This window comes from Lissotriton vulgaris, chromosome 2_1 (assembly GCF_964263255.1).
Source record: "Lissotriton vulgaris chromosome 2_1, aLisVul1.2, whole genome shotgun sequence".
NCBI lineage: Eukaryota > Metazoa > Chordata > Amphibia > Caudata > Salamandridae > Lissotriton > Lissotriton vulgaris.
In genome coordinates, this window is record NC_141687.1 from 452,834,398 (window position 1) to 452,978,576 (window position 144,179).

Consider the following 144,179-nt stretch of genomic DNA (forward strand, 5'->3'; position numbering starts at 1 on the left):
CGTGCTTTTTCACACAGACCCTTTTTCCCGTAAATACTCCAAAAGACGTCTGGAGTGGGTAAGAGGTTAAAATCCGCCGGAACTTAGTAAGAAGAGATTCCAATGTATAGTTTTTGGTTTAGTCAACGTTGAAGGATACAGTGTTCCAAAATATTGGGCACCTAATCTTTGTTTCCTTGAAACTTGATCTGCAACAAAAACCTTTCTGCCAGTAAAATGGGGGAAGTGACGACGAAAGGGAGGCAGCTAGAATAGCAGCTCGACTCCTAGAGGAGGACACGAGCCTCCTACAGAATAACCCGAATGCTATACTCATTCCGGTCAACATAAGAAAAACTATAACTCTTAAACTTATAGAAAATGGACTGACATCACGAGGTGGTACAGTCATATTCGTGGTAGAGGCCCATGAATATCGGCAGACAGAGGTATTCTATTCATGGATAAACTTTCCAGCAGCAAACGCTGTAACACACGAATTCCGCTATTACAAAATAGAGGAACCTCCAGATGAATACACTCCTTACGAGGAGGTTGAAATCCCATTAAAATACCAAGAGCACCTGCTCTAGTTTAAAGGCGCCCTAAAACATAATAATCACATCACCAGGCTCGGTCCACTAGGTAGACCAGGAGCAACGTGGCCGGTTCTAGCAGCTACACACCACATCCAGACATTGAAAAAATGTCAGACCGGGAACTTTTAGCCCAACTAAAAGTACTAATTAAAATACATAGACAATTAGTACAATATGTAATGCAGACTTCAACAGTCCAAACCAGCTATTAACATTCCACAGCTGACCCCTCATCAGGGAAACACAAACAAAATTACACCACAGAACATACAATCATGTCTTGGTAAAACACCCGCAAAACTGGAACAAATTCCATTCTGGCTAGCACAAAAGATAACTCAAATAGAGGCAGTATTTCCGGATACTACTCCTAGTGAAAAACACAGAATTGCGACTATCTGCCTTCCAATGGGGATCGCACCACATGTGGAGGATTGTGACACTTGGGGCACAATCTTTGCTTCCATTTACACAAAAACACATGGTTTTCCGTCTATGGCGGTAATACCAGATGTACTAAGACAGATTCAAAATGAATACGGTCCAGAACCTGCTTTAACTTTGGGTATAAAATTACTGAAAGATTTCAAGCAGGTCTCGGCTATATTATTAGCCAACATAAAAGGAGAAGCAGCATCTGTGGCGATCCGCCAGAAATTGAAAGAAACAGATATAGCAGACCAACCAATTGAACTTGCCAGAATCATAGAAAAATCCTATGAAGAACTAGGTAGAGATAGTTTGGGTGGGAAACCGGTAAAACCCCAACTAACTGAAAATCCTGAAAATATATTTATTAAAAATAATCTAAACACTCCAAAAAAGAGCTGGGATGGAAATAAACAATCCACTCCCAAAGTAGAAAGATTCCAGTCCAGAGTAAGGTCTCCTCGGTGGAGAGAAAGATCTCCGGACCAAGGACATAAGTCTTCCCAGAGGGAGCCCTCTGAGAAAAGATACAACCTCAGAAATAGGGATAATTTGAAAAAGCCTGATAGATGTCAAGATATTGATACACGTCCCTCTCGATCTTTTCAGACTTCCTCGCAGAAATCGGAAAGAAGAGGACGGTCAGAATACAGGGAAAAGCACGTCAAGTCCAAAGACAAGGAGCCTGCTCAAAGTAAAAAATTACAATTTCCAAGAAAGAAGGTAGCCAGTATTAAAATAATCAAACATGCCGAGGATACTGAGGACACAGCTGAAAAACGGAGAGTGGGCCCAGACAATGCTAGACAGCGCAGCAGAGGTGACAATAGCTCGCAAGATCCTGATGAATCATCTGGAGACAGTGGACACGAATGAATACATTCAGGTGGAAACTGCAGATACCAGAGTTAGCAAACCTCATAAAATATACAAAATAACATTGCGTATCGAGGGAGATAAGACTAGGAAAGTAAGGGGTCTGTTTTGGGGTAACCCTTCAAAAGGCTATGACATCCTATTAGCTGAGAAAGACTGGCCACCAGAGTTTGTCAGGGAGTGCCCTCATGGCCAAGAAATGATTATGCCTGCCTTCGCAAATCATATTCCAATTCATAGAAAATACACATATGCAAGAAAATGGGCAGTAGCCCAAGCTCCTGCATTATATAAAAATCATGTAGGATGGGATGAGGACTCCCCTCCTCACAAAATCCAGTTAAAATGTCAACCCACTGCACAAAGGCAGTACCCAATTAAGCAAGAAGCTAAATAACTAGTCAGGGAGATCTTAGATCACCTTGAATACCAAGGGGTGATCGAAACATGCACCTCTCAAATGAACAATCCTTTGTTTCCTGTCTCCAAGCCAGACGATTCGTATCGTCTAGTCTTGGACTACAGTAACCTTAACTCATGTTGCAAGACATATGCAGTACAAAACTCACACAGTGCAGCACTAATAAATAACATCGTTCGCAAAAAATACAAAACAACATTAGGCATCTCTAATGGATTCTTTTGTCAAAACATTGCACCTGAAAGCTCACAGAAAAACTTCTGTCGACTCCCACAGGGATTCAAGAATAGCCCAGGATTATTCTCAGCAAGGGTAACAGAGTTACTACAAATATATGATGATGAGGCATTATCTTATATCAATGACATCTATCTCACAGATGATGACCTGGATACTCACTTGAAAAGAGTGAACACCATAATACTTGGGTTCGCAGCAGAGGGTTACAAATTCAACTTTAAAAAGTCACGAATTGCCCACCTAACTGTCCTGTTTTTAGGATATAAATTATCTAGTGAAGGCAAAAGCCTAGCAGACAACTTTTTAGAGAAGTGCGCTGTACTCCAAGAACCAAAAACACTGAAGAACTTACAATCAATACTAGGTTTCCTGAATTTCGGAAGAACTTACATTCTAAATTATGCAGAGAGGGTCAAACCTCTCTATGAATTAATAAAACCTGATTTTAAACCAATCAATTGGATTTAGAAACACACAGAAATTTTGAGGTCATTGCAAACAGACATGTTAGCTAAAACAAAATTACAAACTCGCGACAACACAAGCAACCTTGTAATCTGAGTCATCCCAGGAAGATGCAGATTCACGTACCTGACCTCTAATGAGGGAGAAACGGTACCAATAGCTTACAAATCACATTTGTACACACAAGCTGAAAAAACATTCAGTCTTAGAGAAAATATTGTAAATGCGGTTCAAACTGCTGTAGCAAAAGAAAGAGCCCAAGCCCTAGCCCAAGGCAAAAGAATAACTCTTTATACAGCAGAATCAGCTCTCGAGGCGTTATTAAGTCCAGTTAATCTAAAAACGGTGGCATTAGATCCAAAATGGATACAGTGGGAAAATTCTCTTGCTGCAGAAGACGTGAAATACTATTTTCACCCGAACATGAAAAAACGGAAAGATCTGAAATATGAAGAAGAATATCCTCTGCCAATCGAAATTCTGCCTCTCCAACAGTACTCTTGTGTAATCTATATGGACAGATTTGCACAACATTACGATGTGGATAATAAATCCTACAATGCAGCGTGCGCGATTGTTAAAGGTCGCTGGCGCTGTGGTAAATTCAGACCAAAAATAACAAAAACTGAATCACTGAGAAACTGTTCGGCTCAGCGAGCTGAAATCAGATCTTTAGAGATGGCGCTTGAAAATGCCGATCGTGAATTCCCGACACTAATAGTTTGCGATTCACATTTCTGCGTCAAATCTTACAATAATGACTTGCAGAACTGGGATCAAAACAATTACAAAGATGACACAGGTGCCACAATAAAGCATAAGAAGCTTTCGGAACAGGTAGTTCTTTTGCAGAAAGAACTACGAAAGACTCACATGATACATACACTGAGTCATCAACGTGATGGCGTTCACGTTGCAGGGAATTCATTGGCTAATACAGCCACAGCGGAAGCAGCTCAACCGGCTTCCGTAGCCACAAAAAAGCGTTCAGAAAAATACATAGACGGGGAAACCATGCTGGCAGTAAAAACGTCTTCAAAAGGCGACTGTGCAGCACTACCCGTGAACTATACACTCAATTATACATACATATTTGATGCAAACTCCGTTCCTTTTGCTCGAATCCCTGGAGTGGGGGGATAGAGTAATTCCAAACACGAACAGGAGAATCTTCTTAATTGCGGACGCACACATGGGATTGGGTCCAAGGCACCAAGAGATCAAGGAATCTCTGAAAGAATTACAATCAGAATACTGGTGGCCGGGGATGAGCCTGCAACATTACAAATTTGCAAAGAGCTGTCCAAAGTGCAACAGAGATCGCAGTAGCGAACCGACCGGAGTATTGCCATGGCCCCTCTTGTAGTTAGCAGAAGGCTATCTATACGTAAAATCCAGCGTCCCATTAATTTCTTTTTAAGACTAGATTCACTTAAAAATACAGACACCAGCGCTCGGCTGACGCCAGAACTGTTATAAAAGATTTGCGAGTCTTTATCGGCACATATGCAATTGGCATGCTACATTCTGACCAGGGTCCTGCTTTTAGCTCTCGAGCTTATAAGGAGGCCATGACCAGCATGGGCATTGCATTGCGGTACTCTTTTCCCTTCCATCCTGAGGGAAATGGGATTGTGGAAAGAAAAAACCGGGACATAAAGCAATCTATACTGGCCAGGGTATTAGGTTTGGGTGATGGGTGGGTCCAACATTTAACAAGTGTCCAAAGTAGTCTTAATAATCTGCCAAGAAATTCTCTAAAAGGTTTCAGTCCGTACGAGCTATTGTTCGGTACTAGAATGCATATTCAGGACTTAGATAGTCAGACTTCAGTGGTAGAAAAAAATGCTTTGATATGAAAGATCTTTTGGCTGTTTTACAGGACTTAAATGAAACAAGAAAGGCCGTGAGCAACATAAAGTTAGAACAGCAGTCAACAGCCACTGAAGATAAACCACCTGTCCCAGCAAGGCCTGTCTGGATTCCAAAGATTGGGGATCTGGTCAGAGAGAAGATCGCTGTGAAGAAGGAATTTGGGCCTTCTTACAGAAAAGCAGTACCTGTCTTAGCTATAAGCGGAACAGGATCAATTGTACTACCGCCCCTTGCTGGTAAAAAGGAGAACCGAGTTGTATCCATCGACCTGGTAAAACCAATATCATGTGGCCAATACTAAGTAGTAGGCCCAGTGGACTCCCAAGAAATAGCAGAATACCAACATTTGCTACAATCGAAGAGGTTCAAACTGAGAGACTTATCACATTTGATAAACCTGCAGTGAATAAAAAAGGACTAGGCAACAATTCCATGGAACCTGTGCCTCTTGAAACTTAAGAAAAAGCAAAGGAAAATTTGGAAACAATTCCAACAATTGGCAGAACTGCATCTCGCTACTTCATCAATTTCGATAACTTTTCTGAAAATCCAAGCGAACCTGAAGAAACGCCAACAACAAAAACTTTCAAAGACAAAGGGGCATATAATCAAGGGCTTTATCTCCGCCTTTTTGGCTTTAAAAGCCAAGAAAGCGGAGATAAAATTATCTCCCTATTAGCAGCAGGGTGCTAACACGCAAATTCGCATGTTAGCACCCTTTTTCTCTAAGCTTCCCCTTGCATCTCTAATAAGATGCAAAGGGGGAGTTCCAGAGAAAAATAATAGGAGAAATGTTGGTAAGCGACATTTCTCCTATTATCAAGGATTTCGCTAACCCTGTTAGTTATTAAAAAAAGCAGCGCTAACCGCGGTATTCGCATACACCATTTCAAATGCAAAAAATGTTTTTTGGGGTGGGTTGGAATACACATGCACCTTTAAATGTTTACTATTGCTTAGTTTTAGTAATGATGGACATTAGATCGTGGAGTGGGTATTGTGTTTTTATCTAGGAACCTAAATCGATATTTCTATTTTATGCCCTTGTACGGTTATAATCAATAATATCCCTATAATGGCATAGAAATCATATCAATATTTAGTTGTAGCCCATGCAGTCAGATTAAGCAAGGCTACTTCCCCGGACTCCTAGAAAGCACAACGAGTTCTCTAAACAAACCAAACCTCCAGCAACCTGGGAAATCCCCATTTGCTTTTGTTTTGATTTCATCCTAGAACTCCTGTGAAGCATTGTAAGAACCGCCAGTTCTTAGTGACATCTTTATTGACCTCTTATGTCCAACCTTACGTCAAACCCGGCACCTTTCAGGTATAAATATACCAACGTTGCCTTAAGCAAACACACAGTGGTGGTTTTGGAGCCGAGCAGCTATCTACTTGCCTGAGAGCCAAGCTGATGCGAGAGCCCACGGACGCTGCCCCTCCCTTTTGACGCACTGAGAGAGATGCTGTCTTTTCTCCTGCCGAGAAATCCAGCTCCGGTGTTCTCAGCCGCCTTCGCGGGCTGCTGGGATATCCAGTCCTGAAAGAGAGATACCAGACCTCCTGCATTCTATTACCCAGGTACGGAGCTGACAAAACCCTTAAAGAGAATTCTTGAGTCAGATTCTTGGCAAAACCAATTTAACTTAAACTGCTACTTACTTACTCCTTCCCACGTATTAGGCCTAGGTCAGGTACACTGGGGTAGGCGTATTTAGAAGCACCAGTTGAGTACGTTAGTCAATGTATATATGTATGTATATATTTTATCCATTTTAAAGTATATTATGGCTAAGAAACCATATCAATGCTTTTACAGTATTATTTCATAATACTCCTTTTACTGTACGCACTTTACTTTACATTAAGTATTGCAATTATGGCAATTCATTTGTCTTGCATGAGAAAGAAGACTGCTCAAGAAATTACACTTTTTATTGAAAACGCCCGTCTCTCTTTTCTCTGCACACTGGTGAAACTAAGTACGCACGATTGACTGAGTGAAATAGCTGTCTATTGTTTTCACACGACTCTAGAGATACACTCTTATTCTGAGGGAGCAAAGTTGTCATGTTATATGGTTGTCAGAAGCTAATACCTTCTTGTCTATCCAGGGAGGTTAAACTCCTCCTCGTTTATTCGAGAAAGTTTCTAGTGACCTCTGAGCTAGCTGGCAAACCTTACGTCTAATATAGTCAGTAGAGACCTAATCGACCTCAGTCCTACGTCTACACTGCTGAATATATTATTTCAATGCGCAGAGCCTATTGGGAATATAGGAACTACACTACAAATCAATATCACGTACACCTGAAAAATGCAAAAAACGGAAGTCCTAGCCACCCACTCCGAAGTTAGCTCCAACCATAGCAAGGAAGTCTTCAGAATCATCTTAGAGTTCTCCAACCCTTCAGCATCGTCAAAGAGTTCACCAACCCCTCAGCATCCGAGAACACTGTAACCCCATCATATGACTTCTTCCACAGCAAAATCGCCACCATCTATGAACACTTTGACCCACAACCAACCAGCAACAACTTCGCAAACTCCTCAACAGCAGCGACTCCACCTCAAACACTATAATCACTATGTGGGATCAAATAACCATGCAAACCACCACTACCATCATGAGCTCCAGCCACTCAGGAGCACCCAGAGTCCCTTGCCCCCACCACATGTTTAACCTGGGGAGCATCTCCATCAGTAAGTAACTCAGCACAATCCTCATCTCATCCATCATCTCTGCCTCCTTCCTAGAAGGATGGAAACACGCAGAATTAAAATCTCTCCTTACAAAATCTACCACTGACCCAGAACTCATGAACTTCAAGCCCATCTCTCTGCTCCTGTTCCCTGTTAAAGTCCTGGAGAAAGGCATAAACAGCCAACTCTCTAACCACCCAGAGGTCAACAACATCCTGGATCCAACACAATCACGATTTCACACTAATCACAGCACAGCAACTGCCCTAATAGTAGCCACAGATGGCATCTGATCTTTCCTAGGTCAGGGAGAGACTGCAGCCATGATACTTCTTGACCTCTCTACAGCCTTCAGCACCATGTCACACTGCACCCTCCTATATTGACTCCATCAAATGGGGATCCACTTAAATGGATTGCTTCCTTCCTCACTGGAAGAACCCAGAGCGTCACCTCAGGCCCAAAGAACATCATCAGTGGCATTCCCGAAGGGTCTTCACTGACTACAACCCTGTTCAGCACATACAAGGCGCCCCTGGCCATGCTGGTCAAATTCTATGGTATGAACATCATATCTTACGCTGACGACACTCCGCTCATCCTCTACCTATCCTCAAACCCCACTAAAACCAAAACCAATTTCCACAGGTGCATGAGCAGTGTAGCAAGCTGGATGTAAAACAAATGCCTCAAACTCAACATCGGTAAAACGGAGGTACTCATTTTCAGGAGCAACACCTTCCCATGGGACAATCCTTGGTGGTCAGCAGAACTGGCCCCCTCACCTACTCCCGCAGACCATGCCCAAAACCTCAGCATCATGCTCGACAACAAGTTCACTATGAAGAAAGAGATAAACGCTGTCTCCTCAACTGCTTCCCCACCCTCCACATGCTCCAAAAAATATTCAAATGACCCATCAACACAGACGCACCGACACCCAAGCCCTCATCACCAGCCGCTTGGACTACAGAAACTCTCTCTATGCGGGCATCACTTCAAACTACTAAGCAGACTGCAAACCATCAAAAATGCTGCAGTTCCCCATCCTCACCATTCCAAGAAAAGCCGACATCACCCCCCTCCTCAGAGCGCTCCACTGTCTCCCCAAGGTACCAATTCAAACTACTGGCCCACGCCTTCAAGGCACTGCAGAAGAAAGCACCAACCTACCTCAAGCATGGACCGAACATTTGCCAGTCTGGCAGATAACATCGCTACCATCTCTCTCTCTCTCGCTCACACGTCCTATTTCCACAAAAGCAGAAGCGGTGGCCTAACCTTCTCCTACCTGGCTGCCAGCCTGGAATGGCTTCTTACTCCACCTCCAGACTGCACCCATCCTACAGAAGTTCAGAGATGGCCTAAAAACCTGGATGTTCAACTGACAACTCCTACCAGCAGCCCCAGCACCTGGATACGATCACTGGAGATAATCAGCGCTCAACAAATCATTGATTGTTTGATTGAAACTTAAGAGGAAACCTCGCAGAGTAGATTTATAACCTTTTAAAGGAGGACTTTGTGAATTTGGCTCCAAATGGCTACTGACTGTTGAAGGACGAGAAAGCTGTTCATGGAGGTCAAATTCTATCAACTACGCTGAGCAAATTCCACTGTGTGTATGTAGCGCGTGCACTCTTCCACAGTGACCCTTTCACAAAGTGACCCTATATTTTGTAATTGTGATCCTCTGTATTTTAAAGGTACCCAGATTTAAATGCCGGCACATTGTGAAACTCAAAGCAGATGGTCCACTGACTATTAGAATGATTCTCTGCATTCAGAGCTGCTGTCCAAGAGGTTTTCCATTGGAATTTCCACTTTAAATACCAAACTGCAAAGATGCTGTGACCAAACTATTCAATATTATATTTACCAAAATATCATGAAGGTAAACGTAGGTTTGCTATATTAAACGGCACAAAACTATGGGGCATATCATCAAGGGTGGAGTTAAAATTATCCCTGCTTTATCGGCAAGACACTGCCACTGAAGTGACGATAAGGGGCTTGATAATATGCCCTAGAGCATGGGTACTCACAAACTTTCTCTCGGGGGCCAAATTTACAGTGTGGTTTATGTCCGAGGGCCTCACCGGTTGGGGCGGGGTCAGTGGGGGAAGGGGCGGGGCTTTATGCAAAAAAAATAAACTGTGACCATGAGGTTGATCACAGGTCACTGCAGCGGACGCCTTCGTCCACTGAGCCACCAGACCCGGCATACACACATCTCTCTCTCTTGTTCTTTCTCTATCTCTCTCTGTCTCCCTCCCTCTCTCTCCCTCTGTCTCTCTGTCTCCATCTGTCTCACTCACTCTGACTGTCTCACTCCCTCTCTCCCTCTGTCTCACTCCTTCTCTCCCTCTGTCTCACTCACTCCAACTGTCTCACTCCCTCTCTCCCTCTGTCTCACTTACTTCGACTGTCTCACTCCCTCTCTCCCTCTGTCTCACTCCCTCTCTCCCTCTGTCTCACTCACTCTGAATGTATCACTTTCTCTGTCTCCCTCTCCATCTCTGTCTCCCTCTCCATCTCTGTCTCCATCTCCATCTCTGACTCCCTCTCCCTCACTCTGTTTCCCTCTCCCTCCCTCTGTTTCCCTCTCCCTCCCTCTGTTTCCCTCTCCCTCAGTTTCCCTCTCCCTCTGTTCCCCGCTCCCTCAGTTTCTCTCTCCCTCCCTCAGTTTCCCTCTCCCTCAGTTTCTCTCTCCCTCACTCTGTTCCCCTCTCTCTCAGTTTCCCTCTCCCTCACTCTGTTTCCCTTCCCCTCCTTCCCTCTGTCTCCCTCTCTCCTTCCCTTTCCCTCCTCCCCTCTGTCTCCCTTTCTTTCCCTCTCCTTCCCTCACTCTGTCTCCCTCCCTCACTCTGTCTCCCTCCCTCACTCTTAGCGGGCTCCCTCACTCTTAGCGGGCTCCCTCACTCTTGGCGGGCTCCCTCACTCTCCTTCCCTCTCCCTCCCTCACTCTCCTTCCCTCACTCTCCCTCACTCTCTCCTTCCCTCACTCTTTCCTTCCCTCACTCTCTCTCCCTCACTCTTCCTCCCTCACTCTCCCTCACTCTCTCCTTCCCTCACTCTCTCTCCCTCACTCTCACTCCCCCTCCCTCACTCTCCCTCCCTCACTCTACCTCCCTCACTCACTCTCCCTCACTCTCTCTCCCTCACTCATCATAACTCTCGCTCCCTCACTCTCGCTCCCTCACTCTCCCTCCCTCTCTCCTTCCTTCCCTCTCTCCTTCCCTCACTCTCCCTCCCTCACTCTCCCTCACTCACTCTCCCTCCCTCCCTCCCTCAATCTCCCTTCTTCTCTCCTTCCATCCCTCTCTCCTTCCCTCACTCTCTCCTTCCCTCACTCTCCCTCCCTCACTCTCCTTCCCTCACTCTCCCTCCCTCATTCTCCTCCCCTCACTCTCCCTCGCCCTCACTCTCCCTCCCTCACTCCCTCCCTCCCTCATTCTTCCTCCCTCACTCCCTCCCTCCCTCACTCTCCCTCCCTCACTCTCCCTCCCTTACTCTCCCTCCCTTACTCTCCCTCCCTCCCTACCTCACTCTCCCTCCCTCACTCTCCCTCATTCTCCCTCCCTCCCTCACTCTCCTACCCTCACTCTCCTTCCCTCACTCACTCTCCCTCCCTCACCCTCCCTCCCTCACTCTCCTTCCCTCACTCTCCCTTCCTCCCTCATTCTCCTTCCCTCACTCTCCCTTGCCCTCACTATCCCTCCCTCACTCTCACTCACCCTCACTCACTCTCCTTCCCTCACTCTCCTTCCCTCACTCTCCCTCCCTCCCTCACTCTCCCTCCCTCACTCTCCTTCCCTCACTCTCCCTCCCTCACTCTCACTCTCTCACTCTCCCTCCCTCACTCTCCCTCCCTCACTCACTCTCCCTCCCTCCCTCACTCTCCCTCCCTCACTCTCCCTCCCTCACTCTCCTTCCCTCACTCTCCCTCCTCACTCTCCTTCCCTCACTCTTCCTCGCCCTCACTCTCTCTCCCCCTCCTTCTCCCTTGCCCTTCCTACTCCCTCGCCCTTCCTCTCCCTCCCTCACCCTCACTCTCCCTCACCCTCCCTCGTTCTCCCTCTCCCTCGCTCTCCCTCATTCTTCCTATCCTTCGCTCTCCCTCTCCCTCACTCTCCCTCGCTCACTCTCCCTCGCTCACTCTCCCTCACTCACTCTCCCTCCCTCCCTCACTCTCCCTTCTTCTCTCCTTCCCTCCCTCTCTCCTTCCCTCACTCTCTCCTTCCCTCACTCTCCCTCCCTCACTCCCTCCCTCCCTCACTCTCCCTCCCTCACTCTCCCTCCCTCACTTTCCCTACCTCACTCTCCCTCACTCTCCCTCACTCACTCTCCCTTCCTCAGTCTCCCTCCCTCACTCTCCCTGAGTCGTGCGCCAAAGCGGACAAGTCCCAGTCCATGATGAGACCTCCGTTAGGAAAGTTCCCGGTGCCCGAGGGACCATGGGAAATGGTATCAGTCGACATCATGGGACCGGTTCTGAACGTCGAGGGCATTCAAAAGTACGCCATGGTATTGATCGACAAATACTCCAAGTGGCCTGAGGTGGTCATAAAGGAGGCAGTAGACACTGACACAGTGATAGCCTTCCTGAGGGACATATTTGTCAAAGAAGGAATTCCAAAAACCATCATATGTGACAACGGGCCGCAGTTCACATCAGGGAAATGGGAAGCCTTTGTAGCCAGAAACGGCATAGAGGTCAAACATACCCCCATATATCACCCAGCCGGCAATGGACAAGTAGAACGTTTCAACAGGGTGATCATGGGCACCTTACAGGCAGTCATAAATGATGGATTGGACTGGGAGAAGGAAGTGCCCAAAATGTTGTGGGCATACCGAATCACACCAGGAAGCACGGGGTACAGCCCCTTCAAAGTACTTAGAGGGAGAGAACCATTTACCAAAGACAATACTGCATGGAGAAAGATGGTTGTGCAAAGTAAGTGGTCTCCAGCGGTGGTCAGGAGTAATCTAGAGAGAACACAGGAGACGTACACTGAACAATTCAACAAGAGGCGAAACGTACAAGGAGTGTGGTTAGAGAAAGGAGATTGGGTAAGAGCAAAGGTGGCGACCTTGAAGAGAAAGGGGAGATTAAATTCACAACACCCCTCCAAGTCCTAGAGCCATACGCCAGATCGGCGCTACTCAGCGATGGAAAAGTATGGTCACAAGACAGAATGGCGAAGTGCAGCAAAATCTTGGAATGGGGAGCTGAGACTGACGAAGGGAAAGAGAACGTCGAGAGAGACAAGGAAGAAAGTGGTAGAAGGAGCACGGAGCAGGTAGATGAAAGTATGCAGCAAGTAGAGGAGAGAGCTATCGGGGAGGACGGAGAAGTCAGAGGAACCAGTGGTACAAAGGACAGGAGCAAGAGTAGATTGGTGAAGGAAAAGGCGGGAGGTACCCTTGAAGGAACAGAGACAAGTGAACCAGGTTCTGATGAACAAGGAGAGGTGAGAAGAGAAGGAGCGATAAAGACGAGAGCAGGAAGAACTATAAGAACCCCGGAGCGATTCAAGGACTTTGAAATGGACTACAAGTAAGACTGCTCCAGTGTTAACATTTTGATACATTCTGTTGTGCATTAAGGGGGGAGATATGTGGTATCGGTCTAGTGTTTCAGGTGACCGGAACCGGAAGGGGTGAAGCGGAAGTGGTAGGCGGCCATTTTGTTCTGGCGCCAACCGCGTAGAGTTAAGACGTGGTCCCGGCGCTCCGGAGAATAAACTAGAGTTAACCTGCCAAGGCCTCCTGTCTTTCTTATAACAAGGGTATCTTTATACTGTGGAATGGATTAAAAAAGGGAAAAGCCTCGAGCAAATGAGGGGAAGTGGTAGCATACTGGGAAGGGCATAAGATGACATTCTGTTACATTATGGTTGAAAAGGTCTACCTATTTATTTATTCAGCAAACTGATCCAAAGTGCCGTGTCCACATTACTTTACTTGTACCCTTGTCATGGAATTAAAAAGAGAAAGGGCTTTAGTGCCGCAGAGAGTAGAACACTTCCTGGTCTTGTTGTCCAGAGTAGGAGATTACATGTTCTTGTATTACAAAAGTGCTCAAACGTTGTGCACTGAATGATGAAATTCCATTCTCCTGCAGTGCACAAATGATCAGTGCTTGCGCACGACATGATGAAGTGAAGATTAGAGTGTTCGTTCAGTGCAAAAGTGCCTCAGTTCTAGTGAATGCACAAGTGTTCCAGCTGTTGTGCACTGCAGGTTCAGGTCTTTCCCTCACTCCTAGCATCAGTTGTGATCTTGTAGTACGGAGTTGATACAGTTGAAAGTGAAAGTGGGACATGCCCCTCCATTAGTAGGCATGGGTGAATTTTTGAGTTTTTGACTAAAATTGGTGAAATTCCCGAATTTCGCATTTTTCGTGTTTAAGCAAGCCTTGATTTCTCATAAAAAGACTTGAAGATTCCAACTAAAGACTACTTCGCACAGAAAAGACTAAAAATGTTTTGCTCAAACTGGTCTTCCCCAGCATTTTGCAAGACCTTATTAAAAAAAAGGTGCTCACTTGCATGAAAAAAGATCACACAAGAAACCAGCAAACCACATTTCGTCATAAAAGCATAATTTTGTCAAATTTTTACTACCTCGACTGTGACTACAATGTTAACACATATTACTTTACCACGCAATTTGTTACAATGATATGCCTTAGGGGGCGCCGAAATTTGGAAAATAATAAATTACAAAACTAAATCCAATTTACACAACAGTAGGGAAGGTTTTGGACTGAAAATCCGACACCAGTCAAACAACGCACCCCTAAAGCAAGTCGCTGTAACAACTTGAGGGGCAGAGGAACACATGGTAACGTCACAGTCGGGGAAGTGCCTGTGTTGTAAATGCAAGTCGTTGTTAAGACTGCGGGGTAAAGGATGTTTCCCTACAACATATCATCTTTCACTGCACATTAATTCAATCAATACGATCCATAGACCCACTAATTCCAACAGCATTCAGATGTTCAAAAATTCTTTATTGATAAAAGTTCATTCCTTTTTCAGAACCAGCAAATTTCTTTCCATATTCTTCATAAATTTCCAGATAAAATAATACATTTGTATACAGATATCAATTCTTCACAGCCACAGCCTACGCGTTTCATCCTTACAAAGGACTTCATCAGGGCTGTGAAAAAACAAAATAAAAATACACTTATCCACAAGTAATTCATATCCTATATATAATTTAATAAACACAAACATCCCAAGTCTATTACTCTCAAGTAGGCCTGCCTATCTCCATTCTACAACATTATTTTTTTCAACATCACAGGATGGAATCTTCGCTATGAGAAGAGAACAATACCTCCATATTTAATGCATATGTTCACAAAAAATGTATCCCACATTTATCAGATTCAAATAAACACAGAGTCTATTCATCAATCCAATGCTTATTGTTCTAAGTTTGGTCTGTTGTATATATGCTATGACTACATTATGATCCAGTGCATTTAGAGGAATCAAAAATAAGAGTTATTATCCCAATTGACTTCCTTAAAGTTACTTTACATGCTTATAATTAGTAGTGTATGTTACCTCTTGTTGCTGATTTATCTGTTAATTGTCCACTGATCACAAATATTCAATGTTAGTCTAAGTGATTCTTGTTTTTTAGTTCTTTATCCTAATTAGAAAAAAAAGATCATTGTTGATGGGACTGCCCCTGAATGAGTGAATTTTTAACAAAAGTAGAATCAATCTGCATACCAATATATTCTACTCTTCAATTTCCGTAGCCTGGTAGCTGAGCCTTCTACTTTATTTGATGGCAGGTGTGGTCATCTGATAACTGAAATTTAAAAAGTTCCTCCTCTTAACATATTTAAATGACACCAAGTAATATAATCTAATCTGGTTAATTACCTAGAGCATAACAGCACTATGATATCTTTTTAGATCACCTAACTAGGGGCCAGATGTAGGTAATACTATTTTACCGATTATAAAATACCAAATTTTACCGATTCGGTATTTCAGAATCGGTAAATAGGATGTAGGTAAAAAATCAGTAAAATTTACAGATTCGGTAAAATTCGGAATCAGACGTTCAGAATTTACTGAATCGGTATTTACCGAATCAGTATTTACCGAATACTGATTCGGTAAATACCGAATCGGCTAAGAAAGAAAAGTGAAACTCATGAGTCAGCCAATCAGGTGCAACCACCCCCTCCCAACCAGGAAGTGGCTATACCCAGGCAGCTGCAAGCAATTAGAAGGTTTTGGAGAGGCTGTGAGAGCAGAGCAGAGTCACTGAGGCACAGGAAAACATTTGAGCTTTTAAACTTTTGAAAATGGCAAGCACCAGTGAAAAGGAACTGCCAAAGAGGAAGAGAATAATCTAATTCAGCACCATGGAGCTGCAGGTCCTCGTGGAGGAGGTGTAGTATCGGGTTCCCAAGGCCTACATGCTCCGAAGATAACCCACTTACATTGAAAGAACTGTTGGCACGGAAACTGAAAAATTCAAAGAACAAGTTTATTAAGACCCCATGGGGTGGTGGTACATTCCTACAGCACCCTTCGGTAATGCAAGAAGTATCACACCGAACATCGGTGTGACCCGTTCTTTTATACAATTTGCAGGTAATAAAACGATAGGCGGTACAGAATTACAGAGCGTTATGTACATATATGGTCATTTTTGGAACACAGCCAGCTCATTGGAGGGGTTACAACCCCGCTGGTCAGTTTGGCGGCACATTCCTGAGGGGTGACTGGTCAGTTGGGACTGCGCATGTACAGGCTTGACCGTTACTAAAAATAGCCTGTTGCTGGGCAAACTCGAGTGGCCAGTGGCACGGACAATGGACTAAAGGGCACGCTGGTCACGAGGCAGCTCATGATCTAAGATGGCCGCCGTAACAAACAAGATGGCGTTTCCAAGTATGGCCAAGTTAAGCGGGAAAACGTGTAGCACAGCTAAGCGCTAACCCGGCCATTGTCAAATTACGACAGACGACCCTTTTAGCGTTTAGCTGAAGCTACCTCATAGTGAACATAATCAGGGTGTTCATCTTCAATATCAATTACCATTATTTGAGCTACTTCTTTATGGAGCATCATTTTGTTGTGAGCAAGAGCTCGTCTTGATGGTATGCAAGCCGATAAGCACATGGAACATAACGCTAGGCCACATTGTATGCATAAACATACAAAGAATAGTATCCCAACAATGATGCATAGAATCGTTAGCAGTTTCCAACCCCAAGTGGTAAGCATTGACCAGAACCACCCTGAAAGAGTCCAAGTTCCATTGTCCGGGTGTATTTCAGCAGCGATCTTATGCAGTTTTGAAATGGCATCATAAACAGATGGTGAGTTGTCGGGCACATATACGCAACAGCTACTTCCGATGATTCTACATGCCCCCCCACGGTCAGCTAGAACTACATCTAAAACCATTCTGTTCTGGAGTGTAACAATCCTAGAAATCTGGAGTTCTTCAGTAATATTCCCTAGAGCAATAGCAGTATCGTTGGCTACAGCCTCAACAACACGGGTTAATCGTCGTATCTTCCTACTATTCAAGGCAGCCCCCACAAAGGAAAACAGTCCTAAATTAAAATCCACATACTGTTGCAAAGCAGTGTCAGTCTGGTCGATGTCGTCCAGAACAACAGCACGTTTAACACGATTCAACACGAAGTCGTGATAAAGAACATAGTCATTATGATACATTGGTGGGGCAATGAATACAGGGGGCAATACAAAAGATACATAACAAGTGCCTAACCATCCCAACGGGAGCTGATGATAACCCTTCGTTCCACAAATAAAATAAGTATTGCGAGATGCTACAAACGATATGCCATTTGGGCTGTCAAACGTAAGTGTAGTGTTGCATTCACTTTTCCCAACCGGAATTGTACCTTTATTGCGTATACACAAATCAGCTTTAGTAGCAATAACATTAATAACATGTGAACTGGATACGTTGATGTTCCGTTGGTTGCTGTAAACACGTGGGGCAGACGCATTATCGGGGCGGTACTCCTCCCATTCAAATTGAGTACCCTCAGCTCGTGGATACCCATCCCGGTCATGGTAGCAAATTTTATTCAAACGGAAAAGCACCCCCCCTTTCGTTGGCCATCTCAAAGTGAAGAGAAGGGTGTACCAGGCATTGCAAGATCCATTATGTGAGAACAGGAGTGGAATGAGTCGAGTGCCCCCTTTCTTCTGGTGCCCAGGCAACATCCCACACACCCAACAATTAGACGTATTTGTCATGTTATGCGTATGATGCAGGATCTGAATAAAGCTATTGTTCAAATAAGTCTGTCGGTGCCGTTCTTCATGGTAAGGCAAGGTGAAGTGAAAATGTTCAGATGGAGCCGGGGTAGTCGGCAGCAAATGTTCACGTGCAGGCACCACAAGTTCAACTACCCAAGCTATCACTGCTATTACCACAATTGTCAAGACGAAAAGGATGGCACCCAGTATTCTTTTGTCTCGTGATGCAGAAGACGCCATAGTTCAATGAGTTCTCAAAGTCTTAAATAGTTCGAAAAGTTCACAAAGTCTCAAATGTACATATGTGTGTATTTACACCTAAAAAGGAAAAATACGGTGCTGAGCTCCGAGGTAGCCGTTGTTTTCTTCTCCGGGGTCAAGACGGGTGTCGCTACTCTTGGCAGAACTGATCCCCCCCCCCTTGAGATTCCCGGCTTCCGTTTCACAAACCCCAGAGTGGTAACCAACCAGTCTCGAAAACCAAAAAAAATCTTCTTATCGCGGCCGCAGATTATAGCGCTCTCGTCCAGAAGCAGTGTGGTCCGGGAAGGCTCCCTCAACTTCGGCCGATGTCACAGCTGGGCTCTTTTCCTTTTCCAGAATCTCCTTGTAGTCGGTCAACACAGCAGGATTCACCAGATCAGGAGAAACACGACGGCAGTGGGTTGAGTGCACCCACCGCTTCCTGTTGGTCACTCGTACAGCTGTTCGAGTTGCCAGAAGGACCTGCTCGGGGCCACGCCACCTCGGTTCCAAGCGGTTCGTCCTCTCAAACGACTTTATCATAACAAAGTCGCCAGGGTGAAGATCGTGGCCCTCTCCAGTAGAGTTGTCAGGGAGCGCTTCTCAAACCTGTTGATGAATAGAAAGCAAATCATTTGTTAATCGTGCCAAATAATCGTTCATCATTATACAAGGCACATCATGTATCAATCGCGGCTTAGGCACTCCCCAAATATTCATAGGCCTTCCAAACACCACTTCATATGGTTTGAGGCCTGTTCAAGAGTGGGGCACTGATCTGAGACAGAGCAATGCTAGCGGTAAGGCATCCGGCCACTTCAATGTCGTAGACGCCACAATCTTAGCCAGTTTTAGTTTCAACGTGGCATTATACCGCTCAACAAGACCTGCCGACTGAGGGTGGAACACAGCATGAAACTTCTGCTGAATCCCCAGGCATTTCAGCACATACTCCACAATTTTCCCGACAAAATGAGGCCCATTATCGCTCCACAAAAATTTGCAAATTCCAAATCGAGGGAAGTACTCCTTAAGCAACACCTTAGCTGTTGTCAAAGCAGTATTGTCTTTCGTGGGGAAAGCATCAACCCATTTGCTAAAAGCACATACCACCACTAAAACATACTTCAGGTTGTTGCACCGCTCAAGCTGGATATAATCCATTTGGAGTACCTCGAATGGTGCAGAGGGTGGAATGAACCCTCCTTTCGGAGTATGTGTCCCCTTTGCAGGATTGTGCTGCAAACATATCAGGCAGGTCTGCACTACTCTCTTAGCAGTATTGGCAATCTCGGGATGCTCCCAAACTCGTGTTAACAATCGAGTGATTGCAAGAGCCCCCACGTGCGCCAGCCCATGTGTCATCTGGACCATCGCTTGCAAGTAAGCTGCAGGCAATTTCCATCTCTCCATGTCCTTACTTCTCCAACAACCTTCATCATCTAGCACCCCTTCTGCTGCCCATGCCGCAAGTTCTGATTCAGTAGCTGATTTCTGAATATCTAGTATCTCTGCTCTAGCATCATACCATCGCTCAGCCTGTGATTGTGTTACGAACATGGGGGAGTCAGTTCGGGACATAGCCGTTTGTCTCGCTATGCTATCCGCAAAAGCATTTCCCTGACCCACTTTATCGGTGATCTTTTTATGGGCACTACATTTGATTATCGCTACTTTCTTTGGACAAAGCAACGCGTTTAGGAGATCACGCACTAGTTCTCCATGCATAATGTGTACTCCATGAGAAGTCAAAAACCCACGTTCTCTCCAGAGTAGTCCGAAGTCATGGGCTACTCCAAAGGCATACCGGCTGTCTGTGTATATGTTCACACATAGGCCAGCACTCAATTCGCAGGCTCTTGTCAAGGCTATCAGCTCTGCTGCTTGAGCCGATTTCTGTGGTATTCTAGCTGTTTCTACCACTGTCTTAAGTGTCGTGATCGCATAGGCTGCGGAAGTCGTACCATCTGGCAGCCTCACACACGATCCATCAACCCACAGTTCCCCATCCACATCTGGAAGTGGCATATCCTGTAAGTCAACACGACCCTTTGTCTGTTCCTCAGTCAGGAAAACACAGTCATGATGTTTTTCTTCCTGACCCTCCTCAACCGGATAGGGCAATAAAGTGGCAGGGTTCAGAGTAGCACATCTTTTCAGTGTGATATGTGGCGCCAGAAGTGTGAGCTCATATCCTGTCAAACGTGCGCTCGTAAGATGTTGGGTCTTTGTTTGATTTAACAGGGCATCTACTGCATGGGGAACTAACACCAACAGTTTGTGCGATAAAACTATTCCCTCACTCTGTCGTATAGCTACTGCTGTTGCTGCAACTGCTCGAAAACACCCAGGTAACCCTCGTGCTACAGGGTCAAGAACCGCCGAGAAGTATGCACATGGCCTTTGTTTGTCCCTGTGTGTTTGCACTAACACTGATAACGCGCACCCATCTTTCTCGTGCACGTACAACGTGAAAACCTTTGTATAATCTGGTGTACCTAACACGGGTGCAGAACAAAGGGCTTGTCTCAATTGTTCAAAAGCATTTTGGCATTCATCTGTCCATTCAAGGGGCATTGGTGTAGTTTTGGACAGTAACGCTAACAAAGGTTTTATAATGTGCGAAAACCCCATGATCCACTGTCTACAAAAAGACGTTAAACCTATGAAAGCACGTACATCTCTCTGTGTGCGGGAGACTGGTGTATCTAAAATTGCCTGGATTCGATCCGATGTTAATGCACGCCCCTCCTTAGACAAAATATGACCGAGGTAGGTCACCTTGGGTCTACAGTATTGAAGCTTTTTCTTAGAAACCTTGTGATTGTTCTGTGCCAGAAAAGAAAGCAAAGCAATCGTACTCTCCTCACATTGTGCATAAGAGTCTGCAGCAAGCAAAAGGTCATCCACGTACTGGATAAGGACAACCCCAGACTGCAGGTCAAAGGAATCAAGCTGTCTTTTCAGAGCCTGACTGTAAATACTAGGGCTCTCAGTGTAACCTTGAGGAACACGACAAAATCTATACGATTTATTATTTAACGTAAAGCCAAACAAATATCTGCTATCAGGATGGACAGGGATAGAAAAGAACGCATTTTTCAAATCAATAACACTAAAAGTCGTTGCCGTTGGTGGCACCAGTGTAAGCAAAGTCGTGATGTCGGACACCACCGGATATTGGGGAATGACAATTTTGTTAATTTCTCTCAAATCAATAATAAACCGATAGACTTTGTTGTCAGTATCTCTCTTAAGGATCGGAAGAATAGGGCTGTTGCAAACATTGTAAGGAACCTCCTCCACCACTCCTGCAGTTATCAAATCTTGGACAATGTGTGTCAGGGCAATTTCACCTTCCCGGGAAATCTTATACTGTGGCACACGTGGCAGAGAGGCTCCTTCCTTTACAGTAATTCGAATAGGCGGAATACGCATCTCTCCCACATCCGTGTCTGAAGTTGCCCATAACGTGTGCGGGAGAGATGCCAAAGCTGGAATGTCTAGTATAGTGCAAAACCTACCTAATTCAGGATAATTGTCATTCAGGATAACCCGCACTCCCTCGGGAGCGCAGCGTATAGTCGCTCGGAAGTATTTAAGCAGGTCAATGCCCAAGATGTTATCTGGTGTATGGGGAGATAGCAAAAATTGACCAAAACTGAAAGATTTATCGAGGCAAAGTGCAAGAGGCTTCGATAATGGGCTGGGAGTGGGTGTGCCATCAAACCCAATACATGTAATCATATCGCCAGACAGGGGAGCCCTCGGAACCAAGTTTTTAGACAAAGCGCTACGAGTAGCCCCTGTGTCGACTAGAAACTGATCAGTAGAACCCAAGATGCCCGCTGATACGTATGGACCACTCTGATCTACTGGCACTTCAACTGATTCCTTACCCCATCCTACGCAATCCTATGCATGTACATAATCCTGATGCTCCACATTCTCGCCTTCCGATATCTGGTACTGATTCCGTCTATCAAAGGTGTTACGCTCATCCTGGCCACGGCCCCTCTCCTCAAACCTGCCACGATCACCTCCACTTCCTTTCGCCCCCGAATAACTTCCCCTCAACCGTCCCCCTCCACGACCACGCTGACTACGTTGCTCACAAAGTACCGGGCAATCATCAGCCCAATGCCCAAACTCCTTACAATAGGCACATTGATCCTCCGCTATATCCGTACGCCCATACGACGCATTACCCCCTCCTCGTCTGCCTTTATCATACCCTCTAGATTGCGTTCCCCGAACCTGCGCCAACATCACCTTTGTTTTCAATTCCTTCGCTTTCTTATCAACACTTTCCTTAGCCTCCAATTCCTGTCGCTCATAATACTGAGCCATAGTTAGCAAAGAAGCAGGGGTCGCCGTGGCCCAGAAACTTTCACTCAATTTCAATCGTTTTGCAATCTCCGGTAGGAGATTAGCCACATACTTATCTACAAACAAATGCCTACCCGTATCGTCTGTTAACGATTGACCACTGTAATCATGAAACGCCTCTTCGAAGCGTGTAAAGAAATCTGAGACCGTTTCATCTGGCTTTTGTTTGCACGAAGCTAACATGGTCCAATCGATCTTTTTAGATGGGACGAGCATTTTTAATTTAATCAGAATAGCCGCCGGGAGGTCTAAAATCAACTGACATGGCTTACATGCCGGTTCCCTATCTAAATCAGCTGCATTTATTTCTTTCCATGTTCCTCCAAGTATTGTTTCATCATTATTTTTTCGAATTAGTCTCCACATATCAGGCGGAAGAATTAGCCCAAAAAACAAATCTATATCAACCAAAGTCATAACACAAGACGAAATAGCCCCTTCAACCCCTTCATAAAATGCTGCCGGATTTTTACGAAGGTCAGGCAAAGAATTTTTCAACGCCATAACATCCGCTCTATTCCAAGGCGTATACACCCAATTATATATATGAAATATCCCTTCGCATCCTTTGACATTTTATCATCATCTGTACCCTCCCCTTTAGGCGGAACATACAAAGGTGCGGCTTCACGCATAGGCATAACATGCACGTTAGAATTCTTATCTGAACCCCGGAGAGAACACTCCTTAGACTGCCCAGTAGACTCCGGCCCGGACTCCTTATTCTTTTTCCGCTCGTCCCGCAATCTGGACGTCTCATCCCGCAGCTGGATCAGTTGCTTGTAAAAGGCATCAACATCTGAAAGATCAAATACACCTTTTTCCAAATTCTCACGATGAACTGACACAGCCTTAGATTCTAACATATCCGAAAATTTACGGTACGTAGTAACAACTTCATCTGCCAAAGTAGCCAAAAAATACAGTAATTCTTGTTCTGTCCATTGACCCCTTTCAGTAACAACCTCGGCCTGAGTAACAAAATTCGTATTCACTTTACGAGCCCAACTACGCAAATTTGCGGATTTCTCCGCAGAAAACCTGACACCAGACGTATCCCTTTTTCCTGGCTTATCCTGTCCTTCATCATCAGAGTCTGCAGTTGGAGCCGTAGGCGAGACGTACGGAGGCGGTGATCGATCTAGCAATGAAAAATCATCAATCTCATTATTAAGGACAGGATAAAGTGATCGGCGAATAGGAAATTGACCAGTCGTTTGCAATTTACGTTCCCGTTCCTCCCTCTCTTTCTTCTCCTGAGCCTCCTTTTCCTCAAGCTGTAAAGCCTTATCACGAGCAGCCTTGCGCTGCTCTTTGTCCGCCAAGGCAACCTCACGTTTCATTCGCTCACGCACCGCTTTCTCCCACATTCGCACACAATCAAACATATTTTGTCTAGACCTTCGTTGAAACAAACATTGCTCCACAAACTGAACCTTACGCAAATCGAACGACCCATGTAGTGGCCATTGCAATTCAGGATCTGATTTAGTGTATTTATGCCATAGTTTACTGTACATTATAGGGGGAAGGCCGAATTTAATGTACATCTCACGGTTTGGTGTACCTTCTGGGGGAGCCGGCTGTGATTCCGCTAACCTAATTGTGGTACCATTCCCAAGACAGCACATCCCTCGGAGTGTGCTTAAAACAGGCATGTTCAAAAAGTATCACGAAAGCGTGATACCGTATAAAATGGCACTTACAGTACTTGAGGAAATATAAAATTTTATGGTCAGAAATGTTCCCTAACGTGTACCCCACCGTCTCCATGTACGAGCTTAAAGTGCATGTAACTTCCCTCCTGTGCCAGCCATGAAGACGCAAATACATTTGCGTCCAACGTTAACATGTCCTCTTTCAGATCCGCCATGAATGGATCGATAATTCAGTTCCTAAGTATGCCTTGCCAACGTCTTTTCATGGTGCACTTCCACATTTTTCCTAGTCCTGCAGGGCTAGGCCCTGATTCCTGCCATCAAGCCCTTTCTGTTCTCTGCCTCCTGAAAAGCTGCAACGTGGGATGCCTCCCTGACCTCTGTCCTACTCCCTGCGCGGCGAGCGGTGCCCGGCTCGGCCTGCTTGCCTGCCAAAGACAGTATTTTGCCTTTAAGTTATCAGTATAGCCGAGTTCAGCTCCTCGAAAACACATTCCAGTCTAGCAGAATAGATAAACATTTCCCCGGCTGCAGAGCAAAGGGCCCGGCCTCTCTGTCTCCATGCAAGTAATTCATTGCTCCTGTTACCATGGTAGGCCCATGGCCCCTCGCATTACACGCAGACACGTAGTCACATATGCACGCATTAATAGTCAGTATAGAGTAGCCTCTGCCCGAGAGACCTTTCCTTCTAGATAATATAGTTCCCCAAACACAAGATATCAGATATGATTTAGGAACGAGTTGATCTGACATGCCAGACTTCTGTCTCTCCCCTCTAGGGCTAAATGTCAAGTCCCCTGCACCCTCCAGCCTCACGTCAGTTACACGTCATGCTGCTGCGCGCGCATCCTTGCTACAGATTTCTGCTGACACTGCAAGATTCCACTAGGTATCCACCCACTTGTGTCACTTTCATGTGACGGTTCTAGCACACGCCTCCTTGTACGCCCTAGTGCACGCCTTCTGATTACGTATTGCTACGCACATGTGTCCTTATCTCGTTTCTCTCAGTTGTTACGCCTTCTGTATTGATCACCATTCTGTGCATTAACTATAAAAGTTGTACTCTGTCAATAAAGTATGCTCTATCCCTTCCTGATCCTTTATGGTGAAAGGAACATGATATCCTGGTTCAAACCATTCCATTTTATGGAATAAAACCCACTTTGAAACTCAGCTGCCACGGACTTTGACTCTTTATTTTCGATTGAGTTATTTTTATTGAACTTTACCGCATAGAAATTCCGACGGTAAATTACTATTTACCACATAATTTTGGCGCCCGAATAGGGACCCCTCCCCCACCCCACGCGCTGGTAGGTGCGTTGCAGGCTTTGCCCCCTGCCCCAGCCAAGACGGACAATTACGCGTACCCGCAGGATTTCCTGTATCTCCCTCAGGCCTACAGAGGTGACGGAGACTGCGATCAGCACCCAGACGAGGCGGTGAGGAGTGCGGAGGATCCCGACCAGAGCCCAGCCAAAGAGAACAAGGTCCGAGGTATCTAGAGGCCCACCAGTTCCGAAGTATCTACGTCACGAGTCGAGTCGAGTCCAGTCCGGTCCAGTCCAGTCGAGGTTCCGAGGCCTTCCGTTCCGGGCTTCCCGGTGAGTACCGTTGCTGGGGACGCATCTAGACGGGTGCATTACTATGTATCCAGTACCCGGTCAGCTAGAACTACATCTAAAACCATTCTGTTCTGGAGTGTAACAATCCTAGAAATCTGGAGTTCTTCAGTAATGTTCCCTAGAGCAATAGCAGTATCGTTGGCTACAGCCTCAACAACACGGGTTAATCGTCGTATCTTCCTACTATTCAAGGCAGCCCCCACAAAGGAAAACAGTCCTAAATTAAAATCCACATACTGTTGCAAAGCAGTGTCAGTCTGGTCGATGTCGTCCAGAACAACAGCACGTTTAACACGATTCAACACGAAGTCGTGATAAAGAACATAGTCATTATGATACATTGGTGGGGCAATGAATACAGGGGGCAATACAAAAGATACATAACAAGTGCCTAACCATCCCAACGGGAGCTGATGATAACCCTTCGTTCCACAAATAAAATAAGTATTGCGAGATGCTACAAACGATATGCCATTTGGGCTGTCAAACGTAAGTGTAGTGTTGCATTCACTTTTCCCAACCGGAATTGTACCTTTATTGCGTATACACAAATCAGCTTTAGTAGCAATAACATTAATAACATGTGAACTGGATACGTTGATGTTCCGTTGGTTGCTGTAAACACGTGGGGCAGACGCATTATCGGGGCGGTACTCCTTCCATTCAAATCGAGTACCCTCAGCTCGTGGATACCCATCCCGGTCATGGTAGCAAATTTTATTCAAACGGAAAAGCACCCCCCCTTTCGTTGGCCATCTCAAAGTGAAGAGAAGGGTGTACCAGGCATTGCAAGATCCATTATGTGAGAACGGGAGTGGAATGAGTGGAGTGCCCCCTTTCTTCTGGTGCCCAGGCAACATCCCACACACCCAACAATTAGACGTATTTGTCATGTTATGCGTATGATGCAGGATCTGAATAAAGCTATTGTTCAAATAAGTCTGTCGGTGCCGTTCTTCATGGTAAGGCAAGGTGAAGTGAAAATGTTCAGATGGAGCCGGGGTAGTCGGCAGCAAATGTTCACGTGCAGGCACCACAAGTTCAACTACCCAAGCTATCACTGCTATTACCACAATTGTCAAGACGAAAAGGATGGCACCCAGTATTCTTTTGTCTCGTGATGCAGAAGACGCCATAGTTCAATGAGTTCTCAAAGTCTTAAATAGTTCGAAAAGTTCACAAAGTCTCAAATGTACATATGTGTGTATTTACACCTAAAAAGGAAAAATACGGTGCTGAGCTCCGAGGTAGCCGTTGTTTTCTTCTCCGGGGTCAAGACGGGTGTCGCTACTCTTGGCAGAACTGATCCCCCCCCCCTTGAGATTCCCGGCTTCCGTTTCACAAACCCCAGAGCGGTAACCAACCAGTCTCGAAAACCAAAAAAAATTCTTCTTATCGTGTCCGCAGATTATAGCGCTCTCGTCCAGAAGCAGTGTGGTCCGGGAAGGCTCCCTCAACTTCGGCCGATGTCACAGCTGGGCTCTTTTCCTTTTCCAGGATCTCCTTGTAGTCGGTCAACACAGCAGGATTCACCAGATCAGGAGAAACACGACGGCAGTGGGTTGAGTGCACCCACCGCTTCCTGTTGGTCACTCGTACAGCTGTTCGAGTTGCCAGAAGGACCTGCTCGGGGCCACGCCCCCTCGGTTCCAAGCGGTTCGTCCTCTCAAACGACTTTATCATAACAAAGTCGCCAGGGTGAAGATCGTGGCCCTCTCCAGTAGAGTTGTCAGGGAGCGCTTCTCGAACCTGTTGATGAATAGAAAGCAAATCATTTGTTAATCGTGCCAAATAATCGTTCATCATTATACAAGGCACATCATGTATCAATCGCGGCTTAGGCACTCCCCAAATATTCATAGGCCTTCCAAACACCACTTCATATGGTGTGAGGCCTGTTCGAGAGTGGGGCACTGATCTGAGACAGAGCAATGCTAGCGGTAAGGCATCCGGCCACTTCAATGTCGTAGACGCCACAATCTTAGCCAGTTTTAGTTTCAACGTGGCATTATACCGCTCAACAAGACCTGCCGACTGAGGGTGGAACACAGCATGAAACTTCTGCTGAATCCCCAGGCCTTTCAGCACATACTCCACAATTTTCCCGACAAAATGAGGCCCATTATCGCTCCACAAAAATTTGCAAATTCCAAATCGAGGGAAGTACTCCTTAAGCAACACCTTAGCTGTTGTCAAAGCAGTATTGTCTTTCGTGGGGAAAGCCTCAACCCATTTGCTAAAAGCACATACCACCACTAAAACATACTTCAGGTTGTTGCACCGCTCAAGCTGGATATAATCCATTTGGAGTACCTCGAATGGTGCAGAGGGTGGAACGAACCCTCCTTTCGGAGTATGTGTCCCCTTTGCAGGATTGTGCTGCAAACATATCAGGCAGGTCTGCACTACTCTCTTAGCAGTATTGGCAATCTCGGGATGCTCCCAAACTCGTGTTAACAATCGAGTGATTGCAAGAGCCCCCACGTGCGCCAGCCCATGTGTCATCTGGACCATCGCTTGCAAGTAAGCTGCAGGCAATTTCCATCTCTCCATGTCCTTACTTCTCCAACAACCTTCATCATCTAGCACCCCTTCTGCTGCCCATGCCGCAAGTTCTGATTCAGTAGCTGATTTCTGAATATCTAGTATCTCTGCTCTAGCATCATACCATCGCTCAGCCTGTGATTGTGTTACGTACATGGGGGAGTCAGTTCGGGACATAGCCGTTTGTCTCGCTATGCTATCCGCAAAAGCATTTCCCTGACCCACTTTATCGGTGATCTTTTTATGGGCACTACATTTGATTATCGCTACTTTCTTTGGACAAAGCAACGCGTTTAGGAGATCACGCACTAGTTCTCCATGCATAATGTGTACTCCATGAGAAGTCAAAAACCCACGTTCTCTCCAGAGTAGTCCGAAGTCATGGGCTACTCCAAAGGCATACCGGCTGTCTGTGTATATGTTCACACATAGGCCAGCACTCAATTCGCAGGCTCTTGTCAAGGCTATCAGCTCTGCTGCTTGAGCCGATTTCTGTGGTATTCTAGCTGTTTCTACCACTGTCTTAAGTGTCGTGATCGCATAGGCTGCGGAAGTCGTACCATCTGGCAGCCTCACACACGATCCATCAACCCACAGTTCCCCATCCACATCTGGAAGTGGCATATCCTGTAAGTCAACAGGACCCTTTGTCTGTTCCTCAGTCAGGAAAACACAGTCATGATGTTTTTCTTCCTGACCCTCCTCAACCGGATAGGGCAATAAAGTGGCAGGGTTCAGAGTAGCACATCTTTTCAGTGTGATATGTGGCGCCAGAAGTGTGAGCTCATATCCTGTCAAACGTGCGCTCGTAAGATGTTGGGTCTTTGTTTGATTTAACAGGGCATCTACTGCATGGGGAACTAACACCAACAGTTTGTGCGATAAAACTATTCCCTCACTCTGTTGTATAGCTACTGCTGTTGCTGCAACTGCTCGAAAACACCCAGGTAACCCTCGTGCTACAGGGTCAAGAACCGCCGAGAAGTATGCACATGGCCTTTGTTTGTCCCTGTGTGTTTGCATTAACACTGATAACGCGCACCCATCTTTCTCGTGCACGTACAACGTGAAAACCTTTGTATAATCTGGTGTACCTAACACGGGTGCAGAACAAAGGGCTTGTCTCAATTGTTCAAAAGCATTTTGGCATTCATCTGTCCATTCAAGGGGCATTGGTGTAGTTTTGGACAGTAACGCTAACAAAGGTTTTATAATGTGCGAAAACCCCATGATCCACTGTCTACAAAAAGACGTTAAACCTATGAAAGCACGTACATCTCTCTGTGTTCGGGGGACTGGTGTATCTAAAATTGCCTGGATTCGATCCGATGTTAATGCACGCCCCTCCTTAGACAAAATATGACCGAGGTAGGTCACCTTGGGTCTACAGTATTGAAGCTTTTTCTTAGAAACCTTGTGATTGTTCTGTGCCAGAAAAGAAAGCAAAGCAATCGTACTCTCCTCACATTGTGCATAAGAGTCTGCAGCAAGCAAAAGGTCATCCACGTACTGGATAAGGACAACCCCAGACTGCAGGTCAAAGGAATCAAGCTGTCTTTTCAGAGCCTGACTGTAAATACTAGGGCTCTCAGTGTAACCTTGAGGAACACGACAAAATCTATACGATTTATTATTTAACGTAAAGCCAAACAAATATCTGCTATCAGGATGGACAGGGATAGAAAAGAACGCATTTTTCAAATCAATAACACTAAAAGTCGTTGCCGTTGGTGGCACCAGTGTAAGCAAAGTCGTGATGTCGGACACCACCGGATATTGGGGAATGACAATTTTGTTAATTTCTCTCAAATCAATAATAAACCGATAGACTTTGTTGTCAGTATCTCTCTTAAGGATCGGAAGAATAGGGCTGTTGCAAACATTGTAAGGAACCTCCTCCACCACTCCTGCAGTTATCAAATCTTGGACAATGTGTGTCAGGGCAATTTCACCTTCCCGGGAAATCTTATACTGTGGCACACGTGGCAGAGAGGCTCCTTCCTTTACAGTAATTCGAATAGGCGGAATACGCATCTCTCCCACATCCGTGTCTGAAGTTGCCCAAAACGTGTGCGGGAGAGATGCCAAAGCTGGAATGTCTAGTATAGTGCAAAACCTACCTAATTCAAGATAATTGTCATTCAGGATAACCCGCACTCCCTCGGGAGCGCAGCGTATAGTCGCTCGGAAGTATTTAAGCAGGTCAATGCCCAAGATGTTATCTGGTGTATGGGGAGATAGCAAAAATTGACCAAAACTGAAAAATTTATCGAGGCAAAGTGCAAGAGGCTTCGATAATGGGCTGGGAGTGGGTGTGCCATCAAACCCAATACATGTAATCATATCGCCAGACAGGGGAGCCCTCGGAACCAAGTTTTTAGACAAAGCGCTACGAGTAGCCCCTGTGTCGACTAGAAACTGATCAGTAGAACCCAAGATGCCCGCTGATACGTATGGACCACTCTGATCTACTGGCACTTCAACTGATTCCTTACCCCATCCTACGCAATCCTATGCATGTACATAATCCTGATGCTCCACATTCTCGCCTTCCGATATCTGGTACTGATTCCGTCTATCAAAGGTGTTACGCTCATCCTGGCCACGGCCCCTCTCCTCAAACCTGCCACGATCACCTCGACTACCTCTCGCCCCCGAATAACTTCCCCTCAACCGTCCCCCTCCACGACCACGCTGACTACGTTGCTCACGAAGTACCGGGCAATCATCAGCCCAATGCCCAAACTCCTTACAATAGGCACATTGATCCTCCGCTATATCCGTACGCCCATACGACGCATTACCCCCTCCTCGTCTGCCTTTATCATACCCTCTAGATTGCGTTCCCCGAACCTGCGCCAACATCACCTTTGTTTTCAATTCCTTCGCTTTCTTATCAACACTTTCCTTAGCCTCCAATTCCTGTCTCTCATAATACTGAGCCATAGTTAGCAAAGAAGCAGGGGTCGCCGTGGCCCAGGAACTTTCACTCAATTTCAATCGTTATGCAATCTCCGGTAGGAGATTAGCCACATACTTATCTACAAACAAATGCCTACCCGTATCGTCTGTTAACGATTGACCACTGTAATCATGAAACGCCTCTTTGAAGCGTGTAAAGAAATCTGAGACCGTTTCATCTGGCTTTTGTTTGCACGAAGCTAACATGGTCCAATCGATCTTTTTAGATGGGACGAGCGTTTTTAATTTAATCAGAATAGCCGCCGGGAGGTCTAAAATCAACTGACATGGCTTACATGCCGGTTCCCTATCTAAATCAGCTGCATTTATTTCTTTCCATGTTCCTCCAAGTATTGTTTCATCATTATTTTTTCGAATTAGTCTCCACATATCAGGCGGAAGAATTAGCCCAAAAAACAAATCTATATCAACCAAAGTCATAACACAAGACGAAATAGCCCCTTCAACCCCTTCATAAAATGCTGCCGGATTTTTACGAAGGTCAGGCAAAGAATTTTTCAACGCCATAACATCCGCTCTATTCCAAGGCGTATACACCCAATTATATATAAAATATCCCTTCGCATCCTTTGACATTTTATCATCATCTGTACCCTCCCCTTTAGGCGGAACATACAAAGGTGCGGCTTCACGCATAGGCATACCATGCACGTTAGAATTCTTATCTGAACCCCGGAGAGAACACTCCTTAGACTGCCCAGTAGACTCCGGCCCGGACTCCTTATTCTTTTTCCGCTCGTCCCGCAATCTGGACGTCTCATCCCGCAGCTGGATCAGTTGCTTGTAAAAGGCATCAACATCTGAAAGATCAAATACACCTTTTTCCAAATTCTCACGATGAACTGACACAGCCTTAGATTCTAACGTATCCGAAAATTTACGGTACGTAGTAACAACTTCATCTGCCAAAGTAGCCAAAAAATACAGTAATTCTTGTTCTGTCCATTGACCCCTTTCAGTAACAACCTCGGCCTGAGTAACAAAATTCGTATTCACTTTACGAGCCCAACTACGCAAATTCGCGGATTTCTCCGCAGAAAACCTGACACCAGACGTATCCCTTTTTCCTGGCTTATCCTGTCCTTCGTCATCAGAGTCTGCAGTTGGAGCCGTAGGCGAGACGTACGGAGGCGGTGATCGATCTAGCAATGAAAAATCATCAATCTCATTATTAAGGACAGGATAAAGTGATCGGCGAATAGGAAATTGACCAGTCGTTTGCAATTTACGTTCCCGTTCCTCCCTCTCTTTCTTCTCCTGAGCCTCCTTTTCCTCAAGCTGTAAAGCCTTATCACGAGCAGCCTTGCGCTGCTCTTTGTCCGCCAAGGCAACCTCACGTTTCATTCGCTCACGCACCGCTTTCTCCCACATTCGCACACAATCAAACATATTTTGTCTAGACCTTCGTTGAAACAAACATTGCTCCACAAACTGAACCTTACGCAAATCGAACGACCCATGTAGTGGCCATTGCAATTCAGGATCTGATTTAGTGTATTTATGCCATAGTTTACTGTACATTATAGGGGGAAGGCCGAATTTAATGTACATCTCACGGTTTGGTGTTCCTTCTGGGGGAGCCGGCTGTGATTCCGCTAACCTAATTGTGGTACCATTCCCAAGACAGCACATCCCTCGGAGTGTGCTTAAAACAGGCATGTTCAAAAAGTATCACGAAAGCGTGATACCGTATAAAATGGCACTTACAGTACTTGAGGAAATATAAAATTTTATGGTCAGAAATGTTCCCTAACGTGTACCCCACCGTCTCCATGTACGAGCTTAAAGTGCATGTAACTTCCCACCTGTGCCAGCCATGAAGACGCAAATACATTTGCGTCCAACGTTAACATGTCCTCTTTCAGATCCGCCATGAATGGATCGATAATTCAGTTCCTAAGTATGCCTTGCCAACGTCTTTTCATGGTGCACTTCCACATTTTTCCTAGTCCTGCAGGGCTAGGCCCTGATTCCTGCCATCAAGCCCTTTCTGTTCTCTGCCTCCTGAAAAGCTGCAACGTGGGATGCCTCCCTGACCTCTGTCCTACTCCCTGCGCGGCGAGCGGTGCCCGGCTCGGCCTGCTTGCCTGCCAAAGACAGTATTTTGCCTTCAAGTTATCAGTATAGCCGAGTTCAGCTCCTCGAAAACACATTCCAGTCTAGCAGAATAGATAAACATTTCCCCGGCTGCAGAGCAAAGGGCCCGGCCTCTCTGTCTCCATGCAAGTAATTCATTGCTCCTGTTACCATGGTAGGCCCATGGCCCCTCGCATTACACGCAGACACGTAGTCACATATGCACGCATTAATAGTCAGTATAGAGTAGCCTCTGCCCGAGAGACCTTTCCTTCTAGATAATATAGTTCCCCAAACACAAGATATCAGATATGATTTAGGAACGAGTTGATCTGACATGCCAGACTTCTGTCTCTCCCCTCTAGGGCTAAATGTCAAGTCCCCTGCACCCTCCAGCCTCACGTCAGTTTCACGTCATGCTGCTGCGCGCGCATCCTTGCTACAGATTTCTGCTGACACTGCAAGATTCCACTAGTTATCCACCCACTTGTGTCACTTTCATGTGACGTTTCTAGCACACGCCTCTGTGTACGCCCTAGTGCACGCCTTCTGATTACGTATTGCTACGCACATGTTTCCTTATCTCGTTTCTCTCAGTTGTTACGCCTTCTGTATTGATCACCATTCTGTGCATTAACTATAAAAGTTGTACTCTGTCAATAAAGTATGCTCTATCCCTTCCTGATCCTTGATGGTGAAAGGAACATGATATCCTGGTTCGAACCATTCCATTTTATGGAATAAAACCCACTTTGAAACTCAGCTGCCACGGACTTTGACTCTTTATTTTCGATTGAGTCATTTTTATTGAACTTTACCGCATAGAAATTCTGACGGTAAATTACTATTTACCACATAATTTTGGCGCCCGAATAGGGACCCCTCCCCCACCCCACGCGCCGGTAGGTGCGTTGCAGGCTTTGCCCCCTGCCCCAGCCAAGACGGACAATTACGCGTACCCGCAGGATTTCCTGTATCTCCCTCAGGCCTACGGAGGTGACGGAGACTGCGATCAGCACCCAGACGAGGCGGTGAGGAGTGCGGAGGATCCCGACTAGAGCCCAGCCAAAGAGAACAAGGTCCGAGGTATCTAGAGGCCCACCAGTTCCGAAGTATCTACGTCACGAGTCGAGTCGAGTCCAGTCCGGTCCAGTCCAGTCGAGGTTCCGAGGCCTTCCGTTCCGTGCTTCCCGGTGAGTACCGTTGCTGGGGACGCATCTAGACGGGTGCATTACTATGTATCCGGTAAAGACGGGTTTGGGTACACAGACCCGGTCTGCACTGTTTTAGCAGTGTATCTGTACTGTTTAGCAGTATATCAAGATATTCAAGGGTTCGATTTTTGTTCTCGTTCTAGAATTCAAGGGTAGGCAATATGTGTTCAAAATGTTTTTATGTGATTAATGTCGTGGTATGAGTGACTGTTTTGATATACATTACTGTGTTTCTGTGTCAAAAAGTGTGTTCAGGTTCAAGTAAGTATCAAGTACCGAATATCAAGATGCCATTATTCAGCAAATTAAGACAGATAGGAACTAGGAAAGGGATACTAGAGGAAGCAATTCCTGTCCCACCTAGGGACACTCCCGGAAATTTTATGTACCACAAACATGGCTTCGAGGCCATACTGTACCTAGATTTATGGGCCGATTATACTAAGAACCTAGAAGAGAAATACAGATGGCCCGTTACAGGGACATGGGATGCAGATTGCATCATGAGAGTAGAAGAAGCGCTATGGAAAAAGAAAGCTAGACAATCTCAGAAAGATGCCATAGAATTGTGGCGTAAAGAATCACATAAAAGAACAGAAAAAGAATTCAGAAAAGCAGAGAAACATAGGGAAGATTCAGAAAAAGCCCGAGAAAATGAATTAGTTGAGGAAGGTATACGAGTCAAAGCAGAACAAGTAGACAGACAGCGAAACACTCTTGCGAATGGTATGTATCCTCTCTTGGCCGAGGGTTTACCTAAGGCCACCCCGGAAGTACCGAAAGATCTGCCCCCTCCATTACTTCCGACTAAAGTACGCCACAAGAAGGCAAAGGACATATTCCTTTCCTCCTATTTAGACGACGTAGCACCCGCATATACAAATCCACGTGTCCATGCACCACCTACTGATGGCACCCCGCCCCGAAATAATCTACCACTTCCGCGACAACAAACTCCTCCTCCCGTTCCACATCCTGTGCCTGTTTCCCCAGCCCCAGCCCTTCCTGCACCTATTATTCCTGGCATTAATCCACTGAATCCTTTTGGACCCGGCACCTCAGGAGGTGCGACAGGAGGTTTTCAAACGCCACCACAAACACATCGATTGACTTATAGGGATTTAGCACAACAACGTACACCTCAAACAGTGAATTACAACATACTTAAAGAGCCTCTCACAGACTGTAGATATGATCCAGTACCCGGTAAAGACGACAGAATGATGCTTGCATCAGTACGCCTACGACGAGTTGCAAACTATTTAATGTTACTACCAGGAATGATTGATCATCTAGACAAAATATATCATTTTGTCCAAACGGGGGAAGGTCCTGAAAGTATTGGCGAGGCCATGGCATACCAGAAAGTTGACACTCAAAGTATGATATTACGTTTCTTCATAAACTGCTTGATAAGAGACCAAGATAGGCCTGGTGTAGACAAGGAAGAAATGAACGCACTTAACAAATGGGGTCAGAATATAGCAGACGGAAAGCACGATAAACAGAATTGTATAGATAACATGTACAGAAGGATCCGAAAAGCGGTAGTAAAAATACACGAAAGAAGACAGCCTGAAAGAGAAATAGATTCAGATAAGAATGAATCCTCGGAGGAGGAGGAACAACCAGAGACTACAGCACAAACATTGCAATTACCCGCTAGAGAAAGAGAAATGATAGCATATGTAGGTAAGGGAAGACCCTTTAATAATATAATGCGTCTGGTACGTCCAGAAAGTAAGAGACTTTTTCAAGCAGCCATGTCAAATCCGAGAACTCCTGAACATTTGTTTCAGGCTACCGATAAAATACTTCAAGATCGAATGTGGTACCATGTACTCAATTCCATGGATGAACAAGAACTAGCCCGGTCCGCCGTACAATGGGCTGACAATTCTAGTATGTATAATGATGATGCAGTAGCTCAGACGTTTTTGAGCCTTTCCCCTGATGACCAAAAATTAGCTAGTGTATACATGATTCAGCATCTCATTACGTTGTTCAAAAGCCAACATTCTGATCCAGGTCCCTTACCGGACATATTAGTAGAACTGCTCTCTAATAGATGGAGAGGCCTAGGTACTGATTTAATTAAAGAAATTCTACAACATAGACTCAAGTATAATACTTTTCTGAAACCACAGTTTATGTCAGCTCCACCACCCCCAGAAAGAAAAATGTATTACTTCGACAGACAGAATCCCTTACGAGAAGTACATCCAGTAAGAAAAGAAGATGACACACTAGAACGTGTATACGTATATACACCCCTCACTAAAATAGAATTGCTAGAAATGAAGAAACTAGTACCCTGTCACGATAAAGACCCTGCAGGTTTTCACCGAGAAATTAAAGATATGCTACTCATGGGTGACTACACATATTCAGATATTATGAAAATGTTAAAAGTACTGTTGCCAGCTGGCATTTACGAGAAACTCAAGGAGAAAGAATGGGAGGTGGGAGATAAAAAGATTAATTGGACTGAAATAGAAGACGAGGAAAATGGTCGTACTCCAGGGTTAGGCCTTGGGGAGAAAGCTAAAGCATTACCAGGATTGATTGTACAGGTTTTGCCAAGATTATTGACAACGAAAAAGGAAGACTGGGACGCAATCTCAGCCTGTAAACAGAAACACGATGAAGACACTAGTGATTATTATTCTAGATTCGAGAAATGTTTTATTATTAATAGTGGCCTGAAACCAAGTAGCGAGTCATACCCGCACCTTTTTGTAACCAAATTAGTCGAGAATTCCCTGCCCCAGGTTAAGAACCGTGTATATAATGTCGAGAGTACATGGCAAGCAAATACGCCATCCCAAATGTTACAAATGTTACAGTACCACCAGAACAGAATTAGAGAAGAACAAGATCACGAACAGAGACGTATGAAAGATACGAAAATGAAAATGTTAGTTGCTCAGTCAGTCCCAGCTGACGGTCAGAAAAGGGGTATGACACAGTCTAATAATTCGGCGGCTCCTGTTAAAGGGACATGCAACTACTGTAAACAGCCAGGTCACTATGTAAATGAATGTGCTGTCCTGAAACACAACATATCCACAGGTAAAACTAAAGAGAGACCCCGTCAGCCTAGACAGGACCAGATCCAACATCAGGTCCAGCAACATGTTCCACAGAACACCCAGCCAATGCATGCTCCCCAACAGACGGTACAGACAGTAGCGGCACCACAGCCACAGCCTATTGCCGCGGCACAGCAAGTTTCACAACAGATGTACCAGTATGCATAATCCGATTACCCCGATTATCAGCGATACACATGAAACAGCCTAGAGAGGGAAGTTGGCTTGCCTCCTTTTGAAATTCCTGTAGATCAAGAGGGTCCTTATGTACATAGTCAAGTTTTAGGAAAGGATAGAAAGTTTCTGATTGACACAGGGGCAAGTCGAACAACGATAAGTCACAATGAGGTTCCAGGGGCACCCCTCTCAGGCTCACAGAATGTTTCCCTTGGTTTTTCAGGACAGCCTATTGTTAATGAAGTATCGAAACCTGTTCCCCTAGCAGTTGGTCCCTTATCACGTACTACAGACTTACTACTCACGAAGTCATGTCCAGAAAACTTGTTAGGTATCAAGACACTGAAGGCTCTAGGAGCTGTTATATGTTGTTCTCCGGAAGGAGTTAGACTATTTCTGCATGACTTTAAAGGTCACTATGTGTTACGAGATTTTGATGACAGATTGAAAAATGTACCAAAACATTTGTGGGCGAAAGGCCCAACTGATGTGGGTTGTATGCACATTACACCATACCGTGTTACACTCAAGCCAGGAGTTGTACTGCCCCGAATCCGGCAATACAAGTTACCACCCGATGCTGTAGTGGCTTTACTGGAAATCATTGAAGAGCTCATAGCACAGGGAGTGGTTGTCGAAACCGACTCCAATCTATGTAATTCCCCTATCATTCCGATTCTTAAACGTACTGACCCAAATGCACCACCAGTTTATCGGTTGGTGATTGATCTGCGAGAGCTAAATAAATGCATTGTGCCACAGTACCCTGTGGTCCTTGACATCTCATCCTTATTGACTGCTATTGATTCAGAGGCGACGTTCTTTACTGTAATTGACCTCAAGAACGCCTTCTTCAGTGTCCCCATTGATCCGGAAAGCCAATATCTCTTCGGATTCTGTTTAAATGGCCGAAGCTTCAAATTTGCACGCGCACCTCAAGGATTCACAGAAAGCCCCAGCATCTACAGCCAAGCATTGAAAAGACAACTTGACAGTATTCAAATGCCAGTTAACACTGCCCTGCTGCAGTATGTCGATGATCTGCTGATCACCGCTCGTAGCGAACCTGAATGTGAACATGCATCACTGACAGTCTTACATTTTCTGGCTGACAAGGGACACAAGGTTTCCCCTTCAAAGTTACAATTCTGTGTTCAGCAAGTGGTGTACCTTGGGCACTTGCTGTCCAAGAGGGGGAGACAGCTAACACCTGACCGCATCGAGTTAATTGCACACTTACCGCAACCTACGACACAAAAGGAAGTGCGGGCCTTCATTGGCCTCACCTCTTACTGCAGGCAATGGATTCCCCAGTACGCATTTCTAGCCAAACCACTTATACAGTTGACAACACAGGAGGCAGCGACTTCGACTGTCCTCCCCTGGACTCAGGAACACACACAGGCTTTTGAGGAATTAAAGAAAGCATTATGTCAAGCACCAGTTTTAGCAACACCATGTTACAGCAAACCTTTTACACTCTTTGTTACAGAACGCGATGGTACAGCATTGTCTGTCCTCACACAAGATCAAGCAGGTTCACATAAGCCTTGTGCTTATTTTTCAAGTACATTAGACCCAGTAGCCCAGGCTCTGCCTGCGTGCTTAAAATCAGTTGCAGCAACAGCCTTAGCAATCCGACAAAGTGATTCCATAGTGTTAGGACATCCCCTGACAGTACAAGTTCCACACTCTGTGGAAGTTCTTTTAAACCGAACACAGACTCAACACTTAACTATAGCACGACTGACAGGTTATGAATTGACATTGTTCCAACCACACATAGAAATCAGACGCTGTAACATACTCAATCCTGCCACATTGTTACCCTCGATTACAACAGATCCGGCTCCACATGACTGTATAGAGATCATTAATGCAGTAACAAAGCCCCGACGAGACTTGACAGATGTTGCACTGACTAACCCAGACCTGACACTTTACGTGGATGGTTCATGTATGAGAACAAGCACAGGAGAATTAGTGGCCGCATATGCAGTGACCACTGAAACTGAAGTCAAAGAAACACACCGTATTGATACACTGTCTGCTCAAGCTGCAGAGCTCATTGCTCTGACCCGAGCCTGTATAATAGCCAAAAACAGGAATGTTAACATATACACAGATTCACGTTATGCATTTGGAGTCGTACACGACTTCGGTGTGCTCTGGCAGGAAAGAGGTTTCTTGACCTCTCACGGAGCCAAAATCCAACATGGTCCCCTCATTCAAGCACTGTTAGAAGTAATACATCTGCCTTCAGCCATAGCCATCATGAAGTGTAAAGCACATACTAAAGTAACCGATACCATTTCCCAGGGTAACGACCTGGCAGATCAAACCGCGAAACACACAGCTCTGACTCATACACATGCAGCTGACACGACAAAGACAATAGTTCCGACACCGACACATTGCATGACAGTTAAGGATCCCGCACTAGATGTAATTGACATACAGACACATGCTACTCCAGATGAAATAAAGAAATGGACTGAACTAGGAGGGATCCAGACAGATCAGGGATGGATGACGAAGGGAAAAGCCACATGGTTTCTCCCCGACTCTATGGTTCAAGTTATGATCAACACTGCACATAGTCCAGCACATCTGGGAGAAAAAGCCATGTTAGACAGTTTACAGAATCTCTGGTACAACAAACATTTACGAGCAGCAGCAAAACAGAAAGTGCGTACTTGCATGATCTGTTGTCAGTTCAATCCAGGTAAAAGCATTCCCGTAGAGCAAGGTGGATTCAATCCTCCCGATTACCCTTTTGAAGTCCTCCAAATGGATTATATCCAGATGGAACGATGTCGAGGTTTCAAATACGTCCTCGTAGTTGTTTGTGCACTTTCCCGTTGGACAGAAGCATATCCAGTCCCAGATTACACTGCTCCGACCACTGCCAAGCAGCTGGTTCGTGAATTCTTCCCGCGGTACGGTTTGCCTCGTGTCGTGTACTCAGATAACGGCCAGCCATTCTCGTCTGAATTAATGAAGCAGGTTTCACTCTTGCTAGGATATCAGTGGAAATTCCACTGCGTCCGACATCCCGAGGCAGCAGGTCTCGTGGAACGCCACAATCAGACACTGAAAACACGTCTTGCTAAAATTTGTGCCGAGAAAGGGGTCGACTGGATAGTCGCCTTACCAGTTGCATTGTTTTACATGAGAATGGTTGCACACTCCAGAACAGGGCTATCTCCGTATGAGGTGGTCTTTGGTAGGCCACCGAATATGTGGGGGACGCCTATGCCAAGAAAGTTAACTGATGTTGATAGTAAAATTTTGACAGATTACCTTGCCTCCTTGATGTCTGCACTACAATCATGTCGTTCACAGGTAGCTGCAGCCTTTCCCGACAACACCGAGGTGAAGCCGCACGAGATTACACCAGGAAACTTCGTTTTTGTGCGCAATTTCGACAGGAGAAGTCCGCTGGAGCCCCGCTGGCAGGAGCCGAAGCTCGTCTTATTGACCACGAGGACGGCAGTGAAGCTTGAGGGCCGCAAAGGATGGGTCCATATGAGTCATGTTAAAAAACTTTACGGATCGCCGCCAGAGACTGACTCTTCCTCCCCCTCTAAGGACTGCCCAGATTCCAGTGACTCTAAACTTCCCCTGGTAGAGAAAACTCCTCAACAAGAATATCGTTTAAAGCTGAGGTCTAGCAAGTCAGACAGTTTAATTGTTTAAGTCCTCCCCTAGGTGAATCGGTTAGACAGTTTCTGACATGTATCCGTTAGACCCCAATAGAGAGAGAGATAGACAGAAGCAGCTCAAGAAACGAGAATATTGTAAATCTCTTCGTAGTCACTGTATTGTGACATTATTGATTATGTTTTTTCTGAGTCTTACGATTATTGCTGCAAGTATTCTGCTCCACATGTACTTCCCTCTTTCCATACATGCATATTTCTTTTCAAACAGTACTGTCGAGCATACCTTCAGTGAACTACCCCCGCATGAGTTAGCTTACCGACTTGCGCTGCGCAACAATACTTTTATCAGTATGTTACATCATTCCCATCAGACCAGCAATGCTACCAATTGTTGGATATGTGGCCGACTTCCTCCCTATCAGAAATACAAGGGAGTCTTGCCCCCCTTTCCGTACCCGTTCACACATAATGGCTCCTGTGGTGCCTGGTTTAGTTTAATAAATTCTTTAGACTCTGAGTCCATAGTTTACAAAGGCAGTTGGATATGGGGTAATCTGAACACAGTTCTGCATAAAGTATGTTACCCTAACAAGGAGGGTCTTCCACAAAGGACAGGGACCGATCTAGAAAATGAAGTATATGGATTAGGTAATTATACACTCAACCTCATGATTCTGAATGTTCAGTCTGATACAGGACCAGACTTACCCTCTATGTCAGTACTACCCGTTAAAGGCGAATTATGTGTCAGAAAGAATGGTTCGGTACCTCTAGGTCATAGTAAATGTACTACTGTGATCGAATTCAGTGATAAAGGCAAGTCTACATTCAAAGCTACCCGCCATTCCTATTTCATTTGTGGTCATACAGCCTATATTCGTTTGCCACTAGACTGGGATGGGACATGTTACATTGCATTCCTTCTGCCACCTGTTTTCCTAGCTCCACCTGATTATCATAGAAACTCCCATCTAGTTCACAGACCCAAGAGAGATCTCCCGCTTGTCGACTATACTGAAACGGCATGGGAACGATACACAGATTTCCATAAAGGTTTCTTTCCCTATTTAGGTGCTGTCTTTAATAGTAAATCTATACGTCACTTAACCAGAACCCTCGAAGCAGTAGTGAATGAAACTACTTCCGCCCTAGGTAACTTGACCGAGGAACAATCTGCTATGAGACTTGTCGTTCTTCAAAATCGTCTCGTCCTTGACGTCATCCTGGCCGATAGGGGCGGGGCCTGTAAAGTCCTCGGATCGAGCTGCTGTGTTTTCATTCCTAATAATGCACCATCAGTATATAAAGCCATTACACGTCTCCATAAGATTGCACCAGAATCCAGGTACCTGGACTTGGTCCGGTTGGTTCTGGAGCGTGTTGTCAGCCTGGGGTTGGAAAGTCCTATCCTTCCTCGGAATAGCCCTTCTCCTAGTATTCAGTTGTTGCCTATGTATACAATGTGGGCCGGCGATTTGCGGCCTGTGCGCCACATCTTGTTTTCCTCATCCAAGTCCACATTCTAAATCCCGTCTAAAAAAGGAAGAGCAAATGATGTTATATGAACAAATAGATGGACTAATGAGGATTGATGTATCATGAAGGGTCCATAGGGAACAAGGAGGGAATGAGGAAATATAAAATTTTATGGTCAGAAATGTTCCCTAACGTGTACCCCACCGTCTCCATGTACGAGCTTAAAGTGCATGTAACTTCCCTCCTGTGCCAGCCATGAAGACGCAAATACATTTGCGTCCAACGTTAACATGTCCTCTTTCAGATCCGCCATGAATGGATCGATAATTCAGTTCCTAAGTATGCCTTGCCAACGTCTTTTCATGGTGCACTTCCACGTTTTTCCTAGTCCTGCAGGGCTAGGCCCTGATTCCTGCCATCAAGCCCTTTCTGTTCTCTGCCTCCTGAAAAGCTGCAACGTGGGATGCCTCCCTGACCTCTGTCCTACTCCCTGCGCGGCGAGCGGTGCCCGGCTCGGCCTGCTTGCCTGCCAAAGACAGTATTTTGCCTTCAAGTTATCAGTATAGCCGAGTTCAGCTCCTCGAAAACACATTCCAGTCTAGCAGAATAGATAAACATTTCCCCGGCTGCAGAGCAAAGGGCCCGGCCTCTCTGTCTCCATGCAAGTAATTCATTGCTCCTGTTACCATGGTAGGCCCATGGCCCCTCGCATTACACGCAGACACGTAGTCACATATGCACACATTAATAGTCAGTATAGAGTAGCCTCTGCCCGAGAGACCTTTCCTTCTAGATAATATAGTTCCCCAAACACAAGATATCAGATATGATTTAGGAACGAGTTGATCTGACATGCCAGACTTCTGTCTCTCCCCTCTAGGGCTAAATGTCAAGTCCCCTGCACCCTCCAGCCTCACGTCAGTTACACGTCATGCTGCTGCGCGCGCATCCTTGCTACAGATTTCTGCTGACACTGCAAGATTCCACTAGGTATCCACCCACTTGTGTCACTTTCATGTGACGTTTCTAGCACACGCCTCTGTGTACGCCCTAGTGCACGCCTTCTGATTACGTATTGCTATGCACATGTGTCCTTATCTCGTTTCTCTCAGTTGTTACGCCTTCTGTATTGATCACCATTCTGTGCATTAACTATAAAAGTTGTACTCTGTCAATAAAGTATGCTCTATCCCTTCCTGATCCTTTATGGTGAAAGGAACATGATATCCTGGTTCGAACCATTCCATTTTATGGAATAAAACCCACTTTGAAACTCAGCTGCCACGGACTTTGACTCTTTATTTTCGATTGAGTTATTTTTATTGAACTTTACCGCATAGAAATTCCGACGGTAAATTACTATTTACCACAACTTCACACAAACGTGCCGCTCAGAGGAAAAAAACAAAATTAGAGAAACATCTCTACATGCCTGCCTATGTGAAGTGCACTACACATATAGATTCTAAGTTCACAAATTCACAAATGTTAGCTAACTCAAATCAAAGTCACAAGTCATAGAACTTCGGCGAGCGTCCAGAGACTACCTCACCGATCACAAAATCATAGAACTTCAGTAAGCGTCCGCAGACTACCTTACCGATCACAAATCTTACCCAAAGTCTCAAAGGTCCAGATTCCAACTGCCAAGGTCTTTTAATCGAATCAGCCAAACGGCACTTTATCCAGCAACGCAGACGATCAAGAACTCAGTCGGAGACCGGCGCCACCTGGAAGGTCAGATCAGAAGGAAAGGAAGAAACACCGCGGGTGCCAAGACTCGGGTCACTCGGTGGCAGCGTACGCGTCCATGGCGAGTTTCCAAACCTTCGTCACGACCTCTCCTTCGGGCATCCGAGTCGCCGATGAGTCCCTTTGTGGTCGCCAATTTGTAGTATCGGGTTCCCAAGGCCTACATGCTCCGAGATAACCCACTTACATTGAAAGAACTGTTGGCACGGAAACTGAAAAATTCAAAGAACAAGTTTATTAAGACCCCATGGGGTGGTGGTACATTCCTACAGCACCCTTCGGTAATGCAAGAAGTATCACACCGAACATCGGTGTGACCCGTTCTTTTATACAATTTGCAGGTAATAAAACGATAGGCGGTACAGAATTACAGAGCGTTATGTACATATATGGTCATTTTTGGAACACAGCCAGCTCATTGGAGGGGTTACAACCCCGCTGGTCAGTTTGGCGGCACATTCCTGAGGGGTGACTGGTCAGTTGGGACTGCGCATGTACAGGCTTGACCGTTACTAAAAATAGCCTGTTGCTGGGCAAACTCGAGTGGCCAGTGGCAAAGACAACGGACTAAAGGGCACGCTGGTCACGAGGCAGCTCATGATCTAAGATGGCCGCCGTAACAAACAAGATGGCGTTTCCAAGTATGGCCAAGTTAAGCGGGAAAACGTGTAGCACAGCTAAGCGCTAACCCGGCCATTGTCAAATTACGACAGAGGTGGTGAAAGAACACCATAAATGGTTCAGAAAACAGTCCCTGTCTGTGGCTGAATCTGCCAAAAGAAAGATTTGGCTGGAAATACAGTCCAAAGTGAATGCTGTGGGAGTGACTCCCTGAAAAAGAGGTGACGACCTCAGGAGCATAACCAAGAAGAAAATAGCAGAGCTCCACAAAGAGTCAAACAAAACTGGAGAAGGGAAGAACCGTGCACCTCCCCTGTTGGGCTAGAGGAGCTGGTGGAGTCCACCATAGAACCCAAGAGCGTCTGTGGACTGGGAGATGCAGACAGCTCAGCCAGAGCTGCCGCCAGAAAAGGTAAGAAGCATGCACAGCAATCACCCCACCCCATCACCTTCCCTCTCCCCTATGTAGCAGTGTTAACCCCACTCCAGTAGAAGTAGCAATATACTGGAGCAATGCATTATGGGAGATGTAGTCGTTGAAAGACATACCATGTCAGACAGCACACCAAGCTATAAGTAATGCAACACATATCAGTCACAATCAAGCAGAGGCAATATGTACAGTGTGTCAGTGAGAAGAATTTAATTGAAGGAGAAATGAGGCAGGACCACATAGCTAATGTACGCTTTTATGTCCACACGCGAGGCATCTCGCAGACCTACCAGGGCGAAGGAAGGCACTGCACCACATAGGGATAACAGCCAGGAGGCAGGCCCAAGTGCTGGGAATTTAACAGAGGACACTGGTGAAACAACAATACAGCTACCGTCCCAAGACCTAGAAATGTCTCCACAGCTGAAGGGCTCCCCAGAACATTCACAATCTCCTCTGCTACTGTCCTCACCTGAAATGCCTGCAGCACTGCCGCAAACAACACCTGCAGCTCAAAAAAGCAGGAGGCATGCTGTTGCACCACTAGTGGAAATGGAAACATCAACAGGTGACATGGAGGGGGATGACACTCCAACTGTGGCTGGGGAAGGAAGCACTGCCACACAGCACTCCAGCGCAGAGGGTGCTGGCACAGGTACCAGACGCCGCAGGCCCAGAGTTAGCAGTGCTGTACAACATATGGAGGGTCCCAGTGTCTTTCTTGGTCTGGAGGGTAGCATGATCAAGATACAGAGAATGCAGGGGAAGGCCATCTAGTTGGTGCAACGCCAGATGAGGCACCTGAATACAAACATGGAGAACATAGGGAAGGGCATCAGTGCACTGGTGGATGAGAACAAAAACATGGCATCAGGCATGAGGGAGATGGCTGCAGGGATGCAGGACATGTCACAATCCATCCAGCTTCTGTGCACAAAACTGGACCAGGACAGGTCAACAAGGCGGAGGGACAGGCAGCAAGCGCAGCAATACACTAAGCTGGTGAACCTCCTGGCCACAGCCACTTCCCTTCTATGCAGGAGATGCATCAACATGCAAGAGTCAATAACACACATCAGCAGTGAGGTGTCCGGGGGACTTGCAGGGGTTAAAAGTGCTGTTGAGGTGCTGCTAAATGCACTGTCAGCAAATAGTGCTGCTCTAGATGTACCAGAGAGCGAAGAAAGCACCAGTAGAAGCAGCATGACAAGCCCCACTGTTGTTGAGACACGGAGGTGCAGCCGGCTCCATGGTGCTCCAATAACCCACACACCCGGTGACGACAGCCAGCAAATGACATCTGGCACCGGTAGGCGTGGCCGGAAATGACTGATGCTGCCCACACTCCATGACATTTAATGGGAAAGTGAGCCTGGACTACCATTGTTAAATGCATGACATTTGTGTTGCACATTTGTGCCCTTGAGTACCTGCGTAGTGCCAAATATTAAACTAGGTTTGGTACATACTCCACATGTCTGTGTCTCTTTACTCACTGAGAAATAGTTCTGTGTGATCTCTGCCCGTCTCTGTCTGCCATCTGCTGGTGGCACAACTCCTGCTGTGTTGGGTTCAGGCAGTGCATGTTCATCATCGTGGTCCTCATAGTCGCTCAATTCAACCTCCGTGCCCTTCTTTGTAGCAAGGTTGTGCAACCTTGCGCAAGATGCAATCATCTTACAGCAGTTGAGTGGTAAGTACTTCAGTGCCTCTCTGCTTTTTTGGAGGCAGCGGAACCTGCTTTTTAAAAGACCAAAGGTGCGTTCCACAACGTTCCTAGTTGATTTGTGTATCACGTTGTATCATCTCTGGCTCGGGGTTGAAGGGTTGAGGTAGGGTGTCAGGATGAACGAGCGGACGGCATATGCGCTGCCACCTATTTGTAAATGAGGAGCCATTACTCACATTCACAAATACACATACATCTGCAATATCTATCAGGGTGTGTCACAGTATTTTACCTAGCAGGTATCCTTCTCCAAATTCCCCCGCTGTCAGGCATGTGTAGATTTCTCTGTACTGATAGGATGTAGGAGTCGTGGGTACTTCCTGGGAACTTGGCCACTATGTCTGTGATAATGTTGTGGGTATCACAGATTACCTGTACATTGATTGAGTGGGTTGACTTCCTGTTTCTGTAGATGCACTCAGTGGCAGCAGGTGGGCATATTGGGATGTGGGTGCCATCAATACAACCGATGACGTGTGGGAAATTCGCCATTTGATAAAAGTCAGTCTTGGTCTTGAGAAGTTCTGCGTGTGTGTCAGGGAAGCAGATGTATTGATGCATTCTCTGCATCATGGCCTCTAGGAACTTCCTGAAGAAACGTGACAGGCAGCTCTGGAACAACCCACCTACCGTAGCAATCACACTCTGGTAACTCCCAGATGCAAGCAGGTGTAGGCTCCACAGCACCTGCACATGGGGTGGGATGGCGTGCGCCCTTGGGGTTGGGTGCTCCAAAAGTGGGTGGAGGTCCCTGATCAAGTCCAGGATGGTTTGGGGGTGTAGCCTGTACCTTTGCAAGATCTCTGGCTCAGTGAGTTGAAAGACCGTTATCCTCTGTCTGTAGACTTGCTCCTCCCTTCTCCAGACCCTCTCTCCTGCTGCCTGTAGCGGTAGCCGCCTTGCTATGACGTAGAATGCCGCTATTATGGTCACACTGTTGCATTTTGGGACCTTTTTTATGGCCTGCACCTGGTTAAAACTTGCTTTCAATCCATGGTAATTACCGACTCTTAAATACAGAATTTCCCGAAATTCGGTATTTTAGAAGTTACCTATATCTCAAAACTCATTTTTTCCCATTTCTTATTTACCGACTCGGTAAATAAGAATTCGGTAATTTCCGATTCGGTAAATACTGATTCGGAAAATTCCGAATCGGTAAATTCCGATTTGGTTAATTCCGAATCCGTAAATTCCGATTCAGTAACTTACTGACTTGGATTTACCGAATCAGAAGTTTTTGGGCTCCTACATCTCAATATCACAATACCGGTCGGTAACGGCTGAAATTCTGTTGGCTGTTACCGACCGGTATTGGCCTACCTACATCTGGCCCTAGATGTTATCCTTCATGGTTTAATGACTATCAGCTCCTGCTTATATTCCTTCAAGTTTGAAATACAAAAAACTTCTTCTGTACTGTTTCTATCGAGCTCCAGCTCTCTTGACACCTCTACATACCTTTTTATTAGCTTTCATTGATTTCCATCATATTTCTTTAAACATAGCAATGTAATGGTTATTTAGTAATCCCTTGTTCTGACATAAATAATGTTTCCAGTTTAACTGCAATATAAAATAGGTAAACCCTTTCTAAGCCCCAAAAAGAAAAAAAACTCTAATCCTTCCCAACCTCTATCTTAAAGAACCATAGATTTCTCTCACAGTTGTAACAATAAATACGTCTATTCTCTAGACTGCCAGTCCACTTACTCCCGCCATACTGCACTATCCCCGGTTGGCAGTATTTCTATCAACAATCAACCAATCAGAATTGTGTAACCAAACCTTCGTATAACCAACCAGGATGACTCTACTATCCATGCATCTATTTTGCCACAAATCTGTTCCCTCTCTGGGCTGCTATGTCTTTCCACCAATCACAATAGTCCCTTTTACTACACAAGTCCCCGAAGTCCAAATAATGTTTCAACCAATCCGCTACTAGAGTCTCATGCTCCAGCTCTGGTCTGCTGTATGTTACCACCAATCACCTCATATCTACTGCTCGTGGGAGGCTCCATATGCCTCAATTCTTGCCTACTCATGCTTACAAACTGAAATCTGGCCAGCCTTTTTCTCTGCTCCCATTGGTGCAAATGCCTCACTCATACCGATTTGTCATTTGCAAACTCTGTTGTTCTATTTACAAGTTCACCGATTTTTTCTCTGCCCTTGTTAATCTCAAACCTAGATTTGAAAATCCTGTTCTCAAATAATATCAAATTCCTTATACCGCAAATACTTATAACAAGACCAATTGAACTATTTTTTTTTGTTTTTATCTCCACCTATACACCATCCAATACTTATATCTCTATGTTATTTAACATCACCTATTCTCGGTCAGTTACAAAATTAATTTTTTTAATAATACACGATTGACTCTAATTTTAACATCAAGTGATATTACCGAATGATCTAATTAGCATTATAGGACCCTGTACACTGTTCCTGAGTAACCGTTCACATCGCTGCACTGTTCTGACTTCCTCCATTACATTTATAAAAAGTAATGTAATTCATGGAACCAATTCAACCCCTTGGTTACTGCTCTAAATTTACTGATCCATCTCGCCTCTGTCTGCCGTAAGTGAAGTTCCCAGTCTCCACCCCTACTTCTCAGTATTATCCTTTGAATACCATGATACCTGATTCCTATCTTATTCTCATGTTTTTCTCTGATGTGTTGATAGATAAGGGATTTTAAATTCCTATTGACTATAGCTCTCTTATGTTCCTAAATTCTTAGTTTCAGAATTCTTTCGGTGCTCCCTATATAAATCTTGTTGCACTCACACTGGATAATATATACTACCCCAATGCTGTTACAATTAATACATTCCTTTATCTTACATACTTTCTCAGTATTGTAACTAAACTAATTAATTCTGTTGATGCCAAATTCACACATATTGCAAGAACCACATGTAAATAATCCTTTAGGAGCTGGCGGTAACCAATTTCTACCATGGATACTTGAAGATTCGAGATAGCTCCTAGTTATCAAATCCCTATAGTAGGACATCTCCTAAAAGTTACTGTTGGTTTATCGGTGATAAAGTCCAACAGTCCTGGTACCCCTTTTAATAAGCTCCAATGTTTCTGCAAAATTTGATCAATTTGATTATGATTTGTGTTGCATGTTGAGATGATTGCCACTCTTTCTCTTGTGGGATTCCTTTTTTTCGGTATTGCAATTTCTTTCCTTTTCACTGCCTGTACTCTTATTTTAGCTTTGTTCAAACTGTCCTGTAAATAGCCCCTTGCAACCAATCTGTTTGTTAATTGTACTAACTCTTTATCAACATGTGTGTCTCGGCTACAATTCGGTCTAATTCTGATAATTTATCCGAAAGGTATGCCTTTAATTACCGCAGGTGGATGTGAATTTGTAGCTATTTGTTTCTGAAACAATCTGCTTTGGATTTTATCACCCTTTACAAATAGCGCAACATCTACAAATTCAATTCTCTCTTTGTTGTGGCACATAGTGAATGTAACATTACAGTCATTATCATTCAAATGTTCAAAGTACTCTCTTAGGTCACTACTCAAGCCCCTCCATATCATTAGGACATCATCTATGAATTGTCCCCAAAACAAAATTGAATCAGTCCAACTATCAGATCCTCTATCCCAGGCATGCTCCCTCTCAAACCAATCCATGAATAGATTGGCGTAAGAGGGAGCAAACCTGGAACCCATCGCTGTGCTTCTAATTTGGTGGTACCACTCTCCCTCAAATAAGAAAAAAATATTTTTCAAAATCAAAGTACTCATTTCAGCAATCATCATCGAGTGGTCAAGAAGACTAGCACTTCTGGTTACCAAAAAGTGATTCAAAGCTATCTCTCCTTTGTCATTTGCTATGCACGTATACAATCCCACAACATCTAAAATTTCAAAGCGTATATCTTCTTCCCACACCACATCCTGTAATTTATTCAACACATCCATAGTGTCTCTAACATATGAGGGTAAATTCACAACTAATAGTTTCAGAAAAAAATCACAAACTCCGAGATGTGTACAATTAGGGTACCTATACTCTAAACTATATGTCTTCCTGGTGGGTTCTGAAGTGACATGTATTTTTGGTAGAATGTATATGAATGGATATGTTGGACTAGTCACATTTAAATATTTGTACTACTGCAGAACAAACAAGCCTTGCTCTTTCCAGGAATATAATCTTTCTGATATATATCTGCCTGCCTCTTTGGTTGGATAATGACTCAATCATCTATAACAATTGGTGTCCCCTAGTTATCTTTTAATTTCATTAGTATATGCCTCTCTTTTCATAACCACAATATTTCCACCCATGTTGGCTGATCGGATTACTATACTGTCATCATTCCTGAGACTAGTAATAGCTATTCTTTCTTCTTTAGACAAATTTTGTTTTTTGTTGTTTTGAGCATACCCATACTTCCTTCCTGATTCTTCTAATCAATGCAAATCTTCCAGTGATTTTTTAACAAATAAGTCTATTGCAGCATATTGCGGACCTTGTGGTGTGAATTTCGTTGTAGGTTTAAGGCCACTAGTACATTCATAGTCTACCTCAATATCTAATAATGATGCCACATCATTATTAGAAAAAAACATCGCCACGGATTACCCCAGCATCTACCGCTATTGAGATGCAGAGTAGGCATTCCCGAGTAAAAAGCCGCAACAACACCACGCCTCACCATTCTCAACGACTAGCCTGATCTGCAATAAGAACACAAAAAAAGACGATAAGGCGCGTTAGCAGCAGGAAATTAATACCTGCTCTGACCTGGTGCAAAGTCAGACTACAACCAGCACCCGAAAAGGGAGCCCAGACCACAGCCTCACCTGAAGGACAACAGATGCCATGGAGCCACTGCTCATGCAGCTGGGAGCTCTTACAGGGCTACAAAACCCACCGCCACCATCCCCAGGAACACCCCCCGGACCCAACCGCCCCCTCTCGGACCAACACTGAGGCTGCGCAGACAAAGACAGCAACCGTCAGAAAATGCACCATCCTCACAGACCCAACACCAGGGATTGTCATTGCCCAGTACAGACTCAAAAGGACAACCATCCCACACATCCAGACCACCATTGCCCACAGGCTAACAGTACCAACTGTAGAACCGGCTTTTTGGAGACCCCTCCCCCAGTAGGAGAGTCAAAGCCAGCGGTACAAGGGACACCTAGAATCTACGGGTTCTCCTTGCTTGAATCATACATTACCAAAGAGACAATGGCAAGCAGCCGTGGAGGGAAGTACGTTGTTTATTAGCTCGAGCCAAGGACAGGGTCCCAGAATGGTACAAAGACAAATCTACGGAGACTGCTGCTTCAATCCGCAGCACACACATACGTATAATGCTAGCCACGCCCATTTGCACAATGCATAGTTCCACATTTTGATAAGTTCCTCATCTGACAACTTCTTTGTCAGTCTTGTGGTGCAATCGTGGCCAGGGGACATCTGTCTCTGATTGCACAATGTATACAGCCTTGTGCTTCCTTGCTCAATTGTGTGGTCACAGGGTGCAGCCTTGTGCTTCCTTGAGCAGATGGTGTGGTCACGGGGCACAGCCTTGTGTTTCCATGACCAGATGGTGTGGTCACAGGGCACAGGAGTTGGTTCTGACAGGCTGAGTTACCAACAATGGACAGGATGTGGCTAAGTCTCTGGCACAACTGGGGGGTGAGGCACACAGGCAGCTTCATGAAATTGGCTCGACCACAAGGTGGAAGGAGGGTTGTGCAAGTTTCAAAAGGGACGTGGAAAGCAATTCTTCGCCAGGTTGCCGAGAGCATGGCAACACAAAATGGAAACTTGTGGGTCATTTTAATTACAGTTCAACAGTCCCTCCTTTTGCCATGCAGAGGCAACAATCAGTAGTCATCTAGGTCAATGTTCATCATCTCCAGGACCTCTTTCTCGATCATCATCATGGCATTGTGATGGTGTGAATTCACTTGTTTGTGTGCCAAAGAGGTGGCACAGAGCCCACACAGCGCGGGCATGCATTGAACACAGAGGCAGCAAGAGAACAATGCGGCTGCAATGATGCAATGAAAATCATTATCTTCCATCCCCACTGAGATACCATGCCCCAAAACCAGCCTGTTAGGGACCATGAACCCTCACCCTGATGGATGTCAGAAGCAATCTCATGGAGCTTTTGGATTGCTTGATATACTGTCGGTGCATTATCAGGTATATAAATACAACAACTTGTTTTGATCAATGTGCAGACTCCTCCACAATCCGCCAGTATTATGTCAAGCGCCATTCGGTTCTGTAAAGTCATGAGGCGGTCCGCTTGAAGTTCAGCCGTGATGTTACTGAGGGCACCGGCAGTTGCGTTGATGGTGGCCTCTACCACCCTGGTGAGATGTCGGAGATTGCGACTATTGACCATAGGGCCCAAAAAGGGGAGGAACCCTTTAGCAAAGTCACCAAAGTCTTGGCCAGCTGTGTCTTCAGTATCAACCACACCTCTCTTCTGGATTTGGTGTTTTGCACCGGCTGTGTAAGTGGGGGAAGCAACCAAGCAATGTAACAGGTGCCTACCCAAGACTTGGGCAGCCAGGTATAAGCCTTGTTCCCACACACAAAATAGGTATTCAGTGAAGACACCAGAGCTGGGCGAGTGGAACCATTGAGCTGAAGTGTGTAGGCACAGTCACTTTCTCCCACCCATACTGTTCCACTGCTCTCCATGCAGTATTGTCCGGGATGTGGGTAGAGGGGGAGGTCCCTGAGAGGTGGCAGTCTTTCCTTTCCCCCACCATTGTAGATGTTCGATGGATAAAAAGACCAATGATTGTTCTCATATTCATTCTTTTCTACTGAATCTTTATCCATGTATGGCCACTCCGCAGCCATGTCAAGTCAAGTCAAGTCAAAAAGATTTATATAGCGCGCTACATACCCATAGGGTCTCAAGGCGCTTGAGGGGGGTGGGGAATTACTTGTCGAATATCCAAGTTTTAAGTTGCTTTCTGAATGCTAGGTGGTTCTGAGTAACGCGAAGGTGAGAAGGAAGAGAGTTCCAAGTTTTAGCTGCCAGGTAGGAGAAGGATCTGCCTCCCATGGTGGTTTTGTTGATGCGAGGTACAGTGGCAAGAGCTTGGTTGGAGGATCGTAGCTGACGGGAGGGGGTGTAGAAGGACAGTCGTGAGTTGAGGCATTCAGGTCCAAGTTCGTAAAGTGCTTTGTGTGCGTGGGTTAGGAGGCGGAAAGTAATCCTCTTATTTACGGGGAGCCAGTGGAGGGTTTTCAGATGACCAGAGATGTGTTCTTTACGCGGGATGTCTAGTATGAGCCTGGCAGAGGCGTTCTGGATGCGTTGGAGTTTTTTCTGGAGTTTTGCGGTGGTACCGGCGTAGAGGGTGTTTCCGTAGTCCAGGCGGCTAGTGACCAGTGCGTGGGTGACCGTTTTACGAGTTTCGATGGGGATCCAGCGAAATGTTTTTTGAGCATGCGAAGAATGTTGAAGCAGGATGATGATACGGCGTTGACTTGTCTGGTCATCGAGAGTGAGGAGTCCAGGATGACGCCCAGGTTCCGCGCGTGGTCTGTCGGGATGGGTGCCTTTCCAAGGGCCTCTGGCCACCAAGAGTCATCCCAGGCGGAGGGGGAGGTGCCTAAGATGAGGACTTCTGTTTTGTCGGAGTTCAGTTTCAGACGGCTGTGCTTCATCCACTCGGCTACTTCTTTCATTCCTTCGTGTAAGTTGGTTTTGGCGGTGTTAGGGTCTTTGGTGAGTGAGAGGATCAGTTGAGTGTCGTCAGCGTAGGAGATGATGTTGAGGTTGTGTTGGCGAGCGATGGTCGCAAGGGGGCTTATGTATACGTTGAAGAGGGTGGGGCTCAGAGAAGATCCTTGTGGCACGCCACAAATGACTTCAGTGGCCTCTGACTTGAATGGTGGGAGGCGGACTCTCTGGGTTCTTCCGGTGAGGAACGAAGTGATCCATTCCAGTGCTTTTCCTTGGATTCCGACGTTTCTGAGGCGCTGTAGAAGGGTGCTATGACAGACTGTGTCGAAGGCGGCGGAGAGGTCGAGGAGGATGAGGGCGACTGTGTCTCCGTTGTCCAGTAGAGATCGAATGTCGTCAGTTGCAGCGATGAGTGCGGTCTCAGTGCTGTGTTTGGCTCGGAAGCCGGACTGTGAGGAGTCGAGGGATTTGTTGGTTTCGAGGAAGACGGCGAGTTGATTGTTGACAGCTTTCTCGATGACTTTGGCAGGGAAAGGAAGAAGCGAGATGGGGCGGTAGTTTTTGAGTTCGGTGGGGTCCGCTGTGGGTTTTTTCAGAAGGGCGCTGAGTTCTGCGTGTTTCCAGCTTTCCGGGAAGGTGGCGGAGTTGAAGGAGCAGTTGATGACATCACGGAGGTGTGGTGCTATGATGGAGTCTGCTTGGTTGAAGATGTGATGAGGGCATGGGTCAGTTGGGGATCCTGAGTGGATAGAGTTCATCAGGCGGATGGTGTCCTCAGTGGAGATTGGGTTCCAGTCGTTGAGGGTGTTCAGGGGGGGTGAAGGTCCTGCAGAAGGTTGGGTAGGTTGGTCTCCGGGTCGGTTGTCGAAGCTGTTGTGGATGTCTGCGATTTTGTTGTAGAAGAAGGAAGCTAGGGAGACGCATAGGGCTTGTGAAGGGGTGATGTCGTTGGAGTTGGCTGATGGGTTGGTGAATTCTTTGACGATGTTGAATAGTTCCTTACTGTTGTGGGCGTTGTTGTCAAGTCGGTCTTTGAATGCGGCTTTCTTGGCAGACCGGATTAGTTGGTGGTGTATGCGGGTGGCGTTTTTGAAGGCGTCCCTGGTGCTGGTGTTTGGGTCTTTTTTCCAGGCCTTCTCGAGGGAGCGACAGTGTTTCTTTGATTTCTTAAGATCATCGTTGAACCAGGAGGCGATTTTGCTGCCAGGTTTGCTTTGACGTTTTTTCAACGGGGCTAGAATGTCGGCGCTATTGGATATCCATTGGGTGAGGTTAGTGGCTGCTTGGTCGGGGTTAGAGGAGTGGACAGGAGGGTTTTGAAGAAGCGAGGAGGAGATCTGGTTGATGGTGATTTTGTTCCAGTTTCTTCGCATGGTGGATTGAGGATGGTTGTAGATTGTGGACTTGTTGTATGTGAAGTGAACGCAGCTGTGGTCTGTCCAGTGGAGAGCTGTGGTATGACTGAAGGAGACATGTTTGCTGGAAGTGAAGATAGGGTCTAGTGTGTGGCCAGCAATGTGGGTGGGGGTAGTGACCAGTTGTTTGAGTCCGAGGTTGGCAAGATTGTCCAGAAGGGTGGTGGTGCTGCCGTCGTTGCTCTTTTCCAGGTGAAAATTGAGGTCTCCCAATAGAATGTAATCCTCGGAGGGGAGGGCGTGTGGGGTGATAAAGTCAGTGATGTCGTCACTGAATTGTGCACGGGGTCCTGGACGCCGGTAGAGGAGGGTGCCTCTGAGTGTTGTTTTGGGGTCGATGTGGATCTGGAAGTGAAGGTGTTCGGCGTTGGCGAGGTGGGCGTCAGAGCTGGTTGAGATGCGGATGGAGTTCTTATGGACGATAGCGATGCCTCCTCCTGTTTGTTCAAAGCGGTCCTTACGGATGATCTTGTATCCTTCCGGGATGGCAATGGTGATGTCTGGGGCTGATGAGGCATTCATCCATGTTTCTGTAAGGAAGGCGACGTCCGGTGAGATGGTGTCGAGTAGATTCCAGAGGTCGATGGCGTGTCTGTGGACCGAGCGGGTGTTGAGCAGGATGCATTTTAGGTGGTTGGTGTCAGGTCTCTGAGTGGTGTTGGTGGATGAGGAGCTGGATTTGGTGCCGTCGTACTTGCAGGAGTTGCAGGAGAAGGGTCCATGGGTGAGTCCAGGAACGGCTTGGACGCAGTTGGGGGGACGGCCGGGGTTAAGGGCTAGGAGGGTGGAGGCGTCGTAAGTAATGCGGGGGGGCTGGGCATAGCGTGGACCAGGGGGTCTGGTGCTGGGCGCGGTCCAGGCGCGGACGGGCGTAGACGGGCTTACCTTTGGCGCACCTTCGGCGCGGCCGTAGCGCGTGGACGCTGCACGTGGGACCATCTGACATAAATGGACAGTGGAGGGGGCGGAGCGTGGGAGGGTCAGCAGGGAGGCGGGATAAGAGAGGCGGGTCAGGGGAGAGCAAAACACAAAATGGAGGAATGAAAGTGAAAAAAAACAGCGAAGGCAAAATACAATGCTCGCCAGCAAGCTATCAAGGGCACTTAAATCCTGCACAATGTGTACACTTAAAGCGCTATCCACAGAGCAACCAACCTTGGAAGCGTTACACAACACAGATGTAAAGAGAAAATACACAGCACTAATTAAATGAGCACAGTTGGGTTTCCTAAGCGCTACACGATAATGATTTTCAAAGCGCAATAAGACTAGGAGACGCTACGGTGCACGCCTTAATAACCTAGTGAAAGAAGCACAGAGCGTGAGGCAGATGATACAATGCAGTTTTCAAGGCGCTGCAGGAGCGAGAGCTTCAAAGCGCGACTATGCACAGAGCGCGAGGCAGATGATACAATTAAGTTACTAAAGCGCTTCAAGAGTGAGAGCTTCAAAGCGCTACTATGCGGTCTGAGGCTACGATACCAGGTGCAGTCGGGAGGTCGAGGGTGCAAGAGGCTTCAGCTGCGGGTTGTAAGGGCTGCAGATAGATCGAGCAGGGAGCGTGGGGAGCAACCGTTCCGGACAGAATCCAGGCGGTCACAGCTGGGCTTGGGCTGAGGGGAGTCAGCTATTCATGTGTGGGAGGGTCAGCAGGGAGGCGGGATCAGAGAGGCGGGTCAGGGGAGAGCAAAACACAAAATGGAGGAATGAAAGTGAAAACTAACAGCAAAGGCAAAATACAATGCTCGCCAGCAAGCTATCAAGGGCACTTAAATCCTGCACAATGTGTACACTTAAAGCGCTATCCACAGAGCAACCAACCTTGGAAGCGTTACACAACACAGATGTAAAGAGAAAATACACAGCGCTAATTAAATGAGCACAGTTGGGTTTCCTAAGTGCTACACGATAATGATTTTCAAAGCGCAATAAGACTAGGAGACGCTACGGTGCACGCCTTAATAACCTAGTGAAAGAAGCACAGAGCGTGAGGCAGATGATACAATGCAGTTTTCAAGGCGCTGCAGGAGCGAGAGCTTCAAAGCGCGACTATGCACAGAGCGCGAGGCAGATGATACAATTAAGTTACTAAAGCGCTTCAAGAGTGAGAGCTTCAAAGCGCTACTATGCGGTCTGAGGCTGCGATACCAGGTGCAGTCGGGAGGTCGAGGGTGCAAGAGGCTTCAGCTGCGGGTTGTAAGGGCTGCAGATAGATCGAGCAGGGAGCGTGGGGGAGCAACCGTTCCGGACATAATCCAGGCGGTCACAGCTGGGCTTGGGCTGAGGGGAGTCAGCTATTCGTGTGTGGGAGGATCAGCAGGGAGGCGGGATCAGAGAGGCGGGTCAGGGGCGAGCAAAACACAAAATGGACGAATGAAAGTGAAAACTAACAGCGAAGGCAAAATACAATGCTCGCCAGCAAGCTATCAAGGGCACTTAAATCCTGCACAATGTGTACACTTAAAGCGCTATCCACAGAGCAACCAACCTTGGAAGCGTTACACAACACAGATGTAAAGAGAAAATACACAGCGCTAATTAAATGAGCACAGTTGGGTTTCCTAAGCGCTACACAATAATGATTTTCAAAGCGCAATAGGACTAGGAGACGCTACGGTGCACGCCTTAATAACCTAGTGAAAGAAGCACAGAGCGTGAGGCAGATGATACAATGCAGTTTTCAAGGCGCTGCAGGAGCGAGAGCTTCAAAGCGCGACTATGCATAGAGCGCGAGGCAGATGATACAATTAAGTTACTAAAGCGCTTCAAGAGTGAGAGCTTCAAAGCGCTACTATGCGGTCTGAGGCTACGATACCAGGTGCAGTCGGGAGGTTGAGGGTGCAAGAGGCTTCAGCTGCGGGTTGTAAGGGCTGCAGATAGATCGAGCAGGGCGCGTGGGGGAGCAACCGTTCCGGACAGAATCCAGGCGGATGTGGCGGAATGCTTGTCTGTTACTTATCTTCCCCAGGGATCATGTGGATGTGTCACCTGTATAGAATGCAGTAAAGAACACAGTGTACCAGCCGTAGGCCGAACCAGAACGAGAGAAAGGAGCAGGAATCAGGGACATTCTGGTGCTTGCAGTATGGGGCAGCAACACACATACCCAACAGTTTGTTGTGTTCACCAAAAGCTGGTGCTGGTGTAACATTTGAATGAAAGTGTTGTTAAAGAAACCTGTCCTTCTGTTCTTCTCATGGGTGGGTAATGATACATGTAGATGAGGCGATTCTGTAGAGGTAGGATGCTCAGGTGCTGCAAGGGCAGCGTGTATTACACATCTGAGGCAGGCCAGTCCCAGTGAAATGGTCATTAGTACGATTAGACAGATCGAGTACCGGCCATGTATTGTCCTTATGTACTATTGTTTCTTTATTTCTTTGCTCTTCAAGCTTTCAGTGTTCATTTTATTCATTGTCTGCTTCACTTGGTCTTCCCTAGTTGCTGCCTGTCATTGGTGGGTGCTTCACCGGTGGTCCTATTGGCACGTTCCGGTCCGCTGTACCGTCTCCGGTCCAAAAAAATGCGCCGTGTATCACAGCCCTGCAGCAATTTGTCATACCATGTCAAGCAGAGGGCATAGACCTTTGTCTCTTCAGTCCTTTTTTCTGGGTCGCAGGTTGTACCGGGTGGACCTGGGTGTTGTTTGATCAGGAAACAAAGGCTTTGGCTGTTGAGTGTCCCGCAACCTCAGATGCGAAAGAACGGCAGATTGCAGGATGTCGTCGTCCTCTCGTTTAGTTAAAGCCCAGGCAATGTTGGCGTCACTGAAGGGTACAAAGCGTGGGACTTTCTCACATTCGTCGTCTCCCAGGCCTTCCTTGACCCACTGGTCGTATGGTAGTGGTAGAGGCACCTTCTTGCAGTGCACTCCGTGAACCCAGTTTTTTCTTCCTGCCACCTTCACTGCAGACCTGGTAGCAGCAACACTTGCTGGGGCAGCTTCCACCTCGGCTCCAAGTTCTTTTATTCTCTGGAATTTGCGGTTGCAGACCCAGTCACCTGGCTTGATGGTGGGACCAGGGCCCCCGGGTTTGGGTGGCAGGATATCTTGTACCTGACGATGAATGAGACGTAGGTTAGTGTTCAATTCATGTAAATAATCAATCAACAATGGGTATTTAATGTCAGAGTATTTCTTTGGGCAGGGTACTCCCCAAAATTTGCTGGCCGACCAAACACTATTTTGTACGGGGATAGTCCGGTACGAGAATGTTCTGTGGCTCTAGTTGATAGGAGGGCAAGGGGCAAGGCGTCCGGCCAAGACAGTCCTGGGTCAGCCTGGATCTTTGCCATTTTTTATTTTAGTGTTCCATTGTGGCGCTCAACTAAACCTGCTGACTGGGGGTGATTGGCGGCATGAAATTTCTATCTGTTCCCCATCCCTACACACACTTTCTTCATTATTTCCCCTGTAAATTGGCTTCCGTTGTCGCTCCAGATAATCCTAGGCATCCCAAATCAGGGAAAAAATTCCTTCAACAGTGTTTTGGCAGTGCTTATAGCAGTGTTGTCCTTAAGGGGGTAGGCTTCGATCCACTTACTAAAGGCACACACAACTACCAGGACATATCGGAGATTGTTGCATCTTTTCATCTGTATGTAATCTATTTGGAGCACTTCGAAGGGGTAAGATGGAGAAGCATAATTCCCAGCAGGTGTTGGTGTGCCTTTTCCCGGGTTATGCATCAAACAAATCATGCAATTCCTGACTAACCTCTCAGCATATTTTGGGATGTGTTTGTTTTGCCATACCGGAGCTAGCAATTTGCAAATACCTTTTGCACTAATGTGAGCTGGGCCATGAGCCATTATGTGAACTGGCAAAACATAGGCATCGGGTAACAACAATTGCTGTTGTTCGGACAGGTCCATCCAACAGCCATTCTCATTTAATTGGCCTGTTTGCTCTTCCCAGAGAGACTTTTCCTCTTTAGTGGCCTCTGCCTGTATTTCCTTCACATTCTCAATAGTATCTTCGTGCATCCCCTTCTCCGGTACCCAGTTTGAGGGGCCAGCTACATACATACGGGCAGAGACATCTTTAGCTGTTACCTTTGCAGTCTGGTCAGCAAATGCATTACTCCTTCCAATGTCATCAGTTACTTTCTTGTGGGCGCTACATTTGACCACAGTTATCTTTAAAGGAAGAGTCACTGCTTCTAACAGCCTAATGGCCAGATGACAATGCTGTATCTTAGTACCGTGAGAAGTAAAAAATCCCCTCTCAGCCCATAGTCGCCCAAAAGTATGGGCCACTCCAAAGGCGTATTGGCTGTCAGTGTAGATGTTCACGGCCATCCCTGTACTCAGTTCACCGGCTCTTATTAGTGCTACTAACTCGGCAGCCTGCGCTGATGTGTACGGTATTCTTTCACTCTCCACTACTGTCTGTAACGTGGTGATAGCATAGGCAGCAGTTGTGCTACCATCAGGAAGTTTGAAGCAAGAACCATCCACATACAGGGTACCATCAGGGTCAGTTAGGGGTGTGTCAGTCAAATCCACACAGCCTTTAGTCTCTTACTCCGTCCGGCGGACACAATCATGCGGATCAGAATTAGTGTCATCATCAACAAAGATTGGCAATGTGGCTAGATTGAGCGTAGTGGTGATATGACTGGCTAAGAGAGTCAATTCATATCCGGACAAACGTGCACTAGTAAGGTGTTGAGTTTTTGTCCTATTTAATAAATTGTCAACTGCATGAGGAACCATAACTGTAAGTGCAGTATCAAGGACCGAGCCAGCAGATTGGTGAACGTATATGACAGCTGCTGCTCTCAAGCAACTGAGTAGTGCGCGGGCCACGGGGTCTAGTACTGCAGAAAAATATGCACAAAACACTGTGTTAGCACTGACAATGCGCAACCATTATGCTTGTGTACAAAAAGAGTGAAGGGCTTCTGATAACTAGGGGTGCCTAGCACAGGACCGAACACAAGGCTGTTTTCAGTTCTTCAAATGCATGCTGGCACTCATTTGTCCAAGGGAGTGGGTGGGGAACATCTTTAAGTGTGAGGCTCAATAAAGGTTTAATGAGTAAAGAAAAATTGGGTATCCACTGGCGGCAGTAGGAGGTGATACCAATAAAGGCACATACCTCTTTCTACGTTTTTGCTGGGGGCATCTTACTGATTGTTTGTATTCGTTCAGGGGTTAGGCTGCATCCCTCCTTCGACAGGAGATGACCTAAGTAGGTCACCTCATGTCGACAACATTGGAGTTTGGAGAGGGAAACTTTGTGATTGAACTGTGCCAGATGCAGGAGCAATTTCATGGTAGTTTCTTTACATAACGCCTTGGTGTCTGCTGCTATAAGAAATCATCAATGTACTAGAGTAGTGCTGTACCTTGAGGTAGGGACAGGGAATCAAGTTGGCCTTTGAGAGCCTGGCTATAAATCGAAGGGTTCTCTGTATATCTTTGTGGAGCTCTGCAGAACCGGAAACTCTGTCCTGCCAATGAGAATCCAAAAAGGTCTCTCTCTGTTCATCAACGGGTACACTAAAGAAGGCGTTTTTAAGACAGAGGAGAAACATGCAGACGGGGGAACCATAGTCAGTAGAGGGGTGATATCTGGGACCACAGGAAACTGGGGTACTACTATTTTGTTTATCTTGCGGAAATCAAAGACAAAACAATAAACAGGGGGCTTGGAAGGATCGGTGCGTTTTAGTCTCTTAAACCACACCCTTGTCAACAAGTTCAGAAATTCCTGGGGAATGGTATCTGAGGAGGCTAAATATACTGGATGTGTGGTAGGGGGACCCATAGTGATGTAAACCCCATCAGGAGTCTTTTTAATAGATCTAAACCCAACACATTTTTGCCACATGTGAAAGTCAAAACCAAAGGGGAATCTTCTGTGTAAGGTCCTATTGTTAGTTCCAGTGGTTGTGAAATGGGGCTAAATACAGGGGGGCCAGAAAACCCCACAGAAATATTATTTGCGCCAGACAATGGGGCCCCAGGGACTTTAGACCTAGCAATAGAACTTTTGGTTGCACCCGTGTCGAACAAGAATTTTTCCGTAGAGCCCAGTGTTGTAACATGGATATACGGTCCCTTTTGGTCAACAGGAATAGGCACAGGCCACTTTTCTTGTCCTTGGAAATCCTAGTGGGACAAAAACCCCGTCCCTTCTTCAGGCTCATAATCCTCAGTAAAATAATTGCAGTCCTCATAATAAGCTGTATCAAATCTATTTTCTAGCATAAGTGGGTGCCTGTCCTGTAACTGTGTTCTAGGTCCGCCTCGCCCTCGTCCTCTCTGGGGACATTGTCCTGTGAAGCGGTCAGCGGGGGCAGAGTTGTTCTTGACCAACAAGGGACACTCGTTGCGCCAATGACCCTCCTGGTGACAATAAGCACACTGGTTGGGTCCCAGCGGTGGGCGAGGAGTCACAGGGGCAGGTCTCTGAGATATTCGTTGAAACTTAGGGGCACCTCTGTTTGGGGTCTGGGTCGGGTATGCTTGTTGGAGTAAGACCTTTGTCTTTAAGTCTTTAGTCTTTTTATCCGTTCTATCTCGCTCTTCATTTACCCTATTCTCATAGTACTGGGTCATTGTCAAAATACCAGACGGGGTGGAGATGGGCCATGCACTTTCTGACATTTTTAGCTTTGTCCCAAGCTCTGGTAACAGATTGGACACAAATGTATCCACAAACAGTTGCTGTCCCCCTTCTAAAGTCATGTCCTGTCCACTATAGTCTTGCCCGCTGCCTGCTAGGGACAGCCCTCAGGCCTCCCCCCTCGCCGCTCCGCCGTTTTTTCCCGCCTCTCCTTTTTGGCCACCCCTCCTCCTCCCGCCGTTCTCTTCCCTCCCTCCCCACCGCTGCCCCCTGCGCCCACCCCCTTCCTTTCCCCAACCCTCATTTGCCGCCCCGCTCCCGCCTCCCAGCTGCCCCTCCCTCGCTCCGCCCCCCCCACTCTCCACATATGGCAGAGTGGCAAACGCGCAGCGTTGACGCGCAGCGGGCGCGCCAAAGGTAAGCCCGTCTGTGCCCAATCGCGCCTGGACCGCGCCCAGCGCCCGAACCCCTGACCCCCACAGACACCAGCCCCCCCGCCGGACCTACAACACCACAGAACTCAACGCACTCAACACCGGACGGATCCCGGGATGCTACCGAGCCACCCTGAGACGTACCCACGGACCCTTCAGCTGCCACTCCTGCAAGTTCATCTGCATCCGGACCTGCACCGCACCCGCCAAGCAGAGCACCAGCAGCAACCACCTGAAGTGCATCCTGCTCAACACTCGCTCCGTCCACAGACACGCCGTCGAACTCTGGAACCTCCTCGACACCACATCCCCAGACGTCGCCTTCCTCACGGAAACCTGGATAGACGCCTCCTCAGCACCCGACATCGCCATCGCCATCCCGGACGGATACAAGATCACCCAGAGGGACCGCGGCAACCAGACCGGAGGAGGCATCGCCATCATCCACAGGAACACCATCCGCATCACGACCAACACCGACGACACCCTGACAACCGCCGAACACCTGCACTTCCAGATCCACACCGACCCCAAGACCACCCTCAGAGGCACCCTCATCTACAGACCCCAGGGACCACACACACAATTCAGCGAAGACATCGCCGACTTCATCAGCCTGCACGCCCTCCCCTCCGCTGACTACATCCTCCTCACGGACCTCAACTTCCACCTGGAGAACAACAACGACCGCAACACCACCACCCTGCTGGACAACCTCGCCAACCTCGTTCTCAAGCAGCTGGTGACCACCCCCAACCACTACGCCGGTCACACACTCGACCCCGTCTTCTCATCCAGCAAGGACATCGTCTTCAGCCACACCACCGGACTCCACTGGACGGACCACAGCTGCATCCACTTCAGCTTCAGAAGAACAACGGTCCACCACCACCAGCAACAAGTTGCACGCAGAAGCTGGAACAAGATCACAGCCGACCAGCTCACCGCATCCCTGAGCCAGCACCCCCCCACCAGCTCAGCGAACCCCAGCCAGGCCGCCGACAACCTCACGAAATGGATCAGCAACTGTGCAGACGACCTCGCCCCACTGAGGAGCCCACCTAGCAGACCCGGCAGTAAGAAAGCTCCTTGGTTCACCGACGAACTCAAGAGCTCCAAGAAGAACTGCCGAGCCCTCGAGAGAGCCTGGCGCAGAGACCCAACACCAGACAACATGACCACCCTCAAGCTCGCCACCCGAAAACACCATCAACTCATCCACGCCACCAAGAAAACTGCATTCAAGGAACGACTGGACAACAACGCACACAACAGCAAGGAACTCTTCAACATCGTTAAAGAGCTCTCCTACCCCAACGCCGGAAACAACAACATCACCCCATCTCAAGACCTCTGCAACTCCCTCGCCTCCTACTTCCACAACAAGATCGCTGACATTCACTACAGCTTCAGCACACAACCAACGCTCCCCACGACCGCACCTACGCCCCCCACTACCACCCTCCGAGCTGGACCCTGATCAGCACCGAAGACACCATCCACTCCGGATCTCCAACCGACTCCTGCCCTCACCACGTCTTCAACAAGGCCGACGCTGTCATCGCACCCCATCTGCGGGACATCATCAACACCTCCTTCGACACCGCTACCTTCTCGGAGAGCTGGAAGCACGCCGAACTCAGCGCTCTATTGAAGAAACCATCAGGGGACCCCACCGAACTCAAAAACTACCGCCCCATCTCGCTCCTCCCGTTTCCGGCCAAAGTCATCGAGAAGACCGTCAACAAGCAGCTGGCCGCCTTCCTTGAGACAAATGGATCCCTCGACCTCTCGCAGATGGCTTCCGGGGCAACCACAGCACCAAGACCGCCCTCATCGCAGCCACCGATGACATCCGAGCCCTGCTCGACAATGGAGAAACAGCGGCCCTCATCCTCCTGGACCTCTCCGCGGCATTCGACACAGTCTGCCACCGCACCCTAGTGCAGCGCCCCAGCAATGTCGGAATCCAGGAGAAGGCACTGGAGTGGATCATCTCCTTCCTCGCCGGAAGGACACAGAGTCCGCCTTCCCCCGTTCAGATCAGAAGCCACCGAAGTCATCTGCGGCGTCCCTCAGGGCTCCTCGCTCACCCCCACCCTCTTCAATGTCTACATGAGCCCCCTTGCAGCCATCGCACGCCAACACAACCTCAACATCATCTCCTACGCCGACGACACTCAGCTGATCCTCTCCCTCACCAACGACCCCGCCACCGCCAGAGCCAACCTACACGAAGGGATGACAGACGTAGCCGAGTGGATGATGACCATCTGCCTGAAACTGAACTCAGACAAGATGGAAGTTCTCATCCTGGGCTCCTCGCCCTCTGCCTGGGACGACTCCTGGTGGCCCCCCGTCCTGGGCAGCGCACCCAAACCTTCAGACTACGCACGCAACCTGGGCTTCATCCTGGACTCCTCCATCTCCATGACCAGACAAGTCAACGCCGTCTCCTCGTCTTGCTTCAATATCCTGCGCATGCTACGTAAGATCTACCGGTGGATCCCCACCGAGACCAGGAAGACGGTCGCCCAGGCCCTCGTCACCAGCCGACTGGACTACGGCAACGCCCTCTACGCCGGAACCACCGCCAAGCTCCAGAAGAGACTCCAGCGGATCCAGAACGCCTCAGCAAGACTCATCCTCGACATCCCCCGACACAGCCATATCTCCGGTCACCTGAGAGACCTGCACTGGCTCCCGGTCAAGAAGAGAATCACCTTCCGTCTCCTCACCCACGCTCACAAAGCCCTACACAACCAAGGCCCAATATACCTCAACAGCCGCCTCAACTTCTACACTCCCACCCGCCAGCTTCGATCGACCAGCCACGCCCTCGCCGCCGTCCCCCGCACCTGAAGAGCCACAACAGGAGGAAGGTCCTTCTCCTACCTGGCCGCCAAGACTTGGAACTCCCCCCCGACCCACCTCCGCCTGACCCAAGACCACCTCGTCTTCAGGAAGCAGCTCAAGACCTGGCTGTTCGAGCAGTAGCGGACCCCCCCTCCCCAGCGCCTTGAGACCCTCCGGGTGAGTAGTGCGCTATAGAAATGCTATTGATTGATTGATTGATTGATTGAATGTGCTTTCGAATTGTGTGAAAAAGTCAGAGACACTTTCATCTTTCTTCTACTTGCAAGCAGCTAATCTGTCCCAATTGATACGGTGAGGTGTCAACATCTTTTTCATGGCAGTAAGTATCTGGGACGGAAGGGCTAAGATCATGGGATCGGGTTCCTCACCATCAGTTCGAGCTCTGTTAGCTTCCTCGAATTCCTTCCACGTATGGCCAAATTCTGTCTGATCATTATGGCGTATTTTGGACCATACTTCAGTCGGTACTACCTGTCCCATTAACATATCTATATCTGCTAAAGTCATCACGCAAGATTGGAGTGTCTGAGTCAATTCCTTATAATAACCTGCAGATTTTTACGCGGGTCTGGCAATTGGCTTTTAAGTTGAAGGACGTCAGACCTTTTCCAAGGGACATGGACCCACATTTGTCTAAAACCTGCCGGTGTGTCAGGGTTGCCATCTATGCCAACAACGTGGTCTCTCCAAACAGGCTGTACCTCCCTCATTGGAAAACCCTTATTTAACGTAACACCAGATAAGGATTCTCTGTAGGCTACCAGCGTGATTAGATCGCATAATAGAACTGGGCCCTGTACATCCCCTTTTTCAACCTTATGGCGAAGGTCAGACAGACCTGGGGGTGGACCTGATTTTATTAAATCCTCCCACATTTGGATCAGTATGTCACACATTTCACAAAAAAATGTCAATGTGTTGAATGCGTGTCCACTGATCCATTGTCATCCCTATATCCTGAGCGGTGTACATAGTGTTATTTTCCATCCACATACGAGCTTGTTGACTCATAGCGAGTTGTTCCTGTGTACTACCTATCAGTCTGCGCAAGGTGCGTCGTCTGGGAGTGGGTGGTCTATGCAGAGTTACATAAGGAATATAATCACGGACCACTGACCAGGCATTAGCTAATAGCCCTGGGGTAAGGTATCGGATGACTGTTAACAAGAAATGTGTTGGTTGCAGCAGGAGTTGAAGGCTCATTAGGTTGGACAGGTACAGGACCAGTGGAAGGTACAACATGAGGAAAAGAAGGGTGGACTTGCATTGGTACAGTGGCCTGAACAGTCGGGCATTGGGAACAAGTGGCTGAGGAATCAGACAAACTAGGGAATGGGCAGGGCAACAACTGGAGCAGTAGAGGGGGTCAATTGGGCAGGATCAATGACCGGATTCATGGCGGGAGTATAGGTTGGAGGGGTGTTTCAGGGACCTTCTTTGTAATGAAACATCCATCTACCTGCATTCCATTTAATCTATCCTGTATTACTGTACCCTCTTCTATTCTCTGATTATCATTATACTGGGCTTTCTGAATTACACTCATATGCATTATTTTAGCTTTGTTCTTTTTGAGTTTGATTTCTTTCTGTTTGGACTCCTTGCGCCAAACCCGAAAGGAATTAAACATCGCAGGTCTAGCTTTTCTTTGAAACAACTTTTCCTCTAAATTATCTAATACAGAAGGTTCAAAACTACTGTACATTGGCCATTGTAATGTGGTAAATAAAAAGCTAGTTATTTACGCCGTGTCGGAATTTCCAAGAAAATGGTAATGCATAAAATGAGGAGCAGAGTCCGTGGTCTTCGAGTTGAAAGGGTTTTATTGAAGAACTCGAGTTAAGGGAGAGCTCCTTCACCAAGCGGGTTCAGGAGTAGTCTGCTTTACTTGAAACATAACAGCTCTTATATACAGTGTGAATACAATCAAAAGAAGGAGTTTCCCTTAGACTCGATTCAATCATTTCATGAAGTAACCATACAGCAAACATAGCATACTTGTTCTCGTTTGAAGAATAACCTGAATAGCATATAAACAAACATATTGCATCGGGGCGATTGTGGTGACAAGTTACAGAGTTGCTGGTATCTGAGGACAGAGAATCGAGGCATTGTTACAATGTCATTTCGGTCGGAAAGGTAAAGAGGACGAGGCATTGTGCGTTCTTTACTTCGTACACAAGGGTGGTGATGTCTCACAATGGTATGGGTGTGCAGCGGGGAAGAAGGAGAATGGGCTGTAGTAAACTATTCTTCTTCGTGGCTGTCTCGTGTGCTTGATTGTGTCTCCCCTTGGTTGTTTAACCCAACCCGTGGCTGTCCTCGCAAACTAGGAAATCATTGACGAGCGAGAGCCGCTCGTTCGGTGACAGAGTTTAGGGAAGGGGGGGTTTTCGAGTCACCCATCCGAACGACTCCGTTCTTGTCTAAGGGAAAATATCGAACGGGACGGAAACCCGTAGGTTACATGGTAGCTGGACATCATTCTTGGCATGTGTCAGCGTTACGAGAAAGAGAGCAGGCAAGAGGGGGTGCAACGGGGTTTGTGCTTGAAAATAGGAGAATCTGCTTGCCTGGTCGACGTTAGGATGGATAGGGTGCATGATGGGACACCAGAGGAAAAAAGGAGCTTTTTAGTCAAATTCCACATTCCCTCCTTGTCCCATAGAAACCCTATTACAGAAATTCTTAATCAATTTCTATGTTCATCAGGTCGTATACTTGTTCCTGCAACATAATTATTTCATTTTTCTTTCCTCTGTTTCGTGGACGAGGAGAACAGGAAGTGGCACACAGTCCACAAAGGGCGGGGCCACACTGGACACAGAGGCAACAGGTGAAGATAGTGGCCAAAACGAGCCCCAGGACTGTTAGTGCCTTCCACCCCCAGGTGGACAGGAGGTCCCAAAACCAGCCGGTCAGGGACCGTGTGCCGGTGTCCATATCCAATTTGTCGGATAGAACATGGAGGCGGGAGATAGCAGAATAAACTGATGGGGCGTTGTCGGGAATAAATACACAACAACTGGACCCTATTACCTTACACACACCACCACGGTCGGCTAACAGGACATCTAAAACTATACGGTGCTGCAGGGTCATGAGTCTGTCTGCAGCGACCTCAGCTGTAATGTTATTTAAGGCGCCAGTTGTTTCATCTATGGCGGCCTGAACTACACGGGTTAGTTGCCGGATGTGGCGACTATTTGCCATAGGTCCCCAGAAAGGGAGAAAACCTTTAAAGAAGTCCCCTACTTCTTGTCCTTTAGTATCTTCTGCATCTATGACCCCCCTTCGTTGTCTTCTAACTTGGGTCAGAGGGTCAATCAGGTGGTAATTGGCAGGGGCTGTGTAAGTCGGTGGTAATAAGAATGCAATGTAGCACTTTCCAGACCAGCCTTGGGGCAGCCAGGTGCGTGCATGGGGTCCACAAATGAAATAGGTGTTTGGGGCAGTTACTATGGTCGGAAAATCGGGAGCGGGCAGTGTGTATGTCCTGTCACACTTGCTGATCCCCATTACCTCTCCTTTTCCTTTCCCCCTTATGCAAAACCGGCCGTTTTGCGGTACTACCCAACCTCCTTGATCTGTCCGTCTTTGATCAACGGAAAACATTTCACTGAAGGAAGCAATGTCATGGAACTGAGAGTAACTGATATTTTCGTGATCTTCGGCCCTCCCCCAGGTAACAGAGAGATCCACCATTTTAGAAACAGCCTTTACTATTTTGGTCTTTACCTCGTTCCAATTATTTTCGTTTTTCAATTTGGTCGGGGGAATGTTTCTGACGGACGCAGAGAATATCATGGCTAAGGCATAGGCGGATCCTGAATAACCAAACGGGAGGGAGAAAAAGGGCATTCCCTTATGCACGGAATGTGGCATCAAGCCACAAACCCAACAGTTTGTCTTGTTGACTATGAGCTGGTGTTTGTGGCGGGTGGAAATGAATGTATTATTTATAAATTCCTTTCTTCTGTCCTCAAGGTGTGGGGGAAGATCAACATAGGAATGCATGGTGGTATTCTGTACAAGTGTGGAAGAATGTGGAGGGAAAACTGTACATAAGATCCATCCTAGACAGGCTGCTACACAGCAAACAAGCAACATTGTAAATAGAAAGATCGAGAACCTGCTATGCAGTAATTTTACATAATTAGTCTTTTTCCATTGACGCACCGCGTCATTTCTCCTCATCATGTCTATGGATTTAATATCAAGATGTCTCTGGACACGAGATCAAAACGTCTCCCAGCAGCCGCTTCACCAAGAGCTTGTTCCTGGGCTTAATTAGCCACCGGCGCGGTATGATCAGGTGCAATGTCTTTAGTCTGTTTTTGGTGGGATCGCAGCCGCGATCGGTATTCCTGTTGAGGAGTGAGTTCTGGAATTGGTGAAATTATATCCAGGGCGTTGGTAGTTGTTGAACAAGGCACAGTGTCTGTGGGTGTAGGTCCAAAAAATTTCCGACAGTGGGTAGCGTGGAGCCATCCTTTGCGTCCTTCCACTTTGACGGCGGTCCTCGTTGTCAAGAGGACCAGTTTAGGAGCTGTCCATCTCTTCTCCAGGGGGCTGGTACGGTCGAAATTGCAGATCAGGATCCAGTCCCCGGGCCTGATCGCATGTTCTCCAGGCGTGGTGAGGTCTGGAAATGCTGCTGTGACCTGTGAACGACAAGATTGGAGTGCAGACATCAAGGAAGCCAGGTAATCTGTCAACATATTAGAATCAATGTCAGTCAGTTTTCTAGGAGAAGTGACACCCCAGATGTTAGGAGGTCTCCCGAATGTTATTTCGAAAGGGGACAGTCCCGTCCGGGAATGTGCCACCATTCGCATATAAAAGAGAGCGACCGGGAGGGCAGTGACCCAGTCTATCCCTTTTTCTGCACATATTTTGGCTAGTTTTGTCTTCAAGGTCTGGTTGTGCCGTTCAACTAGGCCTGCTGCTTGAGGGTGTCGGACACAATGGAATCTCCAGGAATATCCCAATAAAAGAGAAACAGCCTCCATCAGTTTGGAGGAGAAAGGCTGTCCATTGTCCGAATAAATGACCCTTGGTAACCCGTATCTGGGAAAAAAATATCTCACTAATTGTTTAGCTGTTGTCTGGGCACCATAGTCTGGGACGGGATAGGCTTCAGTCCATCGTGTCAGTGTACACACTACCACTAGCACATATTTGTACCCTCTACATCTGTCCATCTGGATATAATCCATTTGGAGGACTTCAAAGGGATGATCAGGAGGCTGGAATCCACCTTGTTCTACTGACACACCTTTACCAGGATTAAATTGGCAACATATCATGCAAGTTTTTACTTTTTGTTTGGCTGCAGCTCTCAGATGTTTGTTAAACCAGATATTCCGTAAACTATCCAGCATACCTTTCTCGCCTAGGTGGGCGGGGCTATGGGCCGTATAAAGTATGACTTGCACCATAGAATCAGGGAAAAACCACATGGTTCGGTCTTTAGTCATCCAACCTTGATCTGTCTGGACCCCTCCTTGTTCAGCCCATTTCTTTATCTCATCTGCGGTGGCATGTGTCTGAATGTCTAGCACATCTTTCAAGGGATCCCTCACTACCATAGTGACAGTCTGTGTGGGTAACTGAGAGTCTGATGTGTTCACTGGACTCTGGGCTGTCTGTTTAGCAGTTCGGTCCGCTAAGTCATTTCCTTTGGATATTGTGTCTGTAGCTTTGGTATGTGCTTTGCATTTCAGAATAGCTATGGCTGTAGGTAGGTGTATGGCATCAAGTAGGGCTTGAATCAGGGGACCATGTTGTATTTTGGCCCCATGTGAGGTAAGGAAACCTCTTTCCTGCCATAACACTCCAAAATTGTGAACTACACCGAATGCATATTGGGAATCGGTATAGATGTTCATTTTCAATTGTTTTGCCCATATGCAGGCCTGTGTCAGAGCAATGAGCTCCGCTGCTTGAGCTGACAGAATGTCAATTCTTTGGGTCTCTATAACTTTACAGTCCGTTGTTACTGCATAGGCTGCTACTAACTCTCCAGAACTTGTTCTCATGCATGATCCATCCACATAGAGTGTTACATCAGGATCTGGGAGTGCAACATCTGTTAGGTCTTCTCTTGGTTTTGTCACTACGTCGATCATTTCCACACAGTCATGTTGTGTCGTGTCATCTAAGCTTGAGGGCAAAAGGGTAGCAGGATTCAATACATTGCATCGTCTGATCTCTATGTGTGGCTGAAAGAGCGTTAGTTTGTATCCTGTCAGTCTTGCTACAGTCAGGTGTTGGGTCTGTGTTCTGTTCAGAAGGACTTCCACAGCATGTGGTACTTGTACTATCAGGGGATGTCCTAACACTATTGAGTCACTTTGTCTTATGGCCAGGGCTGTAGCCGCAACAGATTTCAGGCATGCAGGCAAAGCTTGTACTACGGGGTCCAATGTGCTAGAAAAATAAGCACAGGGTCTGTTTCTTCCTGCTTGGTCTTGTGTGAGGACGGATAGTGCTGTTCCGTCACGTTCTGTCACGAACAGGGTAAAAGGCTTGCTATAGTTCGGGGTGGCCAGAACTGGTGCTTGACAGAGAGCTAGTTTTAGAGCTTCAAATGCTTGGGAGTGTTCTGATGGCCAAGGGAGAGTTGTATGAGTGGCTGCTTCCACTGTGGTTAACTGTATAAGTGGCTTGACTATGTGGGCATACTGAGGGATCCATTGTCTGCAATATGAAGTGAGACCAATGAATGCGCAAACTTATTTCTGTGACTTTGGCTGTGAAATTGTCGAAATCAGTTGGATTCGATCTTGTGTTAGTTGCCTACCCTCTTTCGACAGCAAATGTCCTAAGTAAGCTACTTGCTGTGCGCAGAACTTTAATTTTGAGGGAGACACCTTGTGACCTTTGTCCGTCAGGAAATGTAGGACTGTGAGAGATGCTTTTTCACATTCTGGTTCTGTCCTTGCAGTGACGAGGATGTCGTCTACGTACTGTATAAGCATGGGCGGAAAATCCGTTTCGCTCGCGGATTTTGCGGATTTTCGGTAAATTCGCAATCCGCGAGATTCGCGAATCTCCCGCAAAATCCGCAAATCCGCGAGCAGCGGATTTTATGGCTTGCTCGCACTGTTCGCGTGAGTTCGCGGCTTCCCAGTACAACTTCGCGCCCCGCGAATAAGCGCTAAATTGCAGAAATACGATCTTAGCAAAACTGAAACTACTTACCAGGTTCAAAAGTTCAGGCTCATCATTAGTAGCCATTTCCTGTAGTGCTTCCTGAGGGGCCCCTCCAGAGTTCAGTTGCCTACTTGCAACTATTATGTGACCCTGCTCTGAACCTCAGAATAGTTACACATATGCCACAAAGGTCCTGAATTACAGCTAAGGGAGACAAGCAGGAGCCAGGCTGGAAGTTCAAATCCATTAATCAGCCCCTAATTCATTATTGTCAGTTGGGGCAGGGCAGGTGTTGTAACTAATTTTGCAACAATGAAAGCACTTAGCAAGTGCAAAAGATCACTAATCAGGAAGCACTAAGGAAGCAGGAGCCAGCTAAAAAAATATTCTGTGACACATTAATCAGCCCCAAATTAATTCAGGTCACTTGAGGCAGGGAAGGTGTGCTTTGCTTTGCCACAATAATGTACACTGACTGGACAACCAGAGGGTGCTGTGATGAAACAGAGGGTGGCATGGGTGGGCCAGAGGGTGGCATGAGTAGTCAGAGAGTGGCAGTGGTGACAGAGAGTGGCAGTGATGAAGAAGAGTGTCCCAAACAGGCTGGACACGTAGAAACAACAAGTTCGCAAAACTTGCGACCCGACAGGTAAGTTCGCGTTTGCGAAATTGTACAAAACCCTCGCGAACTGGCAGAAACCCGCGTTAACACAAAAAAAAAATCCGCAAATTCGCGAGAATTCGCGGATTTTGCGAATTGCGAGTTCGCAAATCCGCAAAATTCGCGAACGCGAGATTCGCAAAATTCGCCCATGCTTAGTACTGTATCAACGCTGTGTTGGTAGGCATATTGATACTGTCAAGTTGTCTTTTTAGTGCTTTGCTGTAGATGCTTGGGCTTTCTGTAAAGCCTTGGGGAGCTCTAGTGAACCTGAAGCTTCGTCCTTTTAAACTGAATCCGAACAGATACTGACTGTCGAGATGTATTGGAATGCTGAAAAACGCATTCTTCAAGTCGATGACTGTGAAAAATGCAGCTTCGGGATCTATGGCAGTCAATAGTGAAGAAATATCTGGGACCACCGGATATTGTGGGATTACACATTTGTTCAGTTCTCGGAGATCAACCACCAGTCGGTAGACCGGGGGTGACTGAGGATCAGTCCTTTTGAGGACCGGAAGAACTGGAGAATTGCAAACATTCGAATCAGTCTCGATCACTACACCATGCTCTATGAGTTCTTGGATTATTTTTAGTAAGGCTTGTTCAGCCTCGGGTGGAATCTTGTATTGTCGTATACGGGGTAAGACTACACATTCCTTGAGCGTGACTTGATGTGGGGTGATGTCCATGTGGCCGACATCAGTCGAGCTTTTCGCCCATAAATGTGGTGGAATGTCTTTTAGTCTGGGGTCAAATTCTTTGACTGTGTAATGTCCTTTGAAGTCTCGTAGGAACAATTTTACACCTTCCGGTGAACAGCATATTACTGCTCCTAGTTCTTTGAGTGTCTTGATACCTAGTAAATTCTCTGGGCACGTTTCTGTAAGGACCAAATCAGTAGTACGTGTCAGAGGACCCACTCCTAAAGAGACTTGTTCAGATACTTTGTTTATGATTGGTTTTCCTGAAAAGCCCAGAGATATATTATGTGAGCCAGAGAGAGGAATCTCTAGAACTTCCTTATGACTTATGGTAGTCCTACTCACCCCCGTGTCTATGAGGAATTTTCTGTCTTGTCCCAGTAGGTGAGCTTGTACATATGGGCCTTTCTGATCAACTGGGACTGGAATGAGGGGCAAGTCACTTTCTCTCTCAAGGTGTCTCATGCACACGGTTCAAACTCGGGGTAATCTAATTGGGCGTACTAGTACATCTGTGTGGTAGCAGTAGCAGGTTTCTGAACCTGTGGCGGCGTAGTGGTCTGGGGCTGCTGAGTGGTACCTGGTCTAGGAGTGTGTGGGCGTTCCTTTGTCCTTCCTGTCGCTATGTTATGTTTCAGAACTGGACATTCTTTCTCAAAATGGCCCTGCTGTTTGCAGTAGTTGCAAGTACCTTTATTGGTCCCTACATTACCTTTGGGGCCCATATTTACTGGTGCTGTCTGTGCAACCAGTACCTTCATTTTTGTGTCTTTTACTCTTTTCTATTCCTGTTCCTGTTCTTCCCTTATTCTATTGTGGTGGTACTGTAACATCTGCAACATTTGTGAAGGACTATTGGCTTGCCAGGTACTCTCAACTTTCAACACTCAATTCCTGATGGAAGGTAAGGCGTTGTCCACCAATTTGGACACAAAAAGATGAGGGTATGCCTCACTGCTATGTGCGAGTCCACTATTTATAGAAAAACATTTCTCTAATCTGGTGTAATAATCACCCGTATCCTCGTCTGGCTTTTGTTTACAGGCAGAAATGGCACCCCAATCTTCCTTTTTAGTTGTCAGTAACAGAGGCAAGACCTGTATGAGGAGACTGGGCAGTTCTCTTACGCGCACACCTAAACCTTCACCTGGTTTTCTGTCTGTCTCTTCTTGTTCTAAGGCAGCCCACGTGATCTTCTTACCACCCACCTCCCAATCCTTTTCCTTTAATTTGTTGAATATGCCTGTCGGTAGAATTACTTTAAGGAGTATTATTATATCTGGATATGTAAAACTACCCATTTGGAGGATGTCTTTCAGTTCCCTATAAAATCCTCCGGGATCTTTTTCGTGAGAGGGCACCATCTTTTTCATTTCCATTATTTCTAACTTGGTTAGGGGAGTATAAACATGTACTCGTTGCAGTGTACCATCTGGCTGGGGTATGGGGTGAACTTCTCGTAGAGGATATTGGCCTATACCGTAAGGTTCATGATCTGATGAAGCTAAAGTAAGTTGCCGGAAACGGAGGCGCAGGTCCAGAATGGTGTTGATCAATTCCGGTCCCCGAGACCTCCATTTGTCTGACACTACTTCCTGTAACAATTTGTATAGCTTGTCTGGTCGGTGGGAGTTATTCTCATACAAGGTAGCCAGGGGTTGGACCATATAAATTCCTGGTAGTCGTTGTTCTGCTCGGGGAAGAGCCAAGAACATCTGCGCTACTATATCTGGGCCATATACTCGGTGCTGTGATATCCAACAGGTGGCAGACCGGGCCAATTCTTTTTCTTGCTGTGTAAGGGGAGGCTCATTGTCCATCCATTCATCTAGGGCTCTTTCCGTGGACTGAAAAAGATCTTCCGAAGAAGGATCTAATCTTTTAAAATTTTAGCGACATCCATGGGGTTCGCCACTTGGAGCCAGGACAATGTCGCGCTACACCCAGGAAATTCATTTTAGTGACAATTTTCCTAACCAATCTTTTAATTATTTTGTCGATCTGATGTCCCAGATCGTGTGCTCCTCGGTGTATCTGATCGCTAAGATCTATTAAATCCGAGTCTACGCTTCCATTGCCCGGGTCTAGTTCCCGGATCAGGCAATTTATGATGAACCGCAGGAGCAGTGCTCTGATGGGAACCTTTCTGTTCTTCATGACCTGGACCAGAGTATCCGGACCTTCACCTGTCCGGATGAATTCATAAACTCTATCCAAATGCTTCGTTATATCAGGGACCTTTTGGAGTTGACCCACGGCTAGTCTTAATCTTTCTGATATCGTGGCCATTGGGCCACTACCGGGTTCGGTGTCGTAAGGACACTCAAGAGGCGGGACATCGTCTTTATCCTCAGCCCCGTTCCCGGACACTCCTAAATCAGAGGTAGAACCACCGGCTACTAGTTCAGGAGCACGTGCAGGCGGGCGTGTTCTAGGCATGTTTACATAAGCGGGGGTTGGTTCGGACAGATAGGCAGGGAGGAAATTTTCGGGAGCAGTGGGAATCACTTTCACCGGGGGCTTGGGATGTTCTTTTACAATTTCTTCAGACAAAACAGGATAAATACCAGTAACAAGGGCATTTCTCTCTCTCTCCACCTGTTCAGCTAAAACTGTCTCACCTTCTACCTGTAATTGCTTTTCTTTAGCCTGTTCCGACATTCTCTTACTTTTCTCGACTTTCCCTTGTTCTTTCTGGGCCCTCCAATGCGCTTCCTTACACCATAACTCGATGGCTTCTGTCTGTGAGGGCCTCGCCTTTCTTTTCCATAACTCTTCCTCCACTCTCATAATGCATTCTACATCCCATGTACCTGTGGCAGGCCACCTATGCGCCATCTCTAATTTCTCGGTATAGTCTACCCACAGGTCTAAAAACAATATGGCACTCAACCCATGCTTGTTGTACATAAAATATCCAGGAGTGTCCCTAGGCGGGACTTTAACTGGTTTTTCTAACAGATTCTTTTTGGTGCCAATTGCACGTAATTTGGAAAACAGAGGCATTCTTAAACTCAACAAATTATGATTTAACGGAGACTTGGAATATAAAAACGAACACTTTATACACTAGAATATAGTGCAACCATACCGGTTTCACGAATGAAACACGTCTTTACCGTTTTCCAAAAATGGAACCCGTCTTTATACTATCTCAGTGGTACTCACCAAGAAGCAAAACTTGAGGACCTGGTCATCGGACTCTTGACGCTTGCGCAGGAATTCGGGGCTCCAAAGACCTCGGACTCGGCACTCTCACTAGTCAGGCTGTGGGTTGGGACGCTCCACAATCTTCTTCACCGCCTCGTGTGGATGATCAGTCGCAGTCTGTCTCCTCCTCGTCTCGAGGGAGTTAGCGGGAACACCCCGCTGTTGTGCACTTGAAGTCCGTCGAAAGTATGGAAGGGACAAGGACCCGACTTACATCGCCAGCGCGTAGGGAAGAGGGAGCGTGCCTGTTCAGGCGCCAATTAATGTGGTAAATAAAAAGCTAGTTATTTACGCCGTGTCGGAATTTCTATAATTACCCAAGAAAATGGTAATGCATAAAATGAGGAGCAGAGTCCGTGGTCTTCGAGTTGAAAGGGTTTTATTCCAGAACTCGAGTTAAGGGAGAGCTCCTTCACCAAGCGGGTTCAGGAGTAGTCTGCTTTACTTGAAACATAACAGCACTTTTATACAGTGTGAATACAATCAAAAGGAATTTCCCTTAGACTCGATTCCATCATTTCATGAATTAACCATACAGAAAAACATAGCATACTTGTTCTCGTTTGAAGAATAACCTGAATAGCATATAAACAAACATATTGCATCAGGGCGATTGTGGTGGCAAGTTAGACAGTTGCTGGTATCTGAGGACAGAGAATCGAGGCATTGTTACAGGGTCATTTCGGTCGGAAAGGTAAAGAGGACGAGGCATTGTGCGTTCTTTACTTCGTACACAAGGGTGGTGATGTCTCACAATGGTATGGGTGTCCAGCGGGGAAGAAGGAGAATGGGCTGTAGTAAACTATTCTTCTTCGTGGCTGTCTCGTGTGCTTGATTGTGTCTCCCCTTGGTTGTTTAACCCAACCCGTGGCTGTCCTCGCAAACTAGGAAATCATTGACGAGCGAGAGTCGCTCGTTCGGTGACAGAGTTTAGGGAAGGGGGGGTTTTCGAGTCACCCATCCGACCGACTCCGTTCTTGTCTAAGGGAAAATATCGAACGGGACGGAAACCCGTAGGTTACATGGTAGCTGGACATCATTCTTGGCATGTGTCAGCGTTACGAGAAAGAGAGCAGGCAAGAGGGGGTGCAACGGGGTTTGTGCTTGAAAATAGGAGAATCTGCTTGCCTGGTCGACGTTAGGATGATTAGGGTGCATGATGGGACACCAGAGGAAAAAAGGAGCTTTTTAGTCAAATTCCACAGTAATTCAGCACTACCCTTTGTATATTTGTGCCAAAGTGAGGAAAACATAATGGGGCCAACAGCATGTCTAGCATAGACTTCATGATTACGGGTCCCCAAAGGAGGAATCGGACAAGATTCCTCCAATGCGCAGTCCTGTGTACAATAACAACAACACCATTTCCGAAACTTACTAAATCCAGGCATCTCTAGACGTGAATACTGGTTCCAAACATCACAGGATAAAATCTAATATTCACAGCATACAACTTTACTTACACTCTGGCTTCGGCTTTTGAAAAAGTCGAACAATACCCAAAACCAAAATACAATTCACCACAGAAGTGGGTCACTCCCACTCTTACCTGACAGTTAATCTTCCATCGCACGGCAAGTGTCACAAAGGTCTCGATCTCCAAAAACTAGGAACCAGAACTGGGGCGTCAGTCGGGGCCGCAGTTAGGTAGCACACTGAAGGGAGGAATCACGCAATCCGAGACCTCAGGCCCACAAAGACAATTTTCAGCTGATGTAGTGGCGCGCCTCCCTTGGAATTCCATCACGGACTCCTCACGACCACCAGGCTCAATGACGACCACCGAAGACGCCCCACGTGGGCACCAAATTGTAGAACCAGCTTTTTGGAGACCCCTCCCCCACCAGGAGAGTCAACGCCAGCGGTGCAGGGGACACCTAGAATCTACGGGTTCTTCTTGCTTAAATCATACACAACCAAAGAGACCAAGACAACCAGCCGTGGAGGGAAGTAAGTTATTTATTAGCTCGAGCAAAGGACAGGCTCCAAGAATGGTACAAAGAGAATTCTACGGAGACTGCTGCTTCAATCCGCAGCGCACCTATACTTATAGCGCTAGCCACGCCCATTTGCACAATACATAGTTCCACATTTTGTTAAGTTCCTCATCTGACAAGTTCTTTGTCAGTCTTGTGGTGCAATCTTGGCCAGGGGACATCTGTCTCAGATTGTACATTGTACACAGCCTTGTGCTTCCTTGCTCAATTGTGTGGTCACAGGGTGCAGCCTTATGCTTCCTTGATCAGATGGTGTGGTCACGGGGCACAGCCTCGTGCCTCTTTGACCAGGCTGAGTTACCAACAATGGACAGGATGTGGCTAAGTCTCTGGCACAACTGGGGGGTGAGGCACACAGGCAGTTTCTCGGAATTGGCTCGACCACAAGGAGGAAGGAGGGTTGTGCAAGTTTCAACAGATACGTGGAAAGCAATTCTTCACCAGGTTCCCGAGAGCATGGCAACACAAAATGGAGTCCTGTGGGTCATTTTAAAATACAGTTCAACACAACACATCTGACAACGAACATCCCACCTCAGACAAAGCTGCTAGTTGTGCTGCATCTGTTGGCCTCTGGTACCTTCCAAACAACAACTGCCAGGAGTCTCACAGCTAGCCCAATCCAAGTTCCGCACAACTGTCTTGAATGCCTTCATCAGCTTGGTACCACACTACCTATCCTTCCCCCACATTACACAGGAACAGCTGGAGACCAAGCAGGGCATCAACGCCATCGTTGGCTTCCCGCACATGTCAGGGGGCAATTGACGGCACACATGTCAAACTTGTGCCCCTTGGCAACACTGCACACAATATCCGCAACCGACAGCACACATATTCCATCAATGTTCAGGCAATAGTGGACCACCGGGGAATCTCCACCAACGTCGACGCCAACCACCCAGGCAGAGTGCATGATTCCTACATCTTCCAACAGTCCATCATCAACTGGCGCTTCCAGGCTGGCACCTATGGAAATGCACTGCTCGTTGGCAAGTACCAATTGAACACACCACACACCTCAAGTCCAAAATCATGCAACTCACAACACTGGAAATGCACACGTCACAAACTCACATACAACATGCCAAACAACATGCCCACCCACCAGATACAACAGGACAAGTTACTGTTGTAATCAGGGCCAGCTAAGCATATTAGCCATCAACGGCATGGCACCTCAGCCAAACAATAGCAGATTATGGGAATAGGTGGGGACGAGGCATGTGCGAAGGAGGCAAGTGACCGATGACTGAGAATGTACACAATGCCAAGTGTGGCGTGGATGTGATGGCCAGACTGCAGTATGCAGACCACACACATATCCATGTTGACATACACCGCTGGTGTTTGGAGTGTAGTGGACAGTGGACGCAACCATGTGACCACAGCCAGTGGGGAAGATCCTGGAAATGTAGCTTGTTACGTCCCCCTCTGTAAGTGCGAGTGGAGTGGATTTGGCCAGCGTATGCAAGTCCATTGTGGGTGTGTGAATGATAATTGTGTGCCTATGGGCGTGGTTCATTACTGGAAATGTGCAAATGCATGTGTCTGTCGCTGTGTGGGTCTCCTTTGTGTGGTGTAGGTTGTCCCCGAGGGGAATTAGACACACACGCATGTGATCTCTTTCGTATTCCATGGGTTCCTACCCCACCTGCACCTGTTCGGCCACCTTTGGTATTCTGACACCTGGCATTGGAATGCCATGTGTGGCTCGGAGAGTAGTTGTGAGCCAGCCGTGCTGGCAGGTGCTTCCTGCTGTGTGGTCTGTGTATAGGCTGGGTTCTCCTTTATGTAGGTTGGCTGCCCTGGTCCTGGTGGTGGGTTGCCTGGGATGTCCATGAGCTGTTGTGGGGCTTCAGTGTTGAAGGTGTGGTGATCCTCTCCAGCATCACTGATAAGTTCTCTGGTCTGCTCTGCTGGAGGAGTTGTTTGTCCCTCTGCTATGTGAAGGGGAGATGCATGTTGACATTGTGTTGACATGTATGTTGGTGTATTATTCTTGTTTACATGCAGACTGTATGACTATGTACATTGTGACTGTTTGGGAGGTGCTGGATTTTGATGCGGGACAGTGGACATTTGGACTACATGACATATGTGAGGTTGTGTGCGTACATTTTCTGCTCACAGTTTCCTGCTCTTTTACAAGTGGCTGGCCTGTTTCAGCACATGAGCACAGCCAGCTGCGTCCTCTGTTCTACAGTGACGGGTCTGCACATTGTACCGCATTGTCGTCAATGTGGATGTGCTGTGATTGCTTTGTGTGTCTGCTGCAGTGTGCCACGGGGATCAGGGACATTATCCAAGGTCATTGTGGGTGTGCAGTGTGCTACACATCATTATGCATGTGTGCCATTGTGCCCATCTTCCCCCGGCTCCCAAGTCCCCGGTTGTTACTCACCCTGTTGATGTTTCATCAGGTCCTCCTGAGTTTTGTATGGACTCCGACCTCCTTGCACCGTCTCCACACTGATGACTGTGGCCCCCGTTTCCTCCAGCTCCTCCTGTGGTGCAGGACTCCCACCTCCTGTCTCCGTTGCTGCCTTCCTGTTGGCAGCAGGTTTGTGCTTGGTTTGACTTTTCACATCATGCCAGCGCCTCGTGGCCTCCTCCATTGCCCTCCTCGACACTGCAACTGCATTCATGTTGGTCTAATAGTGTGTCAGTTGATGGCAGTGTTCTGTCACCTCTGTGACGCTGATCTGGTTTTCCTGCGGACTGCAACCCGTTTTCCTCTGACTCTTCTCCTTGGCCTTCCCCGACCCCGTTGTTCCTTGCTGGTGGTCTGTGGGGCTTGTGGGGTTTGCGTTGGCCTCTGCATTCGATCCGGGTGCATCCATGGTGCTACGCAGTTTCTTTTTTCCCCCTTTTTCCCTTTGCTTTTATAGTGCATTTTTCTGCATGACGTGTGGTATTTGCAGGCCCGTGGCTGGTTTTCACTGGTTTTTGTATTCCAATTGGCCTCATGCAACTTTTGTGATCGTGTTTTGCATTTTTTTGGCATCGCAATGAATTTATCGCGGACATTTGATGTGTTATCATGAACCTATCGCATGGTACCGCCGGCTTGGGAATACCACATTACCAGGGTGTCATTTTTCCGCGATAGACTGCGAGGTGAAGAGTTGCGTTAAGCTAAATTTGCCGTGGTTATCACACGTTCTTGAGAATATCCCCCTTTGTTTTATCAGCATACTGAAAGCATCATGAAAGCACTGTCATCATTTTCATGAATATGATCACCGCCTTCCATGGTTTCATAGGCTGCTCACTATCCCCCCCCTCGCTGTTGTCGAGTGAGATTAGTATCTTTCTTTATGAAACACTTTTACAAATATCCCCGTGTTTTAAGTGCCTCCTCCACAGTCTGTTACAGTGTGCATTAGTGTGTGCAATAACGTTCAGTGTTGCACCAATTGAAGGCAATAGATCGCTTCTGCCACATTGTCAGTCATGAATGGAGGTTTTAACTAAAAAAAAAGCTTTTTAAAGATGAATCTTGAGCCTTACATGGAGACTGGGTTTGTACCTTTCAAGAGGGACCCACGGGTGCACGGACCTCTGCCTTTCCTTTCGTCCTTTTCAATGATGGATGCTAAAGTGCCACAGTACGGATGCTAAGAAATGATTAGTACTGACATATATTAATAAAATATCTGTACAATTCAGGGACTAATTACTGCTAAAATCATCTTTAAAAAAATTCTTAGTGCGCGAAAGGTCATAATCAAAACAGTGCCATATATCACTGGTCATGTGCAAAAGATGGCGCCCTTCCATAATTAGTTGGGGTTGGACACGCCCACGATGTGTCCAGCTGTGAAGGGCCCACTATCGGTTCTCAAATGCAATGCAGCCCTGTAAGTCGTAAAATTTGTACATGCATAAAAGAGTGTTCTTTTTTATTCTTTTTATTTTCATTGTTTGTATTATTATTCGCACTTACACTGAATAAAACAAGCATTGAAAAAGCTTTCAGACCTCATCTGTGAAATTTGGGCTCAAAACTAATGACTCTGACTATTTATTTTTTTGCCAGATAGCAGCTTTTACGTGCTTTTCAGCCAGCTTAAGTAGAACCATTTAAAAATGGCCACCATGTGTGAACTCACAGTAACCATCTGGGGAAAACATTGGAAACATATTAGATCTGCACCTGGTATTGCAGGCGAAAACTATTGACTTTGCCAATGCATATTGGATAATGAATGAATAATTGACCCGCTTCAGGAGCGAGGGACTGTGCTCTTCCTGAAACATGTAATTTTTTAAACAACATAGGCTGCGCCTGATTTGTCATGCTGACAAGAGGGAGAACGCCTTGGGTCAAGCATGGTGTCCGGTGTCAAGTTGCACACTGACAGACTAACAGACGCCCTGTCTCACCTTCCCTCTATCAGAATCTGCAGCCACTTGTGAGGAGACTCAGGTGTCATTTGTCAGCGCAAACCTGCCCAGAAGTTCTTAGAAACTAACAAGCTGGAGCCAGGTGACGCTGATATGTCTGTTGAAACTATGTCTTGTTTTGTTCAGTGAATAGTTAATGGCCAATCCCACATGGAGGAAGTGGTGCAGTCTGCAGATGCATCATGCTGAACTAGCCTCTGAAGTTCCAGTGAAAGAACCCCTAGTCCTTTTTCCTGGCTCAGCACAAGTTGCAGAGCATCCTCATAGGTGCCTGCAGCTTCCACTTTCCATGGATCAGTGCTTCTCCTGATACATGGTCTGTGAAGGCTAAACTTTGGAACAATGCCGTTAAACATGGCAGTTCATTAACATTTAAATGCATACCGTACAGTCAAACCCATGCTCTTAGCTCAATATATGATAAACTAGAGGCCTGTTAATCAGTGGCGACTTCGTCCTCTGCTAAGGCAGAGGAGCGTTACCCCATTGCTTTTTAGCAGTGAAATAAAGGGAAAATAAAATAATAATAACTTGCGTTATTATGATTTTCTTTCTCCTACTTCTGCAGCTTTGCATGAGGGGGTGGGGTCAGAGGAGGAGTGGTAGCACCCTCCTAAATGCACAATGACTGCTTTGCCTCTCAGGCCGACCAAACAGTCTTGCACACTTCGCATGCTCTCCATGCAGGCTGCATTACAGTCTGCACGGAGAACAAGCCCAGGCTCCCAGTCAGCGTCTGAGCACCAAAACACGTCAATCAGACCAACCACAAAGCTGCTACGGCAGCGTTGTGATTGGCTGATTGGGTTCCTGGGAGTGCTTCCTGTTAAGGCCAGTGAGGGAGGACTATGGAGGAGAGACGCGGCGAGGAAGAGGTGTGAAGGTATTTTTTTGTTATGTTTCAATACCTACTTCCCACGTGTCCCACCCCTCGCCCCTGCCCCCGTCCCCCTACCTCGGATCCCTACTGGCAACCACTGTCTCTGATACTACATTATTCAGTGCTCCAGGCCTCGTTTTTGAGGTGATTTGCTTCATGAAAATGATTGTGTACATGCAGCAGCATGAAAGAAACTTCATTCTGGTGCTCTCCTTCCTTGGGAAGCGTTTTAACCTCCAAGTTGAGTTGACAAGAGGTGAAGGATGACTTACACATGGGGGCATATTTATCATTTTTGACCCAATGCTGCACTGCTCAGGATTATGCAAGAAAAATCTGAACTGTGTTTTAGCATTCCCATGCGCAATGGATACTCTGTATTTATGATATGGTGCACTATGGTGCAGAGCTCTGAGATGAATCACAGTTTGTAACACAAATTTGCTGAGAATGGCACAAACTGCTGTAACAAACTACTACCTTAGTGACACAAAGTTCATTTGTATGTTGTACAACACCTTAAGCTGCCGCAAGTCAGTATTGCATTACGCAGGAGTGTATTGCTTAGGGGTAATGCTTGAAAAAGAACAGAGAGCAACACACTTTACACACCTAATATGCACCAATACAAAAAAGCATGGATGGAGCATTAGGAAACTAGGAGGGCAACAATCCTAATCCTGAAGACCTGAAAACATCCCAACTGCAAAGGAAGAAACCACATACTAATCAGTGAGGTTACTATGAATGAGCATTTATTATTTGTCACAAACAAAGTGCCATTAGGAGAGGAGGATGCTGTTGTACATGGCCCTTCATAGAGGAATTTACCCCATAAAATTGATCTTTTTCATCCTAGTCTCTGCTGACGCTCTCAGCATGACCTTAAGTATCAGGGCACCTTCCCTGTCTACTGTAGAGGGAAGGTGTGCACGCCTGCCTCACCCTTATTCAGCAGGAGGTGCGTACATGATGAGTTTAGGTACTATACCTCTGTGCGCCCTGTAACTAGGTACACCACATACCCTGGGAGGGTACCGCACTGGCAAGTAATGGGACATAGCGCTGAGTGTTCCACCAACCAGATATCCTGTCAACCATGTATCGGGCCTGCCATGGCTTCCCTTCCTAGGTTGGCATCACTTACGTCACAGCCAGCCCTGAGTGTCTCGTCCCATACTATGAGGGAGGACGGGCAGAGGGGTGTTGGTAGGATGAAGGCCGGGCGGGTACATCTGGATATTCCCTGTGAGTGCCTTACTTCACAAGCTAGGGAGAGGCACTGACACAGTGTCCTGAAACATAGGCTGGTCTGCTGCTGCAGACCAGGTATTTACAATGGCTCCCATAAGGGATCTACCAGTGTCCGGTTGGCCCAGACATGATGGTGTATGCCCATGTGCCCGGATTGTCATCACAGACCGGTGTGTGCACTGTGGCTTCTATTGTGAGTAACAAAAACACACAGATAGAATGAGGGTACCTGGGGAATTTAAAGACCAAGCACAATTACATACCGCTGAATACAACTACTGAAAACACAAAGTAACTGTGGGTCTAAATATGTTGCAATTTGTGAAAGTCTGACCACCAACCTACTTTTAACTAAAGCATAATCCTAAATAGTGAGTGATGCATCTCGGGTGTGAAAGTACCCATCAGATATCGTTCGTTGCCACCCTTGTAATCATATGGGACTTCTTACACCAAGGACGATATTACTGCATCTCACAGTGAAAGGGCGGATGCCCCAGTGTGACTAAGGGTCGATAAGAGTAAGATATCTGAAAAGCAGTGCGTGTAGAAAAAAGGAAGTGATAGTGAGACGTCTAAAATTGGAGAGTATAGAGGGAAAACAATTTATTAGATACCTCTCATACTTCCAAAACTAAAAACCAGTGCGGGAACATAGTAGTTTTCAACAAATAGCTACTATATAGTTTGAAAGGTCGACATGTTTTAGCAGTATGGGGACCTGGTGTCCACTGCTTTCTTCAGGATCAAAACGTCGCTACTGCGTGGGTGTCAATAAACCAAAAATCACCAGTGTGAGTGAAAAATCCATAAGTGTCACCTGGACGACTAGGATCTGTAGCTGTCCTCCAAATACCTGGAAAGGTGACGTCCACATGGAATAGGTTAGCGTATCAGACAGACACAATAACATATAATCAAAGACACATTGGTATTTGAAAAGAAGCATCTCTAGCAATAATGCACATATATAGCTCTTTCTTATACCTCCAGTATCCATGCAGGTGTACTGGAAGCCCATCACCAAGATTGTCGTCCACTCACCTTTTTTTGGTAAGACGTAGGTGCTGTGCCTCACCTGGCTGCGGCTCAGGTAGGTAGTGCACCGCTCTATTAAAAATAAACAGATGCAGGTCATAGATACATCGTATTAATACTTGCCACATTATCTGCAATGTTCAAAAAAGGGAGTATAGAAAACTAAGAATGTCCGGTGCGTGTATCACAGTTTGTGATATAAGTGTGCACGCTTCACTCATCTCAGCTAATAATTTTGGCACTAGGTATCTACCCAGTGTCACAAAATGCTCAGTGTTCCTTTCTGGGTATCAGCTTACAGTCTAGACTTCCCATGCTAATGATATTGCTTGGGAGTGCACTTTGTACGTGCATATTCTCTGATTGTACAGGTCTCATGAAAAACGGAGCGGATGACTGCTTAAGACCGTTATTATTCTCAAAGGTATTAAACTCATTATTATAAACCATGCAAGGCTAGCGACAATATGGGCTTCTCTCTTTTTTGGGTTAAGAAAGCATACACCATTACATAGGAAAGCACCTTGTTGTATAGAAAGAATGTCGTACCATTCACCTGTTACCCACTGTCTTTAAAACTTTGGTAACTCTTTGGGCTTAATACTCGATACATCCATACATAACCAGCGTGCAGCAAGGACATGAGCTGCTGCAAGAATGCAAATGAGGCTCGAATGCTTTCAAGGCAAGGGCATCCTTAATTCCCTACTATGCCGTTGCACGCTCTGATTTAAACTCGGACTAAATCTATTCTCAGTAGCTGCGTGCCAAAGTATATGCCGGGTCCCTACCTGCCCGTCGGTACTCCGGGCGTCCTTCTGGGCTGTCTCGGGGAGGTGCCGAGCGGGTAGATTCTCCCGGTAATAACACTTCCATGTTCACAGACGCGTGTGACATCACGGCATCACGTGATACGTTTAGAATGCTGGGAATTGTAGTTTTAACGCCCCCGTTCCACATCCACGGTTCCCTGTTTGATATAATATTCCTTATGAGGGATTGTGTATCAAATTAATACTCTTCTGGAATGTAGTGCAATTATATGCGCTTAAAAAATGGTCTGTTGTCAAATACATCCTTCCCAGCTGAAATCACTGGTTCCATTCATTTGAATTCAATTTGGTAGCTTTTAATTTCTCGCCACTCTGCACTTGCGTAGTATAAGCAGCATTTATCTACCTCCCTATTTTTAGGTATATTTAACACTTTAATCATGTGTTGTGTATTGCTACTGATTGAATGTCATCTAAGTTGTAAACTACATTTTAGATCTCGTTCCGTACAAACAGAAATGGTCCCAGTCAGTGATCTAATGACTCTTAGGTAGTGAAGATTGCTTCAATCAGGGAGAGCTATGCTTAAAAGGTGTTAATATTACATTTAGGAATCTTCCACCTGAGGTTGCAATATAGCTCATGCTTGGGCAGGAATGACATTGCCCCGTTCATCTGTAATGCGAGTTCGCAGGACCCGCTAGTGCCTGTTGTGCAAATCTAAGGCATTTCTTGGTCATGTTGCACCAAAGGTTGCAGTATAGCTCATGCTTAGGCAGGACCGAAATTATCACGTTCATCTGTAACACCGAGCTCACAGGACACGCTAGTGCCTGTTGTGCAAATCTAAGGCATTTCTTGGTCATGTTGTTTTATGCTTTCATTTCATCAAGAGTAGCAGGATTCCATAAGGATCCATGTTACTTTTGTTAATCATCAGCCGAAGGGTGCAATGTAGCTAATGATATTACAGAACCAACGTAGTACAGGTCATCTGTGGCACAAGAGTCACTTATCAAAAATACAAATTACAGCGACATCCAGGGTATGTCTTCATTGAGACCTTCTTTATCTGTATTCAGTTTGTATACCCATTTTTGTTCTTTCCTGAAAAGGTATTTACTTTCATCTGTAGTTTGTTCTGGAATCATAGGCTGTTCTATAACTGTCCATGTGAAATTGTATGGTTGTGCCCCACCATCAGGAAATGGTTGGTAAGGCGTGAAGCCTGTTTTTTACACCTAATGGTGCTTTTATGTTCTGAAATCCTGACCTTTATCTTCCTGGTGGTCATACCTACATACTTGAGCTGACACTGGCAAGTAATAAGATAAAAAGTTCTGACTATTGCAGTTCGTAAACCGCCTTTGCTGCCATGGACGGTTACTACCAATATCAATAGTAGTTGATTTTGATGTCTGAGGACAGGCTGCACAGTTACCACAAGGGTGGTGCCCTTCGACGGCTGGCATATTCCAAAGAGTCCCAACCACCGTGCTAGTTTCATTTTAGGTCTTGTGTGTTAAAGCTTGTCCTTGAGGTTGGGTCCTCTTTTGAATGCAAAGAGTGGTGGAGGAAGACCGTCAGAACCAGTGTTAAGGATGGTCATATGCTTCTTGATTATCTTTTGGATGTCATTCGATTGAGTGCTGTAGGTGTTCACACACATAATTCTCTGATCTTTTTCTTTTGGAGATGAAGGTTCTAGTAGGGCTTCGTGATTGTTATTAACTGCTCATTTAAGGGATCGCCGTACCAGCTGTTTAGGATACTTCCTATCGCGCAGTTGTCTCTCCAGAGCCCCAGCATGTTCGTAGAACGACTCGCGTGTAGAACAGTTCAGTTGAATCCTTAAAAACTGTCCATACATTAGGTTACCTTTTAAAGCCTTCGGGTGGCAGCTGTCGTAACATAAAAGAGAGTTACGCGCCATTGGCTTTTTGTATAATTCGGACCTCAAGCCTGTTGGAGTAGCGATTAACAGAAGATCTAAAAATGCTAATCATTGTTTGTGGTGTTCCACTGTAAAACAAAGGCAGTTGTTTCTGGTATTCAGCCACCGGTGAAACTCCAGAAGTCTGTCTGTCGTACCTCGCCACACAACCAAGATATCGTCGATATATCTTTTCCACATGCGTATAGACGCCAGGAAAGGGTTGGTTGATGTTGGTATGTGGTCTTGTTCAAACTTATGAACGTAGAGGTTCACCAAACTTGAGGCAAAAACGCTGGCCATGCTGGTCCCCGATATTTGTTGAAAAATAGTTTCCTAAAACCGGAAGAAGTTTTCTTTCATGGCCAGGCATGCCAGGTTCATTATCAGATGGACGGGCGAGATTGAATTGAGGTCTCTTTCCAGCAATAGATTTTCTATTACGGCCAAAGTGTCGCCTGGGGTATTGACGTATACAAAGATTCAACGTCAACCGACACAAGTAGGTCAGTATTCATGTCGAAGTCAATTTCAGAAAGAATCCTGAGCACATCTTTCGTATCCTGTAAAAATGTTGGTATTTCTCTTACCATAGGATGAGGAAAGATATCTACAAAAGTAGATAATGGTTCCAAAAGAGAAAGGTAAAAGTAGGTTGGTGATCAGACTTTCACAAATTGCAACGTATTTAGACCCACAGTTATTTTCTATTGTGAGTAAACTTATTTGCAGCTTGCCATTGTAGACTATTGTATGTGCATACCTGCACATGAGGTTCACCATGATTGCGTGTGCAGCCTGTCATTACAGGCATGTGCGAGAGTACTGACACCCATATTAATAAACCTGTGTCCAGTCTGCCGTTGCAGACTCGGGTGGACACACTTGCACCTCTGATGCTGGGGACCATGTATTTGTGTGAGCATTAGGACACATGCCCCCAGGTAGTGAGTAATATCTGTGTGTTTTCCCTACCTAGGAGGCTTGCTCTTCCCATTGGGAAATGGTTGATATCAGGAAGTGGTTGACATTACTTCAGGCTGCAATAGTGGATTGCAGTTGAGCAGCGTCATGATGCTTCCTATCAATGTATTCACCATGCCAAACCTTTTCCAGGGGTTAAGAAGGTTTTGACATAACTCAAGTAGAAATGGCAATTACAGAATATGAATATTTCTATGTTCTAATACTCTGGTGTGCCGTGGTGCCTGGCTCCAGTGAACACCAGGGATCAGGGAGCACATCTGTACATTCCCCAGCGACATTCATAAACCTTGGGCATACCTCTGGATTGACAAACCTCTGCCTGTTGAGAGCCTAATGGGATAGATTCGAGAGAGAGTTTTTGACACTTAGCCTCTAGGTGCCAGATCATGGCCCAATTAAGGAATAAGATCTACATTCCACAGCCACATGGCAGACAAGCCTACTATGTGGGGAAGACATGTGTGGTTCAAATGGAAACCCCTTAAACCACTAACCCTTGGCGGAGTTGGTGTAGTGCCACTATGGGGAGTTCCACGGAGTTATGAAAAAACTCTGTGGAACAGGAGCCCATGTCCTGCCAGCCGAGGATCTGTGTGCCTGGGAAGGGGGTCCCTTGTGCCTGGACAGGCTCCCAGATCCCCGGCGTGGCTGGGTTGAGAAGCAGCAACCGGGCCCAGGGCCTGGGCTTCAGGAAGGGCCTGGGGTTTGGGAGCTCCCGTCATGTGGCCTGCCATGGGTCCGTCTGCTGGAACAGGGGTCGCTGGTGACTATGGAGGCTCCCCGCCTCCCCGGCCTGGATGGGTTCAAAAGCGGGACATGTTCCAGGACCTGGGCTCTGGGAGTCCATGTCCCGTGGCCAGCTGAGTGTCCGGGTGTCCGTCACGGGGTCCATCGGGCAAGGGCAGGCCTCACCCGCTTCTTCTGTATGTCAAGGTACCTGCGGGCCCCGGGTCAGTGTTCTGTCGGGAGCACGAGACCCAGTTAAGGGCTCTGATGAGCCCCCGGGAAGCAGTGCCCCGAGTCCTCCAAACGGCAGGAAGGAGCCCTCCCCCCAAGGCTCGGAGAGCGCAGATTGGCGTCCTTCTGGCTCGGCCATCTGTTTGCGCCTTACCCCTTATCCATCTGGTCGCACACAATGCTTTCCAATGGGGTCACTACATGGCCATGCTGCCCAGGAAGGCCCGATGAGGGCTTGTTTGCCTCCCCAATCCCAGCCAGGGCTCCAGGAGGTTAGCGTGTCTGCGCCTTGGGTTCCCTCAGTCTCGCAGTGCTCACAGGTTTACCAGAAAAGTGGGTACCCTTCCTCTGGATTACTAGGGACAGGGTACGCCGGAACCCCTAGCGTGCTGAGGGCTCTCAGCTGTTGACCAGATCAGTCCTGAGAGCTCTGGCCGGGCGCTCCCTACACTGGGTTCAGTCTTCTGCTCCGCCATGGGTCCCAGCTAGGTTTTGGTTCAGGAGCTCCTGCAGGGCCCTTGGTGGCCCTGGGGTGGAGGGTGCCGGGGGAGCCAGCCCCTGCTTGGTTGGTTACAGGAGCTCTGAGGGCCTTTCCTGAGGACCCTCGGGAGAGTGCCCTCCTCACCCAGGCTCTGTCCTCAGGCCTCCTGCGTGGCAGGGCACCCTGGATGGGGTCCTGCGGTCCCGGGGAGGCCCCAGCCCGTGCCTCTGGGTATGGGTGCCCCAACAGGGTCTGGGGGCCCTGCCAGGTCCAGGTAGGGCGCTCCCGCCCTGGGCTCCATCTCCTAATCTGCTTCTCACCAGGGGCCTGGAACAAGATTCCATAGTGCTCAGGGAGCCTCCTCCTGCTTGGCTGGGTTCAGGAGCTCTGGCTGGGGCCCCTGAGAGCCCTTGGAAGGGGGTCTCCTGACCCCAGGCTCGTCCTCGGACCTGCTGCATTGCAGGGTGCCCAGGATGGGGTACTACGGGCCCAGGGAGGCCCCACCCTGCGCCTCTGGGCAAGAGAGCCACAAGCTGTCCAGAGGCCCTGCTGGGCCCCAGGGAGGACGCTCCTGCCTGGACTCCATCTCCCAGTCTGCTCCTCCGCCATGGGCCTGGGACAGAGTTGTGCCATGCCTGGGGAGCCTCTCCCTGTTTGGCTGGGTTCAGGAGTTCTGGCCGGGGCTCATGAGGGCCCTGAGGAGGGCGGCTTCCCCACCCCAGGCTCCACCCTCAAGTCTGCCATTTGGCAGGTGCCTGGGATGGGGTCCCCTGCACCTGGGAGCCCCAGCTGGGTTCAGTTGCGCCGCCGGGCCCCAGACAGGTGGTACAGTCCTTGGCCGCCTCCCCTGACCTGCCACTCTGTCAAAGGCCCGGGACAGAGTTCTGTCGTACCTGGGGAGCCTTCCCCTGCTTACCTGGGTTCAGGAGCTCCAGACGGACCCCTGAGGGCCCCAGGGAGGCAGCCTTGCCACCCCGGACTCTGTCCTCGGGCCTGTCGCATGGAAGGGTGCCTGGGACGGAGTCCCGCAGGCCTGGGGAGGCTTCCCCTGTGCCCCTTGGCCTAGAAGCCCCGGCTTGGTCAGGGGCACTAGCCATTGCCCCCGGCCTGCCACTCTGCCAAAGGCCAGAGATGGGGTTCCATTGCATCCGGGAGCTTCAACCTGCTTGGCTGGGTTCAGGAGATCTGGCCGATGCCCCTGAGGGTCCTGGGGAGGACAGCCTCCCCACACGAGCTCTGTCCTCAGGCCTGCCGCGTGGCAGGGTGCCCGGGATGGGGGGCCGCAGGCCCTAGGAGGCTTCCCCTGCGCCTCTGCGGTAAGGAGCCCTGATAGGGTTCCAGGGGCCCCGCCGGGTCCAGCTGGGCCCGGGGACAGGCATTCTCACTGTGGGCCCCGTCCTCCAGCCTGCCGCTCCACCAAGGGCCTGGGACGGGGGTCGGTCAGTCCCGTGCAGGTCTCCCCGCTTCACCTGCTTGTCAAGGTGTCCGCGGGTCCTGGGTCGGAGGGCATGTCGGCTCCCCCTAGCAGCCCATGGCTGAGGCTCAGCTGGGGCCCTGGGCCTCCGGCCTCTGGTGCCCGCTCAGCCTTCTTTTAGGGCACAGAGCGACCAAATGGTCCCCCTTTGAGCCCGGCAATATGGTTCCACCTTTCCCCTCGGAGAATCTTGTCGCTCCTATCCCGTTGGCCATCTGGTCGTGCGCAATGCTTTCCAATGGGGAGACCAAATGACCGGGCTTCCCTGGAAGTCCTGATGAGGGCTCATTTGCCTTCCCGACACCAGCGAGGGCTCTATGATGTCAGGCATGTTCGCCCCTTGGGTCTCCTCCGTCACCCAGTGCGCACAGATTACAAGATAGGGGGGTATTTCTCCTCCGGATTACTAGGGAGCATTTCAGTCAGACCTCTGTGAGTTCCGGCGATTCTGAGACAGGAAACTCAGGCCCGCCCACCGGGGGCCCAAGGTGCCCGGGTACACTCCTGCATCTCAGCCCCTTCTCAATGTACATTTCCTTCGACCCTGCTCGTCCCGGAAGCGGGCAGGGCCTTGAAGCCGGCATCCCTTGGGCAGGGCGGCCTGCCAGGGGAGGCCTTGGCTGTACTCCAATCGATTGGGCACACTCTGTCCATTTAGGGATGGACTGCTTGGCCAGCCTCTGCTGTTGTTTCAAGCAAAGAGCTTCCACCATGCATGGACTGTCCGACTCCAAAGCTTTCCTCCTGGCGGGAGGCCCTTCACCCTGCCCAGCAGACCGAAGGCCATGGCAGCTCGCGCCCCCCAGTGGTCCGACCCGAGAGGAAGGGTTCAGGTGGTGCCAGGTCCTTGGATGCTGCCACCCGGCAGGTCCGTAGGCCCAGCGCGCTACGCAGTTACCCCTCTCCGAGTCAGCACCCTGACGCCCAAGGGTCTGGGTGTCGGGGGTGACAGTCAGGAGCAAGGGAATGCCGGCTGATGAGCAGAGAGGACTGCCTAACTTCCCACTGTCTCCAGGGCAAGGAGCGGCAGGAGGCCGGCCCTGCATGAAAGAGTAGCTGAGACAGAGCTGAAGTCCCTGGAGAACTTCAAGAAGCCATGAGCAGGGGATGCCTGGGCCCTGTCTGGGATGACAGCCATTTGTGGATGTCCTGCACCACCCATGGGGATCCACCAAGGCCCGGTGAGGCTCTTCCCCGCCTGGCTGGTTTTGGTAGCAGGCACTGAGCTCTGTCTTGCGAGCCCTGGTGTGCAGGGGTCCCCCTCGCGCACCTGTCATTGTGTCTTATTTTTCAGGATGTTTGGAATTTGCAACTCTTTGTTTTTGAGAGCTTACGTTTCTGGTGTGAACATGACACTGATCAATGTGTGCCTGTCTGGGTGACTCCTCCCATTGAGAGGCTCCCCTGTTTTACTCCCCATTCATCAGGTGCTCCCTGTAGAGAGCCGCCCGGGACTCTCACTACAATGTATCCACCACCTCATGCATCCTCACACCCCCGGGGCGGGCTCGCCTCCGGGGTATATAATAAAAGGGCGGAAGACCACTCAGGGTCTTTCCGGCAACCCACAACTAAGCCTACCTGCTCTTCATTTATTTTCTCCAGTGACCACGTGCGAGGCCCTGCCCTCGCATACTACATTGGCGACGAGGCCGGTACTGACCTCGCGCGTGCCCTGTGGTGCCTCCTGCCCGGAGCATCGGCACGCTTCCCGTGCCCGTAGAGCAGCGCTGCCCACAAGGGAGGAAGATTGCCACGGAGCCCGCGCGCTCTGGCCTGAGGCCCGCCACCTCCGCTGCTGCTCTCGCTCGCTGGCTCGAGTCCCGCCCACGCGCCTCTCTCTCTCTCTCTCTCGTGGGAGTGCCTTCAGCCGGTAGGGAACTCGCTGCGCGCGCGCCTAACGGGTGAGTGGTTTGTTCTGCGACCCCGCCCACACCGACCTCCCGTGCCCTGTGTTGCCCTGGCCTGCATTCTGTTTGTGGCCCCCCCTGGCGTGCTGGGAAAACGCTCAAAGCCCCGGAAGGGAGGGGTGAATCGGAGCGACGCTGCACATCAGCTCCACACTCTGGCAGACGGCCCCCGCCTCGCCCAGACGGCGCTCCTCGGCCCCTGCAGTTGGAGCACCTAACAAGTATTGGCCACTACAAGAAAAAGAAAAAAAGTGAAAAGGAAAGACATCTGTGCAAGAGGCAGCACGTCCAGTCCCTGCAGCTGCATTTCGGTGGCAACTTGCCGAGTAGAGTCACAGTCCTGTCTCCTGACCCCACCTACACTATACATAAGCGGTCCTGCACAGCCAGCAAGGTCAAAGGGGGTAGAAGATCATCCATGGTCACCGTGCCAGTGTCACGAAGAGGAGAACTCCTCTCAGCCAACCACACCCTGAGAGGCCGCGACGTAACACGTGCAGAGCTACACCATAACAGACCCAGCGCCAGGAGCAGCAGCGCCAGCACCGCCACCACCCGGCCTGGTGGGAAATGCCCAGAACCAAGCCGCAATCACCGGGCCCCAAGTAGTCAGCCATGCCCACACAGGCGTAGCACCCCTTCCCCCATTCAGCGAGTCAGCTGACCCCGCGACCGCAGCACCGAGATGGAAGGCGTGGCTTGGAAGACTCAACCTATACTTCAAGGGAACCCGCGAAACAGACGGAACCGTCAAGAGGTCCCTCCTCATCCTGTACGGAGGCCCCGAAATATATGACCTCTTTGAGACACTCCCAGACACCGGACAAGAAGACGATTATGACGCGGCTGTTGACACTCTCAATGCACATTTCGACCCCCAATTGAACAATGGCCTTGAGAAGTTCAAATTTAAGAGGGCATGGCAAACAGAGTCTGAATCTGTCGACATGTAGAACTCTAGGCTGCGCTGGCTGGCCAGCAGCTGCCCATTCCTCAATCCAAGAGAGGAGATACGAGACCAAATTATCGTGGGGTGCCGATCAAAACTGCTGAGAAAACTCATCCCCAGACAGCCTGGAATCACATTAGATGAAATACTCATCCTCGCCCGCTCGCACGAGCTGTCGGATGCGCGGGCTGAAGAAATGGAAGTTGCACTGCGTTCCCCAATGGCGCTCCCCGCAGTGTCCAAGATGGCGCCCATCAAAGAAGAAAGAGTCGATGCGATACAAAGAAGACCACAGGCCAATCGTCCGCGACAATGGCCGTCCAGAGGCACACAGTGTGCATACTGTGGGGAAGATCACCCGATGACCGCAACGTGCAGTGCAAAAGGAAAAACCTGTCTCAAGTGTGGCCGACTAAACCACTTTGCAGCGGTGTGCCAAGGAGGGAGAGACAGGCCAAAAGCTCCAAGACCGCACGCGGGATATGGGCCCAAGTCTCTAACACAGAGAGTCAGGCAATTGTCCCTGGAGCCCGAGCGTCCACCCCCAGACAGCCAAGCTCAAGAAAGAAGACCACGGTACGAGGACGACGAGGATGACGAGGTGTATGTTGTTTCATACGTCAGCCGGATCTCAACAAAGAGAAGACCACCACCCATGTGCACCGTCTCCGTCAAAGGGACTGAAATTCAAGCACTCATAGATACCGGGGCTTCTGTGAACGTCATGGACTCCGACCAATATGATCGGATGTCACCCAAACCAGAACTGGCACCATCAAGTGCACGCATCTACACCTATGGAGGCACAGACCCGTTACCACTGCGAGGAGTTATCAGCACCACCATTGTGAATGGCGAATATTCGACTGAAGCTCGCTTCCATATTATGGAAGGAAAGAAGGGCACCCTCCTGAGTTGCCACACGGCAGAAGACCTTGGGCTGGTATTCTTTGCAAATCAAGTACACCAATCACATGCGGAAAACATGCTGCAAGATTTCCCAGCACTGTTCAGCGGCCTGGGGAAATTGAAAGGAAGGAAAGTTCGGTTGCACATAGACACCTCGGTGCGCCCAGTCGCTCTCCGGCAACGGCGAGTGCCATTCAACCTCCGGCCGCAAGTTGAAGCCGAACTCAAAAAGCTAGAAGATCTCGGAGTCATAGAAAAGGTGTCAGGCCCGACCCGTGGGTGTCCCCTCTGGTTGTGGCGTCAAAACCCAAACAGCCAGGCGCCATCCGGCTGTGCGTCGATATGAGGCTCCCCAATTGTAATAAAGAGAGAACGCCATATCACTCCGACTATGGACGATATCATTGCGGACCTAAACGGGGCGAAGTGGTTCTCCAAATTGGACCGCAACGCGGGGTACCACCAGCTGGAGTTGGAACCCGAGAGCCGCTATATAACCACTTTTTCGACTCTCGTCGGACTCCGACGATACCGGAGACTAAGCTTCGGCGTCTCTTCAGCCACAGAAGTGTTCCAGAACGCAATCCGGGAGGTGTTGTCAGGATTGAATGGGGTCATCAATCTGAGAGACGATATACACATATACTCCAAGACTCTTGAGGAACACCACACTCATCAGAGAGCCAAGCTGAGAAGGCTGATTGACCATGGGCTGACCCTGCATCGGTCCAATTGCTCGTTTTACCTAGACTCCATTGACTTCTTTGGATACACGTTTACACGAGCAGGTCTGAAGGTTGATCCGAAGAAGGCAGAAGCAATCCAGACCGCGAGCACCCCGCAAAACCCATCCGAGGTGCGAAGTTTTCTTGGATTGGCCACTTACTGTGGCCGGTTCATTCCTAATCTAGCGGCTCTGGCAGAACCACTGAGGACACTCACTCGACAAGATCACGAGTGGGAGTGGACCGGCAACGCAAACCAGGCATTCCAGGACATCAAGGCGCACCTGCTTGACAAAGCGGTGATGGCATATTTCCAGCCACGCCGGAAGACAGAACTGATCGTGGACGCCAGCCCGGTGGGTCTGGGAGCCGTACTGCTGCAAGAGTATGGCGGAGATGAGTGGAAACCAGTAGCATACGCGAGCAAAGCATTAACTGACACTGAGACTCGGTATGCCCAGATCGAGCGAGAGGCCCTGGCAATAAAGTGGGCGTGCCAACACTTTCATTTGTACCTATGTGGGCAGGAGTTCACCGTCGTGACCGATCACAAGCCACTGCTACCCCTGTTCACAGGATCATCCAGACTCGCGCCGCCACGAATAGAGCGATGGGCCGTCCTATTGCGGGGTACAATTTCAAACTCGTATTCCGACCAGGGGCACACAACCCTGCAGACTACCTCTCACAGCATCTTGATGTGACAAAGAAGGCTCTTCCACTCGCCGACGGACCAGGGGTGGAGGAGTTTGTACACATGATATCCCAGGCTGCCTGCCCGGACACCATGACACTGCAGGAGGTGGGCGAGGCCACCGCCATGGATGAGACACTAGCCAGGGTCAAGCGTGCCCTCGAGGAGAATCGCTGGACTCGTTTCCTAGACGGGATCCAAAGCCTGAGGCCTGAAGTGAGCCACGCAAGACAACAAATATGGCAAATCCGAAATGAGCTAAGCATAGGAGATGAAGGAGTCGTGCTCCGAGGGCATCTGATTGTCATGCCAGAAAGCCTACAACACCACATGCTGACAATCGCTCACACGGGGCATCAGGGGATGGCCAAGACCAAGGCAAGGCTGAGGAACAAAGTCTGGTTCCCCGCCATGGACCACAAGGTGGATGAGATGATGCGCTCTTGCCATGCATGCACCATCACAGAAGGAGACCCGGCGCCAGCACCGGTCATCACTGAGGACGCCCCTCAAACCCCCTGGACTCACCTGAGTGTGGACTTTGGGAGCTTTCCCGATGGCAGACACATGCTTGTAGTGGTGGATTCCGTCATTTGCGTTTCCTCAAGTCAAGAAGGCCCTCGACCACATCTTCGCGATGATGGGACTCCCCGAAGAGATAAAATCTGACAACGGACCGCCGTTCCAAGGAAGAGAATTCCAAAACTATCTGGAGAACCTCCGAATCAGACACTGAAAAATCACACCGCTATGGCCACAGGAGAATGGGGAAGTAGAGAGACTCATGAGAACCATCGACAGAGCTCTCAGGATTGCGGTGGACAGCGGAAACGACCCGGAAACAGCTCTGGATCAATTCTTGAGTGCCTACCTACAAACACCACACAGTACCACAAAGTGTGCCCCAGCACACGTGTTATTCAAGAAGGCACCTCGAGGCAACATTCCCACTGCATCAAACTGGATGCCCGAGGCAAGAGACGAAGAGAACATTCAGTCACGGAGACAGACAACCAACCAGAAACCGAGCGAGGCTCGGCATGCCAGACAACCAAATCTACGAGAAGGAGACACTGTTGTGGTTCAAGATCGCCACCCAGAGTGGAAGTTCCAGACACCCTATGAGCCGGAGAAATGGTCGGTAGAAAAAGTGCAAGGAACTATGGTCACGGCTCGCCGGGGCCATCAAACGGTGACCCGGAACAAATCTTGCTTCAAGAAGGTAGGAGGGCTGGCCGGCTCTCCCCCAGGATTCCTCAGTCAGGAACAAGGAGAAGAAGATGATTTCCAAGAGGAAGACGAGCCATGGATCGGGACCCCCTCCCCGCCACCGGGTGAAGGAAGACCGGTCAGAGATGCCAGTCCCGCGACCACCCGTAACACCACCCCTTCGTGCCGGGCCTCTCAAGCCGTGAGCAGCGAAACAACCCCGGCTGGGGTCGTGGTCTCCCCGGCGTGTAGGAGCCGTCAGTACAACCTGAGGCCCAATCCGGGCCCGAGCCAGAGAATGAGAGACTTTGCCTGGACATCACCATAATGCGTTCCAGGCCATTGGAACGGACTAAATTGAAGGAGGGATGTAGAGAGATACCCGGGGCTCTCACTACAATGTATCCACCAACTCATGCATCCCCACACCCCTGGGGCGGGCTCGCCTCCGGGGTATATAATAAAAGGGCGGAAGACAGCTCGGGGTCTTTCCGGCAACCCACAACTAACCCTACCTGCTCTTCATTTATTGTCTACAGTAACCACGTGCGAGGCCCAGCCCTCGCATACTACACTCCCCTTTAACCCTCATTGCGATGGACCAACTGCCCCTCCATACCTGGCCTTTGGTCTAATCACCGTGATTCAGTTCTCAGACGGGAAATCGGAGGCTGAGCATGTTCTTCTCCATGTTTTGCATTACAGCCTGATGGGGAAAATGCAAAGTGCGCATAACTATTTGGCCAGCCCTGTTAAAGGAAAACAAAATTATAATAACAATATGTTATTATCATTTTATTTTTCCTTTTGAGCAGTGGGGGACGCTCCTCCACCTTAGCGGAGATGCCGCCACTGCCTGAGACCTCCTCATCTTACAGTCATTCATTCACAGGTTTTAGGCTGAATGGGGCCTACTGAAGAGAATGGGTTGCACCATGAGGGCTGCAGGGGGCTACGTTAGCTCTTGTTTACAGGGGCAAGAGAGGTGATTTCCATTCGAAACTGACACCCCACTACCACTAACACAGAACCTCATGATCATCAATTAATCAAATGGTCTCCAAAACAGGACTTATCTTATCTTATCTTATTCGGGATTTGTTAAGCGCACGGACACCCAGAGGTTTCATGGCGCTGAGAGACAGATAGTGACTAAAGAGACAGATGGTAACAATGCTCTAGCCGTGCGCTTGTTTGAATAGCCAGGTCTTCAGGGCTCTCCTGAATTCTACTAGCTTAGTGCAGTTCCGAATAGACAGGGGAAAGGAGTTCCAAATTTTAGGGGCAAGGTAGGCGAAACGAGATCCACCTAGCCGTTTCTTTTTGAACATGGGCAGCGAGAGAAAGGACAAATGGGCAGAGCGAAGATCCCGGGTCGGTTCGTATTTATTAATGAGATGATTGACGAACTTGGGGCTTTTGCCGTGGAGGGCTTTGAAGGTTATGCAGCCTACCTTAAAGGTGATCCGTTGGGCTATAGGGAGCCAATGGAGGGAGGCTAGCAGAGGTTTGGCCGACTTCCTTCGATTGCTCTTAAAAATTAATCTGGCCGCTTGATTTTGGGCAATCTGCATGCGTTTAACGAGCGCGAGGGGTAAGCCCAAGTAGATGGAGTTTGAAAAATCCAGTTGTGAAAGGACCAAGGCGATTACCACCTAAATGAGAGCAGAATGAGTTAGCAAATGAGCTATTTTTGGTCTTCTGAAAAATCCTGATAGCAGAACAGTTCAAGTTTGCCTATAAATGAAAAATAGCGCACTATGGCTAATTAGTCACTGCCTGCACTGTAGTTTGAGTTTTTTGCCATGAACTGAGCCCTTGGGTCAGCAGTGGGCGTGGCGAACACTGAAAGGTCAAAATTACTATTCTAACTTCAGTCTTAGATTATTTGGAGAAAGAGTAATTTTCCCCAAATATTCCAATAGGCTTACTTAGTATTCCAACTCCAGTCCCGTAATATTTTGGGGAACGTTATACATTCCTCAAATATTTTTAAGTATGGTTGAAAAGCATTAGTTTTGAATGGCAGAAAGTGCTGCCCTGAGGGCACAGCTCAGAGCAAAAAAAAACTAGGAATACCCTTTAAAGGTCCCTCCTTTAGGGGTTCATAGTTAGTGCTATAAAAATACTGTATGAATACACACAATGCTGTATAAAACTTCACACATCACTTACATATTTAAATGAACGAATACATAACATTACACAGTAAGGATGGCATAGGACGATGAGTTCAAAAAAAGAAAACAATGACTTCATAATAACATGCATACAATTGCTAGACAACACAATAGCATTGTTAAAGCAAAACGTGATATTTAGGAAGATATAGTTATTGATCCTAACCTGTGAATAATTGTTCCTTTTTTATAATGAAATACATCAACGTATATCAGCAGATGCAATAAAAAACAAACAATATTAGTTGCCCCAAGAGACTCGAGTGCTGCACAGGGGTACATGTTTCTCAAAGTAAGTTCATTTTGGACCTATTACTTGTGAGGGTCTCACATCCTTCCAGAGGCGGCCGGGCACATGTAAACGCGAGGGGCAGGCTGGGGCGGGGCAGGGTGTCAGCAGGGGATGTCGACAGATGACGAAAAAGGTATAATTAAATAAATAAATAACAACTATTCCGTCATCTGTCAGCTGCCCCTCCCTGCTGCGCACTGCCTCGTTCCACCTCCCCACTGCGTTTATCTGTGCCGCCCGCTGCTGCATCCTTCACAACTAATAACCCAATTTCCTACAAGATTTTTAACCTAAGATTTAGAATGTGGCGATTTTGTGAGGCAAACTGACAAAGCACATTTGTGTCTGTGGAATTTGAACACTATACGGCACATATGCCGACGGGCCATGTATAAAATCTGTGCGAAGGTGCGAGGTGAGGGGAATGGTAGGCAAATATACAGGTGCAGCCATCATTTACTAATGATGACAACCTGTAGGGTGCTCACAATTACAGTGCTGTAACCTCCGCCAGCAGAGAGGAGGCAGAGAGGAAGACGAAATGTACATCATCTGGGGCCAATGTATTTCCTTTGCACTGAGACATACAACATCAGCCACCCACAGCAGGAGTTTTGTTTTTCGGAAATGAATTTCTAGTTGTTAGGTAAAGATGCTCATTTAATGTTTTTCAGTTTTTATGGCTAGGTGGAAAAACTGCACCCCTCGGCCCACGTTTTAAGACTGTGCATAATAAGATATCTAGGGGCATATTACCAACAACTAGCGATAATTATCGCTATGTTGGTTTAGCGGGGATATTTTTATCACCGAGCTGCGGCGATTTTTATCGCTTAGGAACCTTGCTATTATCAAGGTTTATCTCCTAAGCGATAAAAATCGGCCGAAATGCATGAATATCACAGAAAAGTCCGCGATATTCATGCATTACCGAGCTAATGCTCTTAGCCATGTTATCCACCTACCATTGGATAACATGGCTAAGAAATGTTCAGAGGCAGGTGTTAGCTTTTGGAGATATTCGCGCTTAGCGCGAATATCTCCAAAAGTTGGTAATAGGAGATAGCGATGTTAGCGACTGTTTCCAGTCGCTAACATCTTGGCACGCCTACTTTGCATGTCATTAGTGATAAATATCACTGACATGCAAAGCGGGGCCCAAGATGGTAGCTATCTCCTACTAGTTGTCGCTAATTGGTGTTAGCGACAGCTAGGTAATAGGGAGATAAAGCCCTTTGATAATATGCCCCTTAGTGCTCACGAGATAGATACATAGACAGACGAACTGCTCACCATTATCGGCAGACCGGTCAACCTGCAAAGTACCTGTTCAAGGACTTCATTGTGTAAATGGAGGATGTGTACATTGTTTGGGATCGCTCACTTGTTATGTTCCTGGATCTGGCACGCCCATGACGCCATGAGCGTGCAACGTTGAGTCATGTGACTTGCTATAATAAAGAGTGGCCCCGCACGCACGTACGCAGTCAGACGCGCGGACGGAGAGCCAAGAAGTTATTCCCAGTGTCCGTCTCAGTTATTTCTAGGGCCACGTGTCAGGCCTAGTTAGACCTAGATGCCCCGGAGTGTAGGTCCCAAGTTGCTACCCCTAAGGCTGTCACTCCCCATTTCAAGAACACAACAATTGGCGACGAGGGTGGTTGCCGGATCCTCGCCTGGGGTGCGTGTGTGTCTACTGTCCCGTGCGGCGGCCGCGAGCCCGTCCTTTGGCTCGTGGTGCTCGTGCCTCACGGCATCACACGCCCCTGCGGGGTGCGCTTGGAGGGAAGACTTCGATCCCTGGGGGATCACAGGTGAGCCGTGCTGCTCAGCGCCATCCTGCAGTGCGCATCGTCATGATTGCCCACCCGCGACAGGAAGCTGCGTGCTCTTTCATCGGTGGTTTCACACCCAGCGCTGCACCTGGCCCCTCGGCACGTGCGTGAAGCGCGCTTCTGTCCGTCTGGCACGACGATCTGGGCGGCGCCCTGCCTCGTCTCACACATCTAGCGGACGCGGCGCCTGCCTGTCTCGCCGCTGGCCTTGCTTGCCCGTAGTAAGCGCGCCGGTCGCACGCGCCTTTCCGGGCTCCCTGCTGAGACCACCACGATCACGGAACGGCCGGGTTCCGGGTGCCTGTAGTCCAGTGCCTAGCAGAGGCCCACATCCGGTCCCTTCGCGCGCCAGCTCAGGTGAAGTTCCGGCCCGTCGAAGGCCTGATCAGGCGCCGCCAGGGCGATGGCCACGATTCCGCCCATCGAACCATTTGTGGTGGAGGGTGCGCCCTCGACACTTGCCCCGAAATGGAAAGAGTGGGTGGACAGACTCCTAGTATTCTTCGAGGCCACGAAAGTCCACAAGGAACAAAAGCGAGCCATGGTGCTCCACCTAGGAGGCAAGGACATACACTCCATATCTCGGACACTCACAGAGGCGACCCCCAAAACACATCACACGCTGATAAATGCCCTAAATGCCCACTTTGAACCCATGGTCAACCAGGACTATGAACGATTTGTATTCAGACAAGCGCGTCAGCTGCCGGAAGAGTCATTGGACACCTACCACACCAGACTCAAAAAGCTAGCGCTGTCCTGTGGGTTCCAAGATGTAACGGAAGAAATCCTTGGTCAAATCATACAGGGCTGCGCCTCTGCAAACTGAGGGAAAGAATACTGGAGGAGTCAGGCAAACCGCTAGCCGATATTCTAACTCTCGGCCGCACGAAAGAATTATCCGAAGCCAGAGCGGCGCACATGGAGGCCGCACTGCAAGCAACCGTCAAGGTAGAACCTGTCCACAAGCTTCAGGCCAAACACCACCCAAGTGGCATAAAAAGACACCACACACACAGGGCGGGGCATCTGGACACTCATGTGGATACTGCGGAGGCCCGCGTCACCCGGCATCAGAATGTCCAGCGAGGGGAAAACGCTGTTTGGGATGTGGCAAGCTAAACCATTTCGAGAAAGTGTGCCGCTCGAAGAAATTCCGTAGGCCCCGCCAAGTGGTAAACACCGTGACGGAAGGCGAGCAGAGCCACAGTGTCATGGCCATGTATAAAATCTGTGCGAAGGTGCGAGGTGAGGGGAATGGTAGGCAAATATACAGGTGCAGCCATCATTTACTAATGATGACAACCTGTAGGGTGCTCACAATTACAGTGCTGTAACCTCCGCCAGCAGAGAGGAGGCAGAGAGGAAGACGAAATGTACATCATCTGGGGCCAATGTATTTCCTTTGCACTGAGACATACAACATCAGCCACCCACAGCAGGAGTTTTGTTTTTCGGAAATGAATTTCTAGTTGTTAGGAAAAGATGCTCATTTAATGTTTTTCAGTTTTTATGGCTAGGTGGAAAAATTGCACCCCTCGGCCCACGTTTTAAGACTGTGCATAATAAGATATCTAGGGGCATATTACCAACAACTAGCGATAATTATCGCTATGTTGGTTTAGCTGGGATATTTTTATCACCGAGCTGCGGCGATTTTTATCGCTTAGGAACCTTGCTATTATCAAGGTTTATCTCCTAAGCGATAAAAATCGGCCGAAATGCATGAATATCGCTGAAAAGTCCGCGATATTCATGCATTACCGAGCTAATGCTCTTAGCCATGTTATCCACCTACCATTGGATAACATGGCTAAGAAATGTTCAGAGGCAGGTGTTAGCTTTTGGAGATATTCGCGCTTAGCGCGAATATCTCCAAAAGTTGGTAATAGGAGATAGCGATGTTAGCGACTGTTTCCAGTCGCTAACATCTTGGCACGCCCACTTTGCATGTCATTAGTGATAAATATCACTGACATGCAAAGCGGGGCCCAAGATGGTAGCTATCTCCTACTAGTTGTCGCTAATTGGTGTTAGCGACAGCTAGGTAATAGGGAGATAAAGCCCTTTGATAATATGCCCCTTAGTGCTCACGAGATAGATACATAGACAGACGAACTGCTCACCATTATCGGCAGACCGGTCAACCTGCAAAGTACCTGTTCAAGGACTTCATTGTGTAAATGGAGGATGTGTACATTGTTTGGGATCGCTCACTTGTTATGTTCCTGGATCTGGCACGCCCATGACGCCATGAGCGTGCAACGTTGAGTCATGTGACTTGCTATAATAAAGAGTGGCCCCGCACGCACGTACGCAGTCAGACGCGCGGACGGAGAGCCAAGAAGTTATTCCCAGTGTCCGTCTCAGTTATTTCTAGGGCCACGTGTCAGGCCTAGTTAGACCTAGATGCCCCGGAGTGTAGGTCCCAAGTTGCTACCCCTAAGGCTGTCACTCCCCATTTCAAGAACACAACAATTGGCGACGAGGGTGGTTGCCGGATCCTCGCCTGGGGTGCGTGTGTGTCTACTGTCCCGTGCGGCGGCCGCGAGCCCGTCCTTTGGCTCGTGGTGCTCGTGCCTCACGGCATCACACGCCCCTGCGGGGTGCGCTTGGAGGGAAGACTTCGATCCCTGGGGGATCACAGGTGAGCCATGCTGCTCAGCGCCATCCTGCAGTGCGCATCGTCATGATTGCCCACCCGCGACAGGAAGCTGCGTGCTCTTTCATCGGTGGTTTCACACCCAGCGCTGCACCTGGCCCCTCGGCACGTGCGTGAAGCGCGCTTCTGTCCGTCTGGCACGACGATCTGGGCGGCGCCCTGCCTCGTCTCACACATCTAGCGGACGCGGCGCCTGCCTGTCTCGCCACTGGCCTTGCTTGCCCGTAGTAAGCGCGCCGGTCGCACGCGCCTTTCCGGGCTCCCTGCTGAGACCACCACGATCACGGAACGGCCGGGTTCCGGGTGCCTGTAGTCCAGTGCCTAGCAGAGGCCCACATCCGGTCCCTTCGCGCGCCAGCTCAGGTGAAGTTCCGGCCCGTCGAAGGCCTGATCAGGCGCCGCCAGGGCGATGGCCACGATTCCGCCCATCGAACCATTTGTGGTGGAGGGTGCGCCCTCGACACTTGCCCCGAAATGGAAAGAGTGGGTGGACAGACTCCTAGTATTCTTCGAGGCCACAAAAGTCCACAAGGAACAAAAGCGAGCCATGGTGCTCCACCTAGGAGGCAAGGACATACACTCCATCGCTCGGACACTCACAGAGGCGACCCCCAAAACACATCACACGCTGATAAATGCCCTAAATGCCCACTTTGAACCCATGGCCAACCAGGACTATGAACGATTTGTATTCAGACAAGCGCGTCAGCTGCCGGAAGAGTCATTGGACACCTACCACACCAGACTCAAAAAGCTAGCGCTGTCCTGTGGGTTCCAAGATGTAACGGAAGAAATCCTTGGTCAAATCATACAGGGCTGCGCCTCTGCAAACTGAGGGAAAGAATACTGGAGGAGTCAGGCAAACCGCTAGCCGATATTCTAACTCTCGGCCGCACGAAAGAATTATCCGAAGCCAGAGCGGCGCACATGGAGGCCGCACTGTAAGCAACCGTCAAGGTAGAACCTGTCCACAAGCTTCAGGCCAAACACCACCCAAGTGGCATAAAAAGACACCACACACACAGGGCGGGGCATCTGGACACTCATGTGGATACTGCGGAGGCCCGCGTCACCCGGCATCAGAATGTCCAGCGAGGGGAAAACGCTGCTCGGGATGTGGCAAGCTAAACCATTTCGAGAAAGTGTGCCGCTCGAAGAAATTCCATAGGCCCCGCCAAGTGGTAAACACCGTGACGGAAGGCGAGCAGAGCCACAGTGTCATGGACGATGACGAGGAAGAAGAACGATCGGTGCACAAAGTACACATGATCGGCACCGCCGCTCGTCGCACCAGAACGCTCCCTCAATGTTCAATCCGTTTGGCGGACCAAAACATAATGGCGGTAGTGGACACGGGAGCATCCATAAACCTCATGAGTGCCTCGCTCTACAGAACCATGGCCACGCCTCCGGCCCTGAGCCCCACTCCCATCACTGTCTTTGCATATGGACAAGACATCCCTCTCAAGATCCGAGGGAAGTTCCGAGCGGCAGTCCGCCATGGGGACAAGACAATCAACGCGAACATCTACGTGTCAGAAGAGGGACAAGGCATGCTACTAAGCTGCAGAGCGGCCGAGGACCTGGGTGTGGTAACATTCGCCTTCGGGGTCCACGAGGAGTCGGTACAACAGCTCCTCATGGATTTCCCTGACATATTTGAAGGCATCGGACGTTTCAATGGCCGTGAAATACACCTGCACGTCGACCCCACGGTACAGCCGGTGGCCCTGAGACACAGACGCATTGCGTTCCATCTTCGGCCGTTGGTGGAAGAGGAGCTTCGCAAACTGGAAGCGGCTGGCATCAACGAAAAGGTCTCAGGCCCCACCCCCTGGGTGTCGCCCATCGTGGTCACCAGAAAACCGAAACAGCCAGGGGCAGTCAGGATCTGCGTGGACATGCGCCTCCCCAATGCGGCCATAAAACGAGAGCGTCACATAACTCCCACCATTGATGACCTCATCGGAGAAATGGCCGGGGCCTGCTGGTTCTCAAAGCTAGACCTACGGTCGGGATACCACCAGCTAGTACTAGATAAAGAGTCGCGAAACATAACCACCTTTTCAACTCATATTGGCCCTCAGAGGTACACCCAGCTTAGTTTTGGAGTTTCCAGTACAGCGGAGGTGTTCCAGAATGTCATCCAGGAACTGATCACCGGCATACCAGGGGTGATAAATGTCAGCGACGACATAATGATACATGCCCGCACCATTACAGAACACAATCACCGACTAACACAAGTATTTCGCAGGCTGAGAGAAGCGGGACTTATGCTCCATAGAGAGAAGTGTGAGTTCCTACGAACAAAAATAGGATTCTTTGGATATGTCTTTGCTGCAGAAGGAGTCAACCCAGACCCCGACAAAGTAAAAGACATCAAAGACGCACCACCCCCCACCACTGTCACCGAAGTTCGGAGTTTCCTTGGCATGGTTAATTATTGCGGGAGGTTCATCAGAGATCTTGCCAACCTCACACTCCCCCTGCGTGAACTCACAAAGGACTCCACACCATGGACCTGGGGACCGGAACAGGAGAAGGCCTTCCAAGACATCAAGGCGTCCCTCTCGAGTAACACAAAACTCGCGTTCTTTGATCCCCGAAACTCCACCCTCATAGCGGTAGATGCCGGGCCGGCCGGACTCGGAGCTGTCCTGATGCAGAAACAAAGGGACGAAATGGACTGGGTGCCGGTTGCTTTTGCAAGTAGATCTCTCACAGACACGGAGCAGCGGTACTCCCAAATCGAAAAAGAAGCCATTGCCATCCACTGGGGGTGCCGGCATTTCCATCTATATGTATATGGCAAGCGGTTCACGGTGGTAACTGACCATAAACCATTAGTGGCCCTGTTCTTGGGGACCTCGACAAAACCACTGCCCTGCATCGAGAAATGGCTGCTTCAACTGCAGGAGTACAACTGCAACATTGAATACCAGCCCGGGGCAAAGAACCCGGCGGACTACCTCTCACGCCACCCCAGGCCAGCCACCCCGGAAGAAATGGAGGAGGCCGAAGAAACATCAAATGGGTGATTGCGCGGTCATGCCCGCGACCTCTCTCCGTAGGCAACATTGCGAATGCCACGGCGCAGGATGCCTGCTTACAGAGGGCCAAAGGTGCTCTCCGAACAGCGAACTGGCACCGAGCCAAGGAGAGTTGGAAGGCACTCACTTCGGAAGCCCAAAAGATCATGGAGAGCCTGCATCATGTCCGGGAAGAGCTAAACGAGGACGCGACTGGGTGCCTGCTGAGTGGGCATCGTCTAGTAATACCCGCTGCGTTGACCGACCAGGTGGTGCAACTGGCACATGTGGGTCACCAGAGAATGGTCAAAACCAAAGCACGTCTAAGAACAAAAGTGTGGTTCCCCCTGATGGACGAAATGGTGGAGAAGGCGGTGAGGTCATGCACAGCTTGCCAAGTCACCGGAGATGCTCCTCGTGAAGCCCCGATCATAGTGGAACCCCGGCCCCGACAGCCATGGGAATGGGTCAGTATGGATTTTGGTAGCCTCCCGGACGGGAGACACACACTGGTAATGATCGATGACCATTCCAAATACCCGGAAGTGGAAATAATAACCAGCACAAGCGCCAAGAACGTCATCCCCAAAATAGAGAAAATTGTTGCCACTCACGGGGCAATGCGTGAACTCCGCGCAGACAATGGACCCCCGTTTCAAGGACAAGAACTGGCTACTTATCTGTCCTCCCTCGGCACCCAGCATCGGCGCATCACTCCTCGCTGGCCTCAGGCCAACGGGGAGGCAGAGCGATTTATGAGAACCCTGAACAAGGTCATTCGCATCGCCCATGACAAAAGCCAGTCTGTGGAGATGGCCATCTTCACGTTCCTCCGAAGCTACCGACAGACCCCACACTCAACCACAGGGGTAGCTCCAGCACATATCCTCATGGAGCGAGTGGTGACTGACTCTATCCCTCACCATCCAAGGTGGTCCCCGGAGGGGGCAAACAAAGACAGAATTGCGCAGAAAAGAAAGGCCACTTTTGCTCAAATCAGTAAGAAGAGAAGGGCTGTGATGATACAATTCAACAGAGGTGATCTAGTGCTTCTTTGAAACAGGGTAACCAGTGGCAAGTTCAGGCTGAACTATGAAAAAGGACCATGGCGAGTGATTGGCGTAAAAGGCACCCGCATCATAGCAGCCCGGGGGCGGGAAACAGTAACAAGAAATGTATCCCATTTCATACGGTTCCATCCTGAGCCAACATCACCCTGTCCCCCAACGTCCGACAATGGAACTGAAACTGCAATCAGCTTTTCACACCAGGAAACAACACCCAGCCACGAGGTCACACAGAGAAGCAATGCTAGAGCAGCCGAGAGTGACGAGCCGATTGAAAGTTCTGGGGCCCCGGAAGACATGCAATATCCGGAGGTGGCAGACAGGGAGGCGCCAACAACGGCCCCAGTCACGGAGAAAGACATCCCGAGTCGGAGAGAGTCGCAACACGGACTGAGAAGAAACCCCACACCTTCCTGTTGGCTACACGACTATTTCACGTAAGACTGTTCAAATGAAAAATATGAGTGTGATGTCAGTAATCATGCCCCACAAGTTTGATACAACATTTTGAGCAGAGTGTGCTAAAGGAAAATATCATGACAGACTGTTCGATAATGTTGGTATATGTTGTTGTTGTTTTTCCTCATGTTTTAGGAGGAATGTTATGTTCCTGGATCTGGCACGCCCATGACGCCATGAGCGTGCAACGTTGAGTCATGTGACTTGCTATAATAAAGAGAGGCCCCGCACGCACGTACGCAGTCAGACGCGCGGACGGAGAGCCAAGAAGTTATTCCCAGTGTCCGTCTCAGTTATTTCTAGGGCCACGTGTCAGGCCTAGTTAGACCTAGATGCCCCGGAGTGTAGGTCCCAAGTTGCTGCCACTAAGGCTGTCACTCCCCGTTTCAAGAACACAACAGGACCTGTAACGTGCATCCTGCACATCACAGTCGTGTAAAGGGGTTCACTATATAAAGTCGTGCTTTCAAGGGACTGCAAGGCCCAAATGACACTACAATGAGCACAGTGTAGGTCCTTCGCCCTAGTCTAAAATCTAGTACTTTGCCAAATTTCCAAAAGAATTCCCGAACTCCTGACAAGCAGTGTCTGATCATGACACACTCACACATTTCATTGGTTAAAATGTTTTCTTTCATGCAGGTACATTTTATTAAGGTTTATGGAGATGAGCTATGTCTGGAAATGTTGACACACAGGCCCAACATATGGGTCTTTTTTCTTCTTCGTGATCTCATGTCCAAAATTCGGTTTAGATTTTTTGTTGGAAAACCCCGGTTGTCATAATGAATGAAACGTAAAAGCGTGTTGTGGCGAAAAACCTGATGACACTAAGCTAGTAAAACAAATGAATTGGTGAGTCAAAGCACTGAACGTCTGCTGTTCGTGTTAGTGCAGTCCTTCTACAATATGTCATACTCCAATTTTCCAACGGACATAATTTCAGTGGACTTGCAGCCCGGCAGGTATCGCGCATGAGGAAGTAACACGCTCTGGAGACAGAAAGAATTCAACCTCGAGGACCCCTGTGTCCTGGGGAAGGATCAGGTTTCAGCACCAAACAAGCAAACCTGCCCTATGACTCAGTCTCGTGGTTTCGGTTTCCATAGCAATTAGGGTCAACAGTCCAAGCAGAGAACAGAAAACTCTAGCAGTATGGTTGCATCAATTTAGCAGTATTAACATTTCCAGTGAACATCTGCTAATGGTTTCTCCGTTCATCCTGATTCAGAGGAACGTATTTCACTTTTTTTGAAGACATCACTTTAGTTTAAATCTCTCAACTGCAACACGTGAAATAAACAAGATGCATTTAGATGTGTAGAATTGAGCAAACTAAAAGACTGCTGTACACTGCAGCCTTAAACGTAGATTTGGTCTGTGTGAATTCGTTTATTGTTTTGATACCCTTTTTTTCAACTTTGTGTCTTGCTCTTTCAGTTTTTGTTTTTTTTGACAGTTCAACATATGTTAGGATTGCAAGATAATACCGTTTTCAAGCTATTGAACCTCATGTCTGAAGGTTTCCTTTTGCACTAAACCAGGCAACAAATACAATGGGGCAGATTTACAAGAAGGTGCCGCAGTGTGGCACCACAAAGCCTTAGGCTGCGCCACGCTGCAGCACTTCCAAAGCACAGGAATGCTACATATTTACAATAGTATGTCGCAATCCTGTTCTCTCCCCTGCACTGGTGCACAAACTGCAGCCATGCACAGGCAAAGGCACCCTTGCACCATGTTGCAAGGATGCCTGCATCATGGGGAGATTGTTTTCGTGCAGGAAGGGGCACAATCCTGCATGAAAACAATCACTACAGGCATTTTCCTCTTTCAATGCATGCTGTAGAATGCCGCATGTATTGAAAAGGGAGAAATAAAGAGGGAAATTAAAACATTTCTCCTTGTTGCTCCTTGCTACACCACCCCTAGGGAAGCTTGCATACTGACACATTTCCAATTTTATGATTCCTTGTAAATCTGGAAATGTGCCTGGTTCCATGGGTGTTGCGTGGGAGCACCCACAGCAACACCCATGGAACACCCCTTTCACGCAAAGTGCTGTGTGTGAAGGGGCGTATTTACAAGAACAGGAAAAGCCAAGCAGGGTGGCTTTTCTTGTCCGTGTAAATATGGGGCAGGGAAATGCGCTGGCAGTGCATCATAAGAAGTGACGTACTGGCAGCGCAATGAGCTTGTAAATCTGCCCCCTAATTTTGTAAGTCTGTATGGGAATGCTTCCATTTAGGCATTTTTACACACATTCCACACCAGTGTAAGAGTCTGCCCTTGCCCACAACCTGAGCATTGTTTACAACTAACTAATATGTTTCTGTAGTTCATCTTCATAAACATATTGCCTGTTTTTGATAGAGCGTTGCCTGAGACGATACAGAAACAGCTATACTGTCAGTAAACAACGATCTGCACCCACCTGAAGCAGGTACCAGACTCAATCATCCCCTAACTGTACAACAATAACACCTCACCAAAGGGCCTAAACACGAACCTCAATGCACCCATCACGTGTCACATAGTTGGTGTGAATTCAGCAAGCGGCAAAAATACAGTAGACACCACCACCATTGATAGCAGCTCCGCAGGATGTCCCTGTACCAATCATGGGTAACTGTACCCATGATAACTAAAGGAATTAAACTAGTAGCTGTAATCAAGATGTTCACATGCACCAGGATGTCATACTTACCATGCCTGACCTGGGCCAAGTAATTAAGCAAATTCAATCATGTAAACATGTCTTTATGTACATGGGGGTTAGGGCATGAGACAAATGGAGCAGAGAGTGGGAGGCCACATGCAGGGTACAATTAACAGTAACTTCATACATATGCCTCACTACACCAAGATATCCTCTGGTATATCCACACCATTCAAGATGTGACCAGTCCTTGCTCCAGTGTGCAGTATAACATAACCAAGAGGAATCCATCCAACATACTGACACACTCTCATCATCGGCTTGCAGAATCATTAGCTCGTGGCAAGGAAAACTGATCGCATTTGTAACACTCCAACAGATCAGAGCTGCAAGAGAGATAGGCACGTTTGTCATATTTAGTTTAACACAGTATGACTCACCTTGCCACTTTATTGCAAGCTTCAAACTTGATACTTGCCCTTATCGACCCCGATGATGGTGTTAGCTTCTATGAGTTACCACTCACATCCTGGTCATTTTTTGCATGGTACTAATGCTGTGTAGCACTATTGTTGGAAGCTTCAATGGTCTGGATGTGGATTCATGACCATGGGCTTCCAACTGTAAATAATATCTCTGTTTCATGCAAAAGTTAGAGAGTTTACTCAGTATTTTCTAATGTCGGCTCCATTATTGGCAATGTTACCCTCTCTTTCTGACTGTATATCCAGACATGCCAACCCTCTCTATTCAGGCGGTAGACTACCGATTTCAAGTCTACTCTCCTGCCTTCCGATTCCTGCAAGCTAAAACCCGACTCTGATTCCTCAGGGGTTTCAGCTGATAGGGCTTGGTATTGTGTAACGTGCTAATTCTTCCAGTAATAGTCAGAGTGGCGATGCAGGGGCTCTAGAAGGGGTGAAAAACCAACAAAGCCTCATTAACAAGCGAATGGTCTTTTAAAGACCTGCAAAGTTCTCGGAGGCAGCTGTGTGTGTGCCCGGGTAGCTGTTTCAGCCTGGGCTGCCACACAAGGGGGGATGGCGAGGGTGGTATATGCACTTCCAGCAACCTGCAAGGCCAGTGCACAACACTTGCCTACCATTGCGCTCCATGCTTCTGAAAGGTAAGAAAAAACTTTCATTTGCGTTTCAAATGTCTGATCCTGCAGCAGCACACTTCCAAAGCCCATACATGATGGTACCCCGATTCAAGGCCCCATTCTCCTGATTTTGTATAAAAAATCTCCCACTATGCTCTTCTGAAATGTTTAGTCGTGTAGGTATATCATATCATTTCAGACCTTCCCCTCTGCCTCACTCTGTACAAGCTACAATTCATATCATTGCATGGGTAGCTCAAATTGGTAGCTGAAGGAGAGAAACTGGGTGCCCTTAGGAATTTATTGATCAGGAGCGGCCCATGCAGAGGCAAGGTGGGGGATCGACAGACTACCTTGCCAAATAATTAATTATTTTTTTAATGTTCCCTTGCTCCCCTCGTTGTTGCCTGTTGAATCCCCCCACCCACCCCACTGCTCTTACCTGCACAGGAATTGATTGAAGGTAGGGATGGGCAGGATGCCAGACCAAGGGAATACAATTAAGGCAATTAAACTATTATTATGACATTCACCGCTTCTTAGTGAGGGGCTAGGATGCCAGGATACCTACATTACTGCTACATCTATGGGGGATATTGTGAATATGGATCATAGCATGTAGGCTGAAGACAGTGCAGAGTAGTAGATAGGTAAGGATGTTGACAGTAACACCTGCGAGGTTAGGGATAGACAGATATCAACTTTAATGCCTCAGATCGAGTATGTGCTATGTGAAGTTAGACAACAACAGTGTGATATGCAGGATCAATGTGCTTTCTGTGCAATTTTAAATTTTATGGGTGATGAGCTAATTGTGTTGTCCCAAACAAGTGTTTACAGCTATTATTTCTTTTTAGTTGGTTAACTGAAGTCCTAACTTTCTTTTTTGGGCAAAGTCAAGCACACGGTGATGGTAACAACTTTGGCCTCTTTTTCTTGTTGCATGGATTCTGCTCATGTACAGAACTATGCACAGCAAACCTGGACCTCAGTGAATTGTAATGTACCAAAAAACTCACCTCAGTACCCAGACGCCCTATCCGACTAGCATTAGTGTCTCATTAGGGCTCCATACTACAGTGAAGCTACCAATGATTAGACAACCCAGAACATGCGGCTTAGGGTACTCTCAGGAATGGTGGGAATCAAGAACGCTCTTTTGTTTTTAATCTCATACCAGTCCACAACATGAGTAATCAGAGACCCGGAAAAGTTTAAAATGTTTATTTTTAACTACGTGCTCTAAGATGCGGTATTTTAGCTAACATAAGCAGGCATATGATTAGAAATAAAACAATCAGCATTGTTACAATTCCATAAAACACAAAGGAAGAAATCATGTTACAATGATAGTGTAAACAGGTTGTATAGCACCTTGTGAACTACCCTCCCTTGTTAGGAACTAGGTTTTATAATAATAGAAGGTCTCTTAGGCTCGAATGGGGAACCCCATACCTCGAAGATCAGCAGAGGTGAATCACATCTCACGATCAGCAAAGCTCTCTGTCTCTGGAAAGGTTTTTTCTCCATGTGCCCAAATCATGCATGCATTGCAATATTAAAGGCACTAAAAGTTCAGTTGGTTGCAGATGTGTGTGTGTTGTGTCTGGAGTGTGGGCCGATCAACCTGAATCACAGCATACATTGTTATTATGACTTTGAAGACTTCTGCACGAAGTGTACAGGCTAAGTCTAGGGATGTGAAAAACAGATTGTTCTCATGCGAAGAAAATCAAGCAGTTTAACTTACATCAACAGTTACAAGTACTGTTGTGTGCAAAAGCTACAAAGTGGCAAAATGGTGTTTAAACTTCTAATACGCTTATGCTAACAAAGCAATGTGTGCAAGTAGAACCATGGCTTCACTACACCCTCCCCTGATCGGACCACGAACAAAAAGGGAAGCAATTTAGGAACGTAGAGTTCAAGTTCGAGCGAGACAGAACCAAGTTCATAATTAGCCAAACTGTAAAATTGGAAGTGATAACTTCGAAATTGTTAGGTAAAAAGAAAAAATGGGTATACTGCACATCATGGAGATGGAAAAAATTGTAAAAAAATAATTTCGAGTACAGTACGCGTTGAACATGGACAAGTGCCAATTCAATCCATGAGCGTATAGGCAAAGTATGTTGCAACAGCCTCCAAGAGGAAGTCATTGATATCATCAGCAAACAATTCAGCCATCCAATTTAATAAAGCGAATGAACATACATGTTCTTCGATAGCCGGAGCCGCTAGCACCATCAGAGGACAACTTGCGTGTTCTTCAAGGTAACTTTGTGCCAGGAAGTCATGGGCTGCTGCAGATATGTCCCAATTACCTAGCACTCTGTGCGCAGCTGCAAAGGCCGTAATCCCAACACCAGAACAGTCCAACTCATGGGCCACTAAGGGACTCATCAGTCGATCATAATCCGGGGCAGGAGACGTCGTATTGGGGAGACACAAATCCAAAGCCCATTTAAAACAACAATCCAGGCAATAGAAAACGGGTTGCACACAAGTTAAGTACACAAAGCGGAAGGATAATGCATAGGCTACACTCAAGGTGGCCAAAGGTAGTGTTTCATAATATTCAAGCATCCGGTTGCAGAGCTGAAGCAGCCGGGGTAGGCTGTCTTGTGACACAGATTGTACAGCCATTTCGGAGCAAACAAATCAACAGCAGCACACCGACAGCCAAGGCGAGAATTAATGGTGATCCCCCGAAGATGCTGGGAAAAATAAAATGAAAAAATGCCGGTATCACACCAAATACTATTTGAAATGAGGTCACAAGACCGGAGCTCACAACTTTGTAAAAATGCGCCAAGGCATTGCATATATAGTGTGAATCAAAGCGCCAAAATGTAGTGGGAAATCAGTATTTATAAGCGCATGCACCTCGGTGCGGGTGTTAGCCTCGTGAAGGACAAATGTTTCACGGGAAGAAGTAAGGGCGACTTTCAAGGTCGGAATGGAAGTCCAGATGGATACATCAAGTCTCCCTTATGGGAGCGGGAAAAGCACTTTTTTACAGCAAACTACACATTGGGAGAGGGTCACAATGTACGGAATCCCTGCAAGTATACCGCCACAAGCTTCATTATTTAAAAGTAGATAGCTACCGTTAGCTAGTAGGGTTAAGGTTGGTGGGATTACCCTTTAAAATGCAAGCTAAATTCGGGGCTTGCGTGTTATATGAGCAGTGCAAATGTATGTTCTTGCAAAACAGTGAGTGATCAGGTGTAGATGTACACTCCTCGCCCTTCAAATAAACTTCCTTACCCTCTCTCAGGCACCTATATGTGAATGGTAGAGACCACACTTCATGGAGATGTGCGCTTCCCAATGGTTTAAATCTACCTATGGCATAGTGTTTCATACATGAACTGATTTTAAACAAGGAGAAGGACAGTGTTATTAACCCATGAATGATCCATACAGCTGAGTCAATTTTAGCAACAGAAAATGGTAAAGGTTCCAATTTTTCAATCTGTAAAAGTGAATATGTTGCATCCTTCATGGACATGAACTGTTGTTTTTCAGTCAGATTAAACGGTAAAAACAGAGATGAGTTATTCATGTAGCCCCAAGGCACTTTCCCAGATTTGAAAGTTTGTAAAGTCCAAGCAAACTGCATTATAGATCATAATTGATTTTGACCATGGTGCAAAACAGATACATCATCCTGTACAATATCTACAATAGATGAAACAATATTATCTAAGGTGTAAATTCTGGAAGAAAGAGTATTTATGCTATTGTTAATGAAAACAAGCACTTTTTCTAAATTAGCTTGATCAATGGCACTTAATCCAGAAGCAGTTTAAATTCACGACAGCTTCCAGACTTTATTGTAAATAGCATATACCCATCTTTTGGACCTGCCTCCTACAGGGCCTTTAACAAAGTCATTCAAATCAACATCGTCAGTCAATTGGGACAAATTAAGTTTAACTGACGCCTAAGCATGAGCTGAAAATTCATTCCGCTCTCGAAATTTGCGGATTTTTGGCAATTTTGCGATCAGCGAATTGCGCCAAATTGCCAAACAATCCGCAATTCGCAAGTTCGCAAATTTTTTTTGCTTGTTCGCGCTTCAAAAGTACAATCTCACGCGCGCTGTGTTGACTTACCTTGATTCTGAGTTTGCCGAGTTGTTTTCCTCCCGTTAACAAGATGGCCGTGCCCAAAAATGACCTCATGGGTAAGTTTGCGGTAGCCACGCTGAAAAAACCCCTGCGAACACGCCAAAATAAAAAAATTCCCAAGTTTGCACAAGTTTGCGGATTTTGCGAACTGCAAATTCGCTTTTGCGCGAATTCGCGGACCGCGAATTCGCAAATTTCACCCATACTTGCTGACGCCAATGTGGAACGTTTAAGCCAGTTCTGACATGATTTCCCTACTGAAAAGATAGTAACAGAATGGCGTTTTCAAAACGGGGGTCCACCCTAAGCTGTGTATAGCCTGGGGCCAGATCCAAAAAACAATATTAGCATGAATCTGAACTTTTCCTCCATACTAACCATCGGTGAGGATCCAAGCTGGAAATATTAAAGGAGGAATTTGTTATTAGGGACTGCAATTCATCAAGGGACCTACCGGTGTGATTGTACCATGTATGGTATACCCCAAATCACAACTGGAAGGGCATTACATTTTTTAGATGTAGCCAATCCAAAGCAAGTAGTTTGTGAAATCATGAAGTTCAAAAGCAACATGTTGTTAGGAATGAGACATGCACGATGCAAAGCTTCAGCGCCTTGCACTTGCCAGCTTTTAGAACGCCAAACAGATTTAAGATCAATTGTATCTTTCCACAGTTTATAGCTCCCTTTAGGCAATTGATCGATGAAGGATTTTGAATACAGTAATTTAGTGTGGGTTAGTCTTACTTTGGAGTAGGACTCTGCAGTCATTTTAAAATAAAAGTCTTCAGGATTGGATTGATTAAAATCAGTAAAATATGTAAACTATATCAAGAGAGTTTTTGAGCTGCCTTCAATGGGACCTGGGCAATGCACCAATTGTGTATGATTAACCACATTTCTAAATGTGTTTGCTTTATGCAGGAAATGTTTGCCATAGTGCTGGTAACAGAATATTTCTGCATAATTTGCAGAGTCTAAGTACAAATCCTCAGTATTAAATGCAGCATAATATTTCAAATCAGAAAAAAGAGCCTCTACTGCTTGGACATCCCAATCATCAGAGCATATGTTTTGATTCACAACAACCCCAATAAAAACACGAAGTACATTGGGGACATTATTAACCTCTGTAGGGCCATGAATTTGAAATTTTACAGCATCCCATACAATCTCATCTAATACAGGCCAGGCCGTGATGTTGCCAAAAGTCTGGTCCCTCTTCATGATGTGTGATGAGGAGCGGGGTGCCAAAATTCCATCAATTGACCTAATTGAAGATATTTATTTAACATAATGTCCATTCACTAGATGAAAAACTACAAATCTACTACAAATACAACTACAAATCCAATCAACATGAATAAAAAGATTGAAAAAAGCACCAGCCAAATGTAAGTCCAATGGGGTATCAAAAATGTCTTTTAAACCAAACAGCAAAAAGAGAAATTTTCGATGGAGAACTCGATGTTGTAGAGTTAGTATCAAATAAAAAACAGGACTGGTTAACTGCACTTGTTTGCACACCAGGCAACAATACATCTAGCGGAATCTGAAGTGCAGCTCAGATGTGGAGGGCAAGCGTTCCTTTGCAAGACTGTCTGAAGTCTCTTGTAGGTTCTGTAATACAACAGAATGATCCTCTAGGTCAAAGCGTATGACCAACGCCGCTAAGTCTAGACCCTCAAGGTCCGGGACAAACATTTTAATGCCAAAGAGCATCTTGTATGGGGTCCTCCCACCCAGAAACCTTCTAGGGAGATTATTAAGTGCATGTTGACCGCTATACAGATGGGCCAACCATTTTCTGCCAGTACCTAAAACTAAGCATTGGCGGGAAATCCGTTCCGCTCACGGATTTTGAGGATTTTCGGTAAATTCGCAATCCGCGAGATTCACGGATTTCCCGCAAAATCCGCGAGCGGAACGGATTGGGTCTAAAGTTCAAGCTGACTTTTTGTAACTATCTTAGAATGGCGCCGGCAAGCTGCCAGAGCCTCTAAAATAGTTACAAAAGTCAGCTTCAACAGGAAGCACTAATAGATAAAGTAAAGCAGGTGCTAGAGTTGGAGCTCAAATTCAGTTACACAATCATAATCACCCCAAACTTGGGGTGATTAATGACTGTGTAACTTAATTTGACCTTCAACTCAAGCACCTGCTTTACTTTATCTATTAGAGCTTCCTGTTGAAGCTGACTTATGGCTGCGGGCAGAAGGGCACAAAGTGGGACAGAGGGCATGAGTTAGGCAGAGGGCAGAAGGGTACAGAAACCAGTAGGGCAGAGGGCAAAAGGGCACAAACAAGAGTGGGGCAGAGAGCAGAAAGGCACAAAAACAAGTGGTACAGAGGGCAGAAGGGCATAAAAAACGATAGGGTGGCAGTGATGAACCAGGCAAAAAAAAACCTCAAACACAAAAAGCTCCCCGCGAACACCCGCGAACATGCAAAAATAAAAAAATCTGCAAATTTGCACGAATTTGCGGATTGCGTATTCGCAAATCCGTAGATTCACGGATCGCAAATTCGCAAAATTCGCCCATACTTACCTAAAACCCTAGCTGTCAAGGAGTGCTTTTAGTCACGGTTCATCCGCTCCACAACAGAATTGCCCTCAGGCTGGTATGCAGACAAAAATTTGACCTGCACTCCCAAAGACCTCATGGCTTCTTTGTTCACCTTAGAGGCGAACGCCGGACCCTGGCCTGAATGGAGGGTGCCACAAGCAAAAATTCCCACAAAAACACGCAAATCCCTGATGACAGTTCGAGCATCAGCACTGCGTTGTGTCCAGAGCCATAGAAAGTCTGTGCAAGAATCCACTGCAACTAAGATGTACTTATCTTATCTTATCTTATCTTAATGGGGTTTTGTATAGCACTCTGTCACCATAAGTTTCCTGGTGCTGATTGGGTGCTGAGAGATGTAAAAACTAGAGGGGAGCTAGCCAGACTGTGTGAAGAGACTGGTTTTCAGGAGTTTTCTGAATTCCAGAAGGGAATTAGAAGTTTTGAGGGGAAGCGACCGCGGGTTCCAGAATTTGGGGGCCAAGTGGGCAAATCTACAGCCACCAAATTTTTTGAGCTTAATTGAGGGGGCAGCTAAGAGATGGTGATGAGAGGACCGTAGGTTGCGTGCCAGAGAGTAGGGGATGACAAAAGATTTGAGGAAGGCAGGGGAAGTTCTAAACACAGCTTTAAATGTGAGGCAGCCGATCTTGAACGCAGCCCTCTGTTCGACCGGCAGCCAGTGGAGTTTGCGAAGTAGTTGTTTCACCGACTGCCATTTCGGGATTTTATAAGCCAGTCTGGCCGCCTGGTTCTGTACAATTTGAAGCCTATGGAGAAGATATTTGGGTAGGCTGTGGTACAGAGAGTTGGAGAAATCCAGGCGGGAGAGCACCAGGGCAATCAGGACTTGAATCAGGGCCTCAGGTGTAAGGAGATGGGAGACTTTCCTGATTTTTCTGAGCTGGAACATGCAAGATGATACAACAGCACCCACCTGAGGCTTAAGGGAGAGCTCTGTGTCTGTGTCTATGACGACCCCGAGACTCTTAGCTGACTTAGCCGGGACAGGCGGGGAACCAAGCTCCATCGGCCAGAACTGTGGGCCCCAGTAAGTAGGGCTATTACCCGGGAGGATTAGCTCTGTTTTCCCCGGGTTCCACTTGAGCTGGTTGAGGTTCATCCATTGCTGGATATGTAACATGACCGCTTGACAATCCAAGGCTGCATTAGGAGAGTTGAGGGGGAAGATGATTTGCAGATCGTCTGCATAATTGAAGACGGTGAAGACCCACCCCTTCAGGGAATGAATAAGCGGTTGGAGGTAGAGATTAAAAAGCAGGGGGAACAGCGAGGATCCCTGGGGCACTCCAAAGATGGATGGCTCCTTAGTGGCTATGAAAGGGCCTAGACGCACCGCCTGGGTTCTGCCTGTCAAAAAAGATTTAATCCAGGCCAGAGCCAGACCCCGGATGCCGGCTAGTACGACACGGTGGAGAAGGATGTTATAATCAACTGTGTCGAACGCCGCCAACAAATCCAGTAGGACGAGTGCCTGAGGAGACCCTTTGTCGGCATTGCCCCTTAAAGGATCCATAACTGCCAGGATCACAGCCTCGGTGGAGTGGGCAGGTCTAAAACCGGCTTGATTGGGTTCGAGGAAGTTGATACGCTCAATGAAATGAGAGAGGTAGCTGGTGACGTGTGCCTCCAGAAGTTTGGATAGGTAGGGCAGGAGAGAGATAGGCCGATAGTTGGCAAGGTCCTCCGGGTCGGCTCCGGGTTTTTTCAAAAGGGGTACTAGGACAGCCTCTTTAAAAGAGTGGGTACTGTACCTGTTTCAAGGGAAGTATTTAACAGAGGCAGAATGCAGTCCGGCAGAGCCTTGCAGATGTCGCCAAGAACAGAAGGAGGGCAACAATCGTTAGGTGAGCCGGATTTAACTCGGCCAGCGAGTTTTGCCAGGGTGGGGGAATCAAGGGTAGGGAAGCATGATAGTGAGAATGAATTGCACGCAGTATCTGAGGAGAAAGGACCGCAGTGATCTAAATAAACACACCCGAGTGATTTATTAGATATGTACAGCTATGTTTGAGGTGGACTGGACGCACAGCAGTTGAAGGTTTAAGCTGCTGGCAAGTGTCACAAGGACATAATCACAAGTCTGTTTGTACAATCCGCGCCACCAGTAACATTGCTGTAAGATAATGACAGTCGCTGAGATGCCTGCATCGGTTGAGGCCATGCCTTCGTGAACAGCTGTTAGCAAGTAGAGCCTGCGGTCCCCGTTGGGAATTAATCTGTCACCAACGTTGTTAATTCTCAGAGAGGGAACTTTATCAGGACTTAAAGGATAAGAGTATTTAGAAGGGAAACCTCTAGGGTATCACTTCCCTTCTCTGTTGCAGCGATGGATGCTAAGATGTCATCATTAATCTTACTTTTGGACCTTGTAACTGCTGCTCCTAAAAATGTTGCCACTGCTGTCTGCTGCTTCTTCAGCAAGACTATTACCAACAGTATCAGAAATTACAGAACAGACGACCTGACCAAGGTTCAGCACAACCATAACATAAATATAATAGGTGTAAATCCGGTGCAGCACACTTCCCGTGCCCGTCGCCACCAGGCACAAAAAAGGTCAACAAATTTCTTCAGATGATGGAAGGCGCACTCATTCAAATATAAGCGAGAGATCTTCTTTAGTCAAAAATGTTAAGTTCTTTATTGTGGCAATTATGCCAAACAAGTTGCACAGCCAACGCGTTTTGTTCCTAGGCGGAACTTTGTCTGGGCAATTCAAATTTAAAAAAGGGTGTCCCAAGAGTGTGTAAGCCAACAAAAGTAATTATGCAGTCAACCAAACGAGTAACGGATCATGGTGGAAAGGGAGCATCGTCCCAAGGTATCCCACAAATGATGAGGATAAACTGTTCACCAAGTTATTCCAACCCGAGTGAAAAGAGTTTGGTCACACACAGTAGTGTGCACCTGGCATAAGGATAATCTCAGGGCTCAAAATATGTAGATCCAGGCAAAAAGGATAGAGACATACACGGGCACTTCAATTCAGCAACCACTTAGCACGATGTACACTCAAATTTCGGCGGCAGCTCCCGGCATAATAACAAGGAGAAGACGTACGTCCAAAATAATAAATTGTCATTGAAAGACTGAACACAGTAGGAAGAGTCACTTACAATAAGAGTAGTGACATGTAGATCAGCAAACTCCAGAGCACGTAGCTCTGTCAACTGGGAAGTACAGTCCCCTAATGTCTGTGCGTGCACAACATTGGACTTGAATTCCCCATTCACCATGATACCCACCACTATTGCACAGGCCGCTGAATAAGCATTGCTTAGATCCCGTCGCCGGTTGCGCCGAACCATCAGTGTAATTGATACAATGGTAATTCTCAAGCGGGCGCAAGGACAAAGGAGCAGGATGAACAATTCATACTGTAAGCACTCCTGTATTTGAAATGAGGAATCAAAGTGAGGAAATGTATTTTTTGAACGACAATCATTTTTACAGGACTCCATTGATTTTTATATTGCCATCTCGTGGCAAACACTGTCCACACGACCCACCTGGTAGTTTTTCCTGATGTACGAGGAAAATTCTATCAGCAAGACAAAAATCCATTTTTGCAGGCCTGCATTTCTGCCCAGGAACTGTCACCCGCCCAACCCCCTGTTCTCTTCAGTTCATCAGAAATCCACATGGCCCGCACCCCGAGTGAATGATTCATTTTTCCTCTCCTGCTCCCAGCCTGATAAAACATCCTTGACACAGTGATCAGGTTATCTAGACAATGGTCTGACTGCTGGACTCTAATTAGGGTAAAAAAAAAATGACTTGAAAGACCAGGCTTTGATCAGGCAATTGAACAATGACCTGAAAGAAAGAGCCCTGATCAAAGCAGAGTGGACAATGCTCTGTGTACCAAGCCTTGACCAGGTTACCAACTACAAGCATAGAGTGGACAATCCTCTGTGTACCAAGCCTTGGCCAGGTCACCAACTACAAGAATCGCCTTGATCAAGCTATCAACTACAAGCAATGCCCTGATTGGACAATGGACTGACAGCTAAAAGAATGGTATGAGAAATGTATAAAAGGTTTGTAAGCTACAGAGTAAAGTAGCAGCCTCCTGGGTTTTGTCTCTGACTAGCTTGGGACTCAGTTCCATAGCCCGGGCTTTTGAATAAATCTGGTTTCCTCCTGCAGACGAAGGCTCCTGTGTCCCCTTTTACTACATATGAAGGGTATGGAAGATTTGGGCGGTTCCCCCGCCGCCGAGACCCTGTTAGTGGGTTATTCCGGTTCTTCAAAAGATAAACATGACATCTGGAGACGTCAAGGACGTGGCCCATTGTATCCTAAGTGGATGTAAAGCTTTAGAATTTGGTACACTGGCTCTCGTCACCGCATCAAGGGCAGGATACGGTTGAACAACCAACATGCGTTCCCCCAGCAACAGCTCTCTTTCTTTCAGAATCGCCATCTGCACTGCAGTCAAAACCTTTTCGACAGAAGAAAAGCGCATTTCAGACGAAGTGTACAAGTAGTACTTGTAAGCAGTAGCGACTGTGTCTCCTTTATTAAACATAAAGCATGTGAAACCCACCGCGCCTGGCACAATTTGTATCCCCAGGTTAGTGTGGTTATCACGTGTCAGTAAGTATTTAGATTCAAGAAGATCAGACTGCAAAGATTGCAGTATTGCTGAATGTTCTGGCAGCCAGCAAGATTTGGTAAAATTAGGTTGTATCAACGCATATAGCGTATTGATACACTGTGCATAATCGGGATGTAAGTACGTCAAAAATTCAAAAGACCCATTAAAGATTGTAGTTTTTTCAGAGTTGTCTGAGCGATCAACAGTGCACACTTCTCCAGGAAGTGAGGCGCAAAACCTCTACCTTCATTGTTGAGCTCATAGCCCAGGAACAACACTGTGTACTCTGCAATGTGTGACTTTGCAAAGTTTGCATTTTTTACCAAACTCCGCAAACATGACAATGGCTAATCTTTTGAATTGTTTTTGTTAACCGCCAGAAGTAAACACAGTCCATTTACTACTAATAGAGGACAGGTTATGACTGAAAAACCCATTGGAAATGTCAAGTGTGGTCTTAAATCTTTTTCTCACAAGACTATCAACCAGGGCAGAACTGTGGGTATTCTGCACCGCGCACGTCCAACAATGAGAGTTCAAAGGCCGATATTCCAAAACTAGGCGGGACGCCCCATCAGGTTTGGTTACAGTGAAAAGAGAATTATTCATGGGTAACATACATTTCAAGTACACCTTGATATTCCAATTGTTCAAGGATTTCTGCAACTGGAGCTTTCGCTTCTTGCCGTATGGGATATTGATGTTGTGGCTGGGGCATTAACTGCAATGTAATCTCATGTATGGGCGAAAGTTTATCCTAACTGACCTGAGTACGGTACAAAGCCGGTGCAAGCACCTGAGCCCACTCTTCTGCAAAATTCGGCGCCTGTTCCTTTGGCACAGTTTGTGCGAAACTAGGGAGAATTACCTCCTCCCCTCTCGGAGCGGCCAAGACAAAAGTTGGAGGCCAGTCTGCCTCCGCTAACAAAATTTCATATGTAGAGGTCAGATTTTCCCAAAAAATCCCTGTTATTACACGTTGTATGTCACCTTCAATTAAAAGGACTATGTCATACAGTCTGTCAGGGGGCGCCACTCTAGTATCAGCAGTCTCTACTGTGATGAACGTGTCAGTTGCTGTCGCCTTCAGATACGGACACAGTGCTTTCCGCTCTACTGTAACCCCCACTGCGCTGTCAAGCAGCGTTAGCGCCCATGTCAGGTTCCGAAGCTGTGTTGTCACTATCCGTGGCATACCTTGTGGTTATTGCAGCAACTTTCTTTTTCTGAAACTGTGGGTGTTGATATGGAAAGTCGTCCTGCTTGCCGGGTGCTGCACTATTAATATTGAGTCCGTCTCTTAGCCACAGGGGAAATTCTTGTGTCAGTCATTTGAGTTTCATCAAAAAAGGCAGGATTCCAGATGGTCAGTGATGTGGTCGTCACTGTGGGTAAGTGTAAAGGAGGTCTTGGTATGGTAGAGGTAATGTATTGGGCTTGCATGAGGAAAGGCACTGTGGGCCATATTATCAAGAAAGGGCGATACATTATCGCCGCTTTTATCGGCAAGAAAATGCTGATAAAGTGGCGATAATGAGCTTGATAATAGGGCCTTGTGAATTCCCATAGAAGCCCAGGTTCTGGTGTTAACCTGGGCTTCTATGGAAATTCACAAGGGCATATTATCAAGCCCATTATTGCCGCTTTATCGACAGTTTCCTGCCGATAAAAGCGGCGATAATGTATCGCCCTTTCTTTTTAATATGGCCCTTAATTCTCGTCTATATGCAGGATGTCTTTTGCTTTGCATTATTGAATATTTCTGTGCCACTTAAGACACTTTTTTATTTACGTTTAACACTAGTTACTACTCTCCTTAATTGGAACCTTTGTAAAGTGCTCATTTCCTGCTGTCTGCATAGTGAATATTTATGTAATTAACTGGTGACTTCCCTGTTTTGATGTTGTAGATTACTGTGTAATAATGCATTTTTTTCTCCATCATTTATCTCATTTTGCTTGTTTATGATACTACCAACCTTCAAACCGTATCAATTACTTTTATAAGTGTTTTGTTAGAATATGTTGCTGGACCTGTTTGGCATATTGAATGAAGATCATCGAAGAATCCGCAGTCATTGGGCTAGACCACTATCTCTGTGTTAACTAGCCAACTCATAGATTGATTCCTCATAAAGTATATGTAATAAATACAATTACTTTATTTGAAAAAAGTTAGTAATAAGATGTCTAACAGCGCCTCCACTATAATGAGAATAATACATTTACAGATAAGAGTAATATTAGCTATTTCAAAGACTGCTAGCGTCAAAGAAATCCACAGGAACAGAAAGGAGGGAGAAGGCTGCAGAACAAATGGATAACACATAAATAAAAGCATGCCCATTTCATTGACTCAACGATTCCATTCATAACATTATAAATCATATAACATTTATAAGTAATTCTATCTATCGCGGTTTCATTTTTATCTACCATTTGCTCTGCCGTGTGAGTCGTTTTGTCGTAATGCTAAGGCTGAAACAGTGCTTAAGTAGCCGACTTACACCACTGGAATAGTTGCCAAGAGAATAATGAAAAGCAGACCCTTGAATTCCTGCTGTAAGAACTCCATCAATATAATTACCCTTGAGTACACTATTTTAGCTTAAAAAGTAACTGGTTCATGATTTTTTTATACAATGAAACACTTTTTCAAACATTTATCATTAATGGGTATTCTAATTCAACTCTCCGTTAAAGCAATAAAACATTTCCTTTTTCGGAGAAAAGGCTGATCCTTGTTGAGTGGCCTTACCTTAAGTTACCTTTCTATTTCTCTTTAAATGGACTCGACTCAAATTACCTTTTTATTTCTCTTTCGTTTGTGGGTTTCATTTTGAATCAATATAAATTGATGCAAATACAAAAAATTTATCTGAATAGTGAAAACCACTGAGTGACTCATTACATCCAAGTAGTTACATGGTGAGGTGTGTCAACAGGAACCTTGCTATGTACTTAAAAAAAATGTAATCTCCATCAAGGTATGAATTTAAAGGACCACCTCTACCCAGAAACTTCGTTGTATGTTTGCCTCTCGGGTGAGGAAGTCAGTCGCCTTATGCTTCTTTTCTCTATATGGGAATTCCTGCTTACATTGTAGGCTCCATTTCATCCTTTACTACTTATTCCTTGCGTTTGCTGAGGATTGTGTTCCCACTTCTGTCCCCCCTCTGGGATTCTGGTCTAGGCTCATCAGACAGTCTGCTCCTTGCTAGGCTTTGAGCTTGTAACTTAGGTGGCAGAGGTATGCACCCTGTCCAAGTAGGGACCACAATCCTAATCAGGGTAAGCTAGATACACAGTAAAAGATAACCTGTGCTCACCCTCTGGTAGCTTGCCAAAGAGCAGTCAGGATTATCTGAAGAGGAAATGTGTAAAGTATTTCTGCAATGCACACACAGTAACACAATGAAAACACCACATAAATACATCCACACTGCTTTAGAAAAATAGAGAACATGTTTATGAATAAAACAAGATTAAATCAACAAAAATCCAATAAGTAGAACCAGAGTTATTATGTTTTTTAAGATTAAATAGAAAACTAGTGCTTAGAAGTCAACGGCACTAAGGGGCTACATGAGGTCGTGCTGGATTGAGGCAAATCCAAAGTTTAAGCAAGTCACAATGGAAGGAAGGCTGGCTACAGGACTCATGCAGGCCACACTGAGAAAGTACCTTGGATAGAGCAAAGCGTTGATGCCAAAATAATGATGTGTTGGTTCCAGTCCATGCGGTTGGGTTGATGCGTTAATGTCGAGCCTCACAGTCAGGCCCCACATCGGTGTTGAACCCCTTACAATGCAGGCTCTGCGCCATTGCTGAATAGAGCAGCTGGGTCTCGCTGGAACTGTACAGGGCTGTCCTTTGATCAACACCCAATTGGTTCCAATCGGCGCAAAGTCGTAACTGCTTTGGTTTTTACGCAAAACAGCTGCTGAACCCACTTCTGAGGCCCATGACTAAAACGGCAGAAGGCAGAGTCCAGCAGCAGCAGGGTTGCAGGAAGCCCTTGATGGAAATGAGACTTCAGAACAGGGGGCAAGCTAAAAGCCCTTGGAGTCACTCTTGGTTTAAATTAGATGGTTCCAGTCCGTATCTTCAGCAGGGCAGAGCTCACCAAGCAGCAAGGCAGTTCAGCAGAGAAGCAGTTCTTTAAGAACAGTCAGTCAAGCAGAATGGCAATCCTTGTAGCAGTCGAGAAGTCAATACACTTGAAAATGTGCACTTTGTCCAGGAGTTCCGGTTCCACGTCATTCAAGAGGGCTGCGGGTCTCAGCTTTGCTGGGGATTCGGGTAGGCCTCTGCAAAGTCTGGAAATCCACCTCAGGTGTTGCAAATTTGTTGGCGTCTGGCAGGAGCTTCGGAGATGCAGACTGGCAAGATGCGTCTTTGGTGCCTGCCAAGCAGAGGAGTCACTCCTTGACCCCAAGAGAGATTCTTCCGTCCTCTAGTCTTGAGTAGAGCATTGACGTTCTAGGATTCAGTTGCAGAGTTTTGTCCAGGTGTAATCTAAAGTCCTGTTGCCATAGGTTCCTTACTTATACCTAAGAAAGGGGATGGACTAACTCTGTGGACCCGCCTATGGGAGGGTTTGGAAAGAGGGGTGCTACACCCATTTCCTTTTTCCAGTTTTGCACCAGAGCTGGGGCTGGTAGCCCCTTCAACTGGATTGAACTGGACTATGCACAGGGACACCAAATGTGCCCCCAGTGCAGACTTCAAATCACTCTTTCAGAGTGCACCCACCCAGCCCCAATCCACTAAGGCCTGTCTGGGAGGTGGTTCCACCTCCCTGTGACAGGAAACCTATTGTCTAGGCCTCCCTTGCCTAGACAATAGGAGTTTTAGTCAGCAGCAGGAGGCCAGACTTGTGTCTGTGGCCGCAGCATCCCTTTTGTGATGCCAGGGCTCTTTTAAAGTGGTACCGGGTATACCGGTGTGTACATGTCTCTCCTCTAGAAGGGTGGAATTCTACCCCCGCTGCCAGGACTGGTGGGGGGGGGGGTAGGGTATAGCCTCACTAGACTGGACAGGGAGGGCTGACGTGGGGGGGACTAAGTATCCTGGTTAGGGATACTTTTTACCTGTCGGTCAGAACCGATCACCTTGACGCCCAATTCATACCAGACCCTATATTTTTCAAGAAATTCGACCCCTACAGAAAGCTTTTCCGGGGTCCTTTGTTAAAGGCAACCAGGCCCTAGGGCTATGTTTAGCCAGGACCTGTACAATTGGTTAGAGCCCTATTTAGAAAGAAAGAATTTTACTCTTCTTGGGGATTTTAATTTTAATTTAGAAAATAAAAAGATTCATGACACTCAAACTCTTTTGGAATGCATGAATGGTTGCGGCTTTCCACAATTAGTTAGATCCCCCACACACGTGGCGGGCCACACCCTAGATGGGATTTTTTCTAATGATCACCAGATCATGGCGGGAGTGCCCCTCTCGTTAGCTTGGTCAGACCACTATGCTATTCCTTTTGAATTTAGGGTTACAATATCAGGCAACTCTCAATCCACAAACCTTAAAGCGGCTGACAAGCGAAATCGTAATCTGATTACTAATGAAGCGGCCGCCATTGCTTTCGCAGATTTTCAGCGCTTGGAAAATCTCAGTGCTGATACGGCTGCTGTTAACCTTTCCAAAAAGATATTAGCAGCTGATGAACACTCTTGCCCCCAAAAAACCTCACTATTCGGCTAGAAAAAAAGCCCTCTGCACCCTGGTTCTCTGACCGACTGCGTAAGCTGAGACAAGAGTGCAGAAGGAAGGAAAGACTCTGGCGTAGGTATCTTGTTTTTTTGGGCAAAGAGCTGCACAAACAATCCCTGAAGGCATATAGAGCAGCTATTATTGAGGAAAAGTGAAGGTACTATTCAAAGATTTCAGAGGACCATACTTCGCCTAAGGAGCTTTTTAACATCTTTAACTCCCTTGTTGCGCCCACGGTCTCTGATTCTGTGGAGCCGTCTCATGTGCTTTGCGATAGTCTTTCCTCCTATTTATGCTCTAAGATATCTGATATTTATGCTCAGTTGGAGATTTTAAATCTTAAACAGACATCTGATGCTCTATCTGAAATTTACCCTAGGGACAGCCCCAGCAATATGGCATTTGCAAGTCTTTGTGCTTTTCCAAAGCTTACTCCTGAAAAAGTTGAGCTCCTACTTGATGGAGTTAAGTCGGGGTAGCCATCTCACTGGGCCAGTATACTCTGATTTGGAAGGCTGCAGTGGTTAGGCCACTTTTAAAAAAGCCCTTTTTAGACCCGTCAAATTAAAAAAATTGCCGTCCCATCTCCCTTCTGCAGGTCCCAGCGAAAATTTTAGAATTCCACTTGAACTTTCACTTGAGTGCTTACCTGAGTTAGCATCAGATTTTGGATGACTCTTAACATGGATTCAGAAGGTTTCACAGTACGGAGACTGCCCTCACTGTGGTCTTTGATAACATACAAGTTCAGGTGGATGCTGGTCATACCACCCTCCTGAGTATACTCGATCTCACTGCAGCATTCTATAGCCTGACTCCCCCGAGATTAGTAGAGTGTCTAAGGGAGATAGGTGCTGGGGGCTTGGCCTTGGACCTACTTGCCTCTTTTTTGAGTGAGCGATCTCAAACAGTTAAATTGGGACGTCTACTTTCGGATTCTACCCCCCTTGTCTGTGGAGTGCCTCAGGGCTCTTCCCTGAGCCCCAGTTTATTTAATATCTATGTTGCCCGCTTGCAAGGGTGGTGAAATCGTTTGAGCTGGAAGTATTGTCCTATGCAGGCGAGACCCAAATAATTGTGTTAATCATGCAAAATGTCAGGGACTCCACGCAGAATTTTAAAAACTGCATGCTAGCAGTCTCGTCATGGATGGTACAAAACAATCTAAAATTGAACGGCAAGAAGACAGAGGTCTTGATTTTTGGGGACATGACTGACATTTGGTCTAGGGAGGGGTGGCCTGAATCCTTGGGCACCTGTCCAACTCCTGTTTCCCATGGTAAAAATTTGGGTGTGGTGGTGGATGATTCCCTATCCATGAATTTGCAGGTTTCTAGTACAGTGGCCACCTGTTTTGGGCTCATCCGGATTATAAGGAATATTTCTCAGTTCCATTCATTTGAGGCACGTAAAAAAGTGGTGATTGCATTATGTTAGAACTGGTTATTTCTGGAAGGCTAAGGCTGACGCCAAAGCCAGGCAGAAACCACCATTCTAGTCAGGGCAAGGAAGTCACACGCCAAGATAACCCCTGCTCACCCCCTTGGTAGCTTGGCACAAGCAGTAAGGCTAAACTCGGAGGCAATGTGTAAAGCATTTGCACCAGCGCACAACAGCAACAACATACTAGGCACACCACAAAAGAGACTCCACACAAGGTTATTATAAAAATAACTTTTGTATTGTAAAAACACATCAGATAAAATCACACACATACATGGTGCCAACTGGTACGGGTAATATTCACATGGGATTATTTACAAGACAGGGCCACATGGGCCACTGTCAGATCAGATATAGTACTTCTAGAATAAGAAATAATAAACATAAAATGGTAATCACAAAGATCACAACCAGTATCCACTGGTAACAGGAACCAGGACCTTACTAGGACCACCTGTACTAAAAGGGACAACCACCTAAGAATAACCACATTTAGGGGTATAAACCAGAACACCTTACCCATGATGCATAAACCACATTCAGAGGAGTAATAAAGAGAAAACACATGATGCCTAAAACATTCAGAGGTGTTAAGAATAAAGCACATGATGCAATAAAATACATTCAGGGGTGCAGCGCAAGAAGACACATGATGACTAAACATTCAGAGGTGCAGCGCATGGAAAGAAAGACACATGATGCATAAACCTACACATTCAGAGGTGCCAGAACATAAGTCAATAGCGCAAAAACACTCAGTAGGCCATTACTATTAAAAACATAAGAATCACATTGCGCCTAACTTACATAAGCCACAACCTGTGGCAGTCCATAGGCCAACTGGCCTTGTTGCGGCAAGGATGCCCTGTGTCCAATGTCAGGGCGCGCTGCCATGCAGCGCCCGTCCAAAAGTACCAAATGCCTAAACGTAGCAGCTGGCACTAAGTGCTGCGCAGCTGTGAAGGCCTGGCACCACTGTGCCCTCCCTGTCCCACACAGGGACTCTCTCCTGAAATTGCGCCTAAACAGTGCAGCTGCCCACTAATTGCTGGGCAGCTGGGACACATACAACTGTGTCAGGGCTCTCAGTAGCCCCTCTAGCAAAATAGAATCTGCACCACATAGCCACACAGGCACTGAACTCTCTTTGGAACCCTCTGGCTCCTCAGCAGATTAACCCCCCTGAGCCTAGCAGGCTCTGAAACACATGAGGGGCCGTTGGAGCCTTACCGGCTCGAATCAACACATGCCCACGAGCCCTCTGGGCTCTCTACAACAAATATGCCCCTTCGTTGGAGCCTCAAGCCTCTAGCTTAACGTTGGGGCGACCCACTGCCAACCGGGGCCGCCCAAGCACCAAGTCTGCCTCACCGGCATGGAACACCCCCGAGCTCCCTCCTGGAGCAGAAGCAGCACTGTCCCCTGCACGCCCGAACTCACCGGTACCTTGGGAGGCGGCGTCGGCTCTTCTCTGCGGGGCTCCCAGGCGGCGGCTCCTTGATGCAGCAGGGCTCCCTCGCATCACGGGAGCCCTGCAAGCCGGCCGCCACGCTTCTTCTTCCTCCAGCAGGGAAGACCTCCGGACCACTCTTGCGGGGCTCGCACCTCGTGGGAGCCCTGTCGGCCGCTCACTTCCTCACTCGGGGCTCCCTCTGCACACGGGAGCCCCCAGCAGCCGTCCACACTCCTCCTCTTGGGCAGCTTCACTGGCGGTGGGGGCGGGCACCGACAATGTGCCCCGCGCCCCCTCCGCTCTCTCCTCACGGCACCGGCCGCCATCTCCTTCCTTTCCTCCGGACTTCGGGGGCGGTACCTTCCGGCCGGTCGCGCTCGGATTGGCCGGCCGGTCAGTCACTTCCGGGTCGCTGCGGGCAGCGCGGCTGCCCGTCTCTAGCTCAGGCAGGCGGGGGCTGAGTTTCCCGAGGAGTTGGCTCCCTCGAGGAAAATAAAATTACGGCCGTGAGCGAGGTGGGCACTCGCGATCAAAATAATAATTAAAATGCGGGCAAAATTGCAGGGTAGGCACCTGCCAATCCCCACGCAAAATGCGTGGCGGTAAAATGCTCGCAAAAAGCGCTCTCCAGCGCTAAGGACCCACAAAAGATCCAGAGGTCACCACGAAGCGCTCCCTGCACCAAAGGCACAGAAAGTCCAGCAACCAAGTCCTCCAGGCGCTCTTTAGGCTATAATAAGCCTTGGCAAAAGCAAAGTCTCCAGCAGAAAGGTCCCAGCACACAGGGCAGGGCTTCCAGGGCAAAGCAAAGTCCCCCCATCAGCCCAGGCAAGGCAGGGGGGTCCCCCAGAAGTCCTTCAGGCATCCAGGAGCTGGGCAGCGCCCGCCCCTGGTAGATTCAAGTCAGAAACAAGAACATTTTGGAAGGGGACACAGCCCCTTCTTATACAGCCAAAAGTCTTTGAAGTCCTTTGAAGTCCTTTGAAGCAGGCAGTGTGAGAACTAGCTAGAACTGGTTATAGGAAAGTCCCTTCAGTATCAGGGACAGAGGTGACAGTCGCTGAGCGGGAGGTGGAGCCAGCTTTGTAGTTAGGCAGGCACAGCCCTTCACTATCAGGTGCCATCTCCTCCCACTTCCCTGGCAGCAGATGCTGCCTTTCATCCATGGGCTGACTCAGACAACCTCCTGGGCTCTCCAGCCCCTGTCACCCTCAAACCAGACAGTTAATCCACAAACAGGCCCAGGCACTCCGGGCCAGGCTCACCAGCCAATCACACGCCAGCACCAACGTACACAAATATGCCAACTTCCAAAAGTAGTACTTCTAGACTAGACACAGTCATGCCGCATATATCATTTTGCAGCATTCATTCTCACGAGTTCATACATACCAAACTCGCCCCTGCACTCCCCACACATCAGGAACTACCATGGGCATACATATTCCCCATTCATTCCTATGGGAGGGCAGGTCACTCACCACTCATTCACAGAGAGCTCAAGCACTTTACACTGTACCAAAGTGAAAAAGTGCGCAGAGGCCTAAAATTACCAACACCAGGTTCCATAAACAGGCTAGGAAAAAGCAAAAAGTCTAGGGGTGAACCTGCCCAACGGGCCGGGTCCAACACAACCCCCTTCCAGCCAAAACGCAGGGTAGACCAATCACTCCACTGATGGGCTTCCTTACTTTGGGCGACAAAACACAGACACTCTCCGGTTTTTCGCCACTCTGAACCTACATGGTTTCCTCCAAACAATAACTCTCTGACACAACTAGGATACCCCACTGGTACTCCCTAGTCATCCACAGCCAAGACCAGGCCATAAGCCATCCAAATCACAGGTCCTAACTAAGCCACAGAGTGGGGGGTAGTAACCCCTGGCACACAATAGCCATTCTCCACTCTCTCTCTCAGTGTAGCTACAACTACCACTGATCCAACAACCTAGGGACCATACCCTCAGGCTGACCAGAGGTCACGGGCAAGAATGCCCCACCCTACCTCTACTTCTGGGTTTCCGCACCCTCACAGAGAAGCATTCACCAGAACACAATTCTCCTACCAGATCAGGATCTCAATCCATCACTGGTCTACCACCTGGAAACTATTCCACCTCTGAGGTACAAAGCACACAGCACAGTCCCTCTTCAAGCAGGTGGGGGGACACAGCACACAGCAAAGCCCCCTTTCCTCTACCTTAGTGGAAACAACAAACTGCAGGTGAGCCCCAGAACACACAGCAAGGGCAGCTCCCTCAGTCTCTTCAGCTGATCCACTTTGGCAGAGATTCCTCTTGACCTAGAAGTTTCCTAATCTCCCAACCTAAGATCTAAACCCTCAGGTTACACCAGGGTCAGAAGTAAGGACACCGTCCCTCTGCACCCCCTTCCAGTTCCAGTATGTCTCAGGCTAGACAGAGCACACGCCAGCGGCGTATCAGCGACACACTCTCCTTCAGTACTCCTTCCAGGTCAGGCCACAACTTCAACCCGGCTTTCCCCCCTCCTCGGGGAACGACCTCCAGAGGCCCCACACATGGTCAAGCACTCTAGACGGTCAAATGCTCAGCGAGCCAGGACTTCTGCACCCTCCACTTAGGAGCGGTACTGCCCAACGCTAGGACCGCCGGAGTTCTGGTTACAGATGCTCCCCGTCCTCCAGACACAGGAAGATCCTCCTCAAATGACCTATGTACAGCTTAGGCCCCTGACCTGGCGCTCCCTTAGGGAACCCTCCAGGCCCTGAGATAGGGTTGCAGGCCAAAGTGGGACACACCGTCCCACACTCTCTCCGCCTCCACTGAGACAGGGTGTGAGCCCCTACACCCCATACTACTGGGACCTAGCTGGGTTACACCTCTTCCCCTTCACAGGATCATCAGATACACAAGCCACTCCTTTTAGAATCACCTCCTAATGCCTCTGCAAGACATCTACCACACCGCCAGACATCCACCTTCTTGTCCAGTGCCTCTGCAGGACCTCCTGCACACCACCAGATGTACACCTCACGTGCAAGCTCCTTAAAAAAAAACTTACACCAACTCCTCCAGTGCAAGACACCACTCATCCACACACTCCCCCTCCAGACTGGTGAGACAGTTCCTTACTGCCTTTGACTCACAACCTGCCACCCTCTTACTGAGCACCAGGCACCATACTCTGGGAACTGGGAATGGGAATTCACACGCACTGGACACATTTAAGCTGCCACCACTGGATCCTACCACACTGGGGAATCCAGACACACACACTACACTCAGGGAACAACCACCCTCCTGAGCTAGTCTTTTCCCCTCACACTCCCTCTCTTCCATCTACCCACACAGGGACAGGATTTGGGATTGGACACTGGACCCAGCAAGGGATTCCTAATCTATGGGAACCTCCCCCTCTACTGGCGTCCTGCCCTGTCACTTTCTCTCATCTGCCACTAAACATAAAGCGCAGGAACACATTTGAAAATGACACTCTTGAGGAAAAAAAAATCAAAAACAATAATCCCAAACATGTGACTATCTGAAAAAAATTGCAGAGTTTTGTAATGTAGCCAGTTGTCGCTATAGCACTGCGCAAACACAAGTCCAAATCCGCACCGCTGACCAACAATGTTAGAACTGGCTATTTCTGGTAGGCTAAGGCTGACGCCAGATCCAGCACAACCCGCCCACAAGAACACAACCGAACTGAAGACCCTGCAATGCATCCTCCTCAACGTCGATCTCTCCACAAACACGCAACAGAAATCTGGGACCTCCTCGACAGCACCACCCCAGACGTAGCATTCTTCACCGAAACCTGGACCAACACCACCTCGGGACCGGACATCGCCATCGCCATCCCCCAAGGATACAAGATCTCCAGGAAGGACCGCCCCATCCACCCAGGAGGAGGAATCGCCATCGTCCACAAATCCAGCCTCCGCCTGAGCACACTCCCTGACGAGTCCACAGAACTGATGGAACACCTTCACTTCAAGATACTGGCCAGCCCCACCGCCGCCCTCCGAGGAACCCTCATCTACCGACCCCCTGGACCCCGCGGACCCTTCGCCAACTCCATCACGTTATCTCCCCGCAGGCCATCTCATCCACCAACTACACCCTGCTGGGAGACCTCAAATTCCACCTCGACAATCAACTGGACCCCAACACCACATCCCTCCTGGACAACCTCCACAACATTGGACTCCGCCAGATCTTGACCGAGCCCACGCACCCAGCAGGACACACCCTCGACCCCCTTTTCACTACAGGACACTCCATCAACCTCAGCCACACCAAACTCCCATGGACCGACCATCGTTGCGTCCACTTCACCTTCAGAACTCCCACCATCCACAGACACCAGCACCTGCTTCCACAGAGAAACTGGACCAAAATCACCAATGACCAGCTCACCTCCTCACTCAATAACTTCACCCCAACCATCGCGGAAAACGACAACCCCAACACCGCAGCCCGAACCCTGCATAGATGGATCTCGGACAGCACCAACACCATAGCCCCAATCAAGAAAAACAATACCCGTGCCAAGAAAGCCAGATGGTTTACCACCGAACTTCGAGAGTCCAGGCGCACATGCCACCGCCTTGAAAAGGCCTGGAGAAACACCAAATCCACAGAAGCCCACAACAACTTCAGAGCCGCCACCAACGCCCACCATCAACTCATCAGAGAAACGAGGAAAAAAGCGATTGAAGACAGAATCTCCACCCACGCACACAACAGCAAGGAACTCTTCATCATCATCAAGGAGTTCGCCCAACCCACTAGCGAGTCTACCGACATCCCTCTCTCACAAGACCTCTGCGACAAACTCAGCATCTTTTTCCACCACAAAATTAAGAGCATCTACGACAACTTCGACGAAGACACCCAACACACTGAACCCTCACCAACCACCCCCGACACCCGGAAACCAGCGATTGATGACTGGACAGCCCTCACCACCGAAGACACACTGAAGACAATGAAGTCAATCCACTCAGGGGCCCCCTAGGGACCCCTGCCCCCACCACATCTTCAACAGAGCCGCCAACACCATCGCACCCATGCTCCGCCAAACCATCAACCGCTCCCTGGCGACCGCCTCGCTCCCCGACGACTGGAAACACGCCGAGGTCAACCCCCTCCCAAAGAAACCCTCAGCGGACCCCACCGACCTCAAAAACTACAGACCCATCTCCCTGCTCCTGTTCCCAGCGAAAGTCATCGAGAAAGCCATCAACAGCCAACTCGCCACATTCATTGAAGAACACAACATCCTCGACTCCTCCCAATCCGGCTTCAGAAAAAACCACAGTACGGAAACCGCCCTCCACGCCGCAACAGACGACATCCGCACCTTACTGGACAAAGGAGAAACAGTAGCCCTCATCCTCCTCGACCTATCAGCGGCGTTCGACACAGTCTCCCACCGCACCCTAATACGCAGACTCTACGATGCAGGAATCCAGGACAAGGCCCTCGACTGGATCTGCTCCTTCCTCTCTGGCAGGACGCAGCGGGTCAGACTCCCCCCTTTCCTCTTGGACCCCACACCGATCACCTGCGGAGTCCCCCAGGGCTCCTCCCTCAGTCCGACGCTCTTCAACGTCTACATGGCTCCACTTGCCCCCATCGTCAGAACCTACGGACTCAACATCGTGTCATATGCAGACAACACCCAGCTCATCCTCTCCCTATCCAACGAGCCCAACACCGCCAGACGCAACTTTCGAGAAGGCATGGAAGCCGTCGTCAAATGGATGAAAAACAGCTGCCTTCAACTAAACACCAACAAAGCAGAAGTACTCATCATGGGCCCAAACCCGGATGCCTGGAGCGACACCTGGTGGCCCACCGCCCTCGGAAACCCGCCAACCCCCACAGACCACGCACGCAACCTGGGAATCATCCTGGACTCCGAGCTCAAAATGGACCGCCAGATCAACTCTGTCTCATCTTCCTGCTTCCACACCCTCCGCCTCCTTCGTAAGACCTTCAAATGGATCCCCCTCGAACACCGAAAGACAGTCACTCGCGCCCTGGTCACCAGCAGAGTTGACTACGGCAACGCACTCTACGCCAGAATAAACAAAAACCTCATCCGCAAGCTACAGAACATCCAGAACGCCGCCGCAAGACTGGTCCTCAACCTGCCAAAACACTGCCACATCTCCCAGCACCTGCGCACACTCCACTGGCTCCTCGTCGAGGCGAGAATCACCTTTAAGATGCTCACCCACGCACACAAGGCCCTCCACGGCACCGGACCAGCATACCTGAACAGCCGACTCAAATTCCACGCACCCCAAAGGACCCTACGATCAGCCCAGCTTTCCTACGCCGTGGTCCCCCGCACCAGAAAGACCAGATCGGGAGGCTGCTCCTTCTCCTTCCTCGCGGCCAAAGCATGGAACGCCCTTCCGCTCCACCACAGACAGACAACATCGCTCCCCATCTTCGCAAGAAACCTCAAAACCTGGCTCTTCGACAGACCCCCTCCTTGATGGAATGGAACCTGCACCCCCCACACCCCCCCACTCCTAGCGCCTTGAGATCCTTACGGGTGAGTAGTCACGCTTTAACAAACTCCTGATTGATTGATTGAGGCAGAAACCACCATTCTAGTCAGGGCAAGGAAGTCACACGCCAAGATAACCCCTGCTCACCCCCTTGGTAGCTTGGCACAAGCAGTAAGGCTAAACTCGGAGGCAATGTGTACAGCATTTGCGCCAGCGCACAACAGCAACAACATACTAGGCACACCACAATAGAGACTCCACACAAGGTTATTATAAAAATAACTTTTGTATTGTAAAAACACATCAGATAAAATCACACACATACATGGTGCCAACTTGCACAGGTAATATTCACATGGGATTATTTACAAGACAGGGCCACATGGGCCACTGTCAGATCAGATATAGTACTTCTAGAATAAGAAATAATAAACATAAAATGGTAATCACAAAGATCACAACCAGTATCCACTGGTAACAGGAACCAGGACCTTACTAGGACCACCTGTACTAAAAAGGACAACCACCTAAGAATAACCA

At 47.7% G+C, this 144,179-nt stretch overlaps 1 long non-coding RNA gene across 1 annotated transcript; it reads right to left on the reverse strand.

The window, feature by feature from the left end:
- Nucleotides 1-14,643: 14,643 nt before the first annotated feature.
- LOC147730581 (uncharacterized) lies at nt 14,644-89,771 on the reverse strand. Its single transcript, XR_015308588.1, has 3 exons — nt 89,682-89,771; nt 88,897-88,962; nt 14,644-14,763 (listed from the first exon to the last, which is right to left on the reverse strand). It is a non-coding gene; the product is annotated as an uncharacterized LOC147730581 (long non-coding RNA).
- Between the last annotated feature and the right edge of the window lie 54,408 nt (nt 89,772-144,179).